This window comes from Bufo gargarizans, chromosome 10 (assembly GCF_014858855.1).
Source record: "Bufo gargarizans isolate SCDJY-AF-19 chromosome 10, ASM1485885v1, whole genome shotgun sequence".
Taxonomy (NCBI): Eukaryota; Metazoa; Chordata; class Amphibia; order Anura; family Bufonidae; genus Bufo; species Bufo gargarizans.
The window spans coordinates 73634245-73778423 of NC_058089.1; the positions used below are offsets into that span (position 1 = coordinate 73634245).

A 144179-nucleotide genomic window follows, 5' to 3' on the forward strand; every position below is an offset into this window, starting at 1 on the left:
GCTCGGTCTCACCACTGCCTCTTCCTCCGAACTGTGAAAGTCAGTGGCACGACCTTCATTCCATGTGGGGTCTAGGACCTCATCGTCCCCTGCATCGTCTTCCACCCAGTCTTGATCCCTGACCTCCTGTTCAGTCTGCACACTGCAGAAAGACGCAGCAGTTGGCACCTGTGTTTCGTCATCATCAGAGACATGCTGAGGTGGTATTCCCATGTCCTCATCATCAGGAAACATAAGTGGTTGTGCGTCAGTGCATTCTATGTCTTTCACCGCTGGGGAAGGGCTAGGTGGATGCCCTTGGGAAACCCTGCCAGCGGAGTCTTCAAACAGCATAAGAGACTGCTGCATAACTTGAGGCTGAGACAGTTTCCCTGGTATGCATGGGGGTGATGTGACAGACTGATGGGGTTGGTTTTCAGGCGCCATCTGTGCGCTTTCTGCAGAAGACTGGGTGGGAGATAATGTGAACGTGCTGGATCCACTGTCGGCCACCCAATTGACTAATGCCTGTACCTGCTCAGGCCTTACCATCCTTAGAACGGCATTGGGCCCCACCATATATCGCTGTAAATTCTGGCGGCTACTGGGACCTGAGGTAGTTGGTACACTAGGACGTGTGGATGTGGCAGAACGGCCACGTCCTCTCCCAGCACCAGAGGGTCCACTAACACCACCACGACCATGTCCACGTCCGCGTCCCTTACTAGATGTTTTTCTCATTGTTATGGTTCACCACAACAACAAATATATTATTTGGCCCAATGTATTGTATTCAAATTCAGCGGGATATAAATTTGAGGCCTAGTATTTAGGCGCTGGGTGACCGGTATGGATTTAGTGACAGAATTAGACTTGGAAATGCACAGAAGCGTGTGTGTGAAGTTATTCTGAATGACCCTATGTGCACCTTCAATATTATATACCCTTTTAGGGATAGATTTCAAATAGCTCTGATATAGCAGAAACCACTAAATTATGAAATTGCTAAATTGGGAATTGTACTTCAACCCAGAACAAAAAATGTGCTTTGACGGACACTAAATATCTTGCCCAGCAACAACAGTACAGCGGTGGGTAACGAGAGATTTAGAGGGATTTAAATTTGAGGCCTAGTATTTAGGCGCTGGGTGACAGGTATGGGTTTAGTGACAGAATTAGACTTGGAAATACACAGTAGCGGGTGTGTGTGAAGTTATTCTGAATGACCCAATGTGCACCTTCAATATTATATACCCTTTTAGGGATAGATTTCAAATAGCTCTGATATAGCAGAAACCACTAAATTATGAAATTGCTAAATTGGGAATTGTACTTCAACCCAGAACAAAAAATGTGCTTTGACGGACACTAAATATCTTGCCCAGCAACAACAGTACAGCGGTGGGTAACGAGAGATTTAGAGGGATTTAAATTTGAGGCCTAGTATTTAGGCGCTGGGTGACAGGTATGGGTTTAGTGACAGAATTAGACTTGGAAATACACAGTAGCGGGTGTGTGTGAAGTTATTCTGAATGACCCAATGTGCACCTTCAATATTATATACCCTTTTAGGGATAGATTTCAAATAGCTCTGATATAGCAGAAACCACTAAATTATGAAATTGCTAAATTGGGAATTGTACTTCAACCCAGAACAAAAAATGTGCTTTGACGGACACTAAATATCTTGCCCAGCAACAACAGTACAGCGGTGGGTAACGAGAGATTTAGAGGGATTTAAATTTGAGGCCTAGTATTTAGGCGCTGGGTGACAGGTATGGGTTTAGTGACAGAATTAGACTTGGAAATACACAGTAGCGGGTGTGTGTGAAGTTATTCTGAATGACCCAATGTGCACCTTCAATATTATATACCCTTTTAGGGATAGATTTCAAATAGCTCTGATATAGCAAAAACCACTAAATTATGAAATTGCTAAATTGGGAATTGTACTTCAACCCAGAACAAAAAATGTGCTTTGACGGACACTAAATATCTTGCCCAGCAACAACAGTACAGCGGTGGGTAACGAGAGATTTAGAGGGATTTAAATTTGAGGCCTAGTATTTAGGCGCTGGGTGACAGGTATGGGTTTAGTGACAGAATTAGACTTGGAAATACACAGTAGCGGGTGTGTGTGAAGTTATTCTGAATGACCCAATGTGCACCTTCAATATTATATACCCTTTTAGGGATAGATTTCAAATAGCTCTGATATAGCAGAAACCACTAAATTATGAAATTGCTAAATTGGGAATTGTACTTCAACCCAGAACAAAAAATGTGCTTTGACGGACACTAAATATCTTGCCCAGCAACAACAGTACAGCGGTGGGTAACGAGAGATTTAGAGGGATTTAAATTTGAGGCCTAGTATTTAGGCGCTGGGTCACCGGTATGGATTTAGTGACAGAATTAGACTTGGAAATGCACAGAAGCGTGTGTGTGAAGTTATTCTGAATGACCCTATGTGCACCTTCAATATTATATACCCTTTTAGGGATAGATTTCAAATAGCTCTGATATAGCAGAAACCACTAAATTATGAAATTGCTAAATTGGGAATTGTACTTCAACCCAGAACAAAAAATGTGCTTTGACGGACACTAAATATCTTGCCCAGCAACAACAGTACAGCGGTGGGTAACGAGAGATTTAGAGGGATTTAAATTTGAGGCCTAGTATTCAGGCGCTGGGTCACCGGTATGGATTTAGTGACAGAATTAGACTTGGAAATGCACAGAAGCGTGTGTGTGAAGTTATTCTGAATGACCCTATGTGCACCTTCAATATTATATACCCTTTTAGGGATAGATTTCAAATAGCTCTGATATAGCAGAAACCACTAAATTATGAAATTGCTAAATTGGGAATTGTACTTCAACCCAGAACAAAAAATGTGCTTTGACGGACACTAAATATCTTGCCCAGCAACAACAGTACAGCGGTGGGTAACGAGAGATTTAGAGGGATTTAAATTTGAGGCCTAGTATTTAGGCGCTGGGTCACCGGTATGGATTTAGTGACAGAATTAGACTTGGAAATGCACAGAAGCGTGTGTGTGAAGTTATTCTGAATGACCCTATGTGCACCTTCAATATTATATACCCTTTTAGGGATAGATTTCAAATAGCTCTGATATAGCAGAAACCACTAAATTATGAAATTGCTAAATTGGGAATTGTACTTCAACCCAGAACAAAAAATGTGCTTTGACGGACACTAAATATCTTGCCCAGCAACAACAGTACAGCGGTGGGTAACGAGAGATTTAGAGGGATTTAAATTTGAGGCCTAGTATTTAGGCGCTGGGTCACCGGTATGGATTTAGTGACAGAATTAGACTTGGAAATGCACAGAAGCGTGTGTGTGAAGTTATTCTGAATGACCCTATGTGCACCTTCAATATTATATACCCTTTTAGGGATAGATTTCAAATAGCTCTGATATAGCAGAAACCACTAAATTATGAAATTGCTAAATTGGGAATTGTACTTCAACCCAGAACAAAAAATGTGCTTTGACGGACACTAAATATCTTGCCCAGCAACAACAGTACAGCGGTGGGTAACGAGAGATTTAGAGGGATTTAAATTTGAGGCCTAGTATTTAGGCGCTGGGTGACAGGTATGGGTTTAGTGACAGAATTAGACTTGGAAATACACAGTAGCGGGTGTGTGTGAAGTTATTCTGAATGACCCAATGTGCACCTTCAATATTATATACCCTTTTTGGGATAGATTTCAAATAGCTCTGATATAGCAGGAACCACTAAATTATGAAATTGCTAAATTGGGAATTGTATTTCAACCCAGAACAAGAAATGTGCTTGAACGGACACTAAATAACTCGCCCAGCTACAGCACTAGGGACAGATTTAGCTGGATATAAATTTGAGGCCTAGTATTTAGGCGCTGGGTGACCGGTATGGATTTAGTGACAGAATTAGACTGGGATATGGCCAAAAAATAAACAGACTATTGCTGGTTAAATGCACTTGGTGTGACAGCTTCACCCTGATGTAGGCTTTAGCCAAAAAACAACCACACCATTGAGGGTTAAATGCACTTGGTGACAGGCGCAGCTTGCCCCTGATTTTGTATATGGCCAAAAAATGAACAGACTATTGCTGGTTAAATGCACTTGGTGTGACAGCTTCACCCTGATGTAGGCTTTAGCCAAAAAACAACCACACCATTGAGGGTTAAATGCACTTGGTGACAGGCGCAGCTTGCCCCTGATTTTGTATATGGCCAAAAAATGAACAGACTATTGCTGGTTAAATGCACTTGGTGTCACAGCTTCACCCTGATGTAGGCTTTAGCCAAAAAACAACCACACCATTGAGGGTTAAATGCACTTGGTGACAGGCGCAGCTTGCCCCTGATTTTGTATATGGCCAAAAAATGAACAGACTATTGCTGGATAAATGCACTTGGTGTGACAGCTTCACCCTGATGTAGGCTTTAGCCAAAAAACAACCACACCATTGAGGGTTAAATGCACTTGGTCGCAGCTTGTGCTGGCGCACCACAAGACACAAAATGGCCGCCGATCACCCCAGAAAAATGAGACTGACAAACGGTCTGTGCAGCCTAAAAACAGTGAGCAATTGAGGATCAGCAGCTCAATGATCCACAGCTGCAGATCGATCAGTTAATCAAGTCCTTTGGAGGAGTTAATCTGCCTAATCTCGCCCTACTGTCGCAGCCGCAACCTCTCCCTACGCTAATCAGAGCAGAGTGACGGGCGGCGCTATGTGACTCCAGCTTAAATAGAGGCTGGGTCACATGGTGCTCTGGCCAATCACAGCCATGCCAATAGTAGGCATGGCTGTGATGGCCTCTTGGGGCAAGTAGTATGACGCTTGTTGATTGGCTGCTTTGCAGCCTTTCAAAAAGCGCCAAGAAAGCGTCACAAAAGCGCGAAGAAAGCGACGAACACCGAACCCGAACCCGGACTTTTACGAAAATGTCCGGGTTCGGGTCCGTGTCACGGACACCCCAAAATTCGGTACGAACCCGAACTATACAGTTCGAGTTCGCTCATCCCTAATTGGATACTCTCACTATATATGCTTTTGTATTACACTTTTTAAATTAATTTCAATAAAAACAGATTTTACTCAAGGAATCACATATACTCTTTTGGTTGTTGTTGAACTATGAAACAGCTGTCTGCAAATGAATGTCTGGCTTGGCTTGCAGCCTAAGTTATGTTTTATTGTCTGTTTAACTATTTTCTGACATCCTACAGACATGGAGAGCTGATCTGTATACCTTTTTTCCAAAGGAGCATTACATGGCATATAAGGCTCCTTACGCCTACTAGGTTCTCTACATAAGGAAAAATAATTCCACTCCCACATCTTAGAAATATTCACATAACCGGAGTCAACACCAGTCAATAGTGTATCAGATTATGGTACCCAAAAATATTAAAAATCTAACATGAAATTGTGGGATTACCTTAAAAAATAACTTTTAATTGTCAATGGTAAAATAATAGGCCCATAAATAGTTGCCAAATAAAACATGCATGCATCAGTGATCACGCACCACCGAATAGTGAAGGTATAGGCAAATGTAGGAAGTACACAATTGCTAGGAGGGTGAATTAGAAAAACAGGGATATAGTTTAAGAAGGAGACAGATGCTGGGTCTCTTCCCTTCCCCTATATCTCCCTATATTCTAACTCAACTTACAGTAGAACCCTCACTGTATGTCCCTGGGTGTCCCTTAATTGCAGTAGTGCTAACTGCCCAGCTTCGTCAGAGGAAAAAAGCAGCACATGCCAGGGTACACACATAAAGTACTTAATCAAGACTCTGCCCGACGCGTTTCAATGGCACTCAGCCAGATCATCAGGGGACAGATATAACCACAAGTACTGGTAATAGTCAGACAGTTCAAGGATACAAGTCGCTTCCTGGTTTAATGAAGCAAACAAGCAAAGAAGATAGCAATATTAAATTGCATTAAGCAAATACTTATCCCTCCATGCATCGATGTCCATGGCCCAGCTACGCTCCTCTCCTGCGAGTGGCAGTGACGGAGGTGAGTGCTCGTGCTGGCGTTCTTTAAATCAGTGCGGGTTTAGGTAAGTCCACCCACCAAATCACATGACCCATCACGCGGGCAGTGACGCAGTAAGTCACATGTTCCCCGCGTCACCAAGGAAAACCAAGAGATCGGAACCTAGACAGGAGTTGTGTCTGCGCTGCCTGAACCTTCCCCCTACAATCAGAGGAAGAGGAGACAGACCAGACAGCGCAAGGGGCAGAACTATGGGGAGATGGGAAGTATAGAGATGGGCTTACTCACAACTCTCTATATCCACCATATTTGGTAGCATTATTAAACAAAAGGTGTATCACTTCTATGTGGTCAGACAAGGCGCAACCAGGGTATTAAAAAGGCAGGTTACACAGGCAATGAACCAGTGAAGAAAATTATATACTGTAAAGCTAGTTCGAACAGAAAAGGCCAGACTGTCACAGGACGCCGGCGACGCACGTCCTTCCCCTTGCATCGCCAGCATCCTGTTCCTCTTCGGCAGCTCCAGGAGGCGCCCTCCATGCAGAGCGGGGAGCCGCTCGGCGTCTCCGCTGCCATGGCAATGGAGGGCAGAGCGTGCCCAGCCGCACGCTCATTCTATGTGCGGCTGGCGTCCTCTGTTGCCAGGATACCTGTGTGGGCTGAGTGCCGAGCTGGACACTCTGCACTCAGCTATCAGTCCTGGGACAGGTCATATGGCGCTGGCCACGTCACATGAACTTAGCCCTTCAGTATATAAGCAGGCAACCTGCTGGCCACAGGTTGCCTGTGATATTGTTTATATAGGCTCTTGATACTCTGCTCCATTGCTCTTGAATTTGACCGACGGCTAGTTATTTGACCACGCTCCTGCTTCTCACTTGAATGCTGACGCTACCTCCAGGTTTGACCTCCGGCTTGTTATTGGTATTGTCTTTGCATCTCCCTTGTAGTTTGACGTGACCTCTTGTTGTGACCTTTGCTCGTTTGTTTACCCTTCTCGACTGCTGTACGCTCCTGTCGCCGCCCGCTGCCCATTGCCTGTCTCTGCTTTTCTCTGTCCCTCCTGCACTTACTCAAGTTAGGGATCGCCGCCCAGTTGCGCTCCGCTGCCTAGGACGGGTAAGTGCAAGTAGGCAGGGATAGGGGCGTGGGTGGCAGACTAGTGGGTGCACGCTCTTCCTCTCTCCTTCCGGGGCAGCGTGACACAGACATTAGAATTTACAGTTATAAACCCTCCCCCAATCAGGAGGCAAAGTGCACCTACATCCTATTTATTTATTGGGGGATGTAGGTAGAGAAGAACGTCTGCCAGACCTTCTCACAGAACTGGCGGTGACAGTACCCCTCCCTCTACGGGTGGACTCCGGACACTCAGAGCCCACCTTCTCAGGATGAAACCTTGGAAAGCCCTGATGAGACGAGTGGCCTTAATGTCCACCACTGGGACCCACATCCTCTCCTCAGGACCATAACCCTCCCAAAGAACGAGGTACTGAAGAAAACCGCGGATAATGCGAGAATCCACAATCCTAGAGACCTGAAATTCAAGATTACAATCAACAATAATCAGAGGAGGAGGCAGAAAGGAGGGTACAGTGGGTTAGACATAAGGTTTTAATAGAGATTTGTGAAAAACATTATGGATCTTCCAAGTCTGAGGAAGATCAAGACGGAAGGCAACGGGATTGAAGACGGACAAGATCTTGTAAGGCCCAATAAACTTAGGACCCAACTTCCAGGAGGGAACCTTCAGTTTGATATTCTTTGTAGACAACCACACCAGATCACCCACATTCAGGTCCGGACCAGGCACATGTCTCTTATCCGCCACACGCTTATATCTCTCACTCATCCTCTTCAGATTACCCTGAATCCTGAATCTTTTGCCAAATAAATGACAAAGATGAGGAAAATCTCTCCTCATCAGGTAAACCAGAAGACCCCTCTCCAGAGAATGTCCCAAACTGCGGATGAAACCCATATGCACCCAAAAATTGTGATTTATCAGAGGACTCCTGGCGACAGTTATTTAAAGCAAACTTAGCAAAGGACAAAAAAGAACACCAATCCTCCTGATTCTCCGCCACAAAACAGCGCAGATATGTCTCCAGATTCTGATTGACGCGTTCGGTCTGACCATCCGACTGCGGGTGAAAAGCAGAAGAGAACGACAACTGTACCCCCTAGTGAGAACAGAAGGCCTTCCAGAATCTGGAAACAAATTGCGTGCCCCTATCAGAAACGATGTCTGAAGGAATGCCATGCAATTTAACAATATGATCAACAAACGCTTGCACCAGCGTCTTAGCATTGGGTAACCTAGGAAAGGGAATGAAATGTGCCATTTTGCTAAAACAGTCCACTACCACCAGAATCACAGTCTTCCCCGAGGAACGAGGCAGGTCCGTAATGAAGTCCATGGACAGATGCGTCCAAGGACAGGAAGGAATGGGTAACGGGAGGAGAGAACCCGATGGCCGTGAATGAGGGACATTGGCAGGAGCGCAGGTCTCGCAGGTTGCCACAAAACCCTCAACCGTCTTACGAAGAGCCGGCCACCAGAATCTCTGAGCAATGAGATCCACTGTGGTTCTACTCCCCGGGTGCCCAGCAAGGACAGTATTTTTGGTGCTCCTTAAAAACCTTGTGTCGTAAAGCGAGAGGCACAAACAACCTCCCAGGAGGACAAAGTTCAGGAGCCTCTGCCTGGGCTGCCAGAACCTCTGCCTCCAAATCAGGATAGAGAGCAGAGACGACCACCCCTTCAGCCAAAATGGGACCCAGGTCTTCAAAGTTCCCCCCTCCCGGAAAACAACGTGACAGGGCATCCACCTTCACATTTTTAACCCCAGGGCGGAATGTAACAACAAAATTAAACCTAGAAAAGAACAAAGACCATCTGGCCTGTCTCGGGTTCAGACGCTTGGCCGATTCCAAGTAGGCCAGATTCTTATGGTCGGTAAACACAGTAATAGGGTTTCTGGCTCCCTCTAACCAATGGCGCATTCCTCAAAAGCTAATTTGATGGCCAACAACTCCCTGTCTCCCACATCGTAATTTCTCTCTGCAGAGGATAGTTTCCTTGAGAAAAAGGCACACGGTCCCATTTGGCAGGATAGGGACCCTGAGATAAGACCGCACTCACACCCACTTCAGAAGCATCCACCTCAACAATAAAAGGTAGAGAGACATCAGGTTGTACCAAAATGGGAGCGGAAGCAAAACTCTCTTTAATACAAGGAAAAATCCACCCCCTTTTTAGTCATATCAGTGAGTGGCTTAACAACAGAGGAATAATTCAAAATGAACTTTCTGTAATAATTGGCAAAACCCAAAAACCGCATTAGCGCCTTCTGATTCTCAGGAAGCTCCCAATCAAGCACAGCGCGGACCTTCTCAGGGTCCATCCGAAAACCAGAAGCGGAGAGAAGAAAACCAAGAAATTGAATCTCCGGAACCGCAAACACACATTTGTCTAGTTTAGCGTGCAATTTATTCTCCCGCGGAATCAGCAAGACCTGACATAGGTGGTCCAGATGAGTCTTGAAATCAGGAGAAAAAATCAAAATGTCATCTAGATACACCAGTACAAATTTCCCCATTAAATGATAAAAAATGCTGTTCACAAAATGTTGGAAGACGGCCGGAGCATTCATCAAACCAAAGGGCATAACCAAATTCTCGAAATGACCCTCGGGTATTGAAGGCCGTCTTCCCTTCGTCCCCTTCCCTGACCCTGACTAGGTTTTATGACCCTCTTAAATCCAACTTAGAAAAAACTTCAGCCCCAACAATCTGGTTAAACAGGTCCGGGATCAGAGGAAGCGGATATGGGTCACGAATCGTGATACGGTTCAGCTCCCTGAAATCCAGACAAGGTCTTAAAGAAGCATCTTTTTTCTTTTGGACACCACTCTCGGAAAACACATCTGAAAATTCAGAGAATTGATGGCACAGTCTTGGTAGAAACCTCTGAAAGAGATGCCGTAAAGCAATTCTCTCTGCAAAACTCACTCCAACCATTTATTTGCCTTGCTTGCCAATCAATGGTGGGGTTATGTTTAGTGAGCCAGGGTAACCCCACCACTAGAGGAGTAGGTAATCCGCTTAAGACGAAACATGACATATCCTCCACATGAGCGTCACCCACAGTCAAACGGATATTGTGAACTATGCCCGTTAACGATCTTTGAGAAAGTGGAGCGGAATAGATTGCAAAAACAGGTATATCCTTTTCCAAAGGGCATACCTGGAAACCATGTGTTGTTGCAAATTGATTATCAATGAGATTAACTCTGCTCTACTATCTACAAAAATCTCACAAACAATGTTGTTGCTGTCTAGCGCCACCCTGGCAGGTAGGAGAAAACAGGAACTACAAGCAAACGGCAAACCTTCAATTTCTGCATCAACCTTGCCAATAGTAGCAAATGGAAAGGTTTTAGAGTTTTTTCTTGTTTTGTTTTGTTTTTATTAACCTCAGAAAACTTCATGAATCTCCTAGAGGGGCAAACATTAGCTAAATGATTTATACCCCCACAACAGAAACAAACCCTCCTCTGAGAGCTGAATCCTCTACTATCAGAGGCAAGCAAACCCAGCTGCATGACCTCCTCCCTTAAAGGGATTGAGACAGACTGAGACCCCTGCACACTGAATGAGACAGCCCCACTGTTCTTGGGCTGAATATGACAGGAAAGAGTAGTCTCCCCTCTCTCTCTCTCTCTCTAAGACGCCTGTCAATACGAACAGCTAGAGACATTGCTGACTCTAACGACGCTGGTCTCTCATGAAAAGTGAATGCATCTTTCAATCTTTCCGAAAGACCATGGCAAAATTGACTTCGGAGTGCAGCATCATTCCAACCAGTATCAGCTGCCCTTCTCCGAAATTCAGAACAATATATCTCTGCAGAGTTTTTACCCTGGCATAAAAAACGCAGTTTAGATTCAGCCAGAGCAATACGATCCGGGTCATCAGGGCTACAAAAAATTCATCCACCGATCGGAGGGGCCGTGCCCCCACCGGCAGCGAAAAGGCCCAAGACTGAGCGTTATCCCTGAGCAGCGAGATGATGATCCCTACCCTCTGCTCTTCATCACCAGAGGAATGGGGAAGTAGGTGAAAATGAAGTTTGCAAGCCTCTCTAAAGTGAACAAAATTCTCACTACCCCCGGAGAACGTATCCGGAAGCGAGATCTTAGGCTCGGAACAAACTCCATGAACGCCAGCAGAACCGGTCACCTGAAACTGAGACACAGTTTTACGGAGATCTGCTACCTCCAGGCAAAGACCTTGCATGCGGTCAATCAAGGCTGAAACCGGATCCATGCTTAAGACGGTTATGGCGGATTATAATGTCATGGGTGAAGTTTGCAGATAGCTAAAACTTATGAATAAACGAGCGACTGGCTTGACCCCAAACTAAGGAGCTTATAGTTGAGCCCTAAAACCCTAAGAGCTCTCCCTGACTGCTATGCACATGCAAGGGTCTCGATGGTAGACGATTGCATGCCCACGTACCTAAGTCTATGTGACACCTGAAAACCCTATAATAGTGAGAGGACACGACCACCGACTCCCTGCACTTAATACGGGCAGAGTCAGGGTCACCTAGAATCAAGCCAGCAAGGAAACACAATAAAGTAAATGACTTATCTGAGCAAACTGCAGAAGCAGCCTCCAGCAGTGAACACTTCATCCAGGAAGTAATATAAACCGCAAAGTGAGGCAGTATGGGAGGGAATATAAAGGAAGACGATTAGTCTAAAAAAGTGACACCTGGCAGAAGGAAAGGAGATGAGAAAGTGAAACCAAAACAAAGAACATCATACAAGAGGTAGAGAAGAACATCTGCCAGATCTTCTCACAGAACTGTCGGTGACACCCGTCTCCGAAGTTCCCGGGTAGTTTTACCCACATATTCAAGGCCACATTGACAAGTTGCCTTATAGATGACTCCCTTTGAACAACAGTTAAGAAAACACCTGATGGTGTAAGTCTTTCCCGTTACATTACTCATAAATTTGCGGCCCCTAGTGATAAAGGGACATGCAACAAAGCCACTGCAGCGAAAACAACCCATCAACGGTTTAAGCCATGATCCTGTTCTATCATTGATTTCGCTGAAATGGCTGTGGACTTGGCGGTCTCGTAAGCTACGGCCTCTATGGTAGGTGATTTGTGGGATTTCTGCAACAACTTGTTTGATGTCTGGATCCAATTGTAGGATTCCCCAATGTTTAGATACTACATTCCTTACTTCCTTTGCGGAACCATCATAGGTGACTATCAGGCGTATGAGGTTAGTTGGAGTTTGTTCTTTTTTAGGATGAAGGCGTTCAGTTCAATTTGTTTGAGCAGGCTCTCTGATATGCTTGTTTTAGGGTAGACTCGGGATACCCTTTTTCTCTAAATCTATCTCGTAAGTCAACTGCTTGCTGTTTATAGTCGCTCAAAGTGGAGCAATTCCTCCTCATCCGCAGGTATTGCCCAGTGGGCATACCCCTTTTTAGGTGAAGGGGATGATGGCTATCCCAATTCAAAAGAGAGTTGGTGGGTGTTGGTTTCCTATAGGTTTTTGTTAGTAATTCCCCCGGTCACCTCTCGTAAAGGAAATATCCAAGAATGGGAGTGTATCCTTTTTAATCTCAGATGTAAATTTTAATCCAATATCACTGATGTTTAAAATATTCACAAACTGTGTCAAATCCTCAACATCACCTTTTCATATCAAAAAGATGTAATCGATAAATCTGGCCCATGTGACCACGTTCACAGTCACATGCGCCAGTAGGTCTCCAAAAACAGTGGTCCTTTACCACTAGCCCAGGAACAAATTTGCATACGATGGGGCACATGAGCTCCCCATCGCGGTGCCCTGAGCTGGTGGTAAAAGGCACCACCAAACAGAAAGTAGTTACAGGTAATTGTAAATTCCAAAAGTCTTAAGACCAAGAGATTGTGTGCATAGAATTGGCGACCTCTGGTAGCCAAAAACGTCTCCACTGCCCTCATCCCAAGGTGATGTGGAATTGAGGAGTAGAGCGCCTCTACATCAACTGAGGCAAGTAAAGTATCATTCGCCACAAAGACACCCTCTAGACGGCCCAATAGATCCCCCGTGTCCCGAATATATAGGGCAAGGTTTTAACAATGGGGGCCAAAAAGTGATCAATGTAGATGCCCACATTTTCTCCCAAACCATTCACACAGGACACTATAGGTCTCCCGTTCAGGGGAATTCAAATTCATCCTTGGAGATGAGGCCTTCAGATTCAGCCTCACGCAAAATGTTCATTAATTCTTTCTGATATTGTACAGTGGGATCAGTCGGGACGAGTCTTGATTAAGTACTTTATGTGTGTACCCTGGTGTGTGCTGCTTTTTTCCTCTGACAAAGCTGGGCAGTCACCACTACTGCAATTAAGGGACACCCAGAGACATACAGTGAGGGTTCTAATTTGAGTTAGAATACAGGGAGATATAGGGGAAGAGACCCAGCATCTGTCTCCCTCTTAAACTATATCCCTGTTTTTCTAATTCACCCTCCTAGCAATTGTGTATATCCTACATTTGCCTATACCTTCACTATTCGGTGGTGCGTGATCACTGATGCATGCATGTTTTATTTGGCACTCCCACATCTTAACATAGGCAGAATATATGTTTGCCAAGATCAATCAAAAGTGTTTCCATTTTATGAAATACCATATCTCAAGAACATTTTTGTATTTTACTGCCCCTTTTCCCTTCTCCAGTGCACCACAAGTACCATAACATCAATGAGAAGGAAACAGATGTAGAGCCTAAAACATTTATACCTGATCTCTGATATATATACATTGCTTCTGTATACTGCTTTTGTCATTTTTTATGAAGTCCCTGCAAAGCTTCCATTCAAATGTGTTGGAAAATGTGGGGAGAATCTGATTTATTAGGTTTATCCTCCACTTTTCTGATTAAATATGTGCTCAGACAGACCCACCCACTAGTAAACAGGGTTGTTTGATCTGTTGACAAATATGAGCAGCTCCCACATTTTCATTGTCCACCATCCAAACACAGGTGGCACCATCATTACATACCCTGGTGCTGTAGAGCGACACCCTGCCCAAACTGCTGGTGTAATGATATGGCTAGCTATTGCAAATAACTGTCAGTAACCCCTAGTAGTGATACGGGGGACACTAACAGCTCAGTGATATATTCAGGACATCCTGGAACCACATGTAATGCCTTCTAGCTGGCATATTTCAGCAGGGTAATGCTCACTTTAGCACTAATAGTTTCCCAGGAATGTCTCCACTAGATCACAACATTTCCTTGGCCTGTCCGGTCACCAGATTTACCACCAGTTGAGCATTTTTGGGACCAGCTTTGACAACCTATAAGTATGAAGGATTTACAGGCCAAACTTGAACATCTGAGGGCAACTGTGCCACAGGATATCATATGGAACCTGTATGCCTCCATGCCCAAACATATCCAGGCAATAGGTGGCCCAACAGGTTACTAGATGCTCATTTGTACAGTTTTATCCAATAAACCTATTCTTTTGCACTAATGGACTCACTTACATATACTACTCGCAAAAAGTTAGGGATATTTGGCTTATGGGTGAAATTTGAGGATGAACCTAAAATGCACTCTAACCTTTACAGGTGAACTTAATGTGACCTTCTCTAAACTTTTCAATGCACATGTCGAACTGGTCAGTGTTTCAGTACTTTTTGCACAATTTTATGTTCTTTAACAAGGAGCTTGAGCAGCATGAGAAATCATTGTCAAGCTGTAATTGATGCTCAAGGTCACATGACAAGTTATTGAAACATTAGCATTTTTGTGGGGGTATACCCACCGCTGTTCGCTTTTGTTTCAATAAATTGTTTGAGATGAGAAAATCACCATTGCATGCTTCTACTTAAATGTCCTACTTTCATGATATGTCGGTAATATCACTGTAGTGTGACCTTTTCACATTTTCCATAAATTTCACCCGAAAGCCAAATATCCCTAACTTTTTGTGAGTTGTGTATATCATCGTTAAACTCACACATAAAAAATGTATTTGATTCCAACAACTGCTAGATGAGCAAAAAGATTCTTCAGAATAGATTTTTCCAATCAGCACGTTTTTTTCATTTGCATAAGCCCTGCAGATTGAATAAATCGATTCCAACAGTTTTTTGTCAGTGGGTATACTATGTGTCCTATGTGTATATATACATTAATTACATTGAAAAGTATTGCTCTGGGTTGGTCTGCTCAAAGAACATCCCCAGTGGAAATGAAAATCTGCCACTTGTCTTGATATGCGGTGCTTTTTACAGATGTTCACTGTGTCTATCTATCTATCTATCCATATAAACAACTGATTTTATGTCTAATATAAAGTTGTATACTGTACATTTATGTATTTTGTTAAAATCTACTGAATAGGTTTGTTTGCTACTTCCATTTCCTGCCTCTAGGTGACAGGGTTGCAATACAAATAATTAATGGCGTTGCTCATTTGTTAAACATCTGTTTGCGCAGACAAATCTATTAACAATAAGATATAATTGGTAGTTAATGTTAAGTCTTCTTTTTTCGGTTTGCTCTTTTGAGTATTTATAGAACGTGTTATTTTATTTGTAAACCAGACTTCATGTTTGACAGATTTATGTCTCCAGAGCTAATAAAATAATTGTTTCAAATATCTGATCTTTGTTCTGCTATGGCTTTAAGAAATCATATTTCAATTTGTCAAAACTCAAAACACTTCCAAAATATCTACTTTTCACAAGCCATGATTGCTAGGGTAGAATACCATCCAAAGACCACACTTCAATTGGAGCTAAAATGATTATGAGCAGTATTCCTAAAATCTGGAATCTTAAAATGTTTTTTTCTTTGTTTTTGTGATACAGGGTGTATTTGTGGTGACCACAGGAGAGGGGAGAGGAGAAGAGTACTGATAGTAGTAAGAATGATGGTCAAAGTACTCACTCACTATGTCACCCCCTTCTGTTTGATGTCGGTTGAGGTGCCCTTGATGTTTCTTGATGATAAGAGTTTCCTCTTGTTCACAGTTCTGGAGTGACCAATGGTGTTGGTGCTCAAGAGACAGAACAATACTATAAGTCCTTTCGTATTAGCTCAGAGCATTAATTTTATTTGTTTCACCCGATGATGAGATAGTTCCAAGGCCCCTTTGATTCATACTCAGTAGTACTCATTCTCTTAAACAGGGAAACCCCCCTTAAGAGAAATAGGACATAAGCACCCACAGGTTGGTAGGAATGAGCAAAAAGTCGCACCATTCCCTTACAGGCCTACTTCTTGTGTAGTTACCAGCCTTTCAATCCAAGGCTCTCTTGTCTGACTCTCTCACTTAGGCCTTCATCGCTCAGGCTGTGAAAAACTAAAATAATCAACCCCTTAGCCTAGGGTTGGAACCTGTGGCCAATTTTTTTTTTTAAATAAAGCACTCACCTGCCTGCCATTCTTGCACCACTGCCAAATTCCTGTTTGCTTCTGGTCCCTGCCAAATCACAAGTGGCATGACCCCGTTACTGCTGCAGCCAATCAGTGCCTCAGCAGTCACAATGTACTAGAATGGTTGTTGATGTACCATTCTAGCACATGTGACTAAATAGGCCAGTGATTGGGACCAAGGCACTTTCAGTCTGGAGGGAACTCTAGGTGTCTGGGAACAGAGCAGTGTCATGGGAAGGGCATGATTGCAGACAAGTGAGTGTTTTTTTTTTTATTGGACACAGATTCCGACTATTGACCTTCAAGTTTTGATCCTGAAAACATAAATGAATGAATAACGATAATAAAATAAAAAAATTATTAGCTCATACATGCCACAACTCAATCACATTGACATATTTTATACGCCCCAGGATTATATTGTATGTTACCCTAAATTCCACAAATCCATTTTAACTCTGACACTATCTGACACAATAGAAAACAGAGCCGTCCCCTATTTACTTTCAATGGAGTTCATGATGGATCCGTCTTGGCTATGTTAAAGATGATAGAACGATGTTAAAGATGATAGAACGGGATCCGTTCATAACAAATGTAGATGGTTGTATTATCAATAACGGAAGCATTTTTGCTGAGCCCTGCCGGATCCAGCAAAAATGCTAGTGTGAAAGTAGCCTAATGTGACCCTAGAGACTGTTGGACATCTAGAATATTTTGTCCATTTTAGGGTTAAATAAACTACATTACATTACAACAGAATCACCAATTTTAGGTTTACCTTTAGGTTCTTTTAATTGAGCCCTGATCTGTCATGATGCCATTTTTTGCCACAATGTTTCCAAAAATTATAGCAAAAACTGCAATGTGTTAAACACTAAATGGAGTCCACCAAGATTCTGTCGGGTTCTGCTGTTCTCAACATCAAGATCTGTCACGGCTGACTGTATAGTTTCCATAAAAATGCTGGAATCCAGACTGAAAGGAAAAAAAGTGCAGCCTAATAAAGTCACATGCACATGTTGCATATTAAATGCGGATTTCCCACACAGAATTGAATGCAGCAAATCTGCAGCATAATACAGTGCTAGCTAGAAAGATGAGACTGTAAAAATGTTCTGTTTGTTAAATTGACCTGTGATGTGGTTTTGAGAACTGCTGTATGTCAATTCTTCATGTGGATTTTCACTGCAGATTTCAGCCTTTGCGATGCAGATGGTGAAATCTTGGGCAAATCCATGATAAAATTTAACACAACGCAGTAAAATTCACATGTTAATCTGTGCGGGAAATCCACGTAAAATACTGTATTTTTTGGTCCATACATTCCCCCCCCCCAAAAGTGAGGGGAAAATAGCAGTGCGTCTTATGAAGTGAATACTAATAAGCGCTTCCATTATGGAAGCGCTCATTAGTACACAGTAGAATTGGGAAGTGGTGAATATAGTTCTTCTGGTTCCGCCTGTATTCACTGCTCCCTGGTCTTCTCCGGGTACCACATTGCCCTGTGTCCTGACTACGTAAGCATCAGGACGTAGCGCACTATGACTTGACTCTGTGCAACATCAGCTCACAGTGCAATTTGGTGCTGGTAGAAGACCGGTGAGTGCAGGAAGAGCGAAGTGGATCTCCCAATTGGCAGCACCGGAAAGGTAAGTTAATTTATTTACTTTGTCTGATATGAGGTCTGATGAGGAATAAGGAATCTAATTTGGGGGTCTGATCTGAGGTCTAGTGAGGAATGGGGATCAGATTTGAGAGTCTGATCTTAGGTCTTATGAGGAATCAGGGTCTGATTTGAGGGTCTGATCTTAAGTTTGATGAGGATTGGGGGTCTGATCTCAGGTCTGATGCGACTTAGAGGTCTGATCTAAGGTCTAGTGAGGATTGGGAGGTCTGAAGAAGATTGGGGGGTCTAAACTGAGGTCTGGTGAAGATTGGGGTTCTGATGAAGATTGGGGGGCTGATTTGGGGGTCTGATGAAAACATTATTTATTTTTTCCTCCTCTAAATCCTAGATGGGTTCTATAGTCTGAAAAACATAGTACATTACCATCTACATGTGGCCTTACAATGTGTCCTTTCTTATTGCGTGGACATTTGGTTACTGAATATATATCTCTATATCTATCTAATATATAGTATATATATATATATGTATATATATATATATATATGTAATATATATATGTATATATATATATATATATATATATATATATATATATATATATAGTACAGACCAAAAGTTTGGACACACCCTCTTATTCAAAAAGTTTTCTTTATTTTCATGACTATGAAAATTGTAGATTCATACTGAAGACATCAAAACTATGAATTAACACATGTTGAATTATATACATAACAAAAAAGTGTGAAACAACTGAAAATATGTCATATTCTAGGTTCTTCAAAGTAGCCTTGATTTCTGCTTTGCACACTCTCTTGGCATTCTCTTGATGAGCTTCAAGAGGTAGTTACCTGAAATGGTCTTCCAACAGTCTTGAAGGAGTTCCCAGAGATGCTTAGCACTTGTTGGCCCTTTTGCCTTCACTCTGCGGTCCAGCTCACCCTAAATGATGGTCCAACTAAACGCAAACCGGATGGAATAGCATGCCGCTGCAAGATGCTGTGGTAGCCATGCTGGTTCAGTATGCCTTCAATTTTGAATAAATCCCCAACAGTGTCACCAGCAAAGCACCCCCATACCATCACACCTCCTCCTCCATGCTTCACGGTGGGAACCAGGCATGTAGAGTGCATCTGTTCACCTTTTCTGCGTCGCACAAAGACACAGTGGTTGGAACCAAAGATCTCAAATTTGGGCTCATCAGACCAAAGCACAGATTTCCACTGGTCTAATGTCCATTCCTTGTGTTCTTTAGCCCAAACAAGTCTCTTCTGCTTGTAAAACACTAGTGATACACCGGCGCTTGCACTACAAATGAACTGACGCAGCGGTACCGCAACGGTATCGCCCCCGTTGAAGATCTAGTGAATGATGTGTAATATGTATGTATTAGGTACTGCGCGACATGTACCCCCTTTTGTTCTCCCTGCCTGTTCGGCACTATAAAGGCCCACAGTGAATGATACAGTAAGGCCTCTTTCACACTACAGTATGTTGAATTCAGTGTTTTGCGTTCCGTTTTTCACGGATCCGTTGTTCCGTTTTTTGCTTCCGTTGTGGTTCCGTTTCCGTTCCGTTGTTCCGTTCCGTTTTTCCGTATGGCATATACAGTATACAGTAATTACATAGAAAAAATTGGGCTGGGCATAACATTTTCAATTGATGGTTCCGCAAAAAACGGAACGGATACGGAACGGATACGGATGCATTTCCGTATGTGTTCCGTTTTTTTTGCGGACCCATTGACTTGAATGTAGCCACGGACTGTGATTTGCGGCCAAATATAGGACATGTTCTATCTTTTCAACGGAACGGAAAAACGGAAATACGGAAACGGAATGCATACGGAACACATTTCGTTTTTTTGCGGAACCATTGAAATGAATGGTTCCGTATACGGACCGTATACGGAACGCAAAAAACGGACCGCAAAACGGAAAAAAAAAACGGTAGTGTGAAAGAGGCCTAACTCACAGATTTTTTGAATACCTTATCCTGGATGTTCATCTGTGGAGGCTGTTCTTTTGCGTCCTTCTGGCTTTTTCATTTTTCTCTATTTTCTTCTTTTAAGTGCCGTTCGGGATAGGGAAAGGTTTGGGGGGTTGAACCCTAGTTGTTATTTGTGATTTTTTATATAAAATGCAGAGCTTGCCCCGGCTGGTGGCACAGCTCGTGGTTTGAAAACACCGCTTGTTCGCGCTTGCACGGAGTGCTGCGTGACGTCACGGTAGTAGCTACGGTGAACCAGGAGGACCAAAAATGCACCAACGCGTTTCCATTAGATCGCTAATCTTTGTCAGGGATGGCTATTCTGGCTCCTGGTACTGCTTTTAAAGGTCCGTATCTCCTCCCTTCCTTAACCCCTTCATCCATGGCACTCTAGTTTGATGTTATTGGAAAGCAAATAATTATATCTCTGTATTCAGTCCTGAGGGTACTAGAGTGTTTAAGTAAAATATCCAACGGCTTTCTGTTCTGGACATTTTCTTGATGTAATCTCCTCCCCTTTTGTCTTTTTTTTTAATACCACAAAAGGTGGTGCGTTGTTGTTTCCTCGTGTTTCTCCTTATAGTGTCTAGAGAGCGGGTGACCCTCATATTTTCTTCCTATATTGTAGATGTGTTCCCCTATCCTTTTGCTTATGGTTCTCTTTGTGCGTCCTATGTATGTTTTTTTACACGGACATGTTATGGTGTATATTACGCCCTGACTTCTGCAGGTTATGTGATCCTTTATTTTGTATGTTTCTGTGTCCCCTGTCCATTCATTTTGTATTTCCAAGTTTGTGTGCTGTTTTCTATTTATTTTTAGTTTTTTGCAGACACCGCAATTGCCGCATGGAAAGAAACCTCCCTGAGGTTTCTGTCCTGAAATCGCATTTAATGTTTGGTTGTCATTTATTTTGCTCAAGCATTTGTTGGTTGGGGCTATTATACTTCCCACATTTTTTGCTTTTCTGTAGATAAATTTTGGGTTGTTGGGGATCAGATCTCCTATTATTTTGTCCTCCTTCAAGGTTTCCCAGTGCTTTTTGATTATCCTTCTCAGTGTTCCTGCTTGACTATTGTACTGTGTGATGATGGGTGGCATTTCAAAGACTCCCGCTTTTGTTTTACTGTCTTCTGTTTTTTTCTTTTTATGAATTAATTCCTGTCTGTCAAGTTTTCCTATCAGTTTTTTCTGTGTTAGTAGTTTTTCCTTGTCATAGCCTCTCTCTTCAAATTTTTTCTGCATTTTGTCTGCCTCTGCTTCGTATTCGTTTTCCTTTGTGCAGTTGCGTTTGATTCTCATGAATTGCCCCTTTGGAATATTTTCCAACCACTTTGGGAGGTGGCAGCTCTCACGGGAGATGAAGCTGTTTGTATCTGTGGGTTTGTTGTATGTCTTTGTTTGTATTTTGGTTAGATGGTTAGGTCAAGAAAATTAATTGTGGTAGTACTGAATAGTGGTGTGAATTCCAGATGATATTCATTATTGTTGATTTCCTTGAAGAATGTGTTCAGTTCTTCCTTTTCTCCTGCCCAGATGAATATAATGTCATCTATGAAGCGTTTCCATAGGACAAGATTCGACCGGAGTTGGCTATGGGGGTAGATGACTTCATGTTCCCACTGGCCTACGTATATGTTTACGAACCCCGGTGCGAATCTCGTCCCCATCGCGGTCCCCCACTGCTGGATATAAAACTTGTCCTCAAAAAGGAAGTAATTTATTTTTAGGATGAACATGATGCATTCACCGATGAAGTCTATTTGTTTGTCTGCCAGAATTCCCTGGTTTTGTAGACACGTTTTTACTCCATCGCACCCTTTTTCATTTTCTATGATGGTGTATAAGGATTTCACATCCAGGGTGCCTAGGATGTAATTTGGTTCCCATTTTACTTAATTTAGGATGTTCAGGATATGTTGGGTGTCTTTCAAGTGTGTTGGTAGCAGGTCTACGCATGGTTGTAGAAAGTAATCTATATATTCTGACAAATTGCTTGTCAGGCATTCCACTCCTGATACTATTGGTCTTCCCGGAGGGTCTGTTGTGCTTTTATGTATCTTAGGGTTGTGGTAAAATGCCGCAATTCTGGGTTGTTTTGTTGCTATATATTCGGCCTCTTTTATGCTCAGAATGGCCTCTATTCTGCCTTTTTTGACCAGTTCACTTAATTCCTTTTTTAACTCTTCTGGTGGGTCATTTTTTAGTATTTTGTATGTTTTCTTGTCTCCTAGTAATTTGTATGCCTCCTGTAGGTATTTATCTTTATCCAATATTACAATACCCCCGCCTTTGTCGGCAGGTCTTCCTGTATTTTGGTTAGTGCCTCCCGTTCTGCATGGGATATGTTTCCTAAGTGTTTCTTACTTTTTAGTTTTTTGGGGCTTCTGATTTTGCGTATGTCCTTGGTGACCATATTCATAAAGCTGTTAAGTGCCTGGGAGGAAACAACAACGGCACCACCTTTTGTGGTATTGAAATGGTCAAAAAAGACAAAAGGGGAGGAGATTACATCAAGAAAATGTCCAGAACAGAAAGCCATTGGATATTTAATTTAAACACTCTAGTACCCTCAGGACTGAATTCAGAGATAGAATTATTTGCTTTTCAATAACATCAAACTAGAGTGCCATGGATGAAGGGGTTAAGGAAGGGAGGAGATACGGACCTTTAAAAGCAGTACCAGGAGCCAGAATAGCCATCCCTGACGAAGATTAGCGATCTAATGGAAACGCGTTGGTGCATTTTTGGTCCTCCTGGTTCACCGTAGCTACTACCGTGACGTCACGCAGCACTCCGTGCAAGCGCGAACAAGCGGCGCTTTCAAACCACGAGCTGTGCCACCGGCCGGGGAAAGCTCTGTATTTTATATAAAAAATCACAAATAACAACTAGGGTTCAACCCCCCAAACCTTTCCCTATCCCGAACGGCACTTAAAAGAAGAAAATAGAGAAAAAAGAAAAAGCCAGAAGGACGCAGAAGAACAGCCTCCACAGATGAACATCCAGGATAAGGTATTCTAAAAATCTGTGAGTTACTGTATCATTCACTGTGGGCCTTTATAGTGCCGAACAGGCAGGGAGAACAAAAGGGGGTACATGTCGCGCAGTACCTAATACATACAAGTCTCTTCTGCTTGTTGCCTGTCCTTAGCAGTGGTTTCCTAGCAGATATTCTACCATGAAGGCCTGATTCACACAGTCTCCTCTTAACAGTTGTTCTAGAGATGTGTCTGCTGCTAGAACTCTGTGTGGCATTGACCTGGTCTCTGGTCTCTAATCTGAGCTGCTGTTAACCTGCGATTTCTGAGGCTGGTGACTCAGATGAACTTATCCTCCGCAGCAGAGGTGACTCTTGGTCTTCCTTTCCTGGGGCGGTCCGCATGTAAGCCAGTTTCTTTGTTGCGCTTTATGGTTTTTGTGACTGCACTTGGGGACACTTTCAACGTTTTCCCAATTTTCCAGACTGACTGACCTTCATTTCTTAAAGTAATGATGGCCACTCGTTTTTCTTTACTTAGCTGCTTTTTTCTTGCCATAATACAAATTCTAACAGTCTATTCAGTAGGACTATCAGCTGTGTATCCACCTGAATTCTCCACAATGCAACTGATGGTCCCAACCCCATTTATAAGGCAATAAATCCCACTTATTAATCCTGACAGGGCACACCTGTGAAGTGAAAACCATTTCAGGTGACTACCTCTTGAAGCTTATCAAGAGAATTCCAAGAGTGTGCAATGCAGTAATCAAAACAAAAGGTGGCTACTTTGAAGAACCTAGAATATTACATATTTTCAGTTGTTTCACACTTTTTTGCTATGTATATAATTCCACATGTGTTAATTCATAGTTTTGATGCCTTCAGTGTGAATCTACAATTTTCATAGTCATGAAAATAAAGAAAACTCTTTGAATGAGAAGGTGTGTCCAAACTTTTGGTCTGTACTGTATATATATATATTTGTGGTCGTGGCTACCTGTGAACGAATTGGGGAAGCATACCTAACCCCGGACCCTACACTGGCTGACTTGTACCTGGAGCCAGGTACGTGGGTAGGCCTAAAAGGGGGCATACCCTGATGAGGACAACAGAGAAAAGGGGAAGGTTTCACGAGAGAGACGCGTGACGGGGTAAGAGAGCCGGTGAATAAATGGGGCAGACTCCCCTCCCACAAATGCAGGCTGAACCTCAGCCTTCCTAATTTGTGGTCGTGGCTACCTGTGAACGAATCAGGGAAGAGTGCCTAACCCCGGACCCTACACTGGCTGACTTGTGCCTGGAGACAGGTACGCGGGTAGGCCTAAAGGGGGGCAAAATGGAAGCAAGGAGACCAGGATTAAGGTGAACCACTTTAATCATATTCAGAGAGCGAGACTACCAAAGCCTGAGAAATTTCAATGTGGGGATTCGGAATGTACCTCACGAAACAGGAGGAACGCCAACGCCCCATTTTTCTTGATGACATGTGCCGGGACCTTATTCCTGGAAGCTGCTGAAGCTGCCCGATACAAAACGAATTGCCAGAAATGACTCGAGGATTATAACCTAGGCCCGAGGCCAGGGTGCAGATGTGTGAAATGAAATGGGCAGAAGTTAAAGGTCCATTGTGGTGAGGCAACAAAGGGCTATCGGGTGGTGCATCATGTAAAAGGGACATGAGTTGCTTAAGGACCTGAACCGGACACCAGCATTGGAGGTTTTGAAGAATCTAACTTCAGTCGGTGGGCCAGACTGACTTGTTTTTGTGGAAAGCAACCTGAGGATGAAATGGTCATTGCACCAAACCAACTGCTGTTTTTGCAAGCTGTTGCGCCTAAAAGAAATGCAGGTAAACTCGCCTGGCCTGAGAAAGCCATAACAGCTGAGGTACATGGCAGCTTTGATAACCGTACTGGTGAAGGGCCCAAAAGGGTTACCATCGAAGGCTGAAGATAATTTCCTGAACATTTCGCCTGATACAGGCTGTCTACGGGAAGGGGGGGTCATCCCTACTTTTCTGGATTCCTCGTAGTGTTGCTTTGATTACCTGCACGGAGAATATGGAACCCCTGCCTGGGTTGCGGAACATAGAGTAGTGTTGGATGCCTGCCAAGTATAACTTAATGGTATTGTATGACAGCCTGAGCTGGAAATGACAGTGGGCGATGAAGGCCATGATGTAGGAGATGTCGTCCAGGCCACGCTGAGGGTGGATCCTGGATAATTCCTGATACATTTTAAGACCAGCTTGGCAATTCCTGGCTGTATTGGGAGAAAGGGATTGTTGCACTAGGTTCCTTGCTGACGAAATGGGGGCGTTCAGTCCATCACCAGGGAACTGAAAAAGACAGAAAGGACGAGACAAAACCTGGTGCGAGGAGAAACAGTACGATGCCTGAGCGTGCCAGGCGACTAGACAGCGAGATGAGATGGAACCTGAGCGTGCCAGGTGACTAGGTAGAAGATAAAATGAGCCTGAACGGGCCAGGCGACCAGTGATGAGGCGATTCCTGAGCGTACCAGGCGACCAGACAGAGAGACGAGACAGGAAAGGAGACAGAGAGATGAAACGAAACCTGGGTCTGCCAGGCGGACAGAAAAAATTATACAAAGCCTGAGCGTATCAGGTGAGAAAGCGTGACAATACGAAACCTGGGCGTACCAGGTGAACAGGCAGGGATACAAGACAAAGCCTGGGTGTACCAGGCGACCAGTGATGAGACGAAGCCTGGGCGTACCAGGCAGCCAGATAGAATGACAAGATAAAGATAGGGAGTGCCAGGTGACCAAACAGATAGACGAAAAGGAACCTGTGCATGTAAGGAGAACAAGAAAACAAGACAAAAACTGAGCGGAACAGTGACCAGACAGCGTGACGAGACGAAACCTGGGCGTACCAGGTGGGAAGGCAGGCAGACGAGACAAGCCTGAGCATACCAGGCAACAACTGACGAGACGAGCCCTGGGTGTACAAGGCGACCAGACAATGTGACAAGACAATGGCAGAGCGGGCCAGGGAACCATACAGAGGGACGAAAATGGAACGTGAGCGTGCAAGGTGAACCGAAAACAAGACAAGCCTGAACGTACCTGGCGACCAGACAAAACAATGGACAAAGCCTGAGCGTGTCAGGCGACTATTAACGAGATGAGCCTGAACGTATCAGGCAACCCGACAGCGTGACGAGACAAAGACTGAGCGGCGTGACGGAAGACCAGACAGTGTAGCAAGATCAACCTGTGCGGACCAGGCGACCATGCCGAGAGTGGATATGAAGCCTGAATGTACCAGAAAGTGGAGAAAATGGCCCTGAACGTGCCAGGAGACCGTGGAAAGACATGGAAGTAAGGGGGAAACAAAATAGTCAAGGGGTGACGAAAAAAACAAAACACAGGAGTGGGGTGAGAAACAAGACAGGCCAAGGGGTAAGGAAAAACACTAAAGCGGGGTGAGGAAAGAAGAACGGAATGAGGAAGAGATAGAAGACTTAAGGAAAAACAAAACATGCACATAACACTTGCTTTAACCTTGCCCATGCTGCAGCCGACCAGAGCAGGAGCCTCCAGAGCCATCAGGGAAAAACAAATCCATTGATGGAATAACCGGGTCATTCAGTATTTTAGGTAGTCAGCTGACCTCATTCTTGGAGCACATACTGTTGCTGAACCTAGACCTGACCAACTGCAGCAACCCCAGATCATAGCACTGCCCCCACAGGCTTGTACAGTAGGCACGAGGCATGATGGGTGCATCACTTCATCTGCCTCTCTTCTTACCCTGATGCGCCCATCACTCTGGAACAGGGTAAATCTGGACTCAGACCACATGACCTTCTTCCATTGCTCCAGAGTCCAATCTTTATGCTCCCTAGCAAATTGAAGCCTTTTTTTCTGGTTTGTCTCACTGATTTCCCTTGAGTTTCGCATTGTGCGTGTGGAAATGCATTTACTACTACTAAATGTTCTACTGTTGTTTTTCTTTGATTTGATTTCATTAAACGTTTACGTGATCACCGATCACAATCATTAAGGATTTTTTTCCCACCACATTTCTTCCTCGAATACGATGGGTCTCCCGATATCCTTCCAGTTTTTAGTAATGCGTTGGACAGTTCTTAACCCAATTTTAGTAGTTTCTGCAATCTCCTTAGATGTTTTCTCTGCTTGATGCATGCCAATGATTTGACCCTTCTCAAACAGACTAATCTCTTTTCCACGACCACGAGATGTGTTCTTCGACATGGTTGTTTAAGAAATGAGAAGCAACTCATTGCACCAGTTGGGGTTAAATAACTTATTGCCAGCTGAAAGATAATTGCCCATGCAGTAATTATCTAATAGGAGGCTCATAACTATTAACTTAGTTAAATACAGGTGGTCACTTTCTTTTTGGACAGGCAGTGTATTTACTCCTATCATGTTTGCAGTTTCCTTTCTAGTTTAGACTCAAATATTTTCTCAAACAGGTTTGCACAGGATGGCTTCATATTTTCACATTCATTTCATTTGCTAATATTTGCACTTGTAGACAGGGAGATCTTCCTACTTCTTGAGAAGTAGATTCTTCTACTTTCTTGCCCTTGGCGTTGAATACATCCTGCATTCCTATTTCTTTAAGTAAGATTGCTGGAAAGAGTCTTAGTAATAGAGAGATGAGAATAGGACATTGATTCCACATGTAAACAGATAATTTCAATGGTAATGACCTAGTAGGCTACAGAGGACTCAGCTACAATCATCAGCTACCTGTCTACTCTACACCTGATTATTTATTATGTGTAATATAGACCTACAATAGAATTTACTAGTCGCGAATATCGGCACTTCGAGAATTCACGAATATTTAAAATATAGTAATATATATTGATAATTTTGAATATTCTAGATGATTTTTTTCAACAGTAACCTCCTTTCTTGCTTGTGGGCCAATGAGGAGGCTGCAATGTATTTGTCTGCGCTTAGCAACATCCCTAGCAACCATTAGGAAAGTTACCTACCCCTTACAATATAAGAACCTCCCCAGCAACCCTTGCATGCAGTAATTTGCAGATCTGAGAGAGACAGCAGTGTTATTGCTGTGCTCTCTGCTTTCCTGTGTCATTACATTAGATAGTCAGTTTGCTTATATATATAATACAGATAGTTACTGGAAGATAGTCAGTGTAGGTTAGATAGTGATATAGTGTAGCTGGTTCTGCTGTCCATACATACATGCTACAGACATAGTGCTGTCATGTCACAAGTTCACAACAATACTTACTGCACCAATCACTAATAAGTAGTCAGACCTGTTAAAATGTGAAGTTCCACGTATTGCGCCAAAATATTTGCATCATTAGTGCCGATTTCGCAATCGCAAATATATTGGAGCACTCTATCTGCATATAAAGCTATTGTAATGTTCTGCCGTGCCAACCATTTTCCCCAGTCTCAGGAAACTTCTAGCAGCTTGAAAAATGTAGCTATAATGACCCACGCCTGTATTTCGTGCGCATTATGTGAATATTACAATGCCGATTTTTCGCGTTTAAGAAAATAATCTCGAATTCGCAACTATATGACGAATATTCTACCAAATATTCGCAAAATATCGCAAATTCGAATATTGCCCCTGCCGCTCATTACTAGAATTTACTAGGAAGAATAGAAAGAAGAAAGCATCCACGAAATGCTGGGCACCACTGGGGACACTGACATTTCATGCAGCCTTTCAGGGTTGGACCAGGATTACACCACATTTGGTGAATGATTAGGCTTGAATGGGTTGCTAGAAACGTATGCCTTATTGTATGTATATTTCCCGAGGTGGATTTCACATATCTTGGGCTATCTTAGGCTACTTTCACACTAGCGTTCAATCGGATCCGTTCTGAACGGATCCGATCATATTAATGCAGACGGAGGCTCCCTTCAATACGGATCCGTCTGCATTAATAACTTAGAAAAAATTCTAAGTGTGAAAGTAGCCTGAGCGGATCCGTTCAGACTTTCAATGTAAAGTCAATGGGGACGGATCCGCTTGAAGATTGAGCCATATGGTGTCATCTTCAAGCGGATCCGTTCCCATTGACTTACATTGTAAGTCTGAACGGATCCGCTCGCCTCCGCACGGCCAGGCGGACAGCTGAACGCTGCAAGCAGCGTTCAGCTGTCCGCCTGTCCGTGCGGAGGCCAGCGGAGCGGAGGCTGAACGCCGCCAGACTGATGCAGTCTGAGCGGATCCGCTCCATTCAGACTGCATCAGGGCTGGACGGAGGCGTTCGGGTCCGCTCGTGAGCTCCTTCAAACGGAGCTCACGAACGGACCTTTGAACGCTAGTGTGAAAGTAGCCTTAGCTTCCTCCCATAGCACTGCGAAGCTCCACCCAATAACACCTGCAATATATTGACCCATTTTGTGCCCTCCACACAATCTAATGCCTCCAACACAGTATGATGCCCCTTGTCTTCCCCCAATACAGTATTATGTGCCCCTCACACAGTATATTGCCCCGATCTGTCCCTACCTAGCCCACATCACCATGAAAAAATGGAACAGATCTTTCACTGCAGACCTGCTCCGGTCTGTCCAGCAGATAGGCACAGTGCATCAACCTGCATGGAAAGCCCGGGGCATTCATTCTCCTACTCTCCCCTGGGGCTGGGCAACAGTAAAGGGAGAGACGCACCCTTTCTTCCCCTTGGGGCCCTTCCCCTTGGGTTCTTGCTTGGTGGCGTGCAAGGTAGCGATCCCTTGAACAAGAAAATAACCGTGACAGTGCAGGTGATGGTGCAATGCAATGACGAGGCTGTCTTGGTGAACAAATAAAAAGTCTTTACTCAAGTAACTTGGCTATTGGCACATACATGTACATTTAGAAGTAGGCACAGTCCCTGTCATATAGCAGCAAGAAATGGTTTCACCCAAGGTTGCTGTATGTTCAGCGAGCCCCAGAGGAGTCGGTGCAGAGGATGTGAATGGTGTTGGCCCTGATAAGATATTGTGTCATGGAGTAGTCCCTCAGGCTGTCGCTCCCTTGGATTCTATGCAGTGAAAAGGTGGAGTGAAAGGATTAGGCAGAGATAGAAGAAAATCAAATGTTTTTCTTTACTGAGTGCAGTACTTCCAACTGTCGTCTATACAAGGTGTCTCTAATCCCCAGCGGATGAGGTTTGGTAGCAGCCAAGTAGGCAAGACAAGAGCACTCTAGATTTGTGCTTCTCTCTCTCTCTCCTGATTTCCCTTCAACAACAATAATAAGTTGCCACTTTTGGCTATGGGTATCCACTTGTGAAAGGCAGGCTTTTGAGTGTGCCTCTTCTGAACTGTGGTGATGGGTGTCTTAACGTATTCTTTCACCTGCAGTGGAGTCGGTATAGTTGTAGTGCTGATCACTCTGAAGACTTCAAACACTGTATCTTCCAGTCTGGAAGTAGTGGTCCTCACAGATGAACTGGTTCTCTAGTCCCAAAGGCCCTTGGAACAGGAACACTCCCTCACTCCAGGCTTGCCAAGCTAATTCAGGAACTCTCTAGAACTCCCCACTTGGCAGGATACAGTTTCATTCCTAATTTCAACCATACCTTATCCTTGCTGAAGCATATGGCAGATACATAACATTACATTAAACCAAAATATAACAAGCGATTGCAGATACCCCCAGGTCTGGGATACTGCATATGGAATAGACAGGCTAGTTATACTCTAAGTCACTCTTCCAATATATCTTTACTTTCTCTTGCTGTTCCAGCCACAATCTCTCAATTTCTCGTCTTCTCTCTCTCATTAAAATGTGGAACTACAATGCCCAGCTGCAGCGTGTAGTCCTGTAGCAGAACATTGATCTGCCTCTAAAGTATTTCTGGCTACCTAAAGCTCTCCAATTTCCAGAAAAATCTGCTGTAAGACCCAAAGTCTTAGACAGACATCATGAAGATTTTCACTGAAGTATACACTCCCCTACAAAAACATGCATCAAAACTGCACAAAAAAGGGATGAAAAAACCCCCCTGCTTTTAAAATCACAGTGCATTGTTTTTAAAAACGTGTTTTCAAAATCTGTCGTGTGAACGTACCTTTATCATTTCAATGAGGTTTGCAGAAAAACACATGTATGGGATAAGGTTTGTCTCTGGATTTGACATGGATTTCATTACAGAATCTGTTTCAAATCATTGACATGTGAACATACCTGTAACTTAAAGTGTAACTGTTTTAGTTTATTTTTAAAATATAGTGTAGAGACAGTAAAAAGTTTTCTTAGCAAAACTATAAAAGTATTGCTAAGAAGAGTCAGATTTTTACACACAGGTGTATTCAGCACTCAGTAAAAGGCTCAGACAGACTGTCCTTGGCAATGCTTCTTAGCCAATCTATCTCCATATAATAAATTGGATACTCAGACTAGCTAGCATCCTTCCTCCTTAGGCTCCACCTGCTGGGAGTTGTAGTTTTCTGCACAGATTGCAATTTGAATTACCGTGAATTCTGAGATTCGGGAAAAAATAGATTTTTCTAGATGCGTAAACGTGTACTAGACTGTGATAAAAGATAAACTGTATTTTTCCCTTTATGAGACACACTTTTTCCACCAAAAGTGTGGAGAAAATGGGAGCGCGTCTTCTATTATGGATGCGCTCACTAGGAAGTGCGTGGAGTAGGGACTGTAGCGCTGCTAGAGCTTGCTTTACTTACCACTCCCTGGTCTTCCTCTGGGCGCAGCACTGCATGTGTCCTGTCGCATACAGCGTCAGGATGTAGTGCATGTACTATGACCTGACGCTGACGCAGTCAGGTCACAGCGCAGCACGGGCCCGGAGAAGACAAGGGAGCAGTAATTGCAGGAGAGACAACCAGACCTGACGAGTGGAGGTGGAGCAGGAGAGGTAAGTTTATTTATTTATTTTATCTATGATGGTGGTCTGATCTGAGTTGTGATAGGGGTCTGATCTGAGGTCTGATGGGGGTCTGACATGGGGCTTTGATCTGAGCTCTGATGGCTCTGATCTGAGCTCTGATGGGGGTCTGGCATGGAGGTCTGATCTTAGATGTGATAGTTGATTTGTTTTCTTATAAAACTAAACTATAACTTTATCATCAGGTGTGTCTTATAAAATGAGAAACATGGTATATACAAAAGATAACGTACAGAGTAAAGTAAGTAACAGTCACCAAAACCGTGAACAAATGAGAATCAAAATACTCAATAATGGCATTCTGAAATAGACTTAAACATATATGGGGTCTTAAAAATCTTATAAGTTTGCCCAGATGAACATTGCCATATACAATAGATAGCTGATGGTCAAACCCCAAACTAGGTGTGCTTATTTATTCTAACAGGGAGCATGGAAGACACCTCGGGCAGATGCTGATTGTCAGCATAGGGATCCGTGAGGCTCTGAACTTCACCAGCATCACTGTCCCTACCTACTTGCTTGATCCTTCCTAGATGATGGCTCATTACTGGACTGCGGCTCCTTTCTTTTTTAAGTGCAGGGGACTGCAGGGACAAATGCAGGGACAAAATAATAAATGTAGTGGCAGACTCACAGAGCTAATTCCCGGCTAGATGGGTCGAATAACCAGAACCAGAACAAAACCAAAGTGAATATAGCAGAGTTGTACACACCTAAGTCAATGCCAAAAAAATCCAATCTGAAGCCAAACTGGAGAACAGAAACGTACCAAACCAGGAGGTCAAAACCAGAAAGTCTCGTCAGGTCCAAATCATCAGGCAAAGGGGTAGTAGTCAAAAACATGCCAAGGTTTAAAAATTCAGAGGTGAGAAAAGCAATATAGCAGGGTATACAATGAGTAAAACCTTAATCACAGGCAACTGTGACCAGCATTTGCCTGTTTAAACAGGGTGCCCCACAGATCCACAGGATAGGGGATAACTATTAGATTGGTGGGGTCCTACCGCCGTATTTCCCTGTAATTCCCATAAAAATTAATGGAGCAGCCACACACATGCCCAACTGGCCGCTCCGTTCGGGGGGTTGCAGGGGGTACAGGGTCTCTGTTCTCTTGATCGGTGGGGGGCCCAGTAGTAGGACCCTTAACAATATAATAGTTATCCCTTATCCTGTGGATAGAGGATAACTTAATGTAACCTGAGTACCCCTTTAATAATTTGTTTCAACATAAGCCTATCATGTGGATAGGGAATAACAATGTAATCGGATTACCCCTTTAAGTGTCGAAATTCAACTTGGCCAGCATTTTACATGGGGGGAAATTCAAGAGATTGTCATACACATGAGGGTTCAACTCAGGGGTGTTGCTAGGTTAAAACTAGAGATGAGTGAATTTCTTCAAAGTTTGATTCGGCTGATCTGCCGAATTTCACAAGAAAAATTGCAATACCGCCTCCATTTGCTCACGACGTGCTGGCTGCCGCCATCTTACTTGAAGATCTCGGCTGAAATCCTGTGCGGCGCCAAATTACGTAATCACGCCGACTGGTGTGATGATGTATTCTAGTGCCGCACAGGATTTCGGCCGAGATCTTCAAGCAAGATGTAGGCTGGTGGCCCGTCGCAAGCAAATGGAGGAGGTGTTTGAATTTTTTGGTTTTTTATACTGTTTCAGGTTAAATCAATTCGCTGACATGAAGCATGAGGAAATTCGGCCTCTAGGCGAATAGAATTTATCCTGAAATTCGGATAGAACTCCACTTTGTGGGATTCAATCCGTTCATCTCTAGTTAAAACATTCGGGGCCTGGGCCCCTGATATTTTGTTCCGGGGCCCGAATGTGCTGCCTACCTGTCCGCTGCTAACATTCTTATTTATGTCATATCCCCCACTAATTCCAAAATTTTGAATTGTTAAAAGCAAATCTGTGTTTACTCGTTCCCTCGCACATTATGGTTTGATTGATGACTATGCTGGCTATGTTGGCCTGCTACAATAGGACAAGTATTTATTTGCAAGAGACACAATGCACAGACCCCCAAGAGCCAATGACTAATCCAGCGCTCCTCTCAAGTCTTTTATCCAGTCAGTGCTATATGGAATTGTGGAGAAGGTGACCTAAGATTTCGGAAACTATCCAGATGTGACGCAATCACTGTTTTTACATTATTTAATTTTCTTTCATAGGAGTGACTTATAGATCCGCCTTATTTCTACTAAGAGCACTATGGGGGCCTTATTACTACTGAGGGGTCTTTAGAGAGCTTTATTACCACTGGGGGAACAATAGGGGGTCCTTATTTCTACTGAGGGCTCTGTGAGGGCCTTATTAATACTGGAGGGCTCTTCTGCTAATAGGGGCACTCTTGGGAAGCATTATCACTGTAAGGGATAGTATTACTAATGAAGGCATTCGTAGAGAGCACTATAACTGTTTCAGGGGCACTGTAGAGGGCAGTATTACTAATGGAGGCATTCTAAAAGGGAATTACTATTACTGGGACTTGGAGGAGCACTATTACTATAGGGAGGACTATCGGTATGGCAGTAATATTTCTTCAGGGTAATATTTGGGGGTATTGGGGAGCACAGCGAGCAGCAGGATAACACTGTGGGGACTCAAGTTTGGGGGATGATGATTGAAAAGTGAGGAAGCTAAGATGTCTTTGTCTCACACTCTACAGAGATGAGGTGCAGCTGAAAGAAGTTGTTCGGACCAAATGGAGAAGATGACGACAGAGAAGATCCACATTGGAGAAGACGTCACCTGGGAGGCTCTGGATGTGAGAGGTATACGCTGCTGTATAACAAGTACAGTAAAATGTAGTGTGCGGGGGGAGGGTTGATTTAGAGAACTGGGTCATATTCATTGGGGCTTGGGCCCCAGATCTTTTGAGACCCCTGGTTCAACCTATTTTAATTTTTGTGTATGGTCAACTTCACAAGGCCAGATATTTCACAGACATAACTGTTGGTGACTTGTGAAAGTTTTGCCTTCAGAGGCGTAGCTATAGGGGGTGCAGAGGTAGCAGTAGCTACCGGGCCCTGGAACCTGAGGGGCCCCAAAGACCCTTGTGCTGCATAAAAAGACACTGGTATTATAGAAAGTGAATGCTGGTCAAGTTACTCCTCTGGCTGGAGGGAAGGGGTTGGGTCAAGAATTTGGCATGGGGGTGGGGTGCCGTTTTAATTTTTGCCTCAGGCAGCACGAAGACTATGTGCTCTCCTGCCCCTGGCCACAAAGCACTGACGGAAGGGGGGCCCAATCTGAACTCTTGCACTAGGGCCCATGAGCCTTTGGCTACTCCCCTGTTTGCCTTCCTTAAGAGAGCCTTTGTTTTACCAGTGGAGTTGGTTTAGCAACAAGAGGCAAACCTTTCTCCTTTTTAAGAGATGAGGGGACTTTTTTAATTAAATGACTTTCATTTGTATATTTCTTTAGCGAGATCAGAAGTGCTCCAGAAGTTCTCAGCAGTCTGTGCACAGCCCAGTTGATGGTCCAACCATTGAGTGGAGCAAAAAGATTGGGTAAATTGTGGACTGCTTTTAGGATATTGTTTCACAATCAATGATTCTTCAGCATTGACTATACTGTATCCCAGTGTCCGCTGCCAACATTCTTATTTATGTCATATCCCCCACTAATTCCAAAACTTTGAAGTGTTAAAAGCAAATCTGTGTTTACTCGTTCCCTCGCACATTATGGTTTGATTGATGACTATGCTGGCTATGTTGGCCTGCTACAATAGGACAAGTATTTATTTGCAAGAGACACAATGCACAGACCCCCGAGAGCCAATGACTCATCCAGCGCTCCTCTCAAGTCTTTTATCCAGTCAGTGCTATATGGAATTTTGGAGAAGGTGACCTGAGATTTCGCAAACTATCCAGATGTGACACAATCACAGTTTTTACATTATTTCATTTTCTAGTTTCAGTTCAAGCTACAGTTTTTTAGCTTTTGTGGCTTAAAAGCCGACAAACAATTACACAAGTGTGGGTGACCTTATTAAAACTTAACATTTAATGACAAAATGCATAAAAATAGGTCCATATAAAAAATCTAGAAAATCAAATAAATATCGGTGCCTAGATATCTGCACCCTTAAAACATGCAATAGAAGCATAAAACAATAGGTCTATGGAGAAGGGGATAGTATAAAATGTCAGAGAAAGGAGTTAAAGGGAACCTGTCACCGGGATTTTGGGTATAGAGCTGAGGACATCCACAATACCCAGTCCCCATGTCACGAGGGTATCGAGAACCACGCCTGACTCCGTTATACGCGGGGTCAGGAAGTCGCAGCGGTTGGCTGCACGCTCTATTTAAGATAGGGCTGTTTTCCTTATGGTAGCTTTCTGGGTTTGCTTTGCAAACCCTTTTGGCTCACTCAGGGATCCGTCGCTCCTTCTCCTCAGCTGTTCCTTGTCCAGCACTCCCAAACCTCCTTATATTCCTCTCTCACACTTCTCTGGTTGCCAGAGATAGAGCTTCCTGCCTGGACATCTATCCTGACCCACTGGAGCTGTGTTGCTGCGTTCTCTGATTGTTGATTCAGAACGCTACCCTCCGGATCCCTGTTGGACCTTTGTGGACAGTTGTTGTCGTCCACCTGGGTGTTTGTGTTTGTCTGTGTTTGTCTGTCCTCTCCTGGTGTTTCCCTCTTAGTGCAGTGGTGAGGACTAGCGATCCCACCGGCCCGTTCACTATCTAGGGCTCATTTCAGGGAAAGCCAGGGTTTAGGCACGTGATCGCCGCACGGGTGAGGAACCCGTCTAGGGACGTCAGGGCAGTCAGATGCCAGCCGCAAGGTGAGTTAGGGGTCACCACCTTTCCCTCTCCCTTAGGCAGGGCTTTCCCTGTTTTCCTCCCTGTGCGTGACACCGGTCATTACACCCCATAGCTCTGTGTGCTTTTATTGTGTAAAAAAAATGATTTTATACATATGTAAATTAACCTGAGATGAGTCCTTTCCCTGACTCATCTCACCTACAGGACTCATCTCAGGTTAATTTGCATATGCATCAAATAGTTTTTTTTTTTTACAGAATAAAAGCACACAGAGCTATGGGGACTGGGTATTGCGGATGTGCTAGCGGCCATATAGCAACCTCTGTCCTCAGCTCCATACCCAAAATCCCGGTTCCCTTTAAAGGGACACATACACCGGGTCTCTTACCCTAAGTGTCCCTAAACCTTTCTCCACTATGCACCTTCCTATATGTCCCTAATAGTCCCTCCGACTTGCGGCGATGACTGCCCAGCTTCGTCAAAGGGGTGAAAAAAGGGAAAAACACTCACACCAACTACACAGGGTGTCCCAACGCATTACAATGGCACCTGCCAAATCATCAGGGGACCATATAGCTGTCGTGGCTATATAGTGCCAAGATAGCCCTAAGGCTATAAACACAAAGTAAAGTAACATTATCAGCGGTGATCAATCACTCAATAGTCGTTATACTCATCTGTCCTTGTAGCGGTAGGCATGGCTCACAGATTGACCATCGCGTCCTGCGTGTGGCAGCAGCGATGTGAGTGTCCATACGGGCTGCTTTTTAAGTCCGCGCTGGATCACTCCAAGACCGCCCCCCCCCCCCCGCCACATGATGGATCACATGGTCGGTAATGTGACAAAACAGGTCTCATGACCGAAATTGTAATAGGAGATGGCATGGTGGTGACTATTCAAAATTGCGGTTCATGGGTATTGAGGCAGTGGTCTTACTATAACGAGGGGGTGACTAGGACAGGAGAATATTACAGAGAGAAACCTGGTGTATTTTTGAACTAAAGACAGTTCACCCAAATGGTCTGAACGAACAATTGCTATTTGGCTGTTATATCTAACCCACCATGTCCCATTTAATACAACTGCCCCCTCAATATGTGAGTATTTTTCCACTGTCCCAGGTGCACTTCAGTTCTTCATATTATTGACCTATCATTACATCCTCTCCACTGCGGCATTATTTATGTCCAAATCTGTATACCCCTGCAGGGGTTGCACTATCTATATAGGCTAGTCAGGTATTTAGAGTTTGTGTAGTGGGATGCATTTTATTTTACATCGGGATACTGATACCATACATATTTAATATCTTCTATGGTGCACTAGTACACTGGTCCTGATATGTTATCATTTACAGACCAGTGCCCTATGAACAATTAACTGGCCTTTACGTATGTATCTTATAATGCTCCACTCTTAGTCACTTCATCCCCGAACTGAGAGCCGCTGTGTATATATATTCCTCACCTGGTTATGGACCTAGAACCTGCCGTTTATGTTTCCTCTAAACCCCACTTGCTGTAACGGGGCGCCAAAGGTGCACTCGGTCTCCCATCAGCCGCAGACCTGCTGCTTAGCTTCGGGAGCGAGGATCTGTGTTCAGCCTCGTTCCCAGGGCAGCTTTGCTAGCTGGGAGGCTCCCTGCTCCTAAGTCTGCCTAGAGCACCGAGCTGATCACTTGGTGCTCAACTTGTTTGTCTGTCGGTCATGTGATGCTGGCCACGTCACATGACCCTCACTCCCCACTATAAATACAGGCAACCTGCTGGCTACAGGTTGCCTGTGATTTTGGTCCCTTAGGCTGTGTATTATTATTGTTATTTAGCTTACCTTTGGATTTGACCCTTGATCTGCTTCCTGACATCTCTTCTGCCTGCTCCCTGAACCTTGACGCTACCTCTCGGATTTTGACCTCGGCTTGCTTTTGGATTTTGTCTTTGCCTCTTCTCTTGTACTGACGTGACCTCCTGGACTGATCCCGGCTAGTTGACCCGCCTCGCCCTTCCATTTTTTGGTGGTACTTTGCTTGTTCCAACTCTATGTCCGCTCTAGTGCTACCTCTCATTGGCTGTCCGCTTCCCTGCTGTCTCTATCTCTCTGCTTGCACTTACACAGGTCAGGGACTGTTGCCCAGTTGCGCCCCGTCACCTAGGGCAGGTGGTGCAAGTAGGCAGGGACAGGGGACCGGGTGACAGCTCAGGGGGTGCACCTCCGCTCTATCTTTATACCCGTGACTCTACCCCGTGACACTTGCCTTATTGATAGTTATCTTTCTATTGGTTTGTGCAATCTTTCCTTATTAGCATATCAAATAGCAGAGCTGCTTGATAAGGCATGTTTAGCCCAATTAGCCTGCACGTACCTCCGCTCTTTGTTCCGCCCATTCAATGCGTCATGGCTCTGGGCGTGTTTTCCTCAGCCAAACGCTCTGCCTTCCAATTGCAATTTCGGTCATGAGACCTGTTTTGTCACATGACTGACCATGGGATCCGTCATGTGGCGCGGGGGGAGGGCGTCGACCTGGAGTGATCTGGCGTGGACTTAACAAGCAACCCAAACAGACACTCACATCGTCGCTGCCACATGTAGGACGCGACAGTGAATCTGTGAGCCATGCCTACCGCTACATAGACAGATGACTATAACGACTATTGAGCGATTGATCACCGCTGATAATGTTACTTAATATTTGCTGATTGTGTTTATAGCATTATGGCTATCTTTGCACCACATGGCCACAACAGCTATATGGTCCCCTGATGATTTGGCAGGTGCCATTGAAACGCGTTGGAACACCCTGTGCAGTTTGTGTGAGTGTTTTCCCTTTTTTCACCCCTTTGGCGAAGCTGGGCAGTCATTGCCGCAAGTCGGAGGGACTATTAGGGACATATAGGAAGGTGCATAGTGGAGGAAGGTTTAGGGACACTTAGGTGTGTCCCTTTAACTCCTTTCTCTGACATTTTATACTATCCCCTTCTCCTGGACCTATTGTTTTGCGCTTCTATTGCATGTTTTAAGGGTGCAGATATCTAGGCATCAAATATTTTTTGATTTTCTACATTTTTGATATGGGTCTATTTTTATGCATTATTCATTAAATGTTACGTTTTATAAGATCACCCACACTTGTGTAATTGTTTATTGATCCTATTGGGTTACCCCAATAATATACCTCAATTGACCAGGAGCTATTTTGGTTGTGTTAATCATTTATTTAAAAGCCAAGATATTAAAGCCTTTCCATGTTAGGAACTAATGACATATCACTAGATCACTTAGAATGAAGAGGCTGCAGTACTGGTGACGGGTCCTTACGCACACAAATTTGCCATGGCATTTTTTGGGGGGTGTAAAAATACCATAGTAACCACATTACTTTTTTTGGCCACATTTTTTTGGCAGCATTTGTTTCTGGATTTATGGCTTTTATTGCACACATAGTATTTTCCTATTAGCATTCTTTTAATGGCATTTTTCCCCTGTGGAGATGTTAACATACCTGAAAATATGTCATGAGCCACAACATGCTCTGTTTTTTTTTTTTTTTTTAAAGAATCCAGAAAGACAGAAAAACACATAATTAACACAAATATTCCTGTGTCCTGCGTTTCATATTTTCCATAGACCTTTTGCTAAAATGGAGCTGGTGTTTTTGCAATAAAAAATGCAGTAAAAGTATAGAAAAACACCAGCAAAAGTTAAATAAATATTTGCCCAGCAGCAGAAAATCTAAAGCCTCATTCACACATCAGTGTTTTGGTCAGTGATTTCCATCAGTGATTGTGAGACAAAACCAGGAGTGGAGCTACACAGACAAAAGGTGTAAGGGAAAGATCTGCTCCTGTTCTGTGTTTAGAGCCGCACCTGGTTTTGGCTCAGAATCACTGATGGAAATCACTGACCGAACACTGATGTGTGAATAAAGCATAATAAAATAACACTTAAAGTGATACCACTGTTCTTTCTTGCTGCTTCCAGCATTGCGCTCTGGTCTTGCACTTTTGGTCATCTTCCTGGCTTACCGAGCAGCTAATCGCTGGGCCTCAGTTTTACTTTACATAAACATGTTCTTCTCCACCTTCTATATTAGGGACTTGAAGGGGTGGTCCATTATTAGAAAAACATTTCTTTCTTCAAAAGATTATGTATCACCTGTTCATATGTTATGTAGCTATAAACACTGCAAATCTTGTATGTGACATTTGCCTTCAGAGTATAGCACTTGGCAAACTCCAGCAGTCCCTTCAACATAAATGGTGGTCCCTCATTCCCACCAACCCAGAATACTTGTTGTGATTATCAGGTTCTATGGGTTGTATGGGATTAGAATAAAGGCTCTGCTTTTTTTCACAATACAGCACCATGCTTGTTCATGGGCTGTGTCTGGTATTGCAGCTCAGCCTTTTTCACTTCAATGGATCTGAGGTGCAGCTCTAGACACAACTCATGAACAGATATGATACTGTTTTTGAAAAAAGCAGCCATATTTTTCTAATTCTGTACCACTTGAATGGAGCTGTCCGAGAGAAATCAAAGGAGCTTCTGATCAGCAATGGTCCCAGCAGACAGATCCCCACCAATCTTGTTGTGATATGCCATTATATCTTATCATGGGAAAACCCACTTCATTTGCCGATAAAATTGTTTTTGAAAAGACTTGGATTTATAAAGACAGAACCTGTTGTCTCCAAAGTTTGCAGATTAAGTGCAGTCTGTTGCAGAAATTAGCTCTGCCGAATGTAAGGACACTTTTCACTTAGCGATCTGCTGCTTCATTATGGAGTAAAAGTGATTTTAATCTATATCAAAATGAGCCGTTAAGTGCACTGAGGGCGGGCCTAAACTATTCTGTGCATTCTTGCTCTTCCTGCTTTCTTTGCCAGCTCCTTCCTCTTCTAGATGACTATGCCGAAGCCTGGCCCTGTCAATCAAGGAGAGGAAGGGTTTGGCAGAGGAAGCAGTTTGAGCAAGGTTGCAAAGAGAGACTTTTTAATCAACTCTGCAAGTAAGCTACATAGTTCTAAAAAAGAAAGTAATCTAAAATAATGTCTCCTCAGGTTCCCTCAAATGATGCCTTTTTGTTATACCTGAGTTATAGTGGGTGACAACTTTCAAGGCAATCATCACTGCACAGAGGGGAGGTCACCAGACTGGCACATAAATCTATATCTATGTCATTCAACTTCTGTAAAAACTAGAATATAGGGACTATAACTACCATAGGAGTGTGTAATAGACTATGCAGGAGATCAATATAACTCAGAATTGGCTAAGTAGACTATAGACTTCCTGATACCCGAAGCACAATTAGCAAGAAATACTGACAGGCTTCCTGTTTGCAAACAATATTTTTTATCTTAGTCTGAAACACTGGTCACCAGGGCAGCTCCCCAACAACTTTCCAGGTCTCCACCTATTTGTGTATAGGCAGAGACCTGTCAATCTATCCGATCCAGGTATGGAGAAGCAGATGGGGAGCCATCCAAATATTCCTGGACCATTTTAAAACTGCAGTGTTTCCAAGTAAAACTATGGGGATAATTTATCATTGTAGGTGTATTTGAGGTTAGTTTTTAGATTGGAGTTGCTATAGGCACCTTCACCAAATTAATAATTTGGCACAAGTGCAATGTGGTTGTGCCTTCTTCAGTAAAAGTATGCCTGAGGAAATGCCATATGTGCAGTTGTAACTTTTTTGTGACTTCAAAAATCTACTCTGAAATCCTGAACAAATTTTCTCCCCAAATCTGTAGGTGGCGCTGGAAGGTGGAACGCTCAAAAAGTGCAATAGTGCGCAACATTGTTTTGAAAGTTACCTGTAAAAGCTCAAAGGCCCTATTTCATGCTGACAGGGGTTTAGGCAGGAAACTCTTGACAGGTTTTTTAACTATTTACTATTATTATTATTAACTACTTAAGGACCTGGACAATTTTCGTTTTTACATTTAAAGTTTTTACTCCCTGCATTCCCAGAGTCATACCTTTTTATTTTTCCATTCATATAGACATATGAGGGCATAATTTTGCAGGACAAGTTGTACTTTGTAATGGAATCATGCTATATTGTATACGTGGTAGTGGGAAGCTAAAAAAAATTCCAGATGGGATGGAATATAAAAAATGCGATTCAGCTATAGTTTTATTTGTTTTTACGGTGTTCGCTGTGTGGTAAAAATGACCTGTTTCGTATTCTTCCAGTCAGTACAATTACAGCAATACCACATTTATATACTGTATTTTTTGCTTCATAAGACACACTATCCTGCAAAAAGCGTGGGAAAATGGCAGTGCGTCTTATGCAGCAAATAATAATGACTGCATCCATTATGGAATCGTTCAGCAGTATACAAAAGGCACAGAGAGTGGTGAGTGTAACACTGCACTGGTGAGGGAAGGGTAGCAAACCAAATACAACAAAAGCAACAAAACACCAGGCTAGGGCCTAAAGCTAGGGAACAGGGAAAGGTCACCACCTGACAATCCCTGAGCCTTTCCATGACTGCTGACAACAAGAGCAAATCCTTAGGGTGGAAGGGCTCATGTGCCTGAACCTAAACCTAGCTGAAACTGAAACAAACCCTTAGCTAGGGAACAGGAGATAAGACAACCGGTTCCTAGCGCAATGTGCAGGAAACAGCGTCTTCCTGAGGCCTAGCCAGAACACACAACAAAAGGGAAGGAGTAGGACTTAGCTTAAGATGAACGGGGAGCAGGAGATCCACCAGTTGAGAACTCCAGAAGCAAATATAAACCGCAAGGGCTAAAGTGAGAGGCAGGTATATTTAACATCACTAAGTAGCTAATGAGCAGAACCTGTGGGGAGGTGGGATCCTGCCCAAAACCACAACAAAGAGAAACAGAACAATCTGTCAGATAGACTCACGTGTAGCAAGTCTGTCAGATCTTCTCAGGCCTCTCATGGGGCAGGGCGTGACATTACCCCCCCCCCCCCCTACGGGTGACCTCTGGGCACCCAGGACCAACCTTATCCGGGTGTGCCCTGTGAAAGGCCTTCACAAGGCGACTACCATTGACATCGGTAGCTGGAACCCACAATCTTTTCTCAGAGCCGTATCCCCTCCAATGCACAAGATACTGAAGGGAGAGGAGGAGACAGGAGGATATGGCAAAGGAGATGGTTCAGCAGATTCAACATACTTCTTCAACAAAGACCTGTGAAACACATTGTGGATCTTCCAGACCTGCGGAAGTTCTAGACAAAACACAACTGGATTAACAATGGCCGAGATTTTGTAAGGACCAATAAATCTTGGGCCCAACTTCCAAGAAGGTACTTTCAACTCACTGGTCCGGACCAGTCCTACGTCTCTTCTCAGCCATCCGTTTAGATCTTTCACCCATTTTTTTCAAATTAGTTTCAATCTTCCGCCAGATAGAAGACAACGAAGAAGAGAATCTCTCCTCTTCAGGTATACCAGAAGATTCAGTCCCAGAAAAAGTACCAAACTGAGGGTGAAAACCATATGCGGCAAAAAAGTGTGGCTTAGCAGTGGACTCCGTCTACAGTTATTCAAGGCAAACTCAGCCAAGGACAAAAACGAAGACCACTCTTCCTCATTCTCGGCGATAAAACACCTCAAATAAGTCTCCAGGTTCTGGTTAGTGTGCTCAGTTTGTCCATTTGACTGAGGATGGAAAGCCAAAGAGGAAGACAACTTAATTCCCAGACGAGAACAAAACGCCTTCCAATTGCGTCCCCCTATCAGACACCACATCAGAGGGGATGCCGTGTAATTTCAAAATGTTATCAACAAACACCTGAGCGAGAGTTTTAGCATTGGGCAGACCTGACAATGGTACATTCCTAAAAAGGCCAATTTAATGGCCAGCATTTCTCTATTCCCAATATCATTTGGCAGCAGAGAAATTTTTTTTCTTTGAAAAAAAAAAAATAAAGCACAAAGGCGCCATTTGCTAGGAGAGGGACCCTGCAACAAAACTGCTCCGACTCCCACTTCTGATGCGTCAACCTTCACAATGAAGGGTTGAGACACCTCGGGTTGCATCAGAATGGGAGCGGAAGCAAAACATTCCTTTATTGCAGAAAAAGCCTGTAATGCTTCTTCCTACCAGACAGAGAAGTCTGCACCCTTCCTAGTCATATCAGTCAAAGGCTTGACAATAGTTGAATAATTCAGGATACATTTTCAGTAGTAATTAGTAAAACCCAAAAACCGCATCAGAGCTGTCGGATTCTCCGGCCGATCCCATTCCACTACTGCACGGACCTTTTCAGGATCCATGCCAAAACCTGAGGCAGAAAGTAAGTAACCCAGAAACTGCAGCTCCTGGACAGCAAACACACATTTCTCCAATTTGACATACAATTTATTGTCCTGAAGGATCGATAATACTTGTCTTAAATTATCCTGATGAGTCTCCATATCGGGTGAGTAAATTAGTATGTCATCGAGGTAAATAACAACAAACCTCCCCACCAAATGATGAAAAATGTCATTGATAAAGTGTGGAAAGACTGCCGGGGCATTAGTCAACCGAAAGGGCATGACCAGGTTTTCGAAGTGGCCCTCCGGGATTTTAAAGGCAGTTATCCATTCATCCTCTTCCCTGATTCTTATCAGATTATAAACCTCTCTCAAATCCAACTTAGAAAACACCTTGGCTCCGACAATCTGATCAAATAAATCCGGGATCAAGGGAAGAGGATAAGGATCACGGACAGTAATGATATTTAGCTCTCGGAAATCTAGACATGGTCTAAGGGTCCCGTCTTTTTTTTTTAACAAAAAAGAAGCCAGCTGCCATAGGTGACTTAGATGGTCTAATATGACCTTTTGTCACACTCTCAGCAATATACTCCCGCATAGCTACTCTTTTGGGTTGGGAAAGATTATATAGCTGAGATTTTGGCAATTTAGCTCCAGGAATAAGATTGATCGGACATTCATACTCTTGAGGGGGCAACTCCTGATCTCCACCCTTACAGTATACGTCAGCAAAATCAGAAAGAAACAAAGGTAACACCTTAAATACCACAGAAATAGATGCGCTGAAACTGTTGTACATACAAAAATCACTCCAATTACTGATTTGTCTAGTTTGCCAATTAATGGTCAGATTATGTTTGATCAACCATGGTATACCCAGTACCAGAGGAGCAGGCAAACCTTTCAGTACAAACAAGAAATTGACTCAACATGAGAATCACCCACCCTTAAAAGAAGCAAATATAAACCGAAAGGGCTAATGTGAGAGGCGGGTATAAATAGCATCACTAAGTAGCTAATGAGCAGAACCTGTGGGGAGGTGGGATCCTGCCCAAAAACACAACAAAGAGAAACAGAACAATCTGGCAGATAGACCCACATGTAGCAAGTCTGTCAGATCTTCTCAGGCCTGTCACGGGGCAGGGCGTAACAAGATTGTGTTGGCGTGCACTATGACCTGACACTGTCGATGTCAGGTCACAGTACAGCACTAGGTTGACAGATGACCAGAGTGGTATCAGTGCAGTCTGGAGCAGGAGAGGTAAGTTCATTTATTTATTATTTTTTTTGTCTGATGGAGCTTGGGGGTCTGATCTGAGGTCTGAAGAAAATTGGGGGTATGATGGGGATCTGATATGAAGTCTGAGGAGGAATGGAGGTATGATGGAGCTTGGGGGTCTGATACAGAGGTCTGATGGAGCTTGGGGGTCTGATCTGAAGAGGAATTGGCATCTGATGGTCTGGTGCATCCTTTGGAGTGAAAAATATAATAGTATTTTTTGTTTTAATATTAATAACTTTTTAATAGTTATATCTACAAAGTTGTGTGCGTACTCATTTTTTTGTGGGGAGAGCTTTAGTTTTTATTGATACCATTTTGGAGCATGTATGACCTTTTATCACGTTTTATTCAATTGTTTTGGTAAGTAAGGCAACGAAAAAATGACCAATTGGCCATTTAGATTTTTTTTTTTTGTTACAGCGTTCTCCACATGGGATAAATACTTTCATATTTTAATGGTTTAGGCATTTTGGGATTTGCTGATACTAATGATCTTTATTTTTATTGTTTATTTTTATTTTTTAATATAGGAAAAGGAGATATTTTGTATATACCGGTGTGTGTGTGTGTATATATATATATATATATATATATATATAATTTTTTTTTAAATCTTTTCCCTTTTTCTTTTTCATGTCTTTCATGTTTTTGAACACGTGATTGTCTGATCGATTCTCTGAATAAACTGCAATGATTTAACATTGCAACCGATTGGAGATTCATTATGTCCCTATGGCATTGTCTGTGGCAGGACTCCATAGGAACAGTGCCTGGCAGGCCTTGGATCCTTTAGATGGGTTAAGGCTGCCATAGCAACTGAATGGTTTCCATGATCTAGGTGAGGGGGAGCCATTTTGGTACTGGGAGCGCAGTGCTCCTGGACTTTCACCGCTCTGATGCAGTGGTTGAAATTGACCATGGCATCTGAGGTGTTACATGTCCTTGATCAGCATCATCACTGATCATGGACATTGCCTCTGGGTGTCCTATAATGTACAAGCAGGACCACCACTGCTGGATTGCAGGGTGGTCATAACCCCTGGAAATGAGCCGTGTATAATGTGATGAGAAAATGAATCCAGTCAGCAAAGGACAGTGACAATATATTGGTAAGTGCCTTGTATTAACTTTTTCTACATGATAAATGCAATTTGCTGAAGCCCTTTAAAGTCCAAATTTTCATGACAGAAAAAACAAGCATATGTCACTTTAATTACAGTGAGTGGAAGTGTGTAAATTATGAGATGGTGACCAGTGTTAAGAAAGAAAAGCCCAGATAACCTGAAGAAAGCTCAATTTGAGCCGGAGGAGCCAGCCTCACCATGACATGATTCATTTATCGCTTATGTCTTTGTATATCTATGTATAGAGGTCACACATGACAGAGTTCAGAAAATCTTCACAAGGGCTATTAATTTTACGATAGCAATAAATCAGTCGCAATTGTATTAAGCATTGTTTCTGATATCAATCTGGAAGTGGAAGAGGATTTAGAGTCTAAAAATAAAACAATGTTAATTATTATAAATTATGGCGTTCCTGATTTAAGTTCCTGTGACTAAATATAAGAATCCACAAACAAAGGATTTATGGAAAATGTGGTTTCTATCGGAAATCCTTATCTTCACTGATAAAGAAATCTCCAACAGCCGCCAATATGTTCTTTTTATTCTTGCTTTATTTCATAAAGCATTGAGCTACAATCTTCAGGACGCTTTTTGGCCCGTCCAAGCCTTTTTCAGCTGGCTGATAGGACAGGTCTCTAGGGTCCAATGCAAAGTTCTGAGCAGAGTCATCCATAAAGTGGAATCATGTTTTATTACATTTCTTGAGAAAAAAAGTGACAATAGGTGTCTCCATACCAGCCGTATACCGGGCTTCCATTTTTGTAGTTCATAATAGCAAGCATCCAGCAAAAAAAACGAAAAAAAAAAAACATGGGTTCCTATGGGTAACGGAAACTGCTTAGTGGCATCCTAACACAATGACAATCCTGATTGGCTCCACCTCCTGGTTCAAGAAGATTTCACTTAGATTAGCTGTAGAGTAGGAAGAAGAAGGAGCAGTCTCCATCTACTTCTCTCCCATATACTCCAGCTCCAAGCTTTGGAGCCTTGGTCACCTCCACAAGTTCCAGGAGATGCAAGCAAGAAATAACTAAAGGAGGAGGATTTGCATGGCTACAGTGAGTGAGAGAGAAAGAGAGAGAGGGAGAGAGAGAGAGAAATAAAGAGAGGAATAGAGTAAAGTAATCCAGCTTAAGGTGATCCAGATCAAGCTGCTGCAGATGGGATAACAAGTTAAGACACCCTATGCACCCCAGGCTAGAAAACACTACAGCCACTGTTGCCAGATTGTAGTTAACAGTCAGAGATTCCAATTAAAACGATTTTAGCAAGAGAAGGAGTAACCATAGGGCCACTGCTGCAACACACTGCTTAGCTCATGCTTGGACATTTAGGGGAAACTTACTCTGTGTATGGAAAACTACTGGATGTACTACAACTCCTAGTGTTCACACGGTAAAGAGAGACTTTTATTAGGGTCAATAAGGCATTGTCTCTGACTCTCCTAACACCAAAGGCTGACCATTTCATTTCCAACATGTGCCCTGCTTAGCACCCACATGGACATTAACACCATGGGTACTCCTGAACCACCATCAGCCCACGTCTACAAGAAGTACCCTGAGGGAACACAGAATGTCCCTTCTTCCCTGCACCAACCAAGCTGCAGCAGAAAGGACACACACCATGAAAAAAGACATGCTTCTGAACTGAATCTTGCAGAGCAATAGGATGAATGAATCAGGAGATCTCTGGGTCCATGTGAGGTACAGGTCTGGTTCTAGCTTTGTTAGAAAGAGATTTTCATATACCGTATGTTGTCCGATTTAAATTTTCTACATTAATCTTGGAATAATTCCTTTTAGTTTCAGAGTCACAGTAAGGTCTCTTGCACAAAAACGTATTTTATTTTCGTTTCCGTTCCGTTTTTGTGGATTCCGTTTGCGGGCCGTATGCTGAATCATTCATTTCAATGGTTCCACCCAAAAAAATGGAATGTACTCCGTTTGCGTATTTCCGTATATCCGTTCCACTAAAAGATAGAACTTGTCCAATTGTTGCCCACATAACAGACAAGAATAGTACTGTTCTATCAGGGGTCAGCTGTTCCATTCTGCAAAATACGGAATGCACACAGACTTCATCCGTATTTTTTGCAGATCCATTTTTTGCGGACCGCAAAATACATACAATCGTGTGCAAGAGGCCTAAGTCCCAGGCCAATTTTTAGCAAATCTGACATGTGTCAATTTTATGTGGTAATAACTTTGGAACACTTTTACTTAACCAAGCCATTCTGTTTTCTCGTGACACATTGTACTTCATGACAGTGGTAAATTTGAGTCGATATATTTCACCTTTATTTATAAAATAATCCAAAGTTGACCAAAAAAATTTGAAAAATTCACAATTTTCTAAATTTGAATTTCTCTACTTTTAAGGCCTCATGCACACGACCGTTGTGTGCATCCGTGGCCGTTGTGCCGTTTTCAGGTTTTTTTCGCTGACCCATTGACTTTCAATGGGCCCGTGGAAAAATCGGAAAATGCACCGTTTTGCAGCCGAGACCGTGATCCGTGTATCCTGTCCGTCAAAAAAATAGGGCCTGTCCTATTTTTTTGACGGACAACTTTTCACGGACCCATTCAAGTCAATGGGTCTGTGAAAGAACACGGATGCACACAAGATTGTCATCCGCGTCCGTAGGTTACTTTCATACAGACGGATCCGAAGATCCATCTGCATAAAAGCTTTTTTAGAGCTGAGTTTTCACTTTGTGAAAACTCAGATCCGACAGTATATTCTAACACAGAGGTGTTCCCATGGTGATGGGGACGCTTATAGTTAGAATATACTACAAACTGTGTACATGACTGCCCCCTGCTGCCTGGCAGCACCCGATCTCTTACAGGGGGCCGCTCCTGAAGGGGTTAATTGTGCATATCATAGCCCCCTGTAAGAGATCCGGGCTGCCAGGCAGCAGGGGGCAGACCCCCCCTCCCCAGTTTGAATATCATTGGTGGCCAGTGCGGCCCCCCCGCCCCCCCTTCCTCTATTGTAATAATAGCATTGGTGGTACAGTGTGCGCCCCCCCTCCCTCTATTCCATTAACATTGGTGGCAGTGTGCGCCCCCCCGCCCCTCCCTCTATTGTTTTAATACATTGGTGGCAGTGTCACTTACCAGTAGGAGGAGCTCCCGGCCGGACACAGACATCGCAGCAGCCAGCAGCCAGGTAAGTATGAAGCTTCTACTCCGCTGCCACCAATGATCGGGGGGCGGGGGAGAGGGGAGGCCGCACACTGCCACCAATGTATTAAAACAATAGAGGGAGGAAGAGGGGCGGCGGGGGGCGCACACTGCCACCAATGTATTAAAACAATGTATTAGCGATTGCAAAATAACTAAATAACTTTTGAATCTTATTTTTCTGAAAAACAGCTGCAAATCTATATCCATTTGAAAGCTGTCAAATTTAGACATGGGGCTAAAAGATAGGCCTTTTGATAATGCTCTGGATTGAAAAGGGGTCAAAATCTTGGATGACAAATTAATAATTAGTGAGGGGGATGTACCTGTGGCCATGTCTGTATATTCTGCGCCGATCCGATCATACTGGGGCCGCCGATGTTTGCGGCCCGTCCGACGTTTCTTGCTGGTGGTCGCCGGCCGTTTGCCCTCCGGAAAAACGGACGTGAGTCTTGCGATCCCCCGAATCGCTGCCCGAGCTTGTTGCATAGTAATTTCTTCTTAGTGATCTACTGTAACCTCCTTCAAAGCGCAACGAAGATTCCTGCCATCTGTAAACTTTATTCAGCAAATAATCTTCGTTGTCATGCAAAAACTTTGATTGTTTCTTTTCCTCTATCTCTTTCTTGTATCCAGCGATCTAGTTATCCACAGACTCTTTAAGTTTAACAAATTCTTCCGTATCCAAGGAATCGCGCAGCTGACACTCAGTGGTGTCTAATTGCTCCTTAATCTCTTAATAGCTCTTTGCAATCGATACACAGTCAGCAGGATCAAATCGAGTGAACACTTGTTAATGATTTTTTCAAAGTCCTCGCAGTAAGTTATATCATCCGAAAAAAAGGTTGGGCGTAAATGAACCCTCAGACCCTTCGGGATCCGATTTAATTTATAATATTTGGCTAGTGTTGCCGCATGTAATTCGTAAGACCTCAATCTTCGAAGCTCACGCTCCGAATGCCTCTTCTTATATTCGCTTGTTGGAATCATAAGAAATTTGTTAGTGGAAGTTACTTGTGCAAGTATCCTGGTAGCGTCTGCTTCATTAAAGCTTAACGTAGAGGAAGCCATCAATCTGTATGCAATCGGTGCACGTATCTAAAATAAAGTAATCGATAGGAAAGATCGATTAATTAATCGAGTGCCGATCTTTCCTATCGATTCCAAAATCCATATGGTGCTCCTTTCCTTCTGACCACTGCCACGTGCCCATAAAGCAGTTGACCGCCACATATGGGGTATTTTTTGTAAACTGCAGAATTAGAGTAATATATATTGAGGTTTATTTTGCTGTTAACCCTTGCTGTGTTGCAAGAAAAAATTGATTAACATAAAAAAAAAAAAATGTCACCTCCATTTTCTTTTAATTCTTGTGGAACACCTCAAGGGTTAACAAAGTTTGTAAAATCAGTTTTGAATAATTCAAGGGGTGTAGTTTCTAAAATGGGCTCATTTATGGGTGGTTTCCATTATGTAAGCCCCTCAAAATCATTTTATAACTGAATTGGTGCTTAAAAAAATGGTTTTAGAAATTTTGTTGAAAATTTGAAAAATAGCTTCTAAACTTCTAAGCCTTCTAACGTCAAATAAAATGACATTTACAAAATTATGCCAACATAAAGCAGACATATGGGGAATGTTGATTGATAACCATTTTATGAGGTACACAACAGTATTTTTTCACTGTCTGCAAAACAGGGTTCCGTTGGTCCGTGATCCGTGCCAGTTTTATCGTCCGTGGGTCTTCCTTGATTTTTGGAGGATCTGGCCGTGCAGAGCCAAACAGATCCGTCCTGAATTACAATGCAAGTCAATGGGGACGGATCTGTTTGACGTTGACACAATATGGTGCAATTGCAAACGGATCCGTCCCCATTGACTTTCAATGTAAAGTCTGGAGTCCCTTTTTACCATCTGATTGGAGTTTTCTCCGATCCGATGGTATATTTTAACTTGAAGCGTCCCCATCACCATGGGAACACCTCTATGTTAGAATATACTGTCGGATATGAGTTACATCGTGAAAACTCATATCCGACAGTATATTCTAATACAGAGGCGCTCCCATGGTGATGGGGACGCTTCTAGTTAGAATACACTACAAACTGTGTACATGACTGCCCCTTGCTGCCTGGCAGCACCCGATCTCTTACAGGGGGCCGTGATCAGCACAATTACCCCTCAGGTGCCGCTCCTTAAGGGGTTAATTGTGCATATCATAGCCCCCTGTAAGAGATCTGGGGCTGCCAGGCAGCAGGGGGCAGACCCCCCCTCCCCAGTTTGAATATCATTGGTGGCCAGTTACAATAAGCCAAGGTATTACTGATCAGTTTAAGCTGTCTGATCTGGGTCTAAGAGTAAAAAGCAGATTTATGCCTCCAAAAAATGCACATCCTGTTGAGACCTATATCCGGCTGGTATCAAGGGAAGTCCAGAGTGTTATGGATTCTATTAAAAGAGGCAAACTACACATGGCGTCTAATGTTACTCCACAAGAGCGACAGGCAATTGATTTATTGCTACATGATCATGATATTTTGGTGAAACCTGCGGATAAAGGGGGATCGTTGGTCATTATGGACAAAAGTAGTTTCATTAAAGAAGCGATGCGCCAATTATTGGACACTGATACTTATGAGAGATTATACAAGGATCCTGTATTTGATATCAAACGTGAAATCATTGCAATAGTTGATCAATATAGAGCCTTGGGAACTATTGATGAGAAATTAAGTGTATTTTTAATTAACCATTCACCTGTTACCCCAGTTTTCTATATGCTTCCCAAGGTCCATAAGACAATTGTGGATCCTCCAGGACGCCCCATTGTGGGGTCAGTCAACTCTATTTTTATCTCCATTAGCGATTGTGTTGGAAAAGATCTTAACACCATTAATAATGAAGAGCGCATCGTTTTTGTTGGATACTTGGCATTTTTGGGCAATTATTAGAGAATTGAGGAGAGTGTCTTGTGATTGCTGGCTGGTCACGCTAGACGTGGTGAGCCTCTATACTTCCATCGATCATGATGGTGGTGTGGAGGCGACATCACAGTTGTTACAATTAAGTGATTACACGACAATACAACCAGAATTTATTTTGAAGTTATTGCGCCTTGTGTTAGTTCATAATTACTTTTTGTTTGGGGACGATTTTTATCTGCAAAAACAGGGGAACGCGATGGGCAGCAATGTGGCCCCGCCCTACGCAAACGCATTTATGACGTCATTTGAGGAGAAGTATGTATATACAAATTTGAATTACCCCCCCAAAAAATTACTGTGGAAAACATTTATTGACGATATTGTTTGCGTGTGGGCGGGGCCACTTGAGGCCCTCCTGGTCTTCCATGAAAAATCAATAAGGTGATACCTGGCTTGGATTTCACTATCACATATAGTCGGACGCAGGTCAGTTTCCTTGATACAATGCTAATTAAGGATAGTGATGGCTATCTACATACAGATCTGTTTAGAAAAGAAACAGATAGAAATATTGTATTACATTACTCTAGTGCCCACCCTCTTTCTTTGAAAAAGTCCATCCCAAAATCCCAAATGCAACGGGTAAAACGGATCGTTTCTGATCCGGAAATACAGGACACGAGAGTTTATGAAATGATAGACAGATTCAAAGAACGAGGGTATCCTGAGAAGATTTTAATGGAGGCTGCCCTTACGCCGGTGAAAGACAAAAAAACTGAGAAAGGTCCTAGAGTGGCTTTTGTACACAGGTTTCATCCTTTTAATAAGAAAATGTATTACATTGTTTGTAAGCATTGGTCATTGTAAGGTAGATCGTACCCCCAAATATCAGAGTTTAACAGTCCATCATTAATATGCAATAGGCGCTTGAAGAATTATCGTGACCACCTGGCAAGGGCGGATATTGGCCCCCTTAAAATGAGTATACGACAAACTACACTGAGGACCCAGAGAAATGGAACTTACCCTTGGTTACATTGTGCCCAGTGTTCCCACATCATCAGGGGTGATTCCTTCCATCATCCATACACAAGGAAATCTTTTAAGATACAGGGCTTCTTTACATGTGAATGCTCCAATGTCATTTATTTTATTAAATGTCCATGTGGCCTTGTGTATGTTGGAGAGACTATGTAGACAGTAAGGGACCGTATATGTAAACATAAGTCCACTATTAGGATTAAAAATTTATTATTACCTATACCAGCTCACTTTAATGAATTGAATAGGGATTATGATATCAATCAGTTGGATGCTATTTGATGTATATGATGCACTAATGATTATTTATTTCCATTTCAGACAGCACAATCGAGATGACACTTGTGATTTTTGCGGTATCGTTATTTAGCTTTGAGCTTTTATTATTTCATTAATTTGTTAATATTTGGCAAGTTGTCTCTTTTGATAGATTTGCATTTCTATTATGTGTTATGTAGGCTGAGGTACACGCCTACTATTTGAGATTGACAAGTGTCTACGGCTGCCTGACCTGGGCGTCTGACGTCATCCCACGTGTGTGTGGGTAATCATTATAAATGTGAGAATTGTATCATTTGTATTATGCTTGCTGATGAAGGCTGGACGGGCCGAAACGCATCCTTTATTGTACCCATTTATGGAATAAATACAAAGAATATTGATTGAAGAAACTCCGGTCTGCTGGGATTCCTTTACATATGGATTTTGGAGGCAGATTTCACTAGAATGGTTTTTAGGCACCATTTTGTATTTGAAGAGACCCAGACGTACCCCTACAGTGGAAACCCTCAAAAAGTGACCCCATTTTGGAAACAGTACCCCTTAAAGAATATATTGAGGGGGGTACTGAGCACTTTGACCCCCTTAGCATTTTACGCTTTGACCCCCTTGGCTGAAGAAATGAAAAGTTTAGTTTCCTTTACGTCCTACCAGCAGCACAGATGGGGTTAACCACCCCCCAGTGGACTGGTAGGACCGGCGGAATGTTTAATGAGCCCAATTTAAACAATTAAGTATCCCCTTAAAAGGAGGGAGTCAACCGCCCGCCCACTGTGTTTTTTTCTGTCCTCCAGGACAGTTGGACTAGGCGGTTGATCCCCCCCCCTTTCTCTGAAAGTGCGGGGATCCTTATTTATTTGGGTAATGCGGTTGCCCCCCTTTTGCTTATGTACCTCTTTAGTGGCTGACGGCTTATCTGCTGCTAGGCCCCGCGCTGTTGCGCCTAGCTGAGGTAGGTTGGCGGCGTTCTCATTCCAGTTTGTCGGTCCCTGGGCGCCACCATCTTCCGGAAGTGACACTGGGTTTCTCCGTCACGTCACTTCCAGGTATTTGGTTTCAACGCGATTTTTTTTCCACGTTGTTCTTGCGCAAATTTTATTCATTTTATTTGCATGTGTTCCTCCTGTTGGAGGATTTTCAGTGACCTCTGATTTTTAGGGATTTTAGTTAAATCTATAGATTTTCCTCTGGGGGCAGGGGAGGGTGTTGGCTGATTCCTCCCCTTCCCCTATTTAAGGAAGCATTGTGCACCAGTTCGGTCTCTGGCTGCACATGCTTTTCAAGCTAGCTACCAGAGTCCTGAGCTTGGTGTTGTTCCACTTGTGGTGTTTTTAACTCCGGTCCTTTTTTCATACCTGCCTCCGGTCTCTACCTTTCTTTTGAGATAGGCAATTTACAAATGTCTTATTTGCCCTTTTTTCCCCCAGTGATGTCGTCTCCGCGGGATTCGGAAGGCAGGAAAGTGACTTCCAAGAGGAAACATCTAGCCTGCTACGATTGTAGAGCTCTGCTGGAGGACAGCTGTCCCTACTCCAGATGTGACAGCTGTCGTTCAAGGCTTCAGCCCTCTAGTGATCCTACGATGCAGGAGATGTATCAGTGGGTCAAGACCTATGTGGATGGCTCTATTAAGGCAGTCATAGGCCTGCTGGATGAGAAGCTTCCTATGCCTGCCCAGGCCCCTATGGAGACCTCTGTCCCGGAGGAGAGACCTTCTGTGGTGTCCTTAGGTTCTTCCTCCTTGGATGAGGAGGAGCTGACTTCGTGTCCCCCCCCCCCCTGAAAAGACACAGAAATTGCTCAAGTCCATCAGGTCGGGGAACCATGATGTTGACCCGGGGGAGACTTCCGATCCCGCTAGTCGGGCACCTCATGTCTTCAAAGCGGATGAGACCCTCCTCTCTGTCATGCGTACAGAGTGGAAAAATCCGGAGAAAGGTCCAGTTTTAACAAAAAAAGTTTAAATCCATGTTCCTGATGGCTAAACCCTTGGTGGATTCATGGGGGTCCATTCCCAAGGTGGACATGGCTATTGCCAAGTTGTCCAAGCGCACTCTGGTCCCTACAGACAATGGGTCTAGTCTGCAGGATCCCCTTGACAGGAGAGCAGAGTGCATCCTAAGATGGGGTTATACGGCAGCTGAGGCTTCCGCTCCCACAGCCATAGCGGCTCCTGAGGTCTCTACTTTCCTCCGGTGTTGCCTGAATCAAATTCAAGTCGATGTGAACCAGAGGGTTTCCCGGGACGACATACTGGCTGCCTTCAAGACTATCAACCTGGCTACAGACTTTTTGTGCGATACCGCACAGCAACAGTTGAAGCTTGCGGCCAAATCCATGGCCCTGGTGTCGGCGACCCGTAGGCCTTTATGGCTTAAGCCTTGGGTCGCTGACAATTCATTGAAATATAGTTTATGTGGCCTCCCATTTGAGCCCAACCGTCTGCTGTTCGGTTCGGAGCTGGATAAAATCATGGAGGGTGTTGAGGAAGGGTTGAGACGTATGCATATATATCCATGCATGCCTGCAAACACGTGCGGGCATGTATGGTATATATGTGCATACATTACCCACAGCATCATGGGACGATGTGCGCAGATGTGCCCAGCATCTGCGCACGTCTGCCCATGTGATCCCCAGGGGCTCATGGTGCCCCTGTGGGAAATATGTGCCTCTTTTAGACCGTGCCCCTTATAATATATATATGGCTGTGGCCCCTTATAACATATATATATATATCTATAATACATTATGCCCCTTGTATATGTGTATATATGTTGTCAGTAGGACATATATGTGTATCTGCCATGGCTCTCCCCCAGGTGTATATATATATATATATATATATATATATATATATATATGTATATATATATATATATATATATATATATATACAGGTCCTTCTCAAAAAATTAGCATATTGTGATAAAGTTCATTATTTTCTGTAATGTACTGATAAACATTAGACTTTCATATATTTTAGATTCATTACACATCAACTGAAGTACTTCAAGCCTTTTATTGTTTTAATATTGATGATTTTGGCATACAGCTCATGAAAACCCCAAATTCCTATCTCAAAAAATTAGCATATTTCATCCAACCAATAAAAGAAAAGTGTTTTTAATACAAAAAAAGTCAACCTTCAAATAATTATGTTCAGTTATGCACTCAATACTTGGTCGGGAATCCTTTTGCAGAAATGACTGCTTCAATGCGGCGTGGCATGGAGGCAATCAGCCTGTGGCACTGCTGAGGTGTTATGGAGGCCCAGGATGCTTCGATAGCGGCCTTAAGCTCATCCAGAGTGTTGGGTCTTGCGTCTCTCAACTTTCTCTTCCCAATATCCCACAGATTCTCTATGGGGTTCAGGTCAGGAGAGTTGGCAGGCCAATTGAGCACAGTAATACCATGGTCAGTAAACCATTTACCAGTGGTTTTGGCACTGTGAGCAGGTGCCAGGTCGTGCTGAAAAATGAAATCTTCATCTCCATAAAGCTTTTCAGCAGATGGAAGCATGAAGTGCTCCAAAATCTCCTGATAGCTAGCTGCACTGACCCTGCCCTTGATAAAACACAGTGGACCAACACCAGCAGCTGACATGGCCCCCCAGACCATCACTGACTGTGGGTACTTGACACTGGACTTCAGGCATTTTGGCATTTCCCTCTCCCCAGTCTTCCTCCAGACTCTGGCACCTTGATTTCCGAATGACATGCAACAGTCCAGTGCTGCTTCTCTGTAGCCCAGGTCAGGCGCTTCTGCCGCTGTTTCTGGTTCAAAAGTGGCTTGACCTGGGGAATGCGGCACCCGTAGCCCATTTCCTGCACACGCCTGTACACGGTGGCTCTGGATGTTTCTACTCCAGACTCAGTCCACTGCTTCCGCAGGTCCCCCAAGGTCTGGAATCGGTCCTTCTCCACAATCTTCCTCAGGGTCCGGTCACCTCTTCTCGTTGTGCAGCGTTTTCTGCCACACTTTTTCCTTCCCACAGACTTCCCACTGAAGTGCCTTGATACAGCACTCTGGGAACAGCCTATTCGTTCAGAAATTTCTTTCTGTGTCTTACCCTCTTGCTTGAGGGTGTAAATGATGGCCTTCTGGACAGCAGTCAGGTCGGCAGACTTACCCATGATTGCGGTTTTGAGTAATGAACCAGCCTGGGAGTTTTTAAAAGCCTCAGGAATCTTTTGCAGGTGTTTAGAGTTAATTAGTTGATTCAGATGATTTGTTTAAAAGCTCGTTTAGAGAACCTTTTCATGATATGCTAATTTTTTTAGATAGGAAATTTGGGTTTTCATGAGCTGTATGCCAAAATCATCAATATTAAAACAATAAAAGGCTTGAACTACTTCAGTTGGTGTGTAATGAATCTAAAATATATGAAAGTCTAATGTTTATCAGTACATTACAGAAAATAATGAACTTTATCACAATATGCTAATTTTTTGAGAATGACCTGTATATGGGCCTATAACTGCCCATGTATGCCCCCAGGTTTATAATGAGTATATATATGTATATAGATGCGCCCCAAGTATCTATATACATATATATATATATATATATATATATACTTAAATTTCCCCGGCGTCCAGCCAGTTCCTGCAGGGGGGTGGATATGTCTCCAGGTGGCTGGTGACTTCAAAGGCTAAGGGATCAATTGATTTGAGACACTTTGTTGAGTTTATCAGCCTATTTACTATGCGGCCCCACCTTGTGTTTGTGACATGGCTGGACGTGTGGTGCTGCTAGCCTCAGGGGGCCAACTGGCATGCATACGTCACAGTCACACTATGATGTCACACCCCTGAGAATGGGGGAGGTGGGCTGGTTTGGAGGCTGATATAGGAGCCTGAAACCAGGAAGAGGCTGTCTTGCAACCAGACTACAATCAGAGAGACATGGGGACTGCTGTCTGAAGGAAGAGAGGCCCATATGCCCCTGGAGATGGCTGAGTATACGCTGGCATGGCATTGTACCTCTGCCCTTGCAGTGCCAACCATATTCACCCCTTTCCTGCCTCCCTTCACTGCTGCCTGCTTACTCCAGTAGCAGCTGAGTGTGTGTTTTGGGGTGGGCTGCTAAGGAATGTATGTACAGCTAGAGTGTGGGGTGGAATTGGGAATTGTCTAGTTATAGCTAGATTTGTATTGTGGTGTGTACATCTATATGTATATATATAACCATTGATCTATAAATATATATAGATATAGCGTATAATTAGATTACGATTATTCCCCCCCCCCCCGGTTTACCCTTTCCCTACCCTGATTAACCCCTGGTTGTAACCCCTGCTTAAACCCTGCCACACCCCCCCCCTCACTGTACACTTGCAGGGTATTTAACCCCCTGCATTGCTGTACAGTTCCCCATTGTTAATCCTTTGTGTTGGTGGTCGGCTTATACCCCTGTAAGACCACCGTTAACCCTCGGTGTACCCCATAGGGATAGTATAGAACTAGATGGGTGGGTTGTTAATATTACTTGTATGTGTGAACTGTATAGTTAGTTTATGGGTGGAATTTGGGAATGTGTAGTGTAGTTTAGGATTGTATATGTGTAGTGCTGTGTATTGTTAGTGTATTGCGTGCTTAGTGTATTTAATAAATACCGTTATATTTGTACCCTTTGTGTAGCGTGTACTTGTTAGCGGTAGCGAGTTAGTAAGGCGCATGCAGCTAGTGTAGCGGTCAGTGTAAAGCATAGCGAAAGTATTGTGTTATTGTTATATAAAGGCATAAATAGGCGGAGTCATCACTAGATGGCTCCTCCTATTTAGGAATATTAATTATCGATATTCGCATAATATTGGTGATTAATATTCCCCCTTTACAGAGGGCCTTTCAGACAAGAAGGGGAAGAGCCTTCCCCAGCAGTCTTTTCAGGAGCGGGGCAGACAAGACTGCGGAGGTAGGTCTGGCCTGCAAGCAAGGTCTCGAAGGGACTGGAGAGCGCAGCGAAGGGGTTCGAGGCGCTCTCGTGAAGGAGCCAAAGATGGAAAATACACCTCCTGACTACGGGCCTCTTCAAGGCTCTTGGATAAGTCCCGTTACTCTTGCCATCCTCCCAGAAACCTTTCCCATTCCTCTGCCTCATCTACCTGTCGGGGGTCGTCTCTCCCACTTTAGGGAAGAGTGGATCCGAGAGAACTCAGATCCCTGGGTTCTAAACATCATTTCCGAGGGTTATCTAATCAACCTCTCCTCTATTCCTCAAGACAACTTTGTCAAGACCAACCTTCTACAAGCTACCAGGCAGGTGATCCTGTAGTCCTACATTCAGGACTACATCTGCAAGGGGGCTCTGGAGGAGGTGCTGGCAGGAGAACGGGGCCTAGGGATCTATTCACCAGTTTTTCTGGTTCCCAAAGCTTCAGGAGATCTCCGGATGATTATCGATCTGAGGTATTTCAATCTGTTCATAAGAAAGGTGACGTTTCGTATGGAAACTGTCAGGTCAGTAGTTCACGTCCTCAATCCTGGGGACGTGATGGCAACCATGGACCTCAATGATGCATATCTGCACATCCTGATCCATCCTGCTTCCAGGAAATATCTCAGGATCGCGGTCCAAGTTTCCGGGGTCATCAGGCATCTTTAGTTTGTTGCCCTTCCATTTGGTATTTCTTCTGCCCCTCACACTTTTACCAAGGTGGTGGTTTCTGTGGTGGCGGCTTTGAGACTTCAAGGACCGACCATCATTTCTTATCTGGACGACTGGCTTTTGAAAGCCTCTTCTCTAACGGTCCTATCTCAACATCTTCAAGTAGCAATCTCCTTTCTGTTCCGCCTAGGTTGGATCATCAACTGGCAGAAGTCGAACGTGAGCCTGTCGACTTCAGTAAGATATCTAGGCTTCATAATCGACTCCGCTGGGATGTCTCTCCAGTTGACCCCAGAAAGAAGATCCCGGATTCAGAACACGGCAGAATTCCTTTCCGTTCCCCGGCGAGTCCCAGTCCGGACTCTCATGAAGATGTTGGGGCTCATGTCAGCGTCTGCGGAAGCAGTCCCTTTGGCTTTATGGCACCTCCGTCCTCTACAGTCGGAGGTCCTCTCCAAATGGTATGGCAGCCCTGCTGGGCTAAGATCCTTGTGCTCCCTGTTTTGGCGAACTCGGTATTCCCTCAGATGGTGGTACCATCTTTTAGACGACTATGACTCCTCTCATCCAATCTCCGCGAGATTCGAGCAATCCAGCTAGCCCTCCTTCACTTCGCCCCTCAGGTCCGGGGCAAAGCGGTGAAAGTCCAGTCAGACAATATGACTGCGGTACTGTACATCAACAAGCAGGGAGGCACAAGATCACTTCCCCTCCTATCAGAGATCGGGTTGATTCTGGATTGGGCAGAGTCTAACCTTTCCCACTTATCTGCAATCCACATTCGAGGCTCCCTCAATATTATAGCGGTCTTCCAACAGTGGAGTGGTCTTTACATCCGGAGATATTCAAGCACATAGTTCTCAAGTGGGGGATGCCAGAGGTGGATCTCATGGCAACAAGGTTCAATGCCAAGGTAGAGAGATTTTGCTCCCTTTACAGGGAGGACAACCCCCTGGCGAGAGACGCTCTGTCAATATCCTGGAGGTTCAGGGTGGCTTACATCTTCCCTCAGTTTTTCATGATTCCGAGGGTATTGATGAAAATCCATCAGGATCAGGCCTCGGTGATAGCCATCATACCGTTTTGGCCGAAAAGATCCTGGTTTACCCAGCTCACTCAAATGAGTTGAGGACAATATTGGAGGCTCCCCCCGCAACAGACATTGGTGTCGTGGGACACTCACCTCTGCTCGGATCTGCACAGATTCAACCTGACAGCCTGGAGGTTGATCAGTCCCTTCCCGGAGTAGAAGGGCTTTCAGAGTCGGTCCTGAGAACGCTGTCTCATTCTAGAGCAGACTCTAACAAGAGAGCCTACTCTCGTATTATGAGGATATTTTCATCCTGGTGTACCTTAAAGGAGGTGGCGTCTGCAGATCTGCCCCTCTCTGCTATCCTTCAGTTCCTGCAAGACGGCCTTGATAGGGGCCTTGCCCCTTCTACTCTGAGGGTTCAAGTTTCAGCCATCTCAGCTTGCCTCAACAGGCCTTTTTCTCAGGACCCACTCATCAAACGGTTCCTTAAAGGAGCTGAAAGATTAAAGCCTACAGTACTGAGACCCATTCCTCAATGCGATTTATCAGTAGTTCTCAGGGGGTTAGCATCTTCCCCCTTTGAACCGTTAGAGGAGGTGGATTTCAAGTTTGTCACTTGGAAGCTTGTGTTTCTCCTTGCAGTGACTTTCGGCCAATAGGGTATCTGAGCTTCAAGCTCTCTCAGCACATGAGCCCTACACGATCTTTTTTACATGACCGGGTCCTTCTTCGATTCCTCCCGTATTTTAGGCCTAAAGTTCCTTCCTTCCAGAAAATCAACTAGGTGATATCCCTCCCGGTTCTGTCAACATCTTCCACCTCCTCCGAGGAACCTATTAGACATCCGCTGGACGTCTCGAGATGTCTCCGGCTCTATATGGATAGATCAAAGGAGTTCAGGAAAGCTGAACATCTTCTAATCCTGTTTGCTGGAAAGTTTAAAGGCTATAAGGCATCCAAACCTTCCATCAGTTGGTGGATTAAGGAGGCTATTGTTTCCCAATCTCTGGATCCTCCGGAGTTTGTAAAGGCCCACTCTACTAGAGCTGTGGCTACTTCTTTTGCCGAGAGGAGTCTTCTGCCTCTCGACATGATTTGTCAAGCTTCCTCCTGGAGCTCTGAATCGACATTCATCTCCCATTATAGACTAGATGCCAAACTAGCTGAGTTTTCGGCCTTTGGGCAGACTATTCTTAGTTCTGCCAGGCAGGAAGGCCCTCCCTAGGTGTTTCTTATTGCTATCTCCCCATCTGTGCTGCTGGTAGGATGTAAGATAATAGTTAATTTGTGCTGATAATTTGTTTTCCCTTAGTCCTAACAGCAGCACACAAATATCCCACCCTAGTAAGTCTAGTTTTTTTCTTGCTATAAACACAGTGCGCTGGGGGTTGACTCCCTCCTTTTAAGGGAAAACGTAATTGTTTAAATTTAGTTATTATGCTTGGGTTCATTAAACATTCCGCCGGTCCTACCAGTCCACAGGGGGTGGTTAACCCCATCTGTGCTGCTGTTAGGACTAAGGGAAAACAAATTATCGTTAGAAATTAACGATTTTTCCAATAAAATGTTGCTTTAGCCCCAAATTATTCATTTTCACAAGGGGCAACAGGAGAAAAAGCATGCCATAATTTGTTACTCATGTCGGTCAGTAGAAGAAACATGCAGCGGCACTCACCGGTATACGTTCAAACAGCTTCACAGCCTGATGAAGCGCAATTAGCGCGAAACGGCCGCCGCTGCCATTGCGTGTCTGACTTGTCCACCCCTGGCCTGATTGTGGCTGAATAAAGCTGTTTGAACGTATACCGGTGAGTGCCGCTGCATGTTTCTTCTACTGACCGACATTTGTTACACTCTACTCACTGTTTGCAGCAGTGCACCGCCGAGCGTTTCTCTCCTCGCTGGCCTCGGAACGTCTGTGATCGCCTCATACTGACTGTGTGCTTGTTTGACTGTGCCGCCCCCTGCTCTTTTTCGTGTGGATAATTTGTTACTCATTTTCTCCTGAATACAGCAACACCCCATATGTGGTGGTATACTACTGTGGGGGCACATGGCAGGACTCGAACGGAAGGAGCGCCATATGGCTTTTGCAGCGTAGATTTTGATGGATAGGTTTATGGGTGCCATTGGTTTTTATTTTTTAAGTGTGTGTCTTATGTGGGGGCTAATTTTTTGCAGGATGAGGTGAAGATTTGATTGGTACCATTTTGGGCTGCATAAGACTTTTTCATCACTTGGTATTGCACTTTTTGTGAGACAAGGAAAAAAAAATTTTTGGCATCGTTTTTTTTTAATTTTATATCATTCACCTGAGGTGGCTTATAATGAGATATTTTTATAGAGCAGGTTGTTACGGACGCGGCAATACCTAATATGTTTATCATTTTTATTTTTGTTTTAAGTTTTAAACAGAATAAAATCTTATTTTTGTGTTACCATTTTCTGAGAGCCCTACTTTTTTTTATTTTTTGGGCAATTCTCTTAGGTAGGGGCTCATTTTTTGCTGGATGAGATGACAGTTTGATTGGTACCATTTTGGGGCACATAAGACTTTTTGATCACTTGGTATTACACTTTTTGTGAGGCAAGGTGACCAGAAAATGACTTATTTGACACTGTTTTAATATATATTTTTTTTTAACGGCGTTCACCTGATGGGGTGGATGATGTAATATTTTTATAGAGCCGGTCGATACAGATGCAGTGATACCTAATATGTCTACTTTTATTTTTTCCCTATTTAAAAAAATAATAATTACTTTATTTTGGGAAAAGGAGGCTTTTTATTTATTTTTTACTTGAAACTTTTTATTTTTTGTAAAACTTTATTTTTTGTAAAACTTTATTTTTTAACTTCTTTTTTAACTTTATTTTCTTGTCCCACTCTGGGACTTCAACTTTTGGGGGTCTGATCCCCTTTACAATGCATTACAATACTTCTGTATTGTAATGCTTTGGCTGTAAGTGTATTACACACTGTAATACACTTACAGCTTTCTGCCTGTGAGATCCAGGGGGCTGGATCTTACAGTCTGTCACAGAAGGCAGCCACCATGCCTAAGGAAGGGGATGCCTTTCCTGCCATCGGGTCCCGTCACAGCAGCGCAGGGACCCGATGGACACCCTGCACCCAGCAGGATACCGCACATGCCGCAGTCAGCGCTGACTGCGGCAGTGCAAGGGTTAATACACAGGCATCAGTGTTTTCACCGATGCCGGCGCATACAGCAGGGGTCCAGCTATCAGTGACTGCCGGACGACCCGCCCGATCAGAGCGCCGTAGCTGTATGGTGCTGGGATTTCTGTCCCAGTTTCCAGCGCCGTACATGTACAATGCTGGTATCCTATGGGTTAATCTCTCCCCCGCTGGCATCAGATGCACCACAGATATTAAGAGGCATACTCTTTAAAAGGTTTTCCAAGAGCATCCTCATAGCGTATGCTATGCTATAAATGAATGCTTGACCTTTAAAGGGTTTCTGTCATCAGAATAATCGTTATGTAGCTGGCTGACATTAGCGGTGTGCTGTCAGCAGAACATAACTGTATGACTATATCTCCCTGCCTGCCGCCGTCTGCAATAAATAATGACTTTTATAATATGCAAATTAACCTCTAGGTGCTAGTGGGACTTTGCTGCAGCACCTTGAGGCTTCGTCCTCTCACCGTTTGGCACGCCCTTGTAAAGGTGATTGACATCCTCGGTCTCGTCCGTGCCCCGCAAATCCCGCGCTTGCGCCGTCCATTTTAGTATTAGGCTACTTTCACACTTGCGTTTGATGCGGATCCGTCATGGATCTACACAGACGGATCCGTTCAGATAATACAAACGTCTGCATCCATTTTGAAAGGAACCGTTTTGTATTTTCTTTAACATAGCCAAGACAGATCTGTCTTGAACACTATTGAAAGTCAATGGAGGACGGATCCGTTTTCTATTGTGTCATTGACTTAAATTGTGTATCAGAATGAATCCGTTTGGCTCAGTTTCGTCAGACGGAACTGCAAGCAGCGTTTTGGTGTCTGCCTCCAAAGCGAAATGGTGACAGAACGGAGGCAAACTGATGCATTCTGAGCGGATCCTTTTCCATTCAGAATGCATTAGTGCCAAACTGATCCGTTTTGGACCGCTTGTGAGAGCCCATGACGGATCTCAAAAACGGAAAGCCAAAACGCCAGTGTGAAAGTAGCCTTAGGCACAGGCGCAGTGAGTGAAGGACGGCAGCAGACGGGCGTCCTTCACTCACTGCTCCTAATACTAAAATGGATGGCGCAGGCGCGGGATTTGCGAGGCACGGAGGAGACTGAGGATGTCAATCACCTTTACAAGGGCGTGCCAAACGGTGAGAAGATCGGGCCTCTAGGTGCTGCAGCAAGGACCCACTAGCACCTAGAGGCTAATTTGCATATTATAAAAGTCATTATTTAGCACGGACGGCGGCAGGCAGGGAGATATAGTCATACAGTTATGTTCTGCTGACATTACCACATCGCATAATAATTTTTTTGATGACAGAAACCCTTTAAAAGAGATATTGAGACATAATTTAGGATTAAAGCCAAGTCAGTACTTATGGGCTGAATTGTCCCTCATCAGTTACAGAGAAGATGAATTTAGCTCTAAGATATTTTGAAGGAGACTATACAAACTGACAAACCAAAGTCATGTGAATGAACACAGAGATTTTAACCTTGTTTAAGACCAAAACAAAATAAAGAACACGCTTGGGATGGATTTGGATATAAAATTGACACATTTGCCTCCCGAGATTCCGCAGAAGATCATAAGAAAACTGCTACAATGAGTAAACAATGATGGATAAGTGTTTAAGAACCTCAGAGGTTAAATAAAAGATAATGACTTTGGCTCTGGGACTCTTTTCTTGGACAAACAATTCTTGCATGTGGAGAAAACATTTTGTTCTTATAGTATCTGATGCTGAACATGTGTCTATGAACGCAAGAACTCAGGGGCACATAACTATAACTCACAGGACCCCATAGCGTATTAAGATGGGGCCCACCACCTTGTGTAAGGAAATTAAAACAGCACCATGAGAAGCAATAATTAAAGTTATGTATGACACCATATATGAAAAAAACTATATTATAGAAAAAAAGCCCAAAAAAAGGTACAATGTTCGTGCGCCTGATTGCTCCCCTCCTGCCAAACCTCTGGGCCCCATAGTGAGTGCTATGGCTATAGTTATGCCCATGCAAGAACTCCTTGCACATATTACATACCACTGATCATCTTGCTGGGTTTTGTATAAAAGTTGGTAGCAGTGAATAATTATCTCGGGAAATGCATTGCACTCCTGTCATGGAACCATGAACCAGACGTACAACAAGAGATAAGTGGAAAATAAGAAGGTTTTATTGAAAAGCAAGCCGTAAGCAAAAGTCCAAACGGATGGCTAAACCGAAGCAGGGTCTTGCGGAGACAGAGGTCAGGAACCAGAAGGGTAGTCAGACGAAACCAGGATCAGGAACCAACGGGGTAGTCAGACGAAGCCAGGATCAGGAACCAACGGGGTAGTCAGACGAGGCCAGGATCAGGAACCAGAAGCAGCAGCAGTCTTAGAAGCATGTGAACACAGGAGGACCAAGCAAGGAACTGAAGCCACAGACCTCCTATATATATGAGCTAGGCATCCAGCTCCTCCCAGTGGGAAGGAGAAGCCGCAGGGTGGGAGGCTACAAGAAACCCAGAAACCAAGATGGCCGCCAGGACATGTCAAACGAAGGAGAGTAGTAAGAAGGTAAGACCATGACAGTACCTTCCCCTCAAGGGCCCCTCCTCCGCGGAGTAAGGAACGGTTTCTGAGGGAAGCGTGCGTGGAAGGCTCGGAGCAAAGCAGGAGCATGGACATCTGCGGAGGGAACCCAGGAACGCTCCTCTGGACCATAACCACGCCAATGGACCAAAAACTGCAACCGACCGCGGACCAGGCGTGAGTCCAGGATATTGCTCACCTCATATTCCTCACGATTACCCACTTGGACCGGACGGGGCCGAGGAACCGAGGAAGTGAAACGATTACACACCAATGGCTTCAACAGGGAGACATGAAACACGTTGGAGATCCGCATGCCAGGAGGAAGCGCAAGGGCATAGGCTACCGGGTTTACCCTGCAAAGCACTCAGAAGGGACCAACAAAACGAGGCGCCAGCTTGGGAGTGGGCACTCGAAGGTTGAGGTTGCGGGTGGACAACCATACACGGTCTCCGACCTGGTAGGAAGGAGCGGGCGCTCGTCTGCGATCAGCCTGGAGTCTCTGGCGCTGCGCAGATACCTCAAGGGACCTCTGGATCTGTACCCAAGAAGCACGTAGGACGGCAAGGTGATCCTCCACAGCCGGAATATCCTGGGGAGAGAATACCTCCGGTAACACGGCAGGTTGGAACCCATAATTGGCCATGAAGGGAGACGTCCCAGAGGAAGAGTTCACTGCCGTGTTCCTGGCAAACTCAGCCCAAGGCAGGAGGTCAACCCAATTGTCTTGGTGATCGGAGACATAGCAACGAAGGAATTGCTCCAAGGCCTGATTGGATCGTTCTGCGGCCCCATTGGACTGAGGGTGGTAGGCCGAGGAGAAAGAGAGATGAATCCCCAACTGGGAGCAAAAGGCGCGCCAGAACCTGGACACAAACTGACTCCCCCGATCCGACACAATCTCCTTGGGCAAACCGTGCAAACGGAAGACCTCCCTGGCGAAAATCGTGGCCAACTCTTGTGCAGAGGGTAACTTCTTGAGAGGAACACAGTGGCACATTTTGGAAAACCGATCCACAATCATGAGAATGACCGTATGGCCTCGGGATGCAGGGAGGTCCACAATGAAATCCATCCCCAGGTGTGACCATGGGCGCTCCCCGGTGGCTATGGGTTGCAAAAGGCCCAACGGAAGGTGCCGAGGGGACTTACTCTGGGCACAAACGGAGCATGCCGCTACATATGCGGCGATGTCGGAACGTAGAGAAGGCCACCAGAACAGACGTGAAACAGCCCAGGACAGCTGATTCTTTCCAGGATGCCCCGCGGCCTTGGAGTTATGGTAGGTTCGCAACAACCGAATGCGCAACTCCTCAGGCACAAAACACCTGCCGTTGGGTCTCCCAGAGGGAGCACCAGATTGAGCCGCCAAAATCTGCTCACCCAGGGGAGAGGTCAGGCTGGTGCGAATGGCGGCCAGGATCTGATTCGGAGGTATGACCGAAGTCGGAATCGACTCCTCCCCGGACAGCTCGGAGTACTGCCGTGATAAGGCATCCGCTCTGATGTTCTTGGAACCGGGTAGGTAGGAGACCACGTAATTAAAACGTGACAAGAACAGAGCCCATCTGGCCTGACGTGGTGTCAATCTCTTGGCCTCAGAAAGGTAGGTCAGATTCTTGTGGTCCGTCAGGATGAGAACCGGAACCACCGAACCCTCGAGCAAGTGCCTCCATTCTTTAAGGGCCTGCACGATGGCCAATAACTCCCTGTCACCAATCTGATAGTTGCACTCCGCGGAAGACAGTTTCCGGGAGTAAAACCCACAAGGAAGCAGAGGACCCTCTGGTGTTCTACGCTGAGACAGGAGGGCGCCTACTCCCGTCTCAGACGCGTCCACCTCGAGGACAAAGGGCAACCCAGGGTTGGGATGCGACAGAATCGGAGCCGACACAAAGGCGGACTTTAGAGCCTCAAACGCTCGGATGGCCTCGAGCGGCCAGACCTGGAAATTACTGCCCTTCCTGGTCAGATCCGTGAGCGGCTTGGCTAGCATAGAAAAGTCCCTGATGAACTTCCGATAATAATTGGCGAAGCCCAAAAAGCGCTGCAGGGCACGGAGACCACTGGGCTGGGGCCACTGTAAGACAGCCGAAACCTTCTCAGGATCCATGGAGAACCCCTCAGCGGAAATGATGTAACCTAAGAAGGTTACCTGGGATCGGTGAAATTCGCATTTCTCAAGCTTACCGAACAGCCTGTTCTCTCGTAACCGTTGCAACACTCGTCTGACATCCATAATGTGGGCCTCCATGGATTCAGAATATACCAAGATGTCATCCAAATAGACCACCACACACTGCTGCAACAGGTCACGGAAAACATCGTTGATGAATTCCTGGAAGACTGCGGGCGCATTGCACAACCCAAAGGGCATAACCAAGGATTCATAATGACCGGTCCTGGTGTTAAACGCGGTCTTCCACTCATCGCCCGCCTTGATCCTTACCAGGTTATATGCCGCCCTCAGGTCGAGTTTGGTAAAGACCGTGGCCCCTTTGAGGCGATCGAACAGCTCGGAAATCAAGGGTATCGGGTAAGCGTTCTTGATCGTGATGCGATTGAGACCCCTGTAATCGATGCAAGGCCTCAACTCACCGCCCTTCTTTTTCACAAAGAAAAATCCAGCCCCTGCCGGGGACGAGGATTTGCGAATGTGTCCGCGTGAAAGCGCCTCCCTCACGTACTCCTCCATGGCCTCATTCTCCGCTACCGACAGTGGATAGACTTTGCCACGAGGAGGAACGGCACCAGATTGTAACTCTATGGCACAATCGTATGGGCGGTGCGGAGGTAGGGCAACCGCGCGCACCTTATCGAATACATCCCGGTACTCTTCGTATTCAGGAGGCAACAGAGAGTCCGAGGAAGTACACAGCAACTTGACAGGCCCATGGATGCAACTAGCCCCACACTGCGGTGACCACGAGAGGATCTCGGCCGATCTCCAATCGAAAGTCGGATTATGCTTCTGGAGCCAGGGGTACCCCAAGACCACCGAGTAGTGTGGAGACGAAATCACCTGGAAACAGACCGACTCTCTGTGAACGGCACCAATGGCTATCCCCACTGGAAGGGTCTCATGAGTCACGTGTGGCGGCAGAAGGGGTCTGCCGTCTATCGCCTCAAGAGCCAGTGGGGAACCTCGAGGCTGCAGAGGAATGGAATTGGCGGCAGCGAACACACTATCAATGAACAAACCACCAGCACCAGAGTCCACCAACGCCTGGGTCGTCACCGAGCCCCCGACCCAGGAGAGGACAACAGTGATCAGTGGTTTGTCAACACGGGAAACCGGGGACGAGGAGACTCCACCCAAGATCTGCCCCCGACAGGATCTCAGGTGCGAGCGTTTCCCGGACGGTTCGGACATGCCAACCGAAAATGCCCACCGAGACCACAGTACATGCATCGGCCCTCGCGTCTCCGGAGTACCCTCTCCCCCTCGGACAGGCGAGCAAACCCCAGCTGCATGGGTTCACCCCCAGACAAGTCATCCCCAGGAGGCGTGGGAGGAGAGGGAGGCACGGGTGGGACAGCAAACGTAGGCGCCAATCTGTTAGAAGACCTCCGCAGGCTCTCCTTAAAGGAAGGTCTCTCCCTGAGTCTGGTGTCAATCAAAATCAGGAAAGAAATAAGAGACTCGAGCTCCACTGGTAGGTCCTTAGCTGCAACCTCATCCTTCAAGGCATCTGAAAGACCATGAGAGAAAGCAGCGACCAGAGCCTCATTATTCCAGCCCACCTCTGCTGCCAGGGTACGAAACTCAATGGCGTATTCAGCTACGGATCGTGAACCCTGTCTGATGGACATAAGGAGCTTCGCAGCAGAGGCAGCACGAGCCGGCACATCGAATACCTTCCGAAGAGAAGCAACAAAACCGGAAAACTCGGCAACCACCGGATTGTTGTTCTCCCATAAAGGGCTGGCCCAGGCCAAGGCCTTGTCCGAGAGCAGCAAGATCAAGAAGCCCACCTTTGATCTCTCAGTAGGAAAGGCATGTGGCAGCAACTCGAAATAAATGCCCACCTGGTTAAGGAAACCTCGGCACTGAGTTGGCTCTCCCCCAAAGCGCTGTGGAAGGGGGGCAGAACCGGTCATACCCCGAGACACCGCAGGCGCAGCAACAGGTGTCGGGGTAGACTCTGGCGCAACAACCGGAGCGGCAGTAGGAACGGGCCCAGGAGCGACAACCGACCCATCGGCAACGGAAGCGAAATGAGCCGTGCGTTCAAGCAGGGTTTGCAACGCCACAGCGAACCGACCCAACAGGTGATCCTGCTGATCAAGCCTGGCAACCAGCGTAGGTAGCGAGGATGGCCCTGTACCGTCAGAATTCATGGCTTGGTCCTAATGTCATGGAACCATGAACCAGACGTACAACAAGAGATAAGTGGAAAATAAGAAGGTTTTATTGAAAAGCAAGCCGTAAGCAAAAGTCCAAACGGATGGCTAAACCGAAGCAGGGTCTTGCGGAGACAGAGGTCAGGAACCAGAAGGGTAGTCAGACGAAGCCAGGATCAGGAACCAACGGGGTAGTCAGACGAAGCCAGGATCAGGAACCAACGGGGTAGTCAGACGAGGCCAGGATCAGGAACCAGAAGCAGCAGCAGTCTTAGAAGCATGTGAACACAGGAGGACCAAGCAAGGAACTGAAGCCACAGACCTCCTATATATATGAGCTAGGCATCCAGCTCCTCCCAGTGGGAAGGAGAAGCCGCAGGGTGGGAGGCTACAAGAAACCCAGAAACCAAGATGGCCGCCAGCACATGTCAAACGAAGGAGAGTAGTAAGAAGGTAAGACCATGACAACTCCTTAGTGCTTTGTCAATGCATGAAGCATTTGATGTTTCAACTTTTCAGAAAGCATTAAAAGGGGATGTCTATCTTTAGAAAAAAGTGCCCTATTTTTCAAGATATTGTACACCATTTTTCCATGAGCTGAGTCTACGTTTGCAACTTAGCTTCATTTGTTAAAGTTTATCATGGGTTATCTCATGACAAATGTAGAAAATGAAAATCAGACCTCATATAGTACATGAGAACCTCTTTCTAACAAAGCTGGGACCAGCCCTGTACCTCACATGGATCCAGAGATTCCCCCTCCCCCCCCCCCCCCATTCATTGCTCTGGTAGATTTATGTCCAGCTGACAGCTCAATGGGAGTGTTTTTTTTTGTTGCAGCTCAGGGGAGTGTCTTTTCTCCTGCAGCTAAGGGGGCGTGTCTCAGCTCTACCTATCACAGCTCAGGAGGCAGTTGAAGGATGAAACTGAGCATGTGCAGCCATCTCTGTGAGCAGGACAAAAAATGTAGAAAAAACAAACACAAACAGCAGGTGGCGCTATACAGATACATGTTATTGAATAACTCAGTGGCTATGCTAAATTTTTAATTAAATGCAATTACAAAATAATTCATTCAGATCCAGGTACTGGTTTGAAAAAAACTGTAGAATATTTTTCGTGGGACAACCCTTTAAGTGGAGCTTAGTTGCAAGACCAAACACAACCAAAGTGTGGTGCTGTTTCTCAAATAAAAGAAGAACTTATTTTTTTCTAATCCTGGGAAACCGCTTTTAAATAACTGTTTTGTTGCAGTAAAATAATTAAAATATGTTGGTCAGAAAATTGTGTTTCTACCTTTACCTTCTGATGGCTAGTGTTGCATAACTCTGAGTACTATGGACTGTATGTATGTATTGTGTCTTTACCTTGGTGTCTAGTCTGGAGCCTAGTGACCATGTCTTGTGGGAGAGATTTACAGTATTAATAATTTTATTTCACAAAATGGCACATACCATATTTTTGGCAAAAATTTGCCACTAAAAAGGTGACAAAAAGGGACAGGTCCACCAGATTTACTATAATTTACATCACAAACTGGCATAAATTATAGGTCAAGTCTCTGCTAGCCCCTAGCTGCTGTAGAATTGAGTTTCTGGTGCACAGAGGGTCAGAGATAAGCCAAATTTATTAAGAGGATCTGCCACTTACAAAAATTAGGCTCATCTGTTCCTATTGCACAAGTGATCAAGACTGACGTAGGAAACACCAGTTTTGATAAATCTCTCCCAGTGTGTTCAGGTACAGCTTTCCATAATATAGTATAGTCCATAGGGGAGATTTATCAAGACCAGTAGATTTATCAAGACCAGTCTTAATATCCCATTTGCCTCTGGAGGATTCACCTAATTTATGATGAGGCACACGACTTAGGCGCATTAGGTGCATCTGTCAGCAATCAGCGCGCCTAAGCAGAAATCTACAACAGTTCATAGATTTCTGGCTTCATTTGTACCAGCGTAAGTGAAGATATATTTTGTCATGGCTGCTGGCCATGCCCCTTCCTTCCCCTGCTACGGCACCTAAAAGGAAACGTGGAGAGGACGGTGTACAACCAGGCGACAATTAAATTTTTTTAATTGCAGTTAAAAAGTTGCAAACACATGGTTTGTCGCATGGGAGATGATAAATCTCCCCCTATATCTTCATACGGTGGACTCTTCATCCTCTCCCTGTATCAGAAAAGTGGCGTTAACAAGCCACAAACTATTTGTTTGTGACTTTTAAAAAAATTGTCGCAATGAGCAGTTTTATTATACCTCACTTTTCAGAAAGGCAAGGGCGGGAAGGTGGTGTGGCCATTCGCTGCAACAAATTTATCTTCATTTACATCAGAAATACTGTAGATCTCTCTTTAGGTGCACTGATCATGGTGATAGATGGGGTGGTGTGAATTGCTCTAAATGACCAACTGGCCCTCAATCTCTTATGGTTATGGGCCTTTAAGTACCACTTTAGTGCCGTGTTGTCAGTCTGACCCCATCCATGGACCAAATTGCCTCAGAGACTTGACATGATGGGTAAGGACAAGTGCACCCCCTAGTCTCCAGAAAACTTCTGTCCCTACACACTTGAATAATCCTCCCTAAAGGCAGCCCCCAACTTGGCGATGGTCCCTACTCTGCTGTGCACAGGACTTAAGAAAGAGGGCAACATAGTAACATAGTTTATAAGGCCGAAAAAAGACATCTGTCTATCCAGTTTGGCCTGTTATCCTGCAAGTTGATCCAGAAGAAAGCAAAAAAAAAAAACTGTGAGGTAGAAGCCAATTTTATACTTAAAGGGATAAAAATTCCTTCCCGACTCCAATCAGGCAATCAGAATAACTCCCTGGATCAACGACCCATCTCTAGTAGCTATAGCCTGTAATATTATTACATTCCAGAAATACATCCAGGCCCCTCTTGAACTCACCATCACCACCTCCTCAGGCAGAGAGTTCCATAGTCTCACTGCTCTTACCGTAAGGAATCCTCTTTGTGTACAAAGCTTCGTTCCTCCAGACTCAAAGGGATGTCCCTTTATCACTGTAATGACCGGCAACACGCACAGGGAGGAAAAAGGGAAAGTCCTGCCCAAGGGAGAGGGAAAGGTGGTGACCCCTAACTCTCCTTGCGGCTGGCACCTCACTGCCCTGACGTCCCTAGACAGGTTCCTCACCCGTGCGGCGATCACGTGCCTAAACCCTGGCTTTCCCTGAAATGAACCCTAGATAATGAACGGGCCGGTGGGATCGCTAGTCCTCACCACTGCACTAAGAGGTAAACACCAGGGAGAGAACAGACAAACACAGACAAACACAAACACCCAGGTGGACGACAACAACTGTCCACAAAGGTCCAACAGGGATCCGGAGGGTAGCGTTCTAAAGCAACAATCAGAGAACGCAGCAACACAGCTCCAGTGGGTCAGAATAGATGTCCAGGCAGGAAGCTCTATATCTGGCAACCAGAGAAGTGTGAGAGGGGAATATAAGGAGGATTGGGAGTGCTGGACAAGGAACAGCTGAGAGAAGGAGCTACGGATCCCTGAGTGAGCCAAAAGGGTTTGCAAAGCAAACCCAGAAAGCTACAATAAGGAAACATCCCTATCTTACATAGAGCGTGCAGCCAACCGCTGCGACCTCCTGTCCGAAGTCAGGTACAAACAAGGGTCAGAAATCTGGAATTATCAATATACGGTAGGTAGCGAGTGTGGTAGGAGAACCACTCATAGATGACTATGGTCAACAGCCACCTGTTTAAATATGCTGCCTAGTACTAGCATGGAACTTCTGTGCAGAGTGATTGGCTCGGTGTCCCACGTGACCCAGCAGTGACGTCAGAGCTGAGCCTGAGGAGCCCAGCACGCTGCTACACCAGTTTCCCTGATTACAGCATGATGCCAAGGGTACCACTGCACAGAGACCGTGCTTGTGACGGGAACACGGATCAGTAAGTACATTACAAGACTAGTTTAGGAAATTAGAGGATGTTCAATGCTACGTTATTATAACTATATTCACATACAGTACTCTGGGGGAACTACGGTAGTTAATTAAAACTAGACCTTATTCTATTCCTTGCTTACAATTTTATATCTTGTCAAAGATGTTTTATAGTGGAATGACTTAGTGGGATATTTTCCAAGCATGCATCTGACACATTAAGTCTGCAAAATTCATTACAAAACATAAACCTGACAGACGCATATTTGCAAGAAAGAAAAAACTTTATCTCTATCACAGGTTCTGAAAATATTTTTTTTTCTGCTTTCCAACTTTGATGACGTCAGAACTTCCTGGAAAGCTTATTCCAGTGCCACAGTAAAAGAGCACCTAACTGCTTCATGCTTTTACAGATCAAAGGAAGGTTAATTTTATGGTACTTTATTAACACTTTTTTTTTTTTTTTACTTTTTTATTATCTAAACAGCTACTTAGCAAATTATGTTGTCTATGACACGGCTTTGGGGAAACTACATATCTGTGTCTGGCTGCAGCCAAGGATTTCCAAATAACTTATTATCCATCATGCACAAACAAGGGAATACATAACCTTGCACAGCTAAAGAACCCTTAAAACTAGAGAGGCAAATCCTGGTTGACCAATCCCCTTTGTAATTGGGTGGAGAGAACCTGTGCATGGAATGGGCCCATACACTGATCTCTAACAATGAGAGCTCCTCCTTTGGAAGGGGCCCAAAAGGGGAGATTTATCATTTAGTTTATGACAGAAAAGTGGCATTACAAAGTCATAAACTGCATCTGTGTGACTTGTTAAATGCAACCTTTTAAATGTGACTTATTAAAAAATTGTTGCAAGTGGTGTATTTTACGCCGCCCTTACCACTTTTTCTAAAGGGGCCGTGGCAAGAGCGGAAATGATCAAATTTAACAAATTTATCTTCATTTATGCCAGTTTTCTGAAATGTATGGTAGCATTCTGCTATACCTACTATTCATGAAGAATGGAAGCTCTTTGCTCATATTTTTTTTATCAAAATTACATTGGGCCTATCTACCAATGGCAAGGTAGCTTCTGCATTTGTGTGTTGCTGGATGTCTGTCTGCAGCGAGCCCTTTGAGGAGATGGAGCTGAGGATGGTAGTGGTAGAGACTACTGTTAATAGAACAGTCTATCACAGTGGCTGTCCTCTCACCCTCACTCCCTTGGGCCAGTACAAGGTAAGGAGGGGGCACCCTTTATTTGGGGCACACCCTGAATCTGAGGATCTTGCCTGATGGTAGCAGGGGTGACAGTGATGGTAGGTGTTTGGATGGGTACAAGGCAAAGCATGTAGTGCAATGGCCAGGGTACGGTGTGGTAGGAGTCAGAATACCAAGCTAGAGGAAGAATAAACATCTCAGTTTACTGACAGCAAAATAGGGTTTGTAGTACATCCAGCAACAATCTGGACACAGTGCAGATTTGTTCCCCAGATAGCAAGATATAGAGTTGTCAAAATAGCAAATAATGGCACTCTTGGTATGCTATCTTGCTCTGTAATTGCATATCTGTAATGCCCACTATGGAATACAGGTCTTTAGAGACTCATCTCACCAGGATGGGGTTAAGTGTGATGGGTGCCTTAACTGTAATCCCTCACAAGCAGCAAAATCTAGTTAGCTGTAGTTGCAGGTTACCTTGCTGACTCCTATGGGTGGCTATGTGGATTCTAAGTTCTTCTTTCTTTCTCTCTTTCTTGCTGTCGCAAAGGCAATAACTTTTATAGAGATCGGTTAGTCTCTGAATCCCGAGGCCTAAAGAGGAGGAGCACATGGACTTGCTGCCTCCCTCCTCACACACTTACTCTAGTCTACTCTCTCTCTTCAGTAATAAGGATCAGCCCACTACGGCCCCTCCTGAGAGGCCATACTGGGTTTACATAACATTAAATGACATACAGTAACATTACATAATGTCACAAACCATTTGCAGATAGCCCTGGTATTGGGGTAGTGCATGTCTAAGCCTCCACAGCACATTTGTCTGGGGATTAGAGAGCTTTAGGTACTCAGGCATACTGGATAGGAAGATTGAGGGTCTTCTATAGGATTACACCCCGCAGATGGGCATTGTCGTGCCACATTTTGAAGACAGAAACATTAAGAGAGGAAGAAAAAGAAATATTGCACCCTTTGGCCATAAGAGAGCGAAAATGACGTTGGAGCGACTTGGGGAGCGTTGCGACCGTTCTACACTAACTTAAGTAAAGAACTGTTCTTTATTGTGTCAAGTCGGCCTCCATCACTGCCACTGCCGTTCCTTTCTACCTGCCTTGCACCTCACCATACACCAATACCAAGGGCACCCCACAACTCCACCAGACAGGAGACCCTAAACCAGGATATGCCCCAAAGGGAGGAAAGGTTTCACCCCTCCCTTCACTGTGCACTGGCCTAGGGAGAACTGGAGAAGGTTTACCACTGTAAGTACTACTACCACCATCCTTGCCTCAGCCATCACTGCTATCCTTTCCGCTTCACACTTCCCCTGCAGGCTACTGTGCCATGGCCAGGTTTGGGGTAGCCCGAACGCTACGATGGCTCCCCCATACACTGTTAAGGTGTCTCCAGGCGTTGCTGCTCTCAGGAAGGGATGGTAGGGCGTAGTGCACCCCAATGGAAAATAAGTCCAGAGAGTCAGGGTCTGCAGTAAACCAGTGTGCTTCTTTAATGGAGGAATATAGGAGAGGCATAGGGCTGGCTTCTCCAATCTCTTTTTTGGCAGAAGAAGGGTTTGATGCTGAGGAAAGGCCTGAGCTAGCTGTCCCTTTCTCTCTTAGAAGGCTGGTACCCAGGCCAAAGGCTCTAGGTGCATGGTCTGTAGCTCAGTAGTTTGGGTGGCTCCTTGGTCACAGGGCTGGTGACTAGAGTTGAGCGGACTCCTGGATGTTCGCGTTCGACGGGTTCGGCCAAACTTCAGAAAAAAGTTTGAGTTCGAGACCCAAACTTGACCCCGAACCCCATTGAAGTCAATGGGGACCCGAACTTTTGAGCACTAAAATGGCTGTAAAAATGTAATGGAAAGGGCTAGAGGACTGCAAATGGCATCAAAATGTGGTTAAGAGCATGGCAAGTGCTCTGCAAACAAATGTGGATAGGGAAATGACTTTAAATAACATAACATACGTAAAAAAAAAAAAATCTTGATCTAGGAAGACGAGGTCCATATGGAGTAGGAGGTTGAGGAGGCGGTGGATGTGGCCATGTAGGTGGAAGCGGTGGTGGAGGAGGAGGTAGCCTACACTGGTTTTTGGTTTTAAATTTTGTTTTTTAAATTAGGGTACACCCCAAAACATTGGGAAATATAATCTGTGATAACCCCCTGCAGTCGTGCTAAACACACGTTTAGACAATACACTGGCTGCAGGGCAGGCCAGCACCTCCAAGGGGTAAAGGGCAAGCTCAGGCCATGTGCCCAATTTGGAGACCCAGAAGTTGCAGGGGCTGACCCCTGTCAGTCAGTTAGTGTAGGCGTGTGCAAACCTACTGCCCCACCATGTTGCACGTCCCCGTGATGTTAACGATCCAATTTGATATCTGCTCTATTAACTTTCGATGTTCTTTCCTGCGCCTACCATGGTGATCACGGGTGGCGGGGAATCAGGGTTCCACGCCGGAGAGGGAGCGTGAGAAAAAGAGACCACATCCAAGGGAGGATACATTTTTTCAAATTTAAAATTATAGAGTTGAATTATGGGAGAAATGATTAAAGCATAAAACTTTGACAACTTTTTAAAGTTTAAGCATTGAATAAAAGGATGTGGCACGCATTAATTACTGAATAATTTATAGAATTTTGTTCCCAGTCACCTATGCAGAACAGGGGTTTACTCACGTCTAAAATTGTATAATGTCAACCCAAGAATGTAACAGAAAAATTTGTGACATTTATTAACCTGTCTACTTGGTAGAGCAGGGGTCTATGACAGAAAAAAATTGTTTATTGTCACCCGAAAATGTTAAAGAAAAATTATTGAAATTTCTTAAGCTGTCAACTAGGTAGAGGAGGGGTATATTACACCCAAAAAGTGGTGAATTTCACCCAAAAATTTAACAGACCAATTTTTTTTTTTTACCTGTCTACTCAGTTTAGCAGTGGTACATCACACCCAAAAATTGGTGAATTTCACCAGAAAATGTAACTGACTATTTATTTATTTTGTGAACCTGTCTACTAGGTATAGCAGTGGTACTTCACACCCAAAAATTGGTGAATTTCAACAGAAAATGTAAATAATTTTTTTTTAACCTGTCTACTAGGTATAGCAGTGGTACTATACATCCAAAAATTGGTGAATTTCACCCAAAAATTTAACTGACAAAGTAGTGAAATGATATAAAATAAAATACCTACAAATAAAAAATATATATTTGATTTATGAGGTGGAGTTCCATATGGAGTAGGAGTTTGAGGAGGCCGTGGACGTAGCGGAGTAGGTAGAAGCGGTGGTGGAGGAGGACGAGGTAGACAAAACAGGTTTTTGGTTTTAATTTTTTTTTTTTATTACTCTAAAAGAGTGTGAAATATCCAAAATACAAGAATGAGCAATTGCGCTGCAGTATAACAATGGCTGGTTAGTGCCGGTATACATGTCTATTCTGCATGAGTTATGGACAAGTCCTGAGGGATCCATGCCTAGTTCATTTTAATGAACGTGAGCTTGTCCACATTGGCTGTGGACAGGCGGGTGCTCTTGTCTGTGATGACGCACCCTGCCATGCTAAACACACGTTCAGATAATACACTGGCTGCAGGGCAGGCCAGTACCTCTAAGGCGTAAAGGGCAAGATCAGGCAATGTGCCCAATTTGAAGACCCAGAAGTTGAAGTGGGCAGACCCGTCAATCAGTACATGTAGGCTTGTGCACACATACTGCTCCACCATGTTGGTGAAATGCTGTCTCCTGCTAAGAGGTTCCATATCAGCTGGTGGTGCTGGTTGTTGTGTTTTGCTGTCAAAGCTTTTCCACATTTCGGCCATGCTAACCCTGCCTTCTTAGGTGCTGGTGGTGCCCCAGCTGCGTTGGCGAACTCTTCCTCATCCACTGCCTTAGCCTTGTGCTTCCACTGTGCCCCCGCTGTCAGGTGGGAATGCCACCAGCAGCACGTCTACCTGCGTGCGCTTGTATTTGCGCATCTTACGATCATGCTGCAGTGAGGGAATTAAGGACGGTACGTTGTCCTTGTAACGGGGATCCAGCAGCTTGGCCACGCAGTAAACAGCACAAGTTAGAATGTGGGCAACTCGGCGGTCGTTGCGGAGACACTGCAGCATGTAATCGCTCATGTGTGCCAGGCTGCCCAGAGGCAACGAAAAGCTGTCCTTTGTGGGAGGTGTATCGTCTGTGTCCTCTGTATCCCCCCAGCCATACGTCAGTGATGGCAATGAGCTGGTTGGGTGCCACCCTGCTTTGAACATGGTTCCTCCATTTCCTCCTCCTCATCCCCCACCTTGTCATCCTCCAGAACTGTGCCCTGGCTGGACAATTGTGTACCTGGCGTTTGTGGGTGCAGGAACCCACCCTCGCCGGAAACCCTACGAAATGATCCCTCTTCCTCCTCCTCCTCTTGTGCCACATCCTCTTTCATCATCGCCAGGAGCATTTTTTCAAGGAGGCATAGATAGTAACACTGAGAATGGTGTTATCAGCACTTGCCATGTTGGTGGAGTACTCGAAACAGCGCAACAAGGAACACAGGTCTCTCATGGAGGCCCAGTCATTGGTGGTGAAGTGATGCTGTTCCGCCGAGCGACTCACCCGTGCGTGCTGCAGCTGAAACTCCACTATCGCCTGCTGCTGCTCGCACAGTCTGGCCAGCATATGCAAGGTGGAGCCTACCTTGTGGGCACGTCGCATATGAGGCGGTGAGCGGGAAGGCCGAAGTTACGCTGCAGCGCTGACAGGCGAGCAGCAGCAGGATGAGAACGCCGAAAGCGTGCACAGATGGCCTGCACTTTATGCAGCAGCTCTGACATATCGGAGTAATTTTTAAGTAATCTCTGCACCACCAAATTCAGCACATGCGCCAGGCAAGGGATGTGCGTCATACCTGCTAGTCCCAGAGCTGCTACGAGATTTCGCCCATTATTGCACACCACCAGGCCGGGCTTGAGGCTGACTGGCACAAACCACTCATTGGTCTTTTGTTCAAGGCCCGTCCACAGCTCCTGCGTGGTGTGGGGTTTGTCCCCCAAACAGATACGTTTTAAATCTGCTGTTGTTTACCCCTGGCTGTGCTGAAGTTGGTGGTGAAGGTGTTACGCTGACCGGATGAGGAGCTGGTAGAGGATGAGGAAGCAGAGTAGGAGGAGGAAGCAATAGGAGGCAAACTGAAGCACCCTGCAATCCTCTGTGGTGGAAGGACATGCTCCAAACTGCTATCTGCCTCAGGCCCAGCCGCCACTGCATTTACCCAGTGTGCTGTTATGGAGATATAATGTCCCTGACCGTGCTTACTGGTCCACGTATCCGTAGTGAGGTGCACATTGCCACAGATGGCGTTGCACAGTGCACACCTGATTTTGTCCCCTACTTGGTTGTGCAGGGAAGGGATGGCTCTCCTGGAAAAGTAGTGGCGGCTGGGTAAGACGAACTGTGGGACAGCCACCGCCATAAGGCCTTTAAAACTATCCATCTCCACCAGACGGAATGAGAGCATTTCAAAGGCCAGTAATTTAGAAATGCTGGCATTCAGGGCTAGGGATCGCGGGTGGGTAGGGGGGGTACTCCTCTTTCTCTCCAGCGTTTGGGAGATGGAGAGCTGAACGCTTCCGTGGGACATTGTGGAGATGCTTGGTGACCCAGGTGTTGGTGTTGCTGGCACATCCTATGTTTGTGGGGGCACTGTCACTCCAGAGGTGGATGAAGAGGCCGCAACTGCAGCAGGAGGAAGCAGGAGGAGCCAGAGACCTTTCTTGGTTTTTGAGGTGTCTACTCCACTGCAGCTTGTGTTTTGCACTTAAATGCCTGGTCATGCAGGTTGTACTCAGGTTGAGAACGTTTATGCCTCTCTTCAGGCTCTGATTGCACAGCGTTCAAACCACTCGTGTCTTGTCATCAGCACATTTGATTAGTACGCTCTGTCTGCCCATTCGACTGTGGATGAAAAGCCGAAGAGAACGAAAGTTGAATGCCAAGCCAAGAGCAGAACGCCCTCCAAAACCTGGAGACATGCCATGCAATTTCACGATATTATAAAAAAAAATCAGAGCAAGAGTCTTGGCATTGGGCAGACTGGCTAACGATACAAAGTGAGCCATTTTACTAAAACGGTTAACAACCACCAAAATGACTGTTTTCCCGGAGGAACTCGGTGGTTCCGTAATAAAGTCCATAGACAAGTGTGTCCAAGGACGAGATGGAATAGACAAAGGAAGAAGTGAACCAGCAGGTCGAGTATGAGCAACCTTTGACCGTGCACAGGATTCACAAGCTGCTACGTAATCCTCAACACTCTTATGTAACCCAGGCCACCAGAACCTCCGGGACACAAGATCAAAGGTGGACTTACCACCAGGATGTCCAGCAAGGACAGTATCGTGATATTCCTTAAATACCTTGTATTGCAGTCCATCAGGAACAAACAACCTCCCTGGGGGACAAGAACCAGGAGCCCCCTCCTGGGCTCCCAACACCTCCATCTCCAATTCGGGATACAGAGCGGAGACCACAACCCCATCAGCCAAAATCGGAGCAGGATCCTCTGAATCACATCCCCCAGGAAAACTGTGAGACAACGAATCAGCCTTGACGTTTTAAACCCCCGGGCGAAAAGTAACCACAAAATTGAACCTGTTAAAGAACAGTGACCATCTGGCCTGTCTAGGATTCAGTGATGTCATTCCTCAAAGGCCAATTTGATGGGCAGCAATTCCCTATCTCCTACATCATAATTCCTCTCGGCGACCGAGAGCTTCTTGAAAAAAAAAGCACATGGAACCCATTTGCCAGGGATGAACCCAGCGACAGCACTGCTCCAACCCCCACCTCTGATGCATCAACCTCCACCACGAATGGCTGAGACACATCGGGCTGCACAAGAATGGGAGCAGACGCAAAACATTCCTTAATAGCCGAAAAGGCCTGCAATGCCTCATCCGCCCAGACTGAGACATCGGCGCCCTTATTAGTCATATCGGTCAGAGGCTTCACAATGGTAGAATAGGTCAAGATAAATTTTCTATAATAATTAGTAAACCCCAAAAAACGCATCAAAGCTTTCTGATTCTCCGGTCGGTCCCATTCCAGAACCGCCCAGACCTTTTCGGGATCCATATGAAAACCAGAGTCAGAAAGCAGATATCCCAGAAACGGAAGCTCATGCACAGAAAACACACATTTCTCCAATTTGGCATATAATTTATTCTCCCGAAGGATCGTCAAAACCTGTCTCACGTGATCCTGATGGGTCTTCAGATCAGGAGAGTAAATTAGAATGTCATCCAAGTAAACTACCACAAACCTCCCCACAAAATGATGGAAAATATCATTGACGAATCGCTGAAATACCACTGACGCGTTATTTAACCCAAAAGGTATAACCAGATTCTCGAAATGACCCTAATGTGTGTTGAAGGCCGTTTTCCACTCATCCCCCTCCTTGATTCTGATCAGATTGTAGGCCCCTCTTAAATCCAACTTGGAGAACACCTTGGCTCCAACAATCTGATCAAAAAGATCGGAGATCAAAGGAAGGGGATACGGATCACGGACCGTAATACGGTTCAATTCCCGGAAATCCAAACAAGGTCTCAGTGATCCATCCTTTTTCTTTACAAAGAATAAACCCACTGCCAACGGAGACTTAGATGGCCTAATATGACCTTTTGCCAAACTCTCGGCAATATACTTCCGCATGACCTCTCTTTCAGGTTAAGAAAGATTGTAAGGCCGAGACTTTGGCAACTTAGCCCCTGGGATGAGATTAACTGGACAATCATAGTCACGATGAGGGGGCAATTCCTGAGCCCCACCCTCCGAAAAGACAAGAGTCAGGGATGTTGTTTTTTTCTTTAAGTAAACCTCTTTGTGATTCTTTCTCATCAACATGCGGTTTATCAAAAGGACAAGCAAAAATAAAATGACCACTTTTTCCACAGTAATAACATAGTTTATGCAACCTCCTAAAGTTCCTACTACCAGAACGGATAGATACCTGACCCAACTGCATGGGTTCCTCCCCTACCTCAGAGTTACATGTCATATTACCCTGGGGAGCAGGTGAGATTAAACCACTCACATAAGGGATCCCTTGCGCGGAGGGAACCTTACACCTCTCTCTAATACGTCTATCTTACTGTACTACCAAAGAGATAGCATTCTCCAATGTATCCGGGTACTCATGAAAAGCTAGGGCATCTTTCAATCTCTCAGATAACCCCTGACAAAACTGACTACGTAACGCGAGGTCATTCCACTCTGACTCGGTAGAACATCTCCTAAACTCAATGCAGTAAGCCTCTGCAGTATGTTCACCTTGTAATAAATTAGGCAATTTAGATTCTGCCATCGAGACCCGATCTGGATCATCATAAATGAATCCCAAGGCTTTAAAAAATTCTTCCACCGACCGGAGGTCCAGAGAACCGGACGGCAGAGAAAAGGCCCAGGATTGCACATCCCCTTTAAGCAGGGAAATGATTATCCCTACCCTCTCATCACCAGACGAAGATGGACGCAGCCGAAAATACAACTTGCATGACTCTTTAAAGCGGATAAAGTCATCCACACTCCCTGCAAATCTATCAGGGAGAGTGACCTTAGGCTCCCCATAAATTTGACTTCCTACTATTGACCGTGACCGAAATACGCAGATCCGCAACCTCTAGGGATAATCCCTGCATGCAATCAACTAGCGCATCAATTGACTCCATCTCAAAACAGCGGAGAAATGGCAGTCAAAGTATTGGCGGGTTATAATTTCATGGCAGACAGGATACAAGATACACAGGATATAAACAAACAAGTGTCTAGGCAAGAAGCTGGGAATAGAGGTCACCTCCTGACAAATCCCTACCAGCTCTCCCTAGACTTCTATGCCCACGTTCAGACCCTGAAGGTGGGAATAACGTGTCCTCATGCCTGGGCTGAAGATTCCCTAGAATCCCTAAGATGGTGAAAGGGGGAAAGAGGCAGCCTGCTCCCTCAGGACCTGGAGGGGGCAGGCGTCTCTCTAACAGCCCAGACAGACAACCACACGAAAACAAAACCCACTTATATTTTACTGAGCAGGAACAGCAAATCCTTCCTTCCTCTGAGCCAAACAGAAGCTATAACTCGCACAGGACACTGGGAGTGGGCGTAATTTAAACTCAAACCAACGACCCCACCCAGTGCACCTGAAGGGAAGCGGATATAGCTCAATTCAAAACAAAAACAAAAAGGCTACACACGCGCTGCTAACTTGGCAGACCTCCGCACATAACCTAAGCAGGGCATGACAATGGCGGTATTTCAAATATCCGAATATAACCCAAATGTATAAAGGATGTATCTCACAATAACATATGCAGCAAAGGCTGCCAAATAAACTTTTTTTTTGGCCCAAACTGGTGTTTGATTAATAACTGAATATGGCAGCAGTATATAACCCTGGAATTTCAAACGTCAAGATGCTGCAAGGCCTGAAATATTGTGTATTTTGCCCCAAAAAGGGTGTTTTTATTAATGAAAGAATATAAGCCCTGTATATACAGGGTGTATCTCACACGGCCTGACCCACAGTAGGCCTGAATTAAAGATTTGTGCACCAAATGGCGGTATTTCAAATATCTGAATATAACCCAAATGTATAAAGGGTGTATCTCACAATGACATATGCAGCAAAGGCTGCCAAATATTTTTTTTTGCCCAAACAGGTGTTTGTTTAATAACTGAATATGGCAGCAGTATATAACCCTGGAATTTCAAAGGTCAAGATTCTGCAAGGCCTGAAATATTGTGTATTTTGCCCCCAAAAAGGTGTATTATTAATGAAAGAATATAAGCCCTGTATATACAGGGTGTATCTCACACGGCCTGACCCACGGTAGGCCTCAATTATAGATTTGTGTACCAAATGGCTGTATTTCAAATATCTGAATATAACCCCTGTATATACAGGGTGTATCTCACACGGCCTGATCCACACTAGGCCGCAATTAAATTTCTTGCCCCAAAATGGCTGTATTTCAAATACCTGAATAGAACCCCTGTATTTAAAGGGTGTATCTCACACGCCCTGATCCACACTTGGACACTATCAAAGAATTGTGTCCAAAATGGCTTTATTTCAAATAACTGAATAGAAAGACAGTATGAAAAGGCGGTATCTCACAATGACATCTGCAGCAAAGGCTGCCAACTAACGGGTGTTTGTTTAATAACTGCATTTGACAGCAGTATATAACCCTGGAATTTCACACGTGTTGATGCTGCAAGGCCTGAAAAATAGTGGAATCTGGCAAAAAAAAAAAAGTTTTTAAAAATCAAGAAAATGATGGCTGTATTTCTAGCTTAAATTGCACACTGACTAATCCAGATGTTGTATATTACCAAAAAAGTGTTTTTTTTTGTAACAGAATATGAAAGCTGTATATATTAAACTTGAATGTAACACTTGCAGATCAAGAAAATAGTGGTTTTTTTGGGAAAAAAGTGTGTTTTTAAAACCCCAGAAAATGATGGCTGTATTTCTAGCTTAAATTGCACACTGACTAATCCAGATGTTGTATATTGCCCAAAAAATTGGGATTTTCAATGTCCCTAAAGCTCAGATGCAGTCCTGTCAATCACGTATGGTATATGTTAACCCCGTACTGTTGCTGGTGAACACTTTGTATTTTAAAATACAATCTCTACCACATTTATAAGTGGGGTTAAGCCATGTGATTGTTCTTATCGGTTTTTGATAATAACTATGTACCAGTCTGTCCGCATTGGTATGTAATTGCTGGCGTCAGGGGGAGAACATCATTGATGTCTGGATCTGTCAAGAGAATGTCCCAATATCTTCTAAGGATACTGTCATACTGACACATAATTATTTCATCTTTGGGATAGGTTTTTTCCACCAGCTCAGGGGTATGGCAATGGGAAGCCCCTGTTTCCCCACAGCTGAATCTATCTGTGTCCCTTAAAATCCCTTCTTAAGAAAGTCTGACTTGGTTAGGTCAATGGTGTAACGATATGGGGGTATTTATTTATGCTATAGCACCCCTGTATTTAATGGTCCCTTTTTATGCCGCAACTACTCCCCCTTCTTCCTATAAAACCATTGCTGACATCTTTGGCTCCTCCTATTTCTCCTCCCACACTCCTGTGTGCGTTTCATAGCCAGGAAGTGTCAGGGAGAATAGCGCTTGAGCACTCCCGGTTTCAGAGCCACGTGTGCGTTCCACACGCCTCGCGTGCGTTCCAAATACCGGAAGTTGCGCTGATATCGATGTTCCTTCGCTATTTACCAATCTTGAGGGTGGAGCATTATCTTAGGCGCCAATTTTAAGGTATATAAGATATGGTGACCCTATAGCAAGTACACCTTACCATTCCAGGATGTCTTTCAGACACATGATCATAACATGATGTCTCTGATATAACTAGCATAGTTTTTTTTGGCTCAAGAATATTGGATATATAATTGTCCATATTGATGCCTGCAACTTTTTTGAGTATTCTTTTTCCTGCAACCATTTGAATTTGAATTTAAGCTGAAAACATCTGATTATTTATTATCTGTCCCCTGATGAACCAGTTTTTATGGACACCTGGGAAACGCATCGGGACAAGCTACAAAAGGACAAGTTATTATTATTATTATTTCCGTTGACAGGGGTAAATTAGGCGTCAGTGAGAGCTTAGCCACTGAGAGGTGGGGTCGCCCCTTTCAGGGTGGGTGCTCTGCCTGTAGGCAGGGGTACATTGAAGGACACACTAGGGATTTTCCCCCCTCCCCCTGTCCTGACTTCACCTCTCATTTACCTTATGGCCAGGTCCACGGTCTTCAAACTGTAAGTTGCCGTAATTTTCTTTATCGGATTGTATTATCCTGGATACGTCCTATGTATGGCTTTGTTAAAATATCTGATTTATTATTAATTTCATCTATATGGGGTATTATTTTAGCAATCGATCGTAAAAGTTACATCATTTTTCCTCTGTGATATTCTCTTCTAACCCTATCGCACATTTTTGGGGGTTAGCGGTTAGGCCAAAGGGAGTCCACTACAGCCTGCACTTTGGGTAGGTGACTTTCCCAGTCAGTATTCTGGATGACAATATCGTTCAGGTAAGCCGAAACGTACCGACGATGTGGACGAAGCACAATGTCCATTAGTTGCTGAGGGCGCCATTCACACCAAAGGGTAAGACCTTATATTGATATAGCCCCCCCAGGAGTGATGAAGGCAGTTTCCTCTTTGGCAGCTTCTGTTAAGGGCACCTGCCAGTACCCTTTTGTGAGGTCCAAAACAGAAAAATACCGGGCTTGTCCTAACCTCTAGATAGGGATACGCATCAAATTTGGAAACCTTGTTAATTTTTCGAAAGTCATTACAAAACCGCAACGTCTCGCCTGGCTTGGGTATCAATACTATAGGACTGGCCCACTCACTTTTTGACTCCATAATGAAGTCTAACTGCAACATTAGCTGCCCCTCCTCCAATATGGCTTGTCGCCAAGCCTCGGTTACTCAATGTGGTTTTAATCAGACTTTTGCCTGAGGCTCAGTGACAATGTCATGCTGGATTATGGAAGTGCGTCCAGGGAGGTCCGAGAACACATCCGTGTTGCGACTAACAAACTCCCTGGCCTCCTAAGTCTGTTTAGAAGAGAGGCTGTCAGCAATTTTTACTGTGGCAGCCACCTCTTCTGCATCAGACAGAGGGGCCGGTACCTCTTCTCCTAGAAAACCCGGCTGCGGGCTGTCTTCTGTACAGGTTTCCCTATCTTTCCATGGTTTGAGTAAATTCACATGGTAAACCTGCTCCGGCTTTCGCCTCCCTGGTTGGTGTTCCTTGTAGTTTACATCTCCAATTTTCTCGAGTACCTCGTAAAGCCCCTGCCACCTAGCTAGGAACTTACTGTCCATGGTCAGCACCAGAACCAAAACCCGATCACCCGGGTTTGCCGATTTTAGATGCGACTCTGGGCTCGCTGAGCTGCCTCAATATTCTCCCTGACAAGTGGCAGCACTGTCTCTATCCGATCTTGCATCTGGGTAACGTACTCAATGACACTTTTATGTGGAGTAGGTTGTTGATCCCACGCCTCTTTGGCCAAGTCCAAGAGACCGCGAGGGTGTCTGCCATATAGCAGTTCGAAGGGCGAGAACCCAGTAGAGGCCTGGGGTACCTCTCGCACTTCGAACATGAGATAGGGTAGAAGGAGGTCCCAGTCCTTACCATCTTTAGACACTACCTTTTTCAACATATTTTTTAATATACCAGACTGTCACTTTGCGGATGGTAAACGGACATCCGTAGTTGTTTTATGTGCAGCAACTTACATAGTTCCCTCATCACCTTGGACATAAAAGGGGTCCCTTGGTCGGTCAGAACCTCTTTAGGTAGTCCTACTTGGGAAAACATCTCCATTAACTCCTTAGCTATGAGTGTACCTCCGGGTACTGAGTGGCATAGTCTAGAAAGACTAAGATGTGTTGATGCCCTCTGGCGGACTTCGGTACTAGGCCTATAAGGTCCATAGCTATTCGGTCAAATGGTACTTTGATAATCGAGAGAGGTATTAGGAGACTACGGAAATGTGGCTGGGGGCTAGTTATCTGGCAGGTCGGGCAAGACTTACAAAACTCTTCCACTTCTTTGAATATGCTGGGCCAGTAAAACCACTGTAGAATATGATTCTGAGTTTTCTGCAGCCCCAGGTAACCCCCGAGAACGTGTTGGTGGGCTAGCTCTAACACAAGCTTGCGATAAGCCTTAGGGACCACCAACTGTTCAATAGGCTCAGCCCATAGTTGGTTTACCTGATGCAACATATCTTGATGAACCACAAAACGGGGAAACACTGACTCTGCCCCAGGTTGTTGTGGTTCACATTAACACATTTTCCCATGCGCGGGATAGAATTGGGTCCCGACGTTGGGCGGTAGCCAAATTATCCCCGGAGACATTGAGGTCTGCCAATTCAGGACCTGACAGCAAATCCTCCACGTCTCCCACCATCACACTTAGCAGGGTTGCCTCCCCCTCTTCCACCGAAGTGGCGGTCACCCCTACCACTGGCCCTTGGTCTCAAGTTCCCAGGGTTCTGGTCTCCCCCCTGAGCCGGGCCACTCTGCTAAGGTAACCTCTGTCTCATGGGTATCAGTAACTCTCATAGCAGGCTACAGTGCTAGGAAGTCCGGCAAGTCTCTCCCTATTATAAGTTCGTAGTGTAAATTTGGGGTAACTGCCACTTCGTGAGTCCATCTGCCAGCCCCTATGGTTAGAGACACCTGGACGGTGGGATAGTCTCTTAAGTCTCCATAGATACACATGACCCCGACTTTCTGGCCAGCATACGCTGCTGACCGTACCAGGGGAGCCCTTACTAGGGACACCAGACTCCCTGAGTCCAGCAGAGCCTCCTGTGGAGTGTCTCCTACCTCCAGGGTTTTTGGGGTACCTGCTGCACACAGCTTCCTGGCATATAGTGACTGACGGTAGCCATATTTAGTATCCATGGGTTCCACCTAATGGGGACAGTCAGCTCTTACATGGACAAGCTCCTGACACCGCCAGCAGACTATCGGAACCAGCTCCGTAGAGGGTATACCCTGGGTGGGTTTGGCTGGTACAAGTCGCCAGGTCTGGGATGGAGATTTACGGGGTTTAACTGCCCCCCTCCCAAAGGAACCCCCTGTAACAGTCTTAGTAGCCTCGTAGTGGTCCACCAGGTCTACCATTTTTAGGGGGTTGCCAGGAGACACCTGGCCAATCCAGTGCTGGAGAGGGGGTTGCAGAGCCCTCCATAACATATCAGCCAATAGTCTATCCATCATAGCCGTGGGACTCAGCACATCAGGCATTAGCCACATTTGCAAGAGGTGGAGTAAGTCATAATACTGAGTCCTCGCAGGCTCAGCTGACTTAAACTCCCACTGATGTACCCGCTGGGACTGGACCAACACATTCACCCCCAGTCTTGCCAATATCTCACCCTTTACTTATTGGTAGTCGGCCACTTGATTGTCCGTCAAGTTGAAATACAGCTGTTGGGAATTGGATGCAAGGAATGGTGCGACGACCTCAGCCTACTGGTCACGGGGTAGACTTTCCCTGATGGCCACTTTCTCATACATTGCCAGGTAGGTTTTGATGTTGTCTGCGGGAGCCATCTTAGGAATCGCGGCATGGACTGCTTTCCAGGCATCGTGGACGCTCGGGGTTGCTCCTGCTGACTGCAAAGTCATCACGTGTTGTAGCAGCAACTGGTTAGTCTTCTGCTGCTGCTTATTAGCCTCGTGTTGCTGCAGGTTTGTCTCTCGCTGCTGCAGATTAGCCTCCATGAGGGCCTTCACAACATCCTCTATTTTGTCATGGGGCACTGGTTGTAATACAGCTGGTATAATGTACGACATACAACCATGCCTGAAAAATGCAGAAACCAAAAATATCGGCGTTCATGCCAGCCTCACTGCCCTTGCCCGCATCCTCCACCAAATGTGAGGTTTCGCTCTGGTAGATAGGGTAAGCGGGTGGAGTACAGAGGCAAAATACAAGTTCTTAACTCAAAACGTCAGTATTTATTCACACTTGAGGCAATTGCACAAAACAGCATGCAACTTTGCAGTCTTTGTGTTAATTCACACACAATGGAAAGTTCATATAATACAAGTCACCTTGCTAGCAGTTCTACCTCCAGTAGTCCACAGCAGGCTTTAGGGGGCCTTTTCCCCCAGCATGCGGCTCTCATCCCTCCAGCACAGCACAAAACCACAGATCCCAAACACAAAGACATATCTGCTGAGCCCAGCTGCCTATTTAAGGACAGCAAGGTGGACCGTGGGGAGTAGTCACCTATCCAGCACTTTGACTACTTCCAGTAAGAGCTGTCCCAGATCAGCTATTTACAGCCATACTAGCTAGCAAAGTGTCAAACAGCAACTTCTGCAGACACAGAAAACTGGATCTTACTCCACCGAGGCCAGGAACCTCGGTGACACATACCTATCATCTACGATTATTTCTTGTACCTTCTTACAATAGGTATAGGCCGTATATAGGTTACAATAGGTATAGGCTGTATATAGGTTTAGACTGTATATAGGTATAGTCTGTATATAGGTGTATCTATCTATCTATCTATCTATCTATCCCACAGGGGTTATATTGTCCGGCATGGTGTAACCTCCATACATTTTCTGTACAGTATACATTATCATCCCTGTACCATGCTGTACAATATACATTCTAATCCATACACCATGCCGTTCAATATATAGTATAACACCTACACTGTAGGGTTATGTTGTATATTGTACGGCATGGTGTATGGATTAGAATGTACGGCATGGTGCAGGAATTATAATGTAAATTGTGCAGCATGGTATATGGATTATACTGTATATTTTACTGTATGGTGTATTGATTATAATGTATATTGTACTCCATGCTGTATGGATTATACTGTATATTTTACTGTATGGTGCATGGATTATAATATATACTGTACAGCATGGTGCAGGTATTATAATGTATACTGTACAGCAGTGCAGGGATTATAATATATATTATACGGCCTGGTGCAGGGATTATACTGTTTATTATACAGCATGGTGTCGGGATTATAATGTATATTACACAGCATGGTGTAGGGGTTATACTGTATATAGTATAGCATGGTATATGAACTATACTATATATTGTACGTCATGGTGCAGGGATTATAATGTATGCTGTACAGCATGGTGTAGGGATTATACTGTATATTACACAGCATGGTCTAGGGATTATACTGTATATTACACAGCATGGTGCAGGGATTATACTGTATTGTACAGGATGGTGCAGGGGTTACACTGTATGCTCTTTGATGTGACAATTATCTTAGGTTTTCCTATCACCCTCCTTTGATGGCGCTGTGCCCAGCTCTGAGCCGACCCCATTCAGCAGCTGCCAAGGCTTGGAGGGAACACTGCTAGTCATTTGTGCAGTCTGGCATGAGTCTCCCACTCCAAGCGCTGGTCCCTAACTGCAGCACACCAGGGGCTCTGACTGCTCTCTCGAACCTTCTAGTGGGAGGGGTGAACTGGAACCTTCTAGTGGGAGGGATAGAGTGGAGGAACTCAGCACAAACAATTACAAAGTTACCACTTCCGTCTGTTATAGACTTACATTAAAACTTCAATGATACTCAAGTTTCCAGACTTAACAACATAGCTAAAACCAGACATTCAAAAGGTCAGTCTGTCTGGTTTTGGTGGTAAATAAGTCTGGCCTTTTCCCTCCAAAACATGCTCTTCTTTAAACCCTATGGCAGCTTCTATTCAAAGTCCCAAAAGTCTCTCGTTATTCATTAACCCTTTCCACGGAGCCTTGCAAATAAAGTGCAGATGAACAGGATATAAATCACAGCATACATATTAAATGCAGTTACATTGTATTAAACAATAGAAGTCAATGCAAGTAAACCCTTTAAAGTGAAATAAAGCAAAAGGTTTGTATAGGGTAAATAGGCAAATGCCCACAAATGTCTAGACTTCAAAGTACCCCTGCTCCAGGGCATTACAGCTGCATACCTAAAAAATGGCATTACTATTTTATCACCTCTCTGCTTTCTACGCACACTCATGTAAGTTGAGAGACTTTATTGAACCAAAAGACAGAATACATTGGGGGTCATTTACTAAGATTGGCATTTTAGATGTCTTAATATCCCCTAATAGCTGGTGGTGGATCCACCCCGGGTTATGTAGAGGCGCTGGCCTTCAGCGGATCCATCCCTGCTTCTAAATGTAAGACAGCTTCCTAGTTGTCTTACATTTAGACCATCTCCTTCCCCCCCACGCTACGCCCACTTTTTTAGACCTTTGCGCTGCAATCTGAGCCAGAAATACACGTAATATAGGCATATTTCTGTTTAGTAACTGACCCCCTCTGTGCCTAGAGACTTTTGCCTAAGAGACTAGGAGAAAAATCTGCTTGCTTGAGACTAGTTGCTACAGAGTGCTGTGGTATAAAATCCTGCCGGATCTCTGAATGCTAGTGTGAAACTAGCCTTGGGCTACAGTGTCTGGGTGCGACTATAACCTCAGGGCTCCTAATAGTTATGCCCTTGGCAATAGGAGATAAATTGTTTAGTGGGTAACCTTTCTTATCAAAATGTATGTTGGTCAGTTCTGCTTTTGAGACACTAAATACGTTGCACAATCGTATTGCCTCACAAATGATGACTAGATTACTAAAGAAGCTTGTAAATAGCTTCATACTTTTTTTGTAAATTAGTTTATGTGGTATTTTGAACCTGTTCATATAGCTTTATGATTGAATTAACAGCTTCCAGTATTTAATGTCTACTGCAACGTATTGTATAGTGCTCAAGTCTGAACTGGCTGGGATTCATTGTGGAGACTCCAAGTCCAGGCATTCTGCCAATAATGACATGAGGAAAGTATAGTACGGCATGACTTTATGTTAACCTATGGTTGCCAAAACATTGCACAAACATTACTGTGACAAAAAAAAAGTATCATAGCAGTAAACTCCTATTGAGTTTTCGATAGAGACCATCTTAGGCCAGTTTGACTGACTGCATTTTGTATGTAGGAAGGAGGTAATTCAAATGTAACCATCTACTTTATGTTAGTGTCAAAAGAATATGAGAATTATTTGTTTTTAGTGATGTTTCTTTGGTTTCCGAAACGTAGTTAAAGGATTATTCCTATCTCATAAAGTAATGTTATATCACTTTATGACAGGCGGGATGTCCAACCTCTAGAACCCCACAGATTCAAACAATTTGTTGCTACTGCAGTCTTTACCTGACCACTTGCTGTGTAAATAAACTGCAGCACCATTCAAGGGCATGGTACCAGGTGCAGTTTCCTGCACAGCCAGGTGGCAAGGAGGGCACTGTGCAGGGAAAAACAGTGAAGGGGACGCGGTACTGAAACAGCACTACATCTGCTTTAATATCATTATCAAGTAGATGGAGTAGAACAAAGAAGATGGATCAAAATGTCGGAAGAATCCACAGAAAGAAGTAATTGGGAAGTAAAGGATAGGTATAAAGGAAATACTAACATGGTAGACACACATATTGCTATAGAGTAGGGATGGCTAACCTCCGGCACTCCAGCTGTGGTGAAACTATGAGTCCCAAACAGGGCCGGTTTTAGACAAAATATGGCCCTGGGCAAAATTAAAATTGGGGCCCCAAATTCTGTAGTGCTGCACCAATGTCATATACAGTCAATTCAGAAAAATATAAAATGGAACTCAGAAATAACTAAATGATACAGTCACTACAAATGTGAAGAGGCGAAGGAGCACTCAGAGGGTTAATCAGAGGGTTAATAGCAGGATGGAAGATAAATAATGTACCATAAATGGGTGTTTATAACATAATGGTCTTCAGTTGTATCTTAAAAAAAGACTCAACAGACCCACATAAAAGCCAACTGGTAGCCTCAAGGGACCTGCAGCTTTCTACCGATTTCTGCTTCTCTATGACCATTTTTAACAGATAAAGATCCAATTTACGGTCATAAAGTTTTTAACCTCTTTAATATTGTCTTGTAATGAAAAAAGTGTTTGGGCTGATCTCAGGACAATGTGCTGTCTGAGTGTAGAACACTGACGTATTAAAGTCAATGGTCCAATTCACGTGTCAGATTTTTTTTGCATGGACCATCGATCAGTTCAGATAAAATGGCAACATGCACTTTTTTGGTCTGACTTTCACCCAGTCAAGTCAAAAGGACAGAACAAGGACGCTATCGGTGTGCAGTCTGTTTTTCATGGACGGATGGTTGCTAGGAAACGCTTGGTGGGCATTTTTCAGTTTTTTTTTTGGACAGACGTGAAAGATTGATTCTCTCACGTCTGAGACCAGATTGATTCACCGCAGATGGAAAATTGTCCATTTTTAGCAGTCAGCTCATGGAGTATATCTCATCTGAATGACAGCTTGGTATTGATCTACTATAAAAAGAGTTTATATAATTTTGATTTTTTTCCTAAGGGTACTGGAATAATATCCTGGCAGAAAAGACAAGAACTCTGTGAGATCCTGAAATGGATATGAAGTGGGAAGATGAAGCAGAGGGCAAGATGGAACATCTGTATTCCTGACAATAATTACATAAACATGTTTTCTCAGAGAGAAAAGGATCTGACTCACTGTCTTTCTTGATTCGGCTATCTGAGTGATGATACATAGATGGACACAGTCAGCATTTGAGGGCAACTATGGTCCTAATCCAGGACCTTAAAGGGAATCTGTCACGTTGATTATGCAGTGCAATGTGCAGGCAGCATGTTACAGAGCAGGAGGAGCTGAGCAGATTGATATTTACATAGCTTTGTAGGACATGATTCAGTATAACTTGTATTTCATTCATTTAAAATGTCTGCTCATTCTTGGCTAAGGAGTCGAGTGGGCGGTCTTATGAATGGTTGACAGCTATCTCTAGGGCGAGATGTCACATGACTATTACATTCAGAGATATTACAGGGATATTCTCCCATCGATGCAATTCTGGAGAAATCAAGAACAAATTCTAACGAAAGTAGCCGAATAATTATGGTGTGAAAATCACTTTTGGCTAAATCTTATGGATTTGTTTTTTTTATTACCTGAAACATAAAAAACATGAATTATTATTGTACATTCACCTCTGTGACAGATTTTGTCAAAAATTCCTGAGAAAATAGTCCTACTTTCTATTTTGTCTGGTAAAATGTTGGACTCCCTAACAGAAACTCGACAGACCCCATTATAGTCAATGGCATCCATCCGGCAATGATAGTTTCAGCTATGTGCCGTGTCCTACATTTTTGTTATTTTTGTTGTTCTGCTTCTATAATGGAGCAGAGCAGTGGAAGTAAGAGGTGTTGAGCCATGTTCACCGTCCACATGAGAATTTTTATTTCGTACCAAAAATGGGAGTGGATCTTGTCTTGCAATGTGATTAGTTTCTATTTTTTGGATAGTCTTTATATAGACTATTCATTCTGCTTTCTGAAGGATTTTTAATGGACTATAGTTGGTCCTTTTGCTGCCTCCTGTTTTATTTGAACAGCCTCCACTTTAACTTATAAATTTAATATATATTTCCAAATATGAATAAGACCTCTTTTACACAGTTTTGGTGATACACCCAAAAAAAAATTCTTGGAAGATTTCTACAAAATTTTGGAACAGATCAGTTGGATTTTGTATTCATTCAGCTGAACGACCATTTGTAGGCTCAGGAAATTATATGAGATGAGAAGGCCCCAATGGTGTTTGATGTATTTGCTGTCAGGGATAGTGTAGGCCCTCAAGTTCCTCCACACCAAACTCAAATCATGTCTTTATGAACATAGTTTTGTGAACAGGGGCAAGGTCATGCTGGAATATAAAGTGTTACAATGTTGGAAGCTTAAATTTTATATGGTCTGCTTTCAGTTTCAGAAAAATATCTAATAGACCATTGGTGGTATTTCTGCTCCCTTATGTTCTTGCATTTAGATGATGCACCAAACAACTGCTTAAAAATCATCAACTTGACACAAGCACTTTTAGGTACATCTAAAGCATTGTGCTCTTAGAGAAAGAACCACCTACTATCAAAAAAGGCCACCAACAAAAATGATGAATAGAAATGTATGGTACTGTATAAAGTATGGTTTCTTGTGAGCTGTTTAAGCATTCACCAGAGGACAATAAAAGATGTTTCTCAATAGAGTTCTGTGGAAACCTGAAGTTCCTTGTAAGCCAGTTAAACATTCCCTAGAAGACAATAAGAGATGCCCTTGTGACAGTAAGGATGAATGGGAGCAGCTCTTAAAATATTGCCTTTCTTTTGGCCTTTCCCACAAATTCCACATAAAAGGGAATAACCACTATCTAGGGCTTCATTACCCAAGAGACTGCCAAAAAACAAAAGGAAGCCTTCTGTTTCCTATGTATTAGGACAAACGTCACAAGAGATGACCTCATCTTAGCTTCCTCCAGCCCTGAGGAATATAGTGACTTTTATGGAAAGCTGAGCTGTTAAACGCCAAGAGAAGCCTAGAACAACAACATAAGTAATCAGTGCGGGAGATCATATCTTTGGAGTTATGAACAGTACGGTTTCTATCAAACTGGTTATAGTTTGGCAAAGATAGAAACAGTAAAATTTTGACCTTAACCCTTTGCTGGAGAGACGCTGTCCGGTGGGATTTGCTTAGTCGTAAGGAAGATATTTCATAATGTATGCAAAACATTATACTGTGTAAAACTATCCGTGTGGGTAGGCAGCACTGAATACGTTTCCATGCTACAGAAAGCAGTGTGCTGGCTGTATTAATGCCTTTTAAACAACACTGCAATGATAAATCTATGATTTTGGCAACACCTTGTTATTGTGTTTGTGAAATTGTAATGAAAAAAAAGGCGAGTGTAACGCTGGTGTTACTCATTGCTATGATACACCCAATAATGAGAGAATCTTTCAGCATTGGTACGACTTCAGACACATACTCTACATTGCGCACACGAGCTTGGCATCGGACAAAGTTCATATAAAGAACAATCATTGCAGTATGTTGATCAGCAATAAACAGTAAGGGTGTGCCTATATAGTCAGCTTAAAGGGGTTGTCCAGGATTTTGATACTGGTGGCCCAGCCTCGGGATAGACAATTCATCTCAGATCAGGGGGGGGGGTCTGACTCCCCACACCCCACTGATCAGCTGTTACGTTGTAGGGAGACATACTGGAATTACTCATATCTGTCCACAGTGTAGTGGGGGGAGCAGGTAACTGCAGTGCTACTCCCATTAAAGTGATTGCTACAGTAACCAGGTCTGTCCACTACGCAATTGACGGTGCTGTGTAGTTCCGGAGCCAACATCTGGTAAAAGTATAATTTTATATATATTTTTTTAGTAATTATATATTTATTTTGTGCCATACATTTTATTTTTTACAATTAGTTACAATTGTACAATTCGTTTACAATTAATTGCAGAAGGTTGAGGACAATAAAGGCCGTCATTAGACTGAGGTAGTAAAGGTAACATGCATATGGCTTTAGACTTTATTGTATGTGGTTAGGATTAGTTGCTTCTGGCACAGGCCGCACTACCTCACACCTTTAGTCATTTAGAAAGATTGCCAGAACCTATAGAAAGACTCATTTAGGACCACCATTCTAACAACCACCTTCTATATGCAGCATTTGGGAAAACCCTACTCTGTGAAATGCCTAAGAACTGTGCATATTGCTTGTATTTCTATTGCAACCCCCATCATCTATTCAGTTATATTTATTATAATTAAAATGGCCTGGCCATTCGTCTTCATGTCCCGATCCAGGGTCCCTGTTTTCCTGCCTTATACCCTGCTAACCAGTCACCAAACATCAAGGGTACCCTAGCCACCACCAGACAGGAGATCCCGGAAGTCCAGGATGTGCCCCAAGGGGAAGAAGGGTTGCACCCTCTATTCACTACCCACACAGCCGTTGGGGGGGGGGGGCGCTGAAGCTGGGATTATACACTGTGAGGACTTAGACCACCCTCATTGCCCTACCTCTGTGGGCCGGCATGCTGCATATACATGTTCTGTATACACAGAAAGTAAGCCCTCAGAATCCTTTCCTCTGGAGGGTCCAAGGATAGTCAGTCTGACACTGCTTACACTTTCCAGGAGATCCCATTAGGGTGAATTCTGACATAGTGAACTGTTGCGGATTCACAGTGGGGATTCAATGCATTTGCCATGGAAAGAATGAAACCCAATGGCAAAAGTATCCACATGTAATACATACTGTATTGTGACATCTGGCCACTTTTCTAATGTCATATTATTCAAATAATACAATTAGTACTAAAAATATCATCAATACATAAATTTTTTGCTCTAAGATCTACAAGGTTCAGATATTATAGACAGTGAAAAATATACTTTTCATTATCTGATTGGTTGGGGGTAGAACTGGCTGAGCACATTTCCCTCTAGGTTTTGTAATGATTAAGCAAGGATGATGCTGAGAAATCGGAAGTCCATGCATTAATCCTATAAGGATTCTGTGTCTTTTAGACTCTGCAGTCCCATGACCTCTTCAACTTATCACTTGCCCTACTGTCTGCTCTACCAGACTAAAACGACCACCAAAAGTTCACATGGAGTTCATGGGATGAGTTGTGGATACAGCTGGTGGAATAATGAAACCTACCCAGGTATTTACTGGCATCCAGAACAAATCTTCTGCATTTCTACTATTACAGGCCTCGTACACACTTCCCCTAAGAAATATGTCAAAGGTAATCTCACAACTCATACATCTCTTCACCAACACGTTATTCAGAGAGATGACAGGGAAACAAAGAGACTTTTATGAGGAAGTTGACTGGCTGACTAAATGCCCTCAGTGCATTGTTTGACTCCTGGGTTAGTACCTTATAGCCTTAGATGTCTTGCTTCATTTGGATTTCTTGTGTCAGAGACCATCATTTGTATTGTGTACATTTCTCCTTGGGGCCTTTTTTTTATAGTTTTCCCAAAACTTCAATATTTTCTAAAATTTTCTCCTATTGCTTTGGCTCTTGTAGACTCCAAACTAACAGTGATTAAGGTATATAAAATAAATGCAAATACATCTTTAAATAAGCTAATAAATTTGGAGCCATTCAGACACCACCCTGATTGTATTGCCAGATCGATAAGTATTTCTCAATATTCCATGTATTTCTCAACATTGAAGACACCACTAATCCTGACTAGAGTTGAGCGAACACCTGGATGTTCGGGTTCGAGAAGTTCGGCCGAACATCCCGGAAATGTTCGGGTTCGGGATCCGAACCCGATCCGAACTTCGTCCCGAACCCGAACCCCATTGAAGTCAATGGGGACCCGAACTTTTCGGCACTAAAAAGGCTGTAAAACAGCCCAGGAAAGAGCTAGAGGGCTGCAAAAGGCAGCAACATGTAGGTAAATCCCCTGCAAACAAATGTGGATAGGGAAATGAATTAAAATAAAAATTAAATAAATAAAAATTAACCAAAATCAATTGGAGAGAGGTTCCATAGCAGAGAATCTGGCTTCCCGTCACCCACCACTGGAACAGTCCATTCTCAGATATTTAGGCCCCGGCACCCAGGCAGAGGAGAGAGGTCCCGTAACAGAGAATCTGTCTTCATGTCAGCAGAGAATCAGTCTGCATGTCATAGCAGAGAATCAGGCTTCACGTCAGCCACCAGTGCAACAGTCCATTGTCATATATTTAGGCCCAGCACCCAGGCAGAGGAGAGAGGTCCCGTAACAGAGGATCTGTCTTCATGTCAGCAGAGAATTAGTCTGCATGTCATAGCAGAGAATGAGGCTTCACGTCAGCCACCACTGCAACAGTCCATTGGCATATATTTAGGCCCAGCACACACACAGGCAGAGGAGAGAGGTCCCGTACCAGAGAATCTGGCTTCATGTCAGCAGAGAATCAGTCTGCATGTCATAGCAGAGAATGAGGCTTCACGTCAGCCACCACTGCAACAGTCCATTGGCATATATTTAGGCCCAGCACCCAGGCAGAGGAGGGAGGTCCCGTAACAGAGAATCTGTCTTCATGTCAGCAGAGAATTAGTCTGCATGTCATAGCAGAGAATGAGGCTTCACGTCAGCCACCACTGCAACAGTCCATTGGCATATATTTAGGCCCAGCACACACACAGGCAGAGGAGAGAGGTCCCGTAACAGAGGATCTGGCTTCATGTCAGCAGAGAATCAGTCTGCATGTCATAGCAGAGAATCAGGCTTCACGTCAGCCACCACTGCAACAGTCCATTGTCATAAATTTAGGCCCAGCACCCAGGCAGAGGAGAGAGGTCCCGTAACAGAGAATCTGGCTTCATGTCAGCAGAGAATCAGTCTTCATATCATAGCAGAGAATCAGGCTTCACGTCACCCACCACTGTAAGAGTCAATTTTCATAATTTAGGCCCAGAACCCAGGCAGAGGAGATAGGTCCCGTAACAGAGAATCTGGCTTCATGTCAGCAGAGAATCAGTCTTCATATCATAGCAGAGAATCAGGCTTCACGTCACCCACCACTGTAAGAGTCAATTTTCATAAATTTAGGCCCAGAACCCAGGCAGAGGAGAAAGGTCCCGTAACAGACAATCTGGCTTCATGTCAGCAGAGAATCAGTCTTCATATCATAGCAGAGAATCAGGCTTCACGTCACCCACCACTGCAACAGTCCATTGGCATATATTTAGGCCTAGCACACAGGCAGAGCAGAGAGGTCCCGTAACAGACAATCTGGCTTCATGACAGCAGAGAATCAGTCTGCATGTCATAGCAGAGAATCAGGCTTCACGTCAGCCACCACTGCAACAGTCCATTGTCATAAATTTAGGCCCAGCACCCAGGCAGAGGAGAGAGCTCCCGTAACAGAGGATCTGGCTTCATGTCAGCAGAGAATCAGTCTGCATGTCATAGCAGAGAATGAGGCTTCACGTCAGCCACCACTGCAACAGTCCATTGTCATATATTTAGGCCCAGCACCCAGGCAGAGGAGAGAGGTCCCGTAACAGAGTATCTGGCTTCATGTCAGCAGAGAATCAGTCTGCATGTCATAGCAGAGAATGAGGCTTCACGTCAGCCACCACTGCAACAGTCCATTGTCATAATTTAGGCCCAGCACCCAGGCAGAGGAGAGAGGTCCCGTAACAGAGGATCTGGCTTCATGTCAGCAGAGAATCAGTCTGCATGTCATAGCAGAGAATGAGGCTTCACGTCAGCCACCACTGCAACAGTCCATTGGCATAATTTAGGCCCAGCACCCAGGCAGAGGAGAGAGGTCCCGTAACAGACAATCTGGCTTCATGTCAGCAGAGAATTAGTCTGCATGTCATAGCAGAGAATGAGGCTTCACGTCAGCCACCACTGCAACAGTCCATTGGCATATATTTAGGCCCTAGCACACAGGCAGAGGAGAGAGGTCCCGTAACAGACAATCTGGCTTCATGTCAGCAGAGAATCAGTCTGCATGTCATAGCAGAGAATGAGGCTTCACGTCACCCACCACTGCAACAGTCCATTGGCATATATTTAGGCCTAGCACACAGGCAGAGCAGAGAGGTCCCGTAACAGACAATCTGGCTTCATGACAGCAGAGAATCAGTCTGCATGTCATAGCAGAGAATGAGGCTTCACGTCACCCACCACTGCAACAGTCCATTGGCATATATTTAGGCCTAGCACACAGGCAGAGCAGAGAGGTCCCGTAACAGACAATCTGGCTTCATGTCAGCAGAGAATCAGTCTGCATGTCATAGCAGAGAATCAGGCTTCACGTCAGCCACCACTGCAACAGTCCATTGGCATATATTTAGGCCTAGCACACAGGCAGAGGAGAGAGGTCCCGTAACAGACAATCTGGCTTCATGTCAGCAGAGAATCAGTCTGCATGTCATAGCAGAGAATGAGGCTTCACGTCACCCACCACTGCAACAGTCCATTGGCATATATTTAGGCCTAGCACACAGGCAGAGCAGAGAGGTCCCGTAACAGACAATCTGGCTTCATGTCAGCAGAGAATCAGTCTGCATGTCATAGCAGAGAATGAGGCTTCACGTCAGCCACCACTGCAACAGTCCATTGGCATATATTTAGGCCTAGCACACAGGCAGAGCAGAGAGGTCCCGTAACAGACAATCTGGCTTCATGTCAGCAGAGAATCAGTCTGCATGTCATAGCAGAGAATCAGGCTTCACGTCAGCCACCACTGCAACAGTCCATTGTCATAAATTTAGGCCCAGCACCCAGGCAGAGGAGAGAGGTCCCGTAACAGACAATCTGGCTTCATGTCAGCAGAGAATTAGTCTGCATGTCATAGCAGAGAATCAGGCTTCATGTCAGCCACCACTGCAACAGTCCATTGGCATATATTTAGGCCTAGCACACAGGCAGAGGAGAGGTTCATTCAACTTTGGGTAGCATCGCAATATAATGGTAAAATGAAAATAAAAATAGGATTGAATGAGGAAGTGCCCTGGAGTCCAATAATATATGGTTATGGGGAGGTAGTTAATGTCTAATCTGGACAAGGGACGGACAGGTCCTGTGGGATCCATGCCTGGTTCATTTTTATGAACGTCAGCTTGTCCACATTGGCTGTAGACAGGCGGCTGCGTTTGTCTGTAATGACGCCCCCTGCCGTGCTGAATACACGTTCAGACAAAACGCTGGCTGCCGGGCAGGCCAGCACCTCCAAGGCATAAAAGGCTAGCTCTGGCCACGTGGACAATTTAGAGACCCAGAAGTTGAATGGGGCCGAACCATCAGTCAGTACGTGGAGGGGTGTGCACACGTACTGTTCCACCATGTTAGTGAAATGTTGCCTCCTGCTAACACGTTGCGTATCAGGTGGTGGTGCAGTTAGCTGTGGCGTGTTGACAAAAGTTTTCCACATCTCTGCCATGCTAACCCTGCCCTCAGAGGAGCTGGCCGTGACACAGCTGCCTTGGCGACCTCTTGCTCCTCCTCTGCCTTGGCCTTGGGCTTCCACTTGTTCCCCTGTGACATTTGGGAATGCTCTCAGTAGCGCGTCTACCAACGTGCGCTTGTACTCGCGCATCTTCCTATCACGCTCCAGTGCAGGAAGTAAGGTGGGCACATTGTCTTTGTAGCGTGGATCCAGCAGGGTGGCAACCCAGTAGTCCGCACAGGTTAAAATGTGGGCAACTCTGCTGTCGTTGCGCAGGCACTGCAGCATGTAGTCGCTCATGTGTGCCAGGCTGCCCAGGGATAAGGACAAGCTGTCCTCTGTGGGAGGCGTATCGTCATCGTCCTGCCTTTCCCCCCAGCCACGCACCAGTGATGGACCCGAGCTGCGTTGGGTGCCACCCCGCTGTGACCATGCTTCATCCTCATCCTCCTCCACCTCCTCCTCATCCTCGTCCTCCTCGTCCTCCAGTAGTGGGCCCTGGCTGGCCACATTTGTACCTGGCCTCTGCTGTTGCCAAAAACCTCCCTCTGAGTCACTTCGAAGAGACTGGCCTGAAAGTGCTAAAAATGACCCCTCTTCCTCCTCCTCCTCCTCCTCCTGGGCCACCTCCTCTTCCATCATCGCCCTAAGTGTTTTCTCAAGGAGACATAGAAGTGGTATTGTAACGCTGATAACGGTGTCATCGCCACTGGCCATGTTGGTGGAGTACTCGAAACAGCGCAACAGGGCACACAGGTCTCGCATGGAGGCCCAGTCATTGGTGGTGAAGTGGTGCTGTTCTGTAGTGCGACTGACCCGTGCGTGCTGCAGCTGAAACTCCACTATGGCCTGCTGCTGCTCGCACAGTCTGTCCAGCATGTGCAAGGTGGAGTTCCACCTGGTGGGCACGTCGCATATGAGGCGGTGAGCGGGAAGGCCGAAGTTACGCTGTAGCGCAGACAGGCGAGCAGCAGCAGGATGTGAACGCCGGAAGCGCGAACAGACGGCCCGCACTTTATGCAGCAGCTCTGACATGTCGGGGTAGTTGTGAATGAACTTCTGCACCACCAAATTCAGCACATGCGCCAAGCAAGGGATGTGCGTCAAATTGGCTAGTCCCAGAGCTGCAACGAGATTTCGCCCATTATCACACACCACCAGGCCGGGCTTGAGGCTCACCGGCAGCAACCACTCGTCGGTCTGTTGTTCTATACCCCGCCACAACTCCTGTGCGGTGTGGGGCCTGTCCCCCAAACATATGAGTTTCAGAATGGCCTGCTGACGTTTACCCCGGGCTGTGCTGAAGTTGGTGGTGAAGGTGTGTGGCTGACTGGATGAGCAGGTGGAAGAAGAGGAGGAGGAAGCCGAGAAGGAGGAGGTGGCAACAGGAGGCAAAGAATGTTGCCCTGCGATCCTTGGCGGCGGAAGGACGTGCGCCAAACAGCTCTCCGCCTGGGGCCCAGCTGCCACTACATTTACCCAGTGTGCAGTTAGGGAGATATAGCGTCCCTGGCCGTGCTTACTGGTCCACGTATCTGTGGTTAGGTGGACCTTGCCACAGATGGCGTTGCGCAGTGCACACTTGATTTTATCGGATACTTGGTTGTGCAGGGAAGGCACGGCTCTCTTGGAGAAGTAGTGCCGGCTGGGAACAACATACTGTGGGACAGCAAGCGACATGAGCTGTTTGAAGCTGTCTGTGTCCACCAGCCTAAATGACAGCATTTCATAGGCCAGTAGTTTAGAAATGCTGGCATTCAGGGCCAGGGATCGAGGGTGGCTAGGTGGGAATTTACGCTTTCTATCAAATGTTTGTGAGATGGAGAGCTGAACGCTGGCGTGTGACATGGTTGAGACGCTTGGTGACGGAGGTGGTGGTGGTGGTGTTGGTGGTACATCCCCTGTTTGCTGGGCGGCAGGTGCCAACGTTCCTCCAGAGGCGGAGGAAGAGGCCGAGGCGGCAGCAGCAGAATAGGCCGAGGCGGCAGCAGCAGAAGAGGTAGCAGGGGGAGCCTGAGTGACTTCCTTGGTTTTAAGGTGTTTACTCCACTGCAGTTCATGCTTTGCATGCAGGTGCCTGGTCATGCAGGTTGTGCTCAGGTTCAGAACGTTAATGCCTCGCTTCAGGCTCTGATGGCACAGCGTGCAAACCACTCGGGTCTTGTCGTCAGCACATTGTTTGAAGAAGTGCCATGCCAGGGAACTCCTTGAAGCTGCCTTTGGGGTGCTCGGTCCCAGATGGCGGCGGTCAGTAGCAGGCGGAGTCTCTTGGCGGCGGGTGTTCTGCTTTTGCCCACTGCTCCCTCTTTTGCTACGCTGTTGGCTCGGTCTCACCACTGCCTCTTCCTCCGAACTGTGAAAGTCAGTGGCACGACCTTCATTCCATGTGGGGTCTAGGACCTCATCGTCCCCTGCATCGTCTTCCACCCAGTCTTGATCCCTGACCTCCTGTTCAGTCTGCACACTGCAGAAAGACGCAGCAGTTGGCACCTGTGTTTCGTCATCATCAGAGACATGCTGAGGTGGTATTCCCATGTCCTCATCATCAGGAAACATAAGTGGTTGTGCGTCAGTGCATTCTATGTCTTTCACCGCTGGGGAAGGGCTAGGTGGATGCCCTTGGGAAACCCTGCCAGCGGAGTCTTCAAACAGCATAAGAGACTGCTGCATAACTTGAGGCTGAGACAGTTTCCCTGGTATGCATGGGGGTGATGTGACAGACTGATGGGGTTGGTTTTCAGGCGCCATCTGTGCGCTTTCTGCAGAAGACTGGGTGGGAGATAATGTGAACGTGCTGGATCCACTGTCGGCCACCCAATTGACTAATGCCTGTACCTGCTCAGGCCTTACCATCCTTAGAACGGCATTGGGCCCCACCATATATCGCTGTAAATTCTGGCGGCTACTGGGACCTGAGGTAGTTGGTACACTAGGACGTGTGGATGTGGCAGAACGGCCACGTCCTCTCCCAGCACCAGAGGGTCCACTAACACCACCACGACCATGTCCACGTCCGCGTCCCTTACTAGATGTTTTTCTCATTGTTATGGTTCACCACAACAACAAATATATTATTTGGCCCAATGTATTGTATTCAAATTCAGCGGGATATAAATTTGAGGCCTAGTATTTAGGCGCTGGGTGACCGGTATGGATTTAGTGACAGAATTAGACTTGGAAATGCACAGAAGCGTGTGTGTGAAGTTATTCTGAATGACCCTATGTGCACCTTCAATATGATCTACCCTTTTAGGGATAGATTTCAAATAGCTCTGATATAGCAGAAACGACTAAATTATGAAATTGCTAAATTGGGAATTGTATTTCAACCCAGAACAAAAAATGTGCTTTGACGGACACTAAATAACTTTCCCAGCCACAACAGGACAGCGGTAACGAGAGATTTAGCGGGATATAAATTTGAGGCCTAGTATTTAGGCGCTGGGTGACAGGTATGGGTTTAGTGACAGAATTAGACTTGGAAATGCACAGTAGCGGGTGTGTGAAGTTATTCTGAATGACCCTATGTGCACCTTGAATATTATATACCCTTTTAGGGATAGATTTCAAATAGCTCTGATATAGCAGAAACCACTAAATTATGAAATTGCTAAATTGGGAATTGTATTTCAACCCAGAACAAGAAATGTGCTTGAACGGACACTAAATAACTCGCCCAGCTACAGCACTAAGGACAGATTTAGCGGGATATAAATTTGAGGCCTAGTATTTAGGCGCTGGGTGACAGGTATGGGTTTAGTGCCAGAATTAGACTTGGAAATACACAGTAGCGGGTGTGTGTGAAGTTATTCTGAATGACCCAATGTGCACCTTGAATATTATATACCCTTTTAGGGATAGATTTCAAATAGCTCTGATATAGCAGAAACCACTAAATTATGAAATTGCTAAATTGGGAATTGTATTTCAACCCAGAACAAGAAATGTGCTTGAACGGACACTAAATAACTCGCCCAGCTACAGCACTAGGGACAGATTTAGCGGGATATAAATTTGAGGCCTAGTATTTAGGCGCTGGGTGACAGGTATGGGTTTAGTGCCAGAATTAGACTTGGAAATACACAGTAGCGGGTGTGTGTGAAGTTATTCTGAATGACCCAATGTGCACCTTGAATATTATATACCCTTTTAGGGATAGATTTCAAATAGCTCTGATATAGCAGAAACCACTAAATTATGAAATTGCTAAATTGGGAATTGTATTTCAACCCAGAACAAGAAATGTGCTTGAACGGACACTAAATAACTCGCCCAGCTACAGCACTAAGGACAGATTTAGCGGGATATAAATTTGAGGCCTAGTATTTAGGCGCTGGGTGACAGGTATGGGTTTAGTGCCAGAATTAGACTTGGAAATACACAGTAGCGGGTGTGTGTGAAGTTATTCTGAATGACCCAATGTGCACCTTGAATATTATATACCCTTTTAGGGATAGATTTCAAATAGCTCTGATATAGCAGAAACCACTAAATTATGAAATTGCTAAATTGGGAATTGTATTTCAACCCAGAACAAGAAATGTGCTTGAACGGACACTAAATAACTCGCCCAGCTACAGCACTAAGGACAGATTTAGCGGGATATAAATTTGAGGCCTAGTATTTAGGCGCTGGGTGACAGGTATGGGTTTAGTGCCAGAATTAGACTTGGAAATACACAGTAGCGGGTGTGTGTGAAGTTATTCTGAATGACCCAATGTGCACCTTGAATATTATATACCCTTTTAGGGATAGATTTCAAATAGCTCTGATATAGCAGAAACCACTAAATTATGAAATTGCTAAATTGGGAATTGTATTTCAACCCAGAACAAGAAATGTGCTTGAACGGACACTAAATAACTCGCCCAGCTACAGCACTAAGGACAGATTTAGCGGGATATAAATTTGAGGCCTAGTATTTAGGCGCTGGGTGACAGGTATGGGTTTAGTGCCAGAATTAGACTTGGAAATACACAGTAGCGGGTGTGTGTGAAGTTATTCTGAATGACCCAATGTGCACCTTGAATATTATATACCCTTTTAGGGATAGATTTCAAATAGCTCTGATATAGCAGAAACCACTAAATTATGAAATTGCTAAATTGGGAATTGTATTTCAACCCAGAACAAGAAATGTGCTTGAACGGACACTAAATAACTCGCCCAGCTACAGCACTAGGACAGATTTAGCGGGATATAAATTTGAGGCCTAGTATTTAGGCGCTGGGTGACAGGTATGGGTTTAGTGACAGAATTAGACTTGGAAATACACAGTAGCGGGTGTGTGTGAAGTTATTCTGAATGACCCAATGTGCACCTTGAATATTATATACCCTTTTAGGGATAGATTTCAAATAGCTCTGATATAGCAGAAACCACTAAATTATGAAATTGCTAAATTGGGAATTGTATTTCAACCCAGAACAAGAAATGTGCTTGAACGGACACTAAATAACTCGCCCAGCTACAGCACTAAGGACAGATTTAGCGGGATATAAATTTGAGGCCTAGTATTTAGGCGCTGGGTGACCGGTATGGATTTAGTGACAGAATTAGACTGGGATATGGCCAAAAAATAAACAGACTATTGCTGGTTAAATGCACTTGGTGTGACAGCTTCACCCTGATGTAGGCTTTAGCCAAAAAACAACCACACCATTGAGGGTTAAATGCACTTGGTGACAGGCGCAGCTTGCCCCTGATTTAGTATATGGCCAAAAAATGAACAGACTATTGCTGGTTAAATGCACTTGGTGTGACAGCTTCACCCTGATGTAGGCTTTAGCCAAAAAACAACCACACCATTGAGGGTTAAATGCACTTGGTGACAGGCGCAGCTTGCCCCTGATTTTGTATATGGCCAAAAAATGAACAGACTATTGCTGGTTAAATGCACTTGGTGTGACAGCTTCACCCTGATGTAGGCTTTAGCCAAAAAACAACCACACCATTGAGGGTTAAATGCACTTGGTCGCAGCTTGTGCTGGCGCACCACAAGACACAAAATGGCCGCCGATCACCCCAGAAAAATGTGACTGACAAACGGTCTGGGCAGCCTAAAAACAGTGAGCAATTGAGGATCAGCAGCTCAATGATCCACAGCTGCAGATCGATCAGTTAATCAAGTCCTTTGGAGGAGTTAATCTGCCTAATCTCGCCCTACTGTCGCAGCCGCAACCTCTCCCTACGCTAATCAGAGCAGAGTGACGGGCGGCGCTATGTGACTCCAGCTTAAATAGAGGCTGGGTCACATGGTGCTCTGGCCAATCACAGCCATGCCAATAGTAGGCATGGCTGTGATGGCCTCTTGGGGCAAGTAGTATGACGCTTGTTGATTGGCTGCTTTGCAGCCTTTCAAAAAGCGCCAAGAAAGCGTCACAAAAGCGCGAAGAAAGCGACGAACACCGAACCCGAACCCGGACTTTTACGAAAATGTCCGGGTTCGGGTCCGTGTCACGGACACCCCAAAATTCGGTACGAACCCGAACTATACAGTTCGAGTTCGCTCATCCCTAATCCTGACCAAAACCCCCACTTCATTTGCTAAAATATAGCCCCAAACTTGCAAGGGCACCATGCTTCACTGTTACCTGAAGACACTCATTACTCATGGCCAGACTTCTTTGAATAGTAGATGGAATTACCTGGGTATCCATAGTTTCTGCCAGTTCTGAGCTAATAGCACTGCTGAATATCTTCTGCTTTTGAAGGGAAGTAAGCATAATGTCTTTCATCTGCTGCACTAACATTACTTGGCTCCTCATTGTGTCTAAGGTCCTCAAGCTGATCTTGATTAATGACCCCAAATGTACTGCTAATGTCATTAAGAACTGTCTTGAGGGTAAAAAAGGACAAGAAGTCCTGGAAGTGATAATATGACCTTCACAGAGCCCAGATAAATATGTGGTTAGTTCTCCAAGATGCTGAACTCCTTTAAAAACTGTGTACAGGTGTACCTACTGTAGAAGAACTGATTCATTTTTGACCCCAAACATACAGCCATGTCTTTAAGAACTATGTTCAGCATAAGGAAGAACAAGAAGTCCTTTAAGTGATAATATAAATAGAGATGAGTGAATTTTTCAAAAATTCGATTCAGACGGTTCACCGAATTTCCCAAAATGATTTCATTCGATCCGAATTTATTCATGAAGGATTGCGTTAGAAAACAGCTGTGTCCTGGCTGCTGAGAGCCTGTGAAGTTGTGTAGAACACTGTGCATTGCAGAAACGGGCATAGGGAGTCTGCTGTGTTGGTGAAACAGTACTGTGAGTCAGTATGACAAGCAGATGACAGGCGTCACTCTTAGAATCACTTCACACTTCACTTATTTGGTCAGTTACGGGGCCAAAACTGACCAAATAACTCAAATCATGAGCATATCCTGCTACAAAATAGGGACAGTATGATACAGGCCTTACGGATGCTCCAAAGATGGGATCTGTCATGTTTCAAATTTTTTTCCATCCTTCTGATAGATCAGAAGGGTAAAATAAATGTTGATGTCAAAAAGGTCAAACAGGGAAAATAGTGGCCACGTCAAAGAGTGGGGAGGGTGGCAACAGCATGAGGAGCCAACACAGTGGCCCAGTCATAGAGTGGCAAGGGTGGCAACAGCATGAGGAGTCAACACAGTGGCCCAGTCACAGAGTGATGAGGTGGCAACAGCATGAGGAGTGAACACAATGGCTTCTTCACAGAGATTGCTGCTGATGGAGCTGGTACTGCTCCTGTTCCTGACCCCCCACTTCCCTCCAGCAGCCATGGCAGTGGAATGTGAGTGCAGAGGGACCCCCGTCAGACCTTCATGAGGATGGGCGATGGCGCACATAGGCAGCGGCCAACTGACTACATAGGATGCCTCGATAGTAGTTCAGTTTATCCTCCCTCTCAGCAGGTGTAAAAAAGGCCCCCATTTTGGACCAGTAGCAAGGGTCTAACATGGTGGAGAGCCAGTAGTCATCCCTTTGTCTGTCACTACACAAGCAACCAAACATGCATCTGGCCATTTGCACAAGGGATTCGGAGGGACTCCCTGCCACTGTGGCTCGGGGTCATCTGCCTGGTCATCCTCATCACTCTCTACCTCTTCCTGCTCCTCCTTTCCTTTCACTTCTGCAGAAAAACCACCCATTTCTGTATACATTGCTTGTGCGTGAATGTCCTCCTCCTCCTCCATTTCAGCCCCAACAGGGCTCAGGTCGCCGAGAGATGTAGGCACCATGTCTCCTGTCCCCTGGCCAGACAGATTTAGAAGCATCTGTTCCAGGAAATGAAGCAGTGGAATGACGTTGTTCATCCCGTAGTCCTGGCGACTGACAAATAAAGTGGATGTCACGGAAGGTGTAACAGAAAACAAGAAGTTACAAATAAGGATCCGACTGGCTTGATCCAAAACTAAGGAACAAAAGGGTGACCCCTATTAAAGCCCTGAAGCTCTCCCTGTCTTCTCAGCCCATGCAAAGATCTCAGTGATAGAAAGTTGCATGTCCACGTACCTAGACTGAATGATACCTGCAAATCCTATAATAGTGAGGGGGCACGACCACCAGCTCCCTGCACTTAATACGGAGGAAGTCAGTGTCACCTAGAATCAAGCCAAACAGGAAAACAACAAATAAAGAAATAGACTTATCTGAAAACCCAGCTGTAGCAACTTCAAGCAGAGACCACATTCCAGGAAGTAGTATAAACCGCAAAGTGAGGAAGTATGGGAGGAGATATATAAGGAGGCAATCACTGCTAATAGATGACAGCTGGGAGAGGGAGGAGAGATGTCAAAGCGAAAGCAAAACAAAAGAAGATGATGCAGGATGTACTGGAGAACGTCTATCAGAACTTCTCAAAGATCTGGTGGTGACAGTACCCCTCCCTCTACGAGTGGACTCCGGACACTCAGAGCCCACCTTCTCAGGATGGGTCCTATGGAATGCCCTGAGAAGACGAGTGGCCTTAATGTCCGCCACTGGAACCCACATCCTCTCCTCAGGACCATAACCCTCCCAATGAACGAGGTACTGAAGAGAACCGTGGACAATACGAGAGTCCACAATCCTAGAGACCTGAAATTCAAGGTTACCATCAACCACAATCGGAGGAGGAGGCAAAGAGGAGGGTACAGTGGGTTGGACATAAGGTTTTAATAGGGACTTGTGAAAAACATTATGGATCTTCCAAGTCTGAGGAAGATCAAGACGGTAGGCAACGGGATTGATGACGGACAAGATTTTGTAAGGCCCGATAAACTTAGGACCCAACTTCCAGGAGGGAACCTTCAATTTGATATTCTTAGTAGACAACCACACCAGATCACCAACATTCAGGTCTAGACCAGGCACACGTCTCTTATCCGTCACACACTTATATCGCTCACTCATGCTCTTTAGATTATCCTGAATCTTTTGCCAAATAGATGACAAAGACGAGGAGAATCTCTCCTCATCAGGTAAACCAGAAGCCCTTTCTTCAGAGAATGTCCCAAACTGCGGATGAAACCCATATGCACCAAAAAATGGTGACTTATCAGAGGACTCCTGACGACGGTTATTTAAAGCAAACTCAGCAAGGGAGAGAAAAGAACACCAATCCTCCTGATTCTCCGCCACAAAACAGCGCAGATATATCTCCAGATTCTGATTGACGCGCTCTGTCTGGCCATTCGACTGCGGGTGGAAAGCAGAAGAGAATGACAACCGAACCCCCAAGCGAGAACAGAAGGCCTTCCAGAATCTGGAAACAAACTGCGTGCCCCTATCAGAGACTATGTCTGAAGGGATACCATGCAGTTTGACAATGTGATCAATAAATGCCTGCGCCAGCATTTTAGCACTGGGCAAGCCAGGAAAAGGAACAAAATGCGCCATTTTGCTAAAACGGTCCACCACCACCAGAATCACAGTCTTCCCCGAGGAACGAGACAGGTCCGTAATGAAATCCATGGACAGATGTGTTCAAGGACGGGAGAGAATGGGTAACGGAAGGAGAGGACCCGATGGTCATGAATGAGGGACTTTGGCATGAGCGCAGGTCTCGCAGGCTGCCACAAAACCCTCAACCGACTTACGAAGAGCCGGCCACCAGAATCTCCGAGCAATGAGATCCACTGTGGCTCTACCCCCCGGGTTCCCAGCAAGGACAGTATCGTGGTGCTCCTTAAAAACCTTGTGTCGTAACGTGAGAGGCACAAACAACCTCCCAGGAGGACAAAGATCAGGAGCCTCTGCCTGGGCTGCCTGAACCTCTGCCTCCAATTCAGGATAAAGAGCAGACACAACCACCCCTTCAGCCAAAATGGGACCCGGGTAACACGGTAATAGGGTGTCTGGCTCCCTCTAGCCAATGACGCCATTCCTCAAAAGCTAACTTGATGGCCAACAACTCCCTATCTCCCACATCGTAATTTCTCTCTGCGGAGGAAAGTTTCTTCGAGAAAAAGGCACACTGTCGCCATTTGGCAGGAGAGGGACCCTGAGACAAGACCGCACCCACACCCACCTGAGAAGCGTCCACCTCAACTATGAAAGGCAGAGAAATATCAGGTTGTACCAAGATGGGAGCGGAAGCAAAACTCTCCTTGATACTAGAAAAGGCCTTACGTGCCTCTACCGACCAGGAGGAAAAATCTACCCTCTTTCTAGTCATATCAGTGAGTGGTTTAACGACAGAGGAATAATTAAAAATGAACTTCCTGTAATAATTGGCAAAACCCAAAAAAGCGCATCAGCGCCTTCTGATTCTCAGGAAGTTCCCACTCAAGCACAGCGCGGACCTTCTCGGGGTCTATGCGAAAACGAGAAGCGGAGAGAAGAAACCCCAGAAATTGAATTTCTGGAACCGCAAACACACATTTTTCCAGTTTAGCGTACAATTTATTCTCCCGCAAAATGAGCAAGACCTGACGTATGTGGTCCTTATGAGTTTTGAAATCAGGAGAAAAAAATCTAAATGTCATCTAGATACACTAGTACAAATTTCCCCATTAAATGATAAAAAATGCTGTTCACAAAATGCTGAAAGACGGCTGGAGCATTCATCAAACCAAAAGGCATAACCAAATTCTCAAAATGGCCCTCAGGGGTATTGAAGGCCATCTTCCATTCATCTCCTTCTCTGACCCTGACCAGGTTGTATGCCCCTCTTAAATCCAACTTGAAAAAAACTTTAGCCCCAACAATCTGGTTAAACAGGTCCGGGATCAGAGGAAGTGGATAAGGGTCACAAATTGTGATACTGTTCAGCTCCCTGAAATCCAGACATGGTCTTAAAGAACCATCTTTTTTCTTAACAAAGAAAAAAACAGCGGCAACAGGTGACTTCGAGGGTTGTATGTTTTCCTTTCTCAGGCTCTCAGAGATATAAGCACGCATAGCAACCCTTTCAGGTTGGGAGAGATTGTATAAATGAGATTTAGGCAGCTTGGCGCCTGGGATGAGATTAATAGGGCAATCGTACTCCCTGTGAGGGGGCAGCTCCTGAACACCACTCTCAGAAAACACATCCGAAAATTCAGAGAGAAAAGATGATACAGTTTTAGTAGAAACCTCTGAAACAAATGTCGAGAGGCAATTCTCTCTACAAAAGTCACTCCAACCATTTATTTGCCTCGCTTGCCAATCAATGGTGGGGTTATGTTTAGTGAGCCAGGGTAGCCCCAACACTAGAGGAGTAGGCAACCCGCTTAGGACGAAACATGACACATCCTCAACATGAGTATCACTCACAATCAAACGGATATTGTGAACTATGCCCTTTGACGATTTCTGAGAAAGTGGAACGGAATCAATAGCAAAAACAGGTATATCCTTTCGCAAAGTGCATACCTGGAAACCATGTGTTATAGCAAATTGATCATTAATGAGATTGACAGCTGCTCCACTATCTACAAAAATCTCACGAAGAATGTTCTTGCTCTCTAGCGCCACCCTGGCAGGTAGGACAAAACGGGAACTACAAGCAAACGGAAAACCTTCCATTTCCGCATCAACCTTGCCAATAGCAACAGATGGAACGTTTTTAGAGAATTTTTTTCTATTTGTTTCTTCTTTTACTCTCAAAAAACTGCCTGATCTCCTAGAGGGACAAACATTTGCCAAATGATTTATACCACCACAACAAAAACAAACCCTCCTCTGAGAGCTGAATCCTCTGTTGTCAGAGACAAGCAAACCCAGCTGCATGGGCTCCTGCTCAGAGAGGATTGAGAGAGACTGAGACTCATGCGCACTGAATGAGACCACCCCACTGCCCTTGGACTGAGTATGACAGGAAGGAGGGATCTCTCCTCTCTCTCTAAGACACCTGTCAATACGAACGGCCCGAGACATGGCAGAGTCCAAGGAGGTAGGTCTCTCATGAAAGGGAAATGCATCTTTCAATCCCTCTGAAAGACCATGGCAAAATTGACTTCGGAGTGCAGCATCATTCCAATCAGTATCAGCTGCCCAGCTCCGAAATTCTGAACAATATATCTCTGCGGACTGTTTACCCTGGCATAAAAGACGGAGTTTAGATTCAGCCAGAGCAATACGATCTGGATCATCATATATCTGACCCAGGGCTAAAAAAAATTCATCCACTGATCGGAGGGGCCGTGACCCCACCGGCAGCGAAAAGGCCCAAGACTGAGCGTTATCCCTGAGCAGTGAGTTGATGATCCCCACCCTCTGCTCCTCATCACCAGAGGAATGGGGAAGTAGGCGAAAATAGTTTGCAAGCCTCTCTAAAACGAACAAAATTCTCACTACCCCCAGAGAAGGTATCCAGATATGAGATCTTAGGCTCAGAACAAACTCCATGAACGCAAGCAGAACCGGTCACCAGAAACTGAGATACAGTTTTACGGAGCTCTGCGACCTCTAGTGAAAGACCCTGCATGCGGTCAATCAAGGCTGAAACCGGATTCATGCTTAAGACGATTTTGGGCGGTTTATAATGTCACGGAAAGTGTAACAGAAAACAAGAAGTTACAAATAAGGATCCGACTGGCTTGATCCCAAACTAAGGAACAAAAGGGTGACCCCTATTAAAGCCCTGAAGCTCTCCCTGTCTTCTCAGCTTATGCAAAGATCTCAGTGATAGAAAGTTGCATGTCCACGTACCTAGACTGAATGACACCTGAACACCCTATAATAGTGAGGGGGCACGACCACCAGCTCCCTGCACTTAATACGGAGGGAGTCAGGGTCACCTAGAATCAAGCCGAACAGGAAAACAACAAATAAAGAAATAGACTTATCTGAAAACCCAGCTGTAGCAACTTCAAGCAGAGACCACATTCCAGGAAGTAGTATAAACCGCAAAGTGAGGAAGTATGGGAGGAGATATATAAGGAGGCAATCACTGCTAATAGATGACAGCTGGGAGAGGGAGGAATGATGTCAAAGCGAAAGCAAAACAAAAGAAGATCATGCAGGATGTACTGAAGAACGTCTATCAGAACTTCTCAAAGATCTGGTGGTGACAGTGGACTCCTCAAAGGGACTGAGCAAACGGCAGGTGTCACGCATGAGCTGCCACTGGCTAATGTCAAAGTTACACAGGGGCATGCTACTGTCTGCCTGCGTCATCAAGACATCGTTTATGGCCTTCCTCTGCTCATATAGTCGGTCCAACATGTGGAGGGTGCAGTTCCAACAGGTGGAAACTTTGCATATGAGGTCATGTTTGGGAAAGCCATTCTGCCATTGCAGCTCAAGAAGGGTGTGCTTTTTAGTACAAGTACAAGACATCCTTAAAATGGCCAGGAAACAACAGTTTGCATATGTGCCTCCCACTTGTTAAGGAACCAAATGTAATGGGAGAATTGGCTTTTCAGCTGTTCCATAGCCATATGTGTGTTATTCCCTCATTATCCCAATTGCAATGAGCAGATAAAAGGTCCAGAGTTCATTTCAAGTGTGCTATTTGCATTTGGAATCTGTTGCTGTGAACTCTCAAGATGAGATCCAAAGAGCTGTCACTAACAATAAAACAAGCCATCATTAGGCTGAAAAAACAAAACAACCCTTCAGAGAGATAGCAAAAACATTAGGCGTGGCCAAAACAACTGTTTAGAACATTCTTAAAAAGAAGGAACGAACCTGTGAGCTCAGCAACACCAAAAGACCCGGAAGACCATGGAAAACAACTGTGGTGGATGACCCAAGAATTCTTTCCCTGGTGAAGAAAACACCCTTCACAACAGTTGGCCAGATCAAGAACACTCTCCAGGAGGTAGGTGTATGTGTGTCAAAGTCAAGAATCAAGAGAAGACTTCACCAGAGTGAATACAGAGGGTTCACCACAAAATGTAAACCATTTCTGAGCCTCAAAAACAGGAAGGCCAGATTAGAGTTTGCCAAACGACATCTAAAAAAGCCTTCACAGTTCTGGAACAACATCCTATGGACAGATAAGACCAAGATCACCTTATACCAGAGTGATGGGAAGAGAAGAATATGGAGAAGGAAAGGAACTGCTCATGATCCTAAGCATACCACCTCCTTAGTGAAGCATGGTGGTGGTAGTGGCATGGCGTGGGCTTTTATGGCTGCCAATGGAACTGCTTCTCTTGTATTTATTGATGATTTGAGTGCTGACAAAAGCAGCTGGATGAATTCTGAAGTGTTTCGGGCAATATTATCTGCTCATATTCAGCCAAATGCTTCAGAACTCATTGGATGGCGCTTCACAGTGCAGATGGACAATGACCCAAAGCATACTGCAAAAGAAACCAAAGAGTTTTTTTAAGGGAAAGAAGTGGAATGTTATGCAATGGCCAAGTCAATTAACTGACCTGAATCCGATTGAGCATGCATTTCACGTGCTGAAGACAAAAATGAAGGGGAAATGCCCAAAGAACAAGCAGGAACTGAAGACAGTTGCAGTAGAGGCCTGGCAGAGCATCACCAGGGATGAAACCCACCGTCTGGTGATGTCTATGCGTTCCACATTTCAGGTTGTAATTGACTGCAAAAGATTTGCAACCAAATATTAAAAAGTGAAGGTTGATTTCTGATTATTATTTGTCCCATTACTTTTGGTCCCTTAACAAGTGGGAGGCACATATGCAAACTGTTGCAATTACTACACTGTTCACCTGATTTGAATGCAAATACCCTGTTAAAGCACATATTGTTCATTTCATTTCAAATCCATCGTGGTGGTATATAGAGCCAAAAATGGTAGAATTGTGTTGATGTCCCAATATTAATGGACCTGACTGTATATCAACTAAATACACCCCAAAACTGTTTGTATCAGATCATACTTTCAGTACAGAAGCAAGGTTAAATAGAAGTAGTTATATATAAACAAACTACACCCCAAAACTGGTTGCACCAGACAGCACTTTCAGTACAGAAGGAAGGGTGTATGGAAGTAGTTATATAGTGTATCAACTAAATACACCTCAAAACTGGTTGTTTCAAGCTGCAATTTTCACTCCAGAAGCAAGGATGAATGGAAGGACACACCGTAGTTATATAGGAAATAAACACACACCAAAACTGTTTGTATCAGGAAGCAAATTCACCCCGGAGGGGGGGCACAAATACTCACCAAAAATGGTTGTTTCAAACTGCAATTTTACCCCAGAAGCAAGAGTGAAGGAAAGTACATATAGATACAGTACAGACCAAAAGTTTGAACACACCTTCTCATTCAAAGAGTTTTCTTTATTTTCATGACTATGAAAATTGTAGATTCACACCGAAGGCATCAAAACTATGAATTAACACATGTGGAATTATATACATAACAAAAAAGTGTGAAACAACTGAAAATATGTCATATTCTAGGTTCTTCAAAGTAGGCACCTTTTGCTTTGATGACTGCTTTCCACACTCTTGGCATTCTCTTGATGAGCTTCAAGAGGTAGTCACCTGAAATGGTCTTCCAACAGTCTTGAAGGAGTTCCCAGAGATGCTTAGCACTTGTTGGCCCTTTTGCCTTCACTCTGCGGTCCAGCTCTCCCCAAACCATCTCGATTGGGTTCAGGTCCGGTGACTGTGGAGGCCAGGTCATCTGACGCAGCACCCCATTACTCTCCTTCCTGGTCAAATAGCCATTACACAGCCTGGAGGTGTGTTTGGGGTCATTGTCCTGTTGAAAAATAAATGATGGTCCAACTAAACGCAAACTGGATGGAATAGCATGCCGCTGCAAGATGCTGTGGTAGCCATGCTGGTTCAGTATGCCTTTAATTTTGAATAAATCCCCAACAGTGTCACCAGCAAAGCACCCCACACCATCACACCTCCTCCTCCATGCTTCACGGTGGGAACCAGCCATATAGAGTCCATCCATTCACCTTTTCTGCGTTGCACAAAGACACGGTGGTTGGAACCAAAGATCTCAAATTTGGACTCATCAGACCAAAGCACAGATTTCCACTGGTCTAATGTCCATTCCTTTAGCCCAAACAAGTCTCTTCTGCTTGTTGCCTGTCCTTAGCAGTGGTTTCCTAGCAGATATTCTACCATGAAGGCCTGATTCACACAGTCTCCTCTTAACAGTTGTTCTGGAGATGTGTCTGCTGCTAGAACTCTGTGTGGCATTGACCTGGTCTCTAATCTGAGCTGCTGTTAACCTGCGATTTCTGAGGCTGGTGACTCGGATGAACTTATCCTCCGCAGCAGAGGTGACTCTTGGTCTTCCTTTCCCGGGGCGGTCCGCATGTGAGCCAGTTTCTTTGTAGTGCTTGATGGTTTTTGTGACTGCACTTGGGGACACTTTCAAAGTTTTCCCAATTTTTAGGACTGACCGACCTTCATTTCTTAAAGTAATGATGGCCACTCGTTTTTCTTTACTTAGCTGCTTTTTTCTTGCCATAATACAAATTCTAACAGTCTATTCAATAGGACTATCAGCTGTGTATCCACCTGACTTCTCCACAACGCAACTGATGATCCCAACCCCATTTATAAGGCAAGAAATCCCACTTATTAAACCTGACAGGGCACACCTGTGAAGTGAAAACCATTTCAGGTGACTACCTCTTGAAGCTCATCAAGAGAATGCCAATAGTGTGCAAAGCAGTAATCAAAGCAAAAGGTGGCTACTTTGAAGAACCTAGAATATGACATATTTTCAGTTGTTTCACACTTTTTTGTTATGTATATAATTCCACATGTGTTAATTCATAGTTTTGATGCCTTCAGTGTGAATCTACAATTTTCATAGTCATGAAAATAAAGAAAACTCTTTAAATGAGAAGGTGTGTCCAAACTTTTGGTCTGTACTGTATATATATATATATATATATATATATATTGCCTTTCCAAAAAAAAAGTCACCACCTAGATTTAACTAAGCAAATTGTTATGAGCCTCCTATTGGATAATTACTGCATGGGTGATTATCTTTTAGCTGGCAACAAGTATTATTTAACCTAAACTGGTACAATGAGTTGCTTCTCATTTCTTAAACAGCCATGTCGAAAGACACATCTTGTGGTCATGGAAAAGATGTTAGTCTGTTTGAGAAGGGTCAAATCATTGGCATGCATCAAGCAGAGAAAACATCTAAGGAGATTGCAGAAACTACTAAAATTGGGTTAAGAACGGTCCAACACATTGTTTAAAACTTAAAGGATAGTCGGGATCCATCGTATTCGAGGAAGAAATGTGGCTGGAAAAAATCCTGAATGATTGTGATTGGCGATCACTTAAACGTTTGGTGAAATCAAATCGAAGAATAACAACAGTAGAACTCAGGGTTATGTTTAATAGTGAAAGTAAGAGCATTTTCACACACACAATGCGAAGGGAACTCAAGGGATTGGGACTGAACATCTGTGTAGCCATAAGAAAACCACTAATCAGTGAGGCAAACCAGAAAAAAAGGCTTCAATTTGCGCGGCAGTTTAAAGATTGGACCCTCTTCCAGAGTGATGGGCGCATCAGGGTAAGAAGAGAGGCAGATTAAGTGATGCACCCATCATGCCTGGTGCCTACTGTACAAGCCTGTGGGGGCAGTGCTACGATCTGGGGTTGCTGCAGTTGGTCAGGTCTAGGCTCAGCAACAGTATGTGCTCCAAGAATGAGGACGGGCATATTCCAAGATGACAATCCCAGGATTCATCGGGCTCAAATTGTGAAAGAGTGGTTCAGGGAGCATGAGATGTCATTTTTACACATGGATTAACCATCACAGAGTCCAGACCTTAATCCCATTGAGAATCTTTTTTTTTTTTTTTGGAAGCGACTTTTTTTGGGACAGGCAGTATATAAAATACAGCCCAAACTGTTTGCATTAGTTGACAAATTTACCCAAAAAGCAAGATGAATGGAAGTATGTACTTTTATTTATTTAAAATAAATACACCCCAAAACTGGTTGTATCAGAATGAAAATTCACTCCAGAAGACAGTAAGAATGGAAGTACTTATATATCAACAAAATACACCCCAAAACACTTGAGGTTGCCTTTTCTTTTCTTTCCTTTTTGTTCCTTTTCCGTTTTTTGGTTATTTTGTTTTTTGATTCTCTAGTCAGAACAAATGTCAGACATTTACAATAAAATTGATATGACTACTTTATGATAATAAAGTGAGCCTGACTATTCTTTTTATATTATTTTATTCAGGTTATGTGTAATTTGCAGAACTAGGACCCTCCCCTATTGTGTTGTGTCTTGTGTTGTCTTCCCTAATTGTGATTGCTATTATTGTTGCTAAACATCAATCTTTCCTTCTACCTGAGAAGTTGTTCTATCTTAAGCTTGGAGACAAGGCCGGTGTCAGCACCCGGCATACCCGGGGTCACAGAGGACTTTATTACTATGGAGGGGGCACAGAGGTCTTTATTACTATGGAGGGGGCACAGAGGGGATTTCTACTATGAAGGGGGCACAATGAGGATTATTACTATGAAGAGGGCACAGTGGGGATTATTACTGTGAAGAGGGCACAATGGGAATTATTACTGTGAAGGGGGCGCAATGGGGATTATTACTGTGAAGGGGCACAGATAGGGCATTACAAATGTGAAAGGGGCACATAGAGGCTATAACTACTGTGAGAGGGCACAATGTGGGCATAACTACTGTGAGGTGGCACACATCTGTACAAAACTACTATGAAGGTTGTATGAATGAGGGCAATACTACAGTGATGGGGTACAAGTATTGGGGGAAGGGGGTCCGGGAAAGCACCCGCCCCCGGTGCCAAACACCGTAGGCACGCCACTGAGGCAGGGAACTATTTCCTTCCCACTCTACCATTGAGCCACCAGCGCTCCACAGCAGCAGCACGATGTCCTCACACATCGTCCTGCCGATCTGTGTAGGAGGAGGAGCGGGGCAGGCTGGGAATCAGCCTCTGCTCCTCCTACACAGCAGTGTGATGTGTCACAGTATCCTGCTGCTGCTGGTGGGGAGCGCAGATCATGGGAGGAGCCAGGTGACTGAGGCAAGGAGTATTTATTGTTTTTCTTTTTTTCACTTCCTGTGAAGGGGGCACATCTGGGCATAACCACTGTGAAGGGGGCACTGGGCACATATCTTGGCATAGCCACCGTAAGAGGGCACATATCTTGGCATATCTACTATGAAGGGGGTCACACATCTTGGCATATCAACTGTGAGGGGGCACCTATTTTGGGATATCTACTGTGAAGGGCGCACATATCTTGGCATATGTACTGTGAGGGGGCACATATATTGGCATATGTACTGTAAGGGGGCACATATCTTGGCATATCTACTGTGAGGGGGCACATATCTTGGCATATCAACTGTGAGGGGGAACATATTTTGGGATATCTACTGTGAAGGGAGCACATACCTTGTCATATCTACTGTGAGGGGGCACATATCTTGGCATATCTACTATGAATGGGGCATATCTTGGCATATCTACTGTGAGGGGGCACATATCTTGGCATATGTACTGTGAGGGGGCACATATCTGTAAGTAGACCTGAGGGACTGAAACAATGGGTAGAGAATACAAGTATGCACACAAGGACTGATTCACATATATCCGCTCTGTAGCATGCTCTGTGTAAGGTATTTCATCTATAATACATGCAGTTTCATTGCTGTAAGCGCTGTGCAAAATGCCACAAATGGGGCCACTGAGACTTTATCATGAACCTGGAGCCGGCCCTGCTTGGAGATGGTTTGCCTTGCATTGATGATTTACTTGTACTATCACATTTTTATTTTCTGTGTGACTATATAAATAAAAATGTTTGATTTACCCTAAATACACCCCAAAACTGGTTTTATCAGACCATACTTTCAGTAAAGAAGCAAGGAGGAATGGAAGTAGTTATATATCAACTAAATACACCCCAAAACTGGTTGTATCACACCACACTTTCAACCCATTAACAGAAGCTAGGATTACTGGAATTGCTGTTTTTAAAACATGCTAACAACCTAAAATCTGTAGTAATAGATCACGTTTAGTAATTCCAATTAGTGCAGCAAGGTGTAATAGAATAGCTCATATTACCCAGGCTTTACACTCTCCTATTGGTCCCTGCTCTCTCCCTACAGTGGGGATAATGCCTCCCTATCCTTTCCCTACACTATGAACAATCTTTCCCTGAACAGCTCAATAGGTTTTTTTTTGTGAATAAAGTCTTTTCTAAACACTCTCCCTAGTGCCTGTAACGTCTCTCCCTGCATTAAGTTCACTGTAAAATGGTGGAGACTGGGCAGGAGGAGGCTTTTTATATTACTGTGACATAACAGGGGCTGGCTATCTGCTGATTGGCTGTCTGCATGGCATTATGGGTGCTCCATCATTCCCTGGCTTCTTACTTTTACTTTGTAACATGTGCAGAAGCTATTTTAGAAAAAAATTGATTTGTTACCACGATGCGCGAGAAAATTCAACTTCAGGACAAATCAATTTTTTTCAGAAATTTGGATCGAATTCCACTTCGTCAACTTTGATAGAGATGTGTGAATATCTTTCCTTCATGTAACTAGATAGATTTTTTAATGTAGTTGCCTTAAGCTGCTTGTTCCTTATCTCAACTGCTTCCCCCCTCCTCCATTGCTTCAAGTTGTCTATTTTTCCAACACTGAAGTGAGAATGGAGGGGATTGAAGCTGCAATAGGCCCCTCACTTCTCCCACAGAATGATGTATAGACTGTAGAAGAATGTTTGAGCCAATTTTGCTAGATACATATATCTATATTATTCACTGCCTATAGAAAAGCACCTCCTTGAAGTGTCACATATGATGTATGTAGTATTGATGTTAGTAAGGCCACCATTTTAACATGGCACTCACCCACAGGTGTTTACATTAGTTCACATACCAAAGTTTGTAAGATAGTGCACACTGCGCAGACTCCAAGTGTTATCTCCTTTCTTTTTATTTCTTTTTCCTTAGCCAATGAAATAATAAGGCTTGAATAATAAGGCACCCCCCTCTGAAGATGTAAAATGGCTTTACTCATTGTAATAAAAAAAGAGATTGCATTGACCAGCTTTGTGTCAGTGTGTGTCTCTCCACGCTTGGATATTAACTCCTTGAGGGTACCTTGATTTGGTGCACCAGGGTGTATCTTAAATGCTATAATTAAAGCAACTTCAACAGTTGGCTTCAGAAAGTGGGGCCCCAGATGAAGGGAGCATCAACAGCTGACACATAGGGGCCCTAGGACCTGACAAACAGCAGAAAGGAGATGACCAAGAAAGGTAAGAAAACCCATTTATTTTACCTGCCTCTCTGCTATTCAGTTCGTCACATCATGGTGGCTTAGTCTGCTGGAATGCTGAAAGTCTGGGACCATAGTCTTAATTGATAGATCACGCTGGTGTGTGTATATGTGTTTATGTGCGTCAGTATTGTCTGAGGAGTGAATTGAGCACGGACGGTTAAAACCACAGACAAAGGGAGGGGACAGTGACCTCCTGGTTTGGCCTCAAGGGTGTTGATACACCAATGAGGGACACAAATTATTCCGCTTGACCCGTGGGAAGAGGTGCGAAGGACGTCCGCCTGACCGCGGGAGGAGATCCGGAGGAACTCCGACTGACCTGTACCAGAAGAGGTGCGGTGGACGTCTGCCTGACCCGTACAGGAAGACGTGCGGATCCGCTTGACCCCCAAGGGGGAAGACCTGCGGAGAGGAGTCCTGGCTGACTATTCAGATTGAGCCAACCAGAGGGGAGGGTAAATCCTTTGTTTGTGGAGGAAAGAGTTAACCTGCTCACTCCTCTGTTTTGTGTGTCAGTCTGAAACATTGCTGTTGAAATGGGCCAGACATATTAAAAAGGAGACTATACAACCCCCCAGCTAGTAGCCAGGAAAAAGGGGAATAGATATGTGAAAAACTATAAGACGTTGATGAAGATTACAGGATGTGATATTACTTGAGAACTGAATGTTAAAATGTGGAAAAAAAAAAGATGTACGTGTGTACTGTGGGACAAGATGAGCCACCACACTAAAATGTCGCTCAAGAAAGGTTTCTCAGTAGCCCATTGAAAAGTGCCCTCCTCCAATCTGTAGTGTCTGCGGACAAACAAAATCTCAAAGTCTCGGGAAAGTTGGATGGCTCCTTGAGAGATAAGAGTCATGGAGGAGGGGGGCTAATTTCTATCCCCCAGCTTTAGTTTGCCTAGTCTGCTAGGCAAACATTGCTTAGATAAGAGATGCAGGCAATGAAAAGAGAAAAAAAAGAATTTCTATGAGAAGGGGGAGGGAATATACTGTGCGGTGTAAGTAATGTAATGTGTGTGATAATCTTTTATAAGACAAAGGTGAAAATTAACTTTATGCTGTCTTGTTATAAGATTTTGATTAATCACAGATTGAAGACCAGAAGATGTTGGAAAGCAAGTCAGAACAACAACAGAGATCATCAGCAATTCTGGATGTGGTGTGTCTGTTTCGAGGAAAGCTGTGTCTGTTTGTGCTGCAAGTTTTATGATGAAACAAAGTAAACTGTACAGCTGGTTTGGAGGCCATAGATCAGGGATGCTCAACCTGCGGCCCTGCAGCTGTTGTAAAACTACAACTCCCACCATGCCCTTCTGTAGGCTGATAGCTGTGTGCTGTCGGGGAATTATGGGAGTTGTAGTTTTGCAACAGCTGGGAGGGCCGCAGGTTGAGCATGCATGTCATAGATTATTCCGTGGAATGTGAATGGGTGTGGCTTTGAGTTGTAGTAGAGCTGAGTATGTGTGAAGTGAAGGCCGATGAATGCTTAGCAGAGCTGTGTGTGCAATCCGTACGTCATGTATAAGAGCGTGGTTATGAGCCGTTTGTGAAAATGAATACATTAAAATGTGAAGGAGTATGGAGTACTATATTTGTTTTTATAATATGCACATGGGGGGATTTTATTTTGTTTTTCTTGGAAGATTTTTGGAGTTTTTATTGTTGACAAAAGTTTTAACTGAGCCCTAAATTTTTTTAAATCGAAGTCCATGAAACATTTCCTATGGGCCCTTCATGTGTTCATGTCTGTATTGTCAGACCTGGTCATTTAAACGTTTGAAGTTACGTGCTATATGTTAAATGTTTGTGCTAACATCAGAGATCTGTTATCATGAACAGCTAAGGCAATACTGACGGACAGAGGGAGGATCACACTGTCCGACTGGAAGGGGTGGACTTAGATTACTTAGAGGAGAGGGAGGAGGACAGGGTGGACGTCACAGACATCGACAGCCCTTGTGCCCATCCCCTAGTTACAAGACACCCCCCACGAAAGATGAGAAGTCCTGGGTTTTAGTCTATTAAATTCCACAATAGGGAAAGCTGGGTACTTCTGTAAACCAATATGCAGAGTAACATCAAACAGCATTGGTGGTTCAGTGGTGCCAACCACTGGTAGTGTTCCTCGGGCATTGTCTCAGCCCTGATGCCAAACGTCTCATTGAAGTGATGAAAAAGTAAGTTTGCCACCCTATAGTGGTCCTGGGAGTTGAACCTTCAGAGGTTGTGGGACCCAGAGCCCAGAAGAGAGAGAGTTGTGCTGTGTGTGTGGTACTCCTCGTCCACACCACACAAGAGGATTGCATTCTGTGTTGACCATGCCCGGATCATTGTCCGTCCCCACAGACACCCATATTTTTGTCATGAGAACAACACAAAGACAGGTGAGGGGGAAAAGTTAGATCAAGATTAGGAAGCAGGAAATTCAGTATCGGCTGTGCTTTTAAACATTTTAGCAGATTCAAGTCTGGCCCCAATTATATCCCTCACTCTGGGTGATACAGAAGTAGTCCCGTTTTTGATTGATATTGGTGCAGCCAGGACAGTTGTGCACAGCAAATATGTCCCCCCCCCCTCCAGGACACCAGTCTTTGGGTAGAAGTGGATGGGAAAGTAATACACACCCCTTTTTAACAGAACCCATCCGTATTAGATTTTCCCTTAACTGAGAAGTGCTTGCCCATTTACTGTCAGCGATAACGCCCCTTGTTGCCTCCTTGGTACAGACTTGCTTGCAAATGTACATGCTAGCATCTCATATGAGGAGGACGGCACTGTGACGCTTACAGGTGCCCCCAATGAGCAGGAACCTTGTTTGTTGGCCATCAGTGATAAAAATTCCCTGGTCCATGTTTGTGTCAGTACTCTCAAAATATAAGAAGGGCAAGCGCACTCCACTGTGATTGATTCGGCAAATGTTTTCTTTTCAGCACCATTATTTGTTTGCCTTCACACATGAGATTAAACAGTATACCTGGGTGGTGCTGCCACAGGGAGCCTAAAACTCACCCAGTATGTATACTGCAGCCATGTCACCCCTGTCCTTTTTTTAGCTGATCATGCATGCAAGTGAGAAAAAAAAAGAAAAGAAAACTTCAGTTTTGTTGCATTACTGCTACCTCCCTGGGATGAAACATCTCATCCCTGAATGTAAGAAGGCTGTGGAGGACATCCCTTTTTCCCAGAAACATGAATGCACTGAGGACATTTTTGGGTCCCGTTTCTTATTGCAGACCTTGGATACACAAGTTTGATGCAGCCTCCCTATGATTGTTTGTCCTTTAGTCCCTTCCACCTTATATATGAGGTGGTAGATGCCTTTTTTGCCAAAACCTGGCAATTTTAGTGCTCCCCGCACTGGGCCTATTAGATTATCACATTTAGATTGTATTTTACAGAAGTGAATGGCCATGCCCCAGCTGTCCTCAGAAAAGTGTGCGGCCAGCAACAATGCTCTGTAGCATATTATTCCGCCAGACTTGGCCCCATGGCCAGAGGTGCCCCCTTTCTGCATCAGAGCTGTAGAAGTTGTACAAGCCATGCTTGATAAAAGCTCTGAGATAGTCCTGAACCACAAAGTGACATTACTTCTATCCTCATGAAAGTACAACCCAAAAATCTTTTTGTTCTCCGCTATTTGAGAATGCAGTTATCCATTTTGTTGCCTGACAATGTTGCTGTCCAAAGGTTTATTGCTTTGACTCCAGCCACCCTGTTGCCTCTGGAACAAGGGGGAGGGAAGAGTTAGGGCATTTAAACTTTTCTTCCAGATCCAGAGGAAGAGGCTCATGACTGTTTGCAGATGATGTCACAAGAGACAACGGGATGTGGTAAATCAGCCATTAGGTAATTCAGATCGTGTGCTCTTTGTGGATGGATCGAGGTATGGCCAGGATGGCAGGTACTACACAGGTTGGGCAGTGGTGACTAAACATGACACTCTTGAAAAAAAAACAAAAAAAACCATAGTCCTTACTACCACACATGTCTGCTGAAGAAGTAGAGCTAAAAACTCTAAAAATGGCTTGCAGATATGCAGAGGAAAAAAACAAACAAAAAAAAAACAGCATCATGTACTCTGATTCTAGGTATGCCCTTGGGATGGCCCATGACTATTGGCCCATTTGGAAAGCCAGAGAATTCCTGACTGCTTCAGGTAAACCCATTGAAAATGGGAAAGCAGTGAGGTCTCTGATGGAAGCCCTCATGTCCCTAACTTGAGTGGCAGTGATAACAACAAAAGGCCACTGTAAAACAGACTCAGAGGAGGCAAAGGGAAAAGCCATGGCAGATCAGGTGGCGAAAATGGGTGCCAAATTGGTATACCGCTGCCTTAAGTGGCCACAGTTCAGGTACCTGAAATAACTCCTCTTGTCTCCTGGAAGTTCTTAAGACCTTACAGAACCAGGTGGGGGAGGAGAAAAGGGACTGGAGAATGGAAAAAGGGGGGCTACAAATGAGGAAGGCCTAATACAGTTCCAAGGGAAACTCTGCCTTCCCAGGTCCCTCTACCTCACGATGGCACAGGCAACCTGTGGAGTGGTCCGCCAGGCAAAAACTGCTATATATGATTTATTACATAGCTCATGATATGCCCCAGAGTTCAGCACTGTACCAGTTAGATTTACTTAAGTATGTATGATTTGTGCCCAGAACAACCTGGGCAAGGTAGCTAAGGTACCCCAGAAACACACGTCTTGCCCTTTGCATCTGATTCAACGCTTGCAGACTACCTTTACCTACTACCCAAGGTGGGCATGTATGAGTATGTATTGGAGTGTGATGATTTGTTTTCAGGATGGCCAGAAGCTACCCAAAGCAGCAAAGAAGATTATGGCCGAAGTTGTATGCAGGTATGGGGTACCTGAGACCATTGAAAGTAACAGGTGTTCACTTCACAGGTGAAGTGATGCAGGAGATAATGAAGGTTTTGGGTGTGGAACAAGCCTTACATGCTTCGTACCATCCACAAAGCAGCGGTAGGGTAGGGAAAAAGGAAATGAACGGGACACTAAAGTTAAAGATTCAAAAAGTTATGAACAGAGTGCCTGCTAGTAGCCCTCTTTTCAGTAAGGTATACGCCTAACAGTTAGACAGTCCTTAGTCCCTATAAGGTCCTTTTCGGGTCAGCCCCAGGATAGCATTACATTTCACACAGCAGCTCCAGATGCAACATAGTTGTCTGACAGATTATGTGATCAGTTTGCACAAGCATTTGATTAAAATAAATTCTCGAGTTTTTGCTTCACATCCAGATATTGATAAAGTACCAGGAACCCACCCACTTGTGTCTGAAGATTGGGTGGTAGTAGAAAGACACGTTAGAAAAGTCCTCAAACCCTGGTTTGATGGTTCATTCCGAATATTGCTGACCACAAACACAGTGAAGCTCAAAAGAAAGCATAATTGGAGTCATTTCAAGAAATAGTTTTTCTGGAGACTTGAAAGGATGAGGTTTCTTGTTCCCCCTTGTGAGACTGCTGATCCTGACTCAAAAGAATATGGATTTTAAATGAGATAGTAAAAATTGGTTTCTGGGGTGTGAAAAAGTTCAAAGGAAGAACAAAGTTGTTACAGTCTGATACTTCTAGCCCAGTGACCCATTGATAGTATTGCCCAAAGATTCTCAGGATTAATAGTTCTTATGTTCTCAATAGTCAATGGGCACAAGGGCTTGAGAATTGATATCATCATCGTTGTTTTAGTTTTGCTTGTACTAATTATCTGCTGTGTTATTCCCTGTGTAACGAAATTGTTCAGCAAGGCAGTTGACAAGGCTGTACCAGAGATGATGATGGGAGAATTGTATGAAGACTTCGATCCAGGAAATCAGAAGCACTGATGACCTCCAGTCTTCCCCCATATGACGTCAGCACAAATTAGTGAAAGATCATCTGACTTCCCCGTGCTCAAATCCAGTATCATGGGAGGCTATTCATTAGGAATAAGCTTGTCATGGAAGCTGCCGAAGAGGATGTCGGAGCATTGGGACAGATGTTTAGGTTTAGGGAAAGAATGAGATTCAAGGGAGGACTGATAGAGATGTGTGAATATCTTTCTTTCATGTAACTAGATTGATTTTCTTATGTAGTTGCCTTAAGCTGTTTGTTCCTTATCTCAACTGTCTCCCCCCCTCCCTTTGCTTCAAGCTGTCTATTTTTCCAACACTGAAGCGAGAACGGAGGGGGATTGAAGCTGCAATAGGCACCTCCTTGAAGTGTCACATATGACGTATGTAGTATTGATGTTAGTAAGACCGCCATTATAACATGGCCCTCACCCACAGGTGTTTACATTAGTTCACATACCAAAGTTTGTAAGATAGTGCACACTGCGCAGACTCCAAGTGTTATCTCCTTTCTTCTTATCTCTTTTTCCTTCTTAGCCAATGAAATAAGAAGGCACAAGCCTCAGAGGGGGGATGCCCACCCTCTGAAGATGTAAAATGGCTTTACTCATTGTAATAAAAAAAGAGATTGCCTTGACCAGCTTTGTGTCAGCCTGTCTCTGTCATGGAACCATGAACCAGACGTACAACAAGAGATGAGTGGAAATAAGAAGGCTTTATTGAAAATCAAGCTGTAAGGCAAAAGTCCAAACGGATGGCTAAACCGAAGCAGGGTCTTGCGAAGCCAGAGGTCAGGAACCAGAAGGGTAGTCAGACAAAGCCTGGATCAGGAACCAGCAGGGTAGTCAGACGAAGCCTGGATCAGGAACCAGCAGGGTAGTCAGACGAAGCCAGGATCAGGAACCAGAAGCAGCAGCAGTCTTAGAAGCATGTGAACACAGGAGGACCAAGCAAGGAACTGAAGCCACAGACCTCCTATATATATGAGCTAGGCATCCAGCTCCTCCCAGTGGGAAGGAGGAGCCGCAGGGTGGAAGGCTACAAGAAACCCAGAAACCAAGATGGCCGCCAGTACATGTCAAACGAAGGAGAGCAGCAAGAAGGTAAGACCATGACAGTCTCTCCACGTGTGGATATTGACCCCTTGAGGGTACCTTTAATTAAAGCAACTTCAACAACTTTGATTCGCTCATCTCTAAATATCACCTCCACAGAGTCCTGCTATCAATATCATTGAGTCTGTCTAGGATTACTTGAAGAGACAGATGGATTTGAGCAAGTCTACATCCACAGAAGGTCTGTGGTTAGTTCTCCAAGATGTTCAGAACAACCTCCCTGCTGAGTTTCTTCAAAAGCTGTGTGCAAGTGTATCTAGAAGAATTGATGCTGTTTTAAATGGCTGGTCATACAAAATATTGATCGGATTTAGAGTTCTCTTTTGTTCATTCATTTTGTTAATGTATAAAAGGAAACTATTAACAAATTTGTTCCACACCTGCCTAAAATTTTTGCATAGTACTATCTATCCATCTATCTCATATCTATCTCATATCTATCTAGCTATCTACAGTATCTAGTTTCATGCCAAAGTTTCCTCATAATTAGTACAATATTTTGAAGATCTTGCTCTTAATTGTTTTGTCAATCTATTAGGCCTGCCTCATGCACACAAACATGTTTTCTTTCCGTGTCCGTTCAGTTTTTTTTGCGGACCGTATGTGGAACCATTGATTTCAATCTGTGAGAAAAAAAAACTGAAGTTCCTCCGTGTGCATTCAGTTTCCGTATGTCCGTATTTCTGTAAAAAAATAGAACATGTTCTATTATTGTCCGCATTATGAACAAGAATAGGACTGTTCTATTAGGGGCCAGTTGTTCTGTTCCGCAAAACACGGAATGCATATAGATGTCATCCGTATTTTTTGTGTATCCATTTTTTGTGGACCGCACAATACATACGGTAGTGTGCATGAGGCCTTAGCCTGATAAAACCATTAAAAAAAAGAGGTGTGTCTTAAATGGGTTGTCCATCTTTTACGGTTTTAAGCGATGACCTATTCCCAGGATAGGCAATCACTAGCTGATCAGGGCGGTTGCGGCACCTCACAACCCTGCCGATCAGCTGTCTGACTATTTCATTGTGTTTAAGCATAGGCATTTTCTACCTGAGGCAAATGCTTGTCATAATGCGTGTTTCCCTAGTGATATAAATTATCATTCTAAATTCTCTACACTTCCTAGAGTGAAAGCCTCTAAATTAGGCCTCATGCACACGGACGTTTTTTTTCACGGTCCGCAAAACGGGGTTCCGTTGGTCCGTGATCCGTGACCGTTTTTCCGTCCGTGGGTCTTCCTTGATTTTTAGAGGATCCACGGACATGAAAAAAAAGTCATTTTGGTGTCCGCCTGGCCGTGCGGAGCCAAACGGATCCATCCTGAATTACAATGCAAGTCAATGGGGACGGATCCGTTTGATGTTGACACAATATGGTGGCATTTCAAACGGATCCGTCCCCATTGACTTTCAATGTAAAGTCTGGAGTTCTGTTATACCATCGGATTGGAGTTTTCTCCAATCCGATGGTATATTTTAACTTGTAGCGTCCCCATCACCATGGGAACGCCTCTATGTTAGAATATACTGTCGGATATGAGCTACATCGTGAAACTCATTTCCGACAGTATATTCTAACACAGAGACGTTCCCATGGTGATGGAGACGCTTCAGGTTAGAATATACAAAAAAACTGTGTACATGACTGTCCCCTGCTGCCTGGCAGGTGCTGCCAGGCAGCAGGGGGCAGACCCCCCCCCCCCTGTTTTTAACTCATTGGTGGCCAGTGGGCCCCCCCTCCCCTGTTGTTAACTCGTTGGTGGCCAGTGTGCGCACCCCCCTCCCTCCCTCCCTCTATTGTAATAATAGCATTGGGGCCAGTGTGCGCGCCCCCCCAACCCCCCCCTCCCTCTATTGTAATAATAGCATTGGGGCCAGTGTGCGCGCCCCCCCAACCCCCCCCCCTCCCTCCCTCTATTGTAATAATAGCATTGGGGCCAGTGTGCCCCCCCCCCCCCGATCATCGGTGGCAGCGGAGTAGAAGATTCATACTTACCTGGCTGCTGGCTGCTGCGATCTCTGTGTCCGGCCGGGAGCTCCTCCTACTGGTAAGTGACAGGTCTGTGCGGCGCATTGCTGTCACTTACCAGTAGGAGGAGCTCCCGGCCGGACGCAGACATCGCAGCAGCCAGCAGCCAGGTAAGTATGAAAATCTTCTACTCCGCTGCCACCGATGATCGGGGGGGGGGGGGGGGGGTGCGCACACTGGCCCCAATGCTATTATTACAATAGAGGGAGGGAGGGGGGGGGGTTAGGGGGGTGCGCACACTGGCCCCAATGTATTAAAACAATAGAGGGAGGGAGGGGGGGTTGGGGGGGCGCGCGCACACTGGCCCCAATGTATTAAAACAATAGAGGGAGGGAGGGAGGGGGGTGCGCACACTGGCCACCAACGAGTTAACAACAGGGGAGGGGGGGCTGCACAATGATATTCAAACTGGGGAGGGGGGGGTCTGCCCCGGGGAGGGGGGGGGGTCTGCCCCCTGCTGCCTGGCAGCCCTGATCTCTTACAGGGGGATATGATAGTACAATTAACCCCTTCAGGTGCCGCACTATCATATCCCCCTGTAAGAGATCAGGTGCTGCCAGGCAGCAGGGGGCAGTCTTGTACACAGTTTGTAGTGTATTCTAACTAGAAGCGTCCCATCACCATGGGAACGCTTCTGTGTTAGAATATACTGTCGGATCTGAGTTTTCACGAAGTGAAAACTCAGCTCTGAAAAAGCTTTTATGCAGACGGATCTTCGGATCCGTCTGTATGAAACTAAAACCTACGGCCACGGATCACGGACACGGATGCCAATCTTGTGTGCATCCGTGTTCTTTCACGGACCCATTGACTTGAATGGGCCCGTGAACCGTTGGCCGTGAAAAAAATAGGACAGGTCATATTTTTTTCACGGCCAGGAAACACGGCTCACGGATGCGGCTGCCAAACGGTGCATTTTCCGATTTTTCCACGGACCCATTGAAAGTCAATGGGTCCGTGAAAAAAAACGGAAAACGGCACAACGGCCACGGATGCACACAACGGTCGTGTGCATGAGGCCTTACTATAAGACACGGGTCCCAAGGTTATGGTTGAATTATTTACTTTAGAAAGTAAAAAATAAATGTTAAGGTCAAATAGAAGAATACATGTTCCTTTGGGAATGAATGCTATAAGCCTTATGGTGTCACTGTTTAACAGCTCTTGTTCTCACTGGAATGAAAAACTAGGAAAATTACTATTTAAACATGAAATACACCATACATCATGGAATATGATTGTTAGTGTAAATATTAAGACATCTAAAATATATAAAACTATTTTTTGCATATTTATCATAATTTATGTCAATCCTTTAATAAAAGAACAACATAATACATCTGAAAGTCAACAGAGGCTAAGTGAATCATAAAGATAGTCCGTTTTAAAAAGAATATTAAAGTGAAAGGCAATGGAGGCTGCGCAGCAACATGCTTCCATCTGCAGTTATAATATGTACAACTAGGAAAAAATATTAACATTATGTGTGTATATAAAATGTTTGTGTACGTTGAGAGCTAAGCCACAGCTTCCTGGTTTGTAAGCTTAATATGAAATAAGAGAGGATGTCCTGAAAGACTGTTTCGGAAAATGTAGCTGATTGTCAAGATAATAAAGTAGCAAGTATTACATTGCATTTACATTAAGTAATATTGTGTAAAAAGAGTATGTTGTATGCTTGGTTAATAGGGGTTGTCAAGGTTTTTGATATTGGTGACCTATTCTTAGGACAGATCATCAGGTCTGTGGGGGCCTGACACCCCGCTAATCACCTATTTAGAGTAGCCCCAGATGGTGGGGCGATAGTGGATGGAGCTGGTGACTGGGGTGCTGCTCCCATACACTTCAATGGGAGAAACAGTGAAGTTACCAACTCTTTCCTCTACACAATGGATGAAGCTGAGTAGTTGAGGGCCTGTCCTGACAATAGGTCATCAATATCAAACTCCTGGACAACCCCTTTGAATTTTAGAGTTTAGAGAAAATAGGCAATGTTGCCATGGTACCAACCTATAAGAAAAAACTCACATATAATGTATAGATTACACTGGGGTCTAGTATAATATACTGAGCCAACCCAAAAACAGAACCAATAACCCCAAAGAAAAGTGGGAGACACACATATAAAATATATGTAATTTATTGAGACATGATCACATAACAAACAATATATGAAACAAAAGGCACAAGTGTACAGGAGGGGGGGAGACCTCATGTAAGGAGGTCAGATACAACCTCTCTCCCAAACACCCAACTGGCAGGGAAAAAGATGTCACAGCCCTAGGTATACATCAGCATGAAAATTGTGAGAACTGTAGGTTCACTCAAAGTGACATGTACTGGTATGTATGTTGCATGCACAGAAAGATAAATGAAAAAATGTACAAATAGCACAAGGCAAACTAGCCCACCCAAAAACATGAGATGGCCACATAAGGTATGCACATAGCCATTGAACTGTACAATACAGACAGAGGCAAGTGTGCCAAGTGCAGGTGGCAATAGAGATATAAAAATAAACTAACTGAGCAAAACAACAAAACATGTATTACCCATGATGTGCTGGACCCAGAGCGTGTGACCAAAAGCTGCACCTCGACGTACGTTTCACCTGGAGAGGCTTCGTCGTTGCCATGTAACTACTTCAAGGACAACACAGCAGAACTTCTAATCACCATGAATGGGTACAGGTAGTATTTAGTGTTGAACGAATGGAAGTTAACGAAATGGACTTCGATCTGAATTTCAGGAAAATTTGACTCACAACAAAGCCGAATTTCCTTGTGCTTTGTGGTACCGAATTGATTTTCCCTGAAATGTCAGTAAAAGTTTAAAAAAAAATAATCTTACTTACCAGATCCATTTGAGTGTGAAGAGGCTGCTACGGCCACCTTGTTTGAAGATCCCACGTGAAATCTCATGCATGGTGATGTATGAAGTCACCATGCTGACAGATTTGATGTCGTCATCATGCGCCGTGCGAGATTTCGCGCTGGAAATTCAAGCAAGATGGCTGTGGTGCCCTCTTTGCACTCAAAGGGATGAGGTAAGTACAATAACATTTAAAAAAATGCTTTAATATTGATATGAGATGCCACGATCAGCGATGAACGCAGCATCTCAGGGGTTCGATGATGGAGGTGGTGCAATTGCAGTTCCCTCTAATTGCACCCGCTACTTATAATAAAATGTGCTTCGTGAGAAAGTAATTCATCAAGAAGACAATTTTTTGGGCAAAATTTGGTCAGGCAGCCGAATAGTCATGGAAAACAGAACCGGAGAACTTAAGAATACTGGTTAACCAAAAGCTAAGTAGCAGTAATCAATGCTAAGCAGCGTTGAAAGCCATATCTTCAGACCCCCATACTTTGAACAACTTCTCCAGATCAACCTCTGGCTTTCATTGCATCCAAAACAAAAGTAGGACTCATCACTGAAGAGGATAGACCTCCATTCCAGCCTTTATTGCCGTCTTGCTGTGCACAATGATAGCCGTGAGAGCAGTGGTGTGAGGTCAATAGAACACCTGTAGCTGGATGTCTGCATCATAACTCAGTGTCATGCAAATGTCTTCTGGTTTGTATAGACACTGTTTGCTGTCCAAGGTTTGGGATATCATGTCCAATTTCACTTGCAGTACAGAGTGGATGACTATGCGCTGTTCTTTTAAGCAGACGGTCCGTCCACCCTTCTCCCAGCGATCAGAACACCCAATGTTAAACAGTGCTAACATCTCGGCCTAGGCTGGTAACAACCTGCTGGAATGATAAACCAAAGTTTCTCAGTTCAAGGAAGGATGCTGTCCTTGTCAGTTTGCAACAAGTGGCGATAATTGCCATGTCGAAATCAGGAGGCATCACGCAATCATTTCACATCACAATTTTTGAGGTTTCTTGTGGCTAAAAAAAAACTTTGGCTTACTGTATATCTGGCTTTTATGTCTCACCCACATACCACAGATTGGAGCTAGGTGCTTGAAAATATGATCATTTGCAGACCTTTGCGACACTTGCTACTTCCTCGATAACCTTGAGAAACCAAATTTACAGAGTTGAGAAAATCATCGTCTTTTTAAACAACAAAATCAAATTGCATGCACCTTGCACAGCTTTTGTTAAAAGATAAAATCACTTTATTCACAGAGTTAGGCTACATGCACATGACCGTATGTGTTTTGCGGTCCGCAAATTGCGGATCCATTGTAACAATGCCTAAAACGGAAAAGAATAGGACGTGTTCTATTTTTTTTGCGGGGCTACAGAACGGACATGCTGATGCAGACAGCACACGGTGTGCTGTCCACATTTTTTGCGGACCCATTGAAATGAATGGGTCCACATCCTATCCGCAAAAAAAGAAAGGAACGGACACGGAAACAAACAACGTTGGTGTGCATGTAGCCTTCTAATGAAATCAGTTTTGGCAATGAGTAGCTGATAGGACTGAGACAATATCCTGTTACGTATCAGGGAATAAAATTCAAACGCTTGGAACAAATAATCACATTGTTATGATGCTGGGAATATGAAGTGAATTCTTACTTTTACCGTTCGCACGTTATGTTGGAGTAATATTTTGCCAAGACTAGTTTTCTCATATTGTATTCAAAGCCAGAACTATTTTTACAAAAAAAAATCTTTAATCTTTAATCTCAGTTATGTCATTTTGAGTTACAAAAAATTCATAATACATTTTCCTGTGTCTTACACAAAAATAAGACAATTATTTAATAGGCTTAGGTTATGACTGTGGTCACTTTTATATGTAGAATTTGTTCTTGTACCTTTATACCATAGATTAGTTTCAGGTAAATGATAGAACCTAGTGATCACAATCGGCTCATGTACGACTTACGGTATATAGTGGTTCCACCTTGAAAATATTTAGCATTTCAGTGATATACAACAGGGCTCTGCGCTGCTGTCAGGCTGTCCAGTAATCCAGGACTAGAAAAAGACAAAAGATTGTAACCAAGAATGCTGATTAGCCGGCACTGATACTTACCGCTTTTCTCGCCTATTTCTTCCAGCAATGTGCCCCAGTACTCCCCACTACTCATAACACTTTCCTGGATGCAGCGATGATATTCTAGCACAAAGGACACTGTGTAGCCATTGACATTATTGCTAAGGCCAGTGATTGGTTGCAACGGTTAGCTGTGTGCATGGGACATCTCTGCATCAGCCAGGAAAACCAACAGCAATGGGGTGGAATGGAGCGCAGCGCAGGAAGAGAGGTGAGAGGGGTAAGTATCACTTCTTTAGTTGTTTAATAGGGGCTTCCAAAATGTTATTGACCTCACAGGACACCTTTATCCACTGTCTCATTCAATCTTCTTTTACCCTTTGTTTTGTGGCTATAGGGAATGGGATCCCTCTTTCTGGTGACTGGTGCAGGCATTTTGGCCTCCACCTATCTACCGTTTATCGCCTACTCATACAGTGGATGCATAAAAAATACTTAAAAAGGTTATCCATGAAATTATAATGATAACTTCTCCTCAGGATAGATTATCATTGTCACGTCAGCAGGGGTCTCAATCCTGTACCCCTGCCGATCAGCTGCTTTAGAGAACCGCTGTTTGATTGGTACTATTTTGGGGTACATTCAACTTTTTTTTTTTATTATTACAGCGTTCACTTGATGGTTTGGATAATGTGATATTTTTATAGAGCCCGTTGTTACGGATACAGCGATACCTAATATGTCTGGTTTTATTTTTTATTTTTTTTACAACTTTATATGTGTTTATTAAGGGAAAGGGGCGTTTTTTACTAGAAACTTTTTAACATTTTTTTTTTGTCCCACTGTGGGACTTCAACTTTTGGGTGTCTAATCCCCTCTACAATGCTTTAAAATACATCATGTTGATGAGAGTTTGTAGAATCTCTCATTCCCGATAATTGGCTCATGTACTTTTGCCTGATATAATAATTATTATTTCAGTATGATTTTTTATTGCCAACATTACATAATCTACTGAAGTAAATGTGACTGAGCTGCAACAACAACGGACAATATCTAGCTCCTGGGACCTCCACCGGCTCCATGCATGGACTAGTTTTGGAGTGGGCAGTCATGGCAAAGAGTAAGCTACACATGTAACAGTCATTCTGTCCATTAAAACGAACTGGAATGAGAAGTGCAGATGGACAGTATGACCATGCTGAATCTAGGTGAGGGTGAGAAGATCCAGAAAAGTCACCTTCATTGATTCTTAGTAGCAAGCTGGCCATTTGCTTTGCAAACTTGTGCATTTATTCCACAATTTTTTTTATCTGTTCATCGCCTACAAATAGTTGTATGTTGTGAATGTAAAATGTTGCAGACTTACAATGCAGGCTTACATTATACTGTAAAAAGATTGAAGGAAATCTTTTAAGTTCTAAATCATTTCTAACATGTAAAACGTAGTTCTACATCTACAAAAATAAAAGCTCATCGAGGCTGCTTTCAGACATTGGTTTTTGATTATGTTTTTCAACACTTTTACAGTTTTAGTGTTTATTTTGCACATGCATTTTTCATTTTTTTTGCGGTGAAATGCCAGCTCCAATTAGCTGAAGGTCTAGGGTAAATATGAAATGCAGGACACGCAAGCATTTTTTTTTCTAACTGGTCTTTTTTTATTAGGTGGTACTTTTTGTCTTTCTGGCTTCTTTTCAAAAACGCATCATGCTGGAGCTCTTGGTGCTTTTTCAGGCTTTTTCACACCACCATTTCTATAGAGGAAAAATGCTATTAGAAACAGAAGAGACCTGTGGTTTTCTAAAAGGCAGAAGCCTGCACATGGCCGGCTATATGGAAGAGATACGAAACCTCGACCGCGTATGTGAAGTTTTCCTCTATTCACAGGATTGGGGATAACTATTCGGTCAGTGGGTACCTACTGCGGGAACCCAAACCAATCATGAGAACGTCACCCGTAGCCCATGGAGCCCCCTTAAATGAACAGAGCGGCCAGCCAGGCATTTCTGCAGCCACTTCATTCATTCCTATGGGAGTTCTGGAGATAGGCGAGTGCTGCACGTATGTAAAACTGGCCACTCCGCGTGTATAGGGTCCTAATTTTTATTATTGCGGGGGTTCCAGCAGTTGGATCCCCACTTATCTGATAATTATCCCCTATTCGGTGTATAGGGGATAGCTTAACACAATGAAAATACCCCTTTAAGTTTGTGGTTGATGAAGATTCCTTGTTCAACATCTGCAGCAAAGCTTGTGTCTTAGATTTGACACATATGTCAGCAGAATACATGGAGCAACATGTTCAAAGGCATAATGTTTG

At 44.4% G+C, this 144179-nt stretch overlaps 1 long non-coding RNA gene across 1 annotated transcript; it reads left to right on the forward strand.

The window, feature by feature from the left end:
• Window positions 1-5951: 5951 nt before the first annotated feature.
• Window positions 5952-97884, forward strand: LOC122920486. Its single transcript, XR_006386921.1, has 3 exons — window positions 5952-6036; window positions 34681-34786; window positions 97796-97884. It is a non-coding gene; the product is annotated as an uncharacterized LOC122920486 (long non-coding RNA).
• The last annotated feature ends 46295 nt before the right edge of the window (window positions 97885-144179 follow it).